A 144,179-nucleotide genomic window follows, 5' to 3' on the forward strand; every position below is an offset into this window, starting at 1 on the left:
ATAGAAACAATAATTCATTTGCATACAACAGCAACTATAACAGCAATAATAATCAAAGATACAGGAATTATAACGGAAATAGATACCAGAATAACAACAATAATAATACGCGTCCAAATACAAATTCCAATTCAAATACAAATAATAGTAACAATAGAAACAACAATTCAAGATCGTCAAACGGTAGAGGTCGAAACGCAAACGTTCGCGCTTTAAACGCCAGCGCCCCTCAGGAGCGAACACTGGGGGAGGACGAACTAAGTCAGTAAGCGAACTTCCTTCACCAATAGGCATCTATTGTTTAAATTTAAATTACTCTGATTTCATTGAATTACAACTTAACGAGTCACAAAGTTTTTGTTCTTTCCTAGTAGACACTCAAGCGGACATTTCTTTAATAAAGATATCATGTTTAGACAGAAATATTTCCTTAAATATGAACGACATTATTAACATTAACGGTGTCACTTCTAATTCAGTTTCTACTTTAGGTAAAATTACAGCAAATTTGAAGTTTTCTAACTTTTCTATTAAACATACTTTACATGTAGTAAATGAAGACTTTAATATTCCATCCGATGGCATACTGGGTAAATATTTTATGAAAATTAACAAATGCATTATTAATTATGAAAGAAATAGTATTTTCTTTTGGGTAGGTAATGAATACCAATCCTACTCGGAACAGAAAGCGACAGTTGTATCATTCCACCAAGATGTGAAATATTCAGACTTTTTGATTTAGGAGATTCACCCGAGCCACTTTTCGTGGACTCGCAAGTAATTGAAAAAGGTGTTTTCATAGCTAGGTGCATTGTTAATTCCAGTAACCCAATACATAAAGTCATAAATACCACGGATGATATAAAGTATGTCAAAAGAAAAAGTATTCGGACAGAAAAACTTTCAAATTATAATGTTTATACAATTAAAAAGACAGAAACAGAAGACAAACGTACGAAAAAACTAATTTCGATTTTAAAAAATTAAATACCTCAACAAGTAAATTACTTGACCTTTGCATAGATTATGCCGACATTTTCGCTCTTGACACGGACAAAATGACTTTAAACAACTTCTACGAGCAAAAATTAAGATTAACAGACAAAGAACCGGTATATATTAAAAACTATAGATTGCGAAGAAATAAATCGCCAAGTAAATAAACTGTTAGACAACGATTTGATTGAACCCAGTTATTTCAATTACAATAGTCCCTTGATTGTAGTCCCAAAGAAAGATACTAATGGTCAAAAAGCTTATCATATTGCGTAGATTTTCGCGCAGGCAACAGAAAACTCATTGCTGATAAATTTCCACTAGCTAGAGTTGACGATATTTTAGACAATCTCGGTAGAGCAAAGTATTTTTCCACATTAGATCTTTTTTCAGGATTTCATCAAATCCCCTTGCATCCTGACTCACGTGACATTACTTCTTTCAGCACCTCGGTCGGCGCATTTAGATGGAAAGTGCTTCCATTCGGTTTAAACATAGCACCAAATTCATTCTCACGAATGATGACTATAGCTTTTTCGGGTATACCACCCAATGTCGCATTTTTGTACGTCGCCGATATTATCGTCATAGGTTGTAGTCAAGCACACCACATTAAAAATCTTTCAAAAGTTTTCCATACTTGTAGGTCTTTTAATCTCAAACTTAACCCAGATAAATGCAATTTTTTTTGACCAGAAGTTAAATTTTTAGGTCACAAATGTTCATCCAAAGGTTTGTTGCCAGACGACTCTAAAATAAACGCAATTAAAAAGTATTCAAAACCGACTGATAAAGACGCGGTACGACGATTCATCGCACTTCCAAACTATTACAGACGGTTTATACCTAACTTTGCGTCTCTGGCAGCGCCTCTAAACCGATTAAGCAGAAAAAGAGTTGAATTTGTATGGGATGTTGAGTGCGAAAGAGCATTTTTATCTTTGAAAGCTTTTACTTTCACCAAAATTACTTCAATATCCAGATTTTACTAAACAATTCATTATTACCGTTGATGCTTCATCAACTGGATGTGGCGCTATTTTGATTTACCAATTTGTTTCGCATCTAAAGCATTTAATAAAGCCGAAGAGAAAAAACCAATTATAGAGTTGGAACTCCTAGCTATTTATTTCGCAATAAAGCAATTTCGACCATATGTGTATGGTACCCACTTTATTGTAAAGTCAGATCATAGACCTCTAGTGTACTTATTCAATATGAAAGACCCATCTTCAAAACTCTCAAGAATAATACTATAACTAGCTGAATATAATTTCACTATAGTTTACATAAAGGGTAAATCAAACGTTGGTGCCGATGCACTATCGCGTATTACAATCGATGAGATTAAGAAATCGAACAAACAAATTTTAGCAGTTCAGACAAGATCAATGACAAACCGGCAAAACGACAATAATATTCATATTAAAACAGACAAAAACGACGAAAAACAACTTAATTTACATGTCTACGAAAAAGTCCCACGGATAAGATCTGCAATTACATACGATAAAAATAATAAAACAACAAGTTTAAGAATTTTTGCGCATTTTAAACATAAGAAACTTGAGTTACTTAGCTTTGAGCTTGTTAACGAAATAATGACTTTAGAGAAATTACTTTCGAGGATTGAATCAGAAGCCGGCAAACGCAAAATTAAGCAGATTGAATGGCCTAAAAACGATATTATGCTCGAACATTATACTATTACAAATTTCAAAAATATTGGAAATAAGATTTTAAAATCATTAGAAATTATTTTAACAGATCCAGTGGAGATAGTAACAGATGAAGATACAAAATTAAAACTAATGAAAATTTACCATAATGATTCCATTTCTGGTGGACATTGCGGAATGAAAAGACTTTACGCAAAACTACGAACACAATTTTATTGGAAGAACATGACTCGTGATATAGCGAAATATATCAAAAGTTGTAATGATTGTCTTTTAAACAAGGTTAAACCTAAAACAAAAGAAAAACTTGTTTTAACACCAACTCCGTGTAAACCATTTGATATACTATTAATTGACACAATAGGACCCCTACCTGAGTCCAAATATGGTAACAAGTTCGCACTTACCATGATTTGCCACATGACTAAATACCTGGTAACAGTCGCTGTGCCAGAAAAATCGGCAAAAACAATCGCTTCAGCAATTTTTGAAGGATTCATTTTAACTTACGGCACAATGAATGCTAAAAATCAGATTTAGGTACTGAATTTAAAAATGAATTATTTGAAGAATTAACTAAACTTCTAAATATTGAACATAATATCACGAAACTGTTGGCATGATTGAACGTAATCATAGAGTTTTTAATGAATACTTACGTGCATATTTAAAAGATACTTTTTCTGATTGGGATGTTTATTTAAAATACTTTACTTTCCTACTACGAGTAGCACAGTTTTCGACAATCAATTTTCACCTTACGAGTTAGTCTTTGGGGAAAAGGCAACTTTGCCTAATGAATTAACAAAAGAAAAAATTTACCCAATTTATAATGTCGAAAACTATGCCAAAGAAGTTAAGTTTAGGATGCAGAAAACGCACAAAATGGCACAGAATCTAATTAATAAAAATAAATTACAAAGCAAAAATCTGAACGATAAAACGGCACGACCTTTAGTTGTCAAAATCGGAGATAAAGTACTTTTACAAAAAGAACCACATCATAAACACGAAAATATTTATCAAGGTCCGTTTATTATAACCAAAATTAACGAACCTAACGTAACTATTTTCGATGAAGTTAAAAACAAAGAAAAATTAGTACATAAAAACCGCCCAAGTAAAGTAAACTAACATTACTTCAATACTTTTACTTTAAATTTGATTGATCCAAACTTTACCTACTAGCATTTAAGCAGCCACGAAGGCTTAAAAACTGTTAAACCAAAAAAGAAAAGAGAAAATAACACAAATTTTGTATATTCAAAAAAAAACCTATTTCATAAAAATTGTTCACAACACAAAAAATACATATTTAATAAGTAACAGAAATGTAAAACTTTAAATTGAATAGAGAACACAAATATTTACAAAAGAAAAAGAAACATTCACTAATTTTGTCGTAAATTAAATTATAGCTTTCATTTAAGTTACAATAAACTACAAAATGTAACTACAATTTGAGTATTCAATATATAAAATCTTTTTCAATTAGTAATAAAAATGGTTCCGAACCAACGAATTAAAAAGAGAAGGTACACCCTAATATAAATACATATATATTCGTTTGTTCGCAACAATTTTTATAAGTTTATGGCCAAAGAAGAATGTGACTAAACTGATCACTTTGTCAGTTCTCCTTTTCCCCAAAAAGGGTGATGTGAGGGTAAAATCCCTCAAATTAGCTTTTCATAAACTATCTGGTAACATCGCAATAGTGTCGCTCACAATGACGTATTTAATTGTGAATATTATAAACAGAAAGAACCAAATACACGATAATACCGCATGAGCATTGAAATATAGCATGTAAGAGAGAATAAGATATATGTGTGGGGTCAAACATGAAAATGACGATTGGCAATGATGGCTCGGCATTTTCATGTTTCACCGCCATCATTATAATTTTGCCGATTCTAAGCTGCGGACGTGTAAATAAAAGTTGATTATTTTAAATAAAGAGAAATATAATTTGGCACATTAAATCGGGTGCGAGTTTTTTATTAAAATTTTGATGGAAGTTAAAGTGTGGCGGCGACGACCACCCCGTACTTAACATACTGTTGAAAGGACTCACTATGGCGACGATATAGAGGCGGCGCCCTCCAAGAACAAATCTTGGCAGGTAACTTGTAGCGTGAGTTTCCCGAAGTAACAACACTAAGTGATACTCACATCACCAATCTGAAACTAAGTAAATAAAGCCACAACAACAATAAAGCAAGCTCCCACACTTGTATGTACGTAAACAAATTAATCATTATATCTACACATATGTCCATACAAGCAGCGGGGAGAACAGCACAAACACATGCTATATCTGAGATACTCCCAAAAGTAGGCAATCGTCTGTGGAAGTATCACTTTCTTTTATTATTTATTTATTCAACAGTTTAGTGATTCGAACGTTAGTAAAAAGTTGCAAATAAGCGAAATTGCACTAAATTCGTTACAATTGGTGTCAGAAGAGGAATTGTTTAATATATTCCGAAGATTTTGAATCAGGCCCGAAGAGAGGGGGGTGAGGGGTCATTACCCCCGGGCCCGGGCTATGGAGGGGCCCGGGAATCTCAAAATGCTGTCCAAGCTTTTTGCTTACAGAAAATAAAAAAAACCACACCTTTAATCACCTTTCGTTGATTGCAATCGGTTAAAATTTCAACAAATTTTATAAATCTGTGAACGTGGCTATTAATGTGTATATTAATAATTTATGAAGAATATGTATATTTCTATGTAAACATATTTACTCATATGTTGATCTGTATGAATATGTAGATAAATTAAAGTTCGTAACTATATATTCATTGAATATAATATACAAGTATGCATATATATGCTTAATAATACATGTATATGGGGTATTCCATCCCATTTCCACTAATTTTGAACCCGATCCCTTTAGAATTGGCTGAAACTTTTTCTTCTTTTTCTAGCTTACGAAAGACGTTTTTCAGAATTTTTTCAAATTTTTTCATCCAACTCAAAAAAAGTTATGAATTTTTAAAAAAACACCGTTTTTTTTCAAAATGCTATAACTTTTTCAAAAATTTACCGTTTGGGATCTTTTTTTTTTAAATTTTTTTTAATGTACTTTTCGGAAAAAATACAAAAAAATTTTTAAAGTTTTTTTTTTGTAATTTTTCAGTTTTTCGAGATTTTTTGAATTTCGCCGTTTTTTTTTTATTTAATTGAAAAAAAAACTTTAAGAATTTTTTTATTTGTTCCGAAAAGTACATTTAAAAACAAATTTAAAAAAAAGATCCCAAACGGTCAATTTTTGAAAAAGTTATAAAAATTTATTTGTATTTTATTAAAATTTTTTTTGTATTTTTTCCGAAAAGTACATTTAAAAACAAATTTAAAAAAAAGATCCCCAACGGTCAATTTTTGAAAAAGTTATAGCATTTTGAAAACAAAAACGGTGTTTTTTTAAAAATTTATAACTTTTTTTGAGTTGGATGAAAAAATTTTAAAAAGTTCTGAAAAACGTCTTTCGTAAGCTAGAAAAAGAAGAAAAACTTTCAGCAAATTCTAAAGGGGTCGTGTTCAAAATTGGTCGAAATGGGATGGAATACCCCATATACAAATGCATATAAATATGTAAAAGGTGGTAATTTAGATTTTGAGAATTTGTTGATTTTAGTATGAGGGCCTTGTCGCCAAGTGCTGGCGTTCACGCCTGTGGACGAGCGTCTCGCCGCTATCCGAATAAAAGCAAAATTTTTTAATATATCATTCATCTGCGCACATGCGCCGACAGAGGAGAAAGACGATGAGGTGAAAGACACTTTTTATGAACAATTAGAACGCACATACGAGCACTGCCCCCGTCATGATATAAAAGTCGTGCTTGGCGACTTTAACGCCAGGGTGGGCAAAGAAAGTGTTTTTGGCCCTACAGTCGGAAAGTTCAGCCTACACGATGAAACTTCTCCTAACGGACTGAGGCTGATTGACTTTGCCGGTGCTCGAAACATGGTCATATCAAGCACGAGGTTCATGCATAAAAAGATACATCAAGCTACATGGCTGTCTCCTGATCGAAATACTCGCAATCAGATCGATCACGTTGTGATAGACGGACGGCATGCCTCCAGTGTTTTAGATGTGCGCACGATCCGAGGACCTAACATCGATTCGGACCATTATCTCGTTGCAGCCAAAATACGCACCCGCCTCAGCGCGGCTAAAAACAAGGAACAAAAAACACAAGGAAAGCTAGACGTCGAAAAGCTTCAATCACAACAGACTGCCAATGATTTCGCAACTCGACTCTCACACCTGCTCTCTGAGGGCATAACTCATCCTGAAGGAATACAGGAGCAGTGGGAGCATATCTCCAAAGCACTTCGTACCGCCGCCGAGGAAAAAATTGGTTACCGGCGGCCACGAAAAAAACAACTGGTATGATGAAGAATGCCGCGTTGCAACCTAAAGAAAAGACACTGCCTACAGGGCTACGTTAAAAGCGAGCGCGACAAGAGGAGTGTGTGAACGCTATCATGAGTTGAAAAGGGAAGCGAGACGCCTTTTCAGGAAGAAAAAAGCAGAAGCAGAAAGGCGTGAGTGCGAGGAGCTTGAGCTGCTAGCCACCAGGAATAACGCCCGAAAATTCTACCAAAAAATACGACGACAGACGGAAGGTTTTAAGACCGGGGCAAACTCCTGTAGGAATGAAAACGGCGACCTTGTAACTGATGTCCAGAGAGTGCTTAGATTATGGAGGGAACACTTCTCTGCTCTCCTAAATGGAGGCAGCAATTCACCGCGCAGAGATGAAGAACCCGATCCCGCAATCGATGATGATGGAATATATGTCCCCCAGCCCGATTATGACGAAGTTAGAATAGCAATAACCAGATTGAAAAACAACAAGGCCGTGGGCGCTGATGGATTGCCTGCGGAGCTATTCAAGTTCGGTGGCGAGGAGTTGGTAAGGCGCATGCAGCAGCTTCTTAGCAAAATATGGGCGGACGAAAGCATGCCCGACGGTTGGAATCTAAGTGTTCTTTGCCCAGTCCACAAGAAGGGGGATACTGCAAAATGCACCAACTATCGGGGAATCAGCCTTCTTAATATCGCATATAAGGTCCTTTCAAGTGTATTGTGCGAAAGATTGAAGCCCACCATGAACCGGCTGATTGGACCTTATCAGTGCGGCTTCAGACCTGGTAAATCTACCATCGACCAGATTTTCACAATGCGCCAAATCTTGGAAAAAACCCGTGAAAAGAGAATCGACACACATCACCTCTTCGTCGACTTTAAAGCCGCCTTCGACAGCACGAAAAGGAGCTGCCTATATGCCGCTATGTCTGAATTTGGTTTCCCCGCAAAACTTATACGGCTGTGCAAAATGACGTTGAGCAACACCATCAGCTCAGTCAGAATTGGGAAGGACCTCTCCGAGCCGTTCGAAACTAAACGAGGTTTCAGACAGGGTGACCCCCTATCGTGCGATTTCTTTAATTTGATGCTGGAGAAAATTATACTAGCTGCAGAACTTAACCGCACTGAGACAATATACTATAAAAGCGTGCAATTACTGGCATATGCTGATGACATTGATATCATCGGCCTAAACACCCGCGCTGTTAGTTCTGCTTACTCCAAGCTGGAAAAAGAAGCGGTAAAGATGGGTTTGATGGTGAATGAGGACAAAACGAAGTACCTGCTGTCATCGAGCAAAGAGTCAGCGCATATGCGCCTTGGCAACCACGCTACTGTTGGCAGCCATAATTTCGGAATATTAAAAGACTTCGTTTATTTGGGAACCAGCATCAGCACTAGCAACAACATCAGCACTGAAATCCAGCGAAGAATCAATCTTGCCAATAAATGCTACTTTGGACTAGGTAGGCAATTGAAAAGTAAAGTCCTCTCTCGGCGAACGAAAATCATACTCTACAAGTCACTTATCGTACCCGTCCTGCTATATGGGGCAGAAGCATGGACCATGACAACAGCAGATCAAGCGGCTTTGGGAGTGTTCGAGAGAAAAGTTCTTCGAAAGATTTATGGACCTCTACGCGTTGGCGATGGCGAGTATCGAAGAAGATTTAGTGATGGGCTGTACGAGCTATACGCAGACATCAACATAGTCCAGCGAATTAAAACGCAGCGGCTGCGCTGGCTAGGCCATGTTATGCGAATGAAAGATGATGCTCCGGCCAAGAAAGTGTTTCTATCGGAAACCGCCTATGGAAGCAGAGGTAGAGGGCGGCCCCCACTCCGTTGGAAGGACCAGGTGGAAAACGATTTAAACTCCCTTGGTGTGACCAATTGGCGCCGGTTGGCGGAGCGAAGGAGCGACTGGCGCGCCTTGTTGGACGGCCATAACCGTTTAGACGGTTAAGCGCCAATTAAGTAAGTAAGTAAGTATGAGGGCCTGTGTTTTTTTTTGCCCCCGGGCCCGGATTTTCTCTCGGCGGCCCTGTTTTGAATACAACAAGGACATGGCAAAGTGGAGTGAATTGATGATCCAGCAACTGAAGAAGTAGTTGGAGAGCCGTGGATTGAATACAACCGGCAATAAAATCGAACTTCAGGCACGACTACGAGAGGCTATGGAATTGGAAGAAATTAATGTGGACGAGTTTGTCTTTTATCCTGATGTGGAAGAATCAACAACAAAAATTTAAGAGAAAAACGAAAAATCGCAGATAGTTACCAGCACGGACTTGAACATGATATTGGCTGCAATATCTGCACAAACATCGACAGTAACATCAATGTCGTCGCAAATGTCATCTCAACTGGAAGAACAGAAGACATATATGGCATATACAGCCAAGATTGAAGCAAAGGAAACACAAATTTTATCACAGCTGGAAGAACAAAAGACATATATGGCCTCCCAACTGGAATCACAGGAGATACGACAAGAAGCACGTTTTTCAGAAATTTCGGCACAAATAACATCGAAGATTGAAGCACAAGAAACGCGTATTTCAGAAATGTCGACACAGATTACATCCAAGATGGAAGCACAAGCGCTTATCATTGCAGGTGGCACAAATGTCTTCGCAGTTAGAAGCCCAGAATACAAAAATTTTACAGCTCGAGGACAAAATGGATGCCGAGATAGAAGCTTTGAGAGGTCGTATACAGGCGTTGCAAATAAATCGCCCAGCAGTTCCAGCGAGTAATCCAAAGGTAAAGGCACCATCCTTTGACGGTTCTGTTCCTTTCCAGGTCTTTAAGCTACAGTTTGAGAAGACCGCAGCAGTGAACAACTGGAATGCTGAAGATAAAGTTGCAGCTCTATTCGTAACATTGAAGGGGCCAGCAGACGAAATCCTACAGACGATTCCCGAAGAAGAGCGGAACAACTATGAAGCATTGATGGCCGCTGTAGAACGACGTTACGGAAGCGAACAGAGGAAACAAATCTACCAAATATAATTGCTAAACCGCTGCCAAAAATCTAATGAGACTTTGCAGGAGTTTGCTTCGGACATTGAAGGATTGGCTAATCTTGCAAATGCGGATGCACCCGTGGAATACACTGAAAGGGTAAAGATCCAGAGCTTTATAAACGGCATACGGGACGTCGAAACGAAGCGAGCCACATACGCGAACCCAAAGCAAACATTTGCTGAAACATTTGCTGGCATTGGCTCAGGAAACGGCGTCACTACTGTGGAAGCCAGTTTTCAAAGCCCGCCGTGTGGAAGTGGAAAGGCCAGACTGGATAAACACAATATTGGAGGCGCTGAAGGAATCACAACCTAAAAATTACGGAGTTATGAAGTGTTTCAAGTGCGGTAACTCAGGTCACATTGCTCGTCATTGCAGCACCGGTCCTGGTAGTTCCAACTTGGCTGGTCGTAAACGTAAAGCTGGAGGAGATAAACAAGAGCAAGTCAGATGTAGAGATCGAGAGCTAGCTCGAGCTATTGAATGTCCTGTGATATCTGTGTCGCAAAGTGGAAGGAAATCAAGCAGTCTTCCCGTCAGAGGGAATGTGGATGGCAAAGAGCGTTTACTGACTAGATACGAGCGCAACTCATTCCTTAATCCGATCTGATTTGGCCAACAGGAGAGTAAAGCCATTACCTGGAGCAAGGATACTTACGGTTACTGGCGAGTATAACCAAGTCCGGGGAGAAGTGATCTGTGAAGTTTTAATTGGGAAGGTCATGGTTCTACACAAATTCGTTGTGACGGAGATTTTTGATGAAGTCGATATGCAGAGAAGGATTATGGGCTATAAGAACCTGGATGTACCACTCAACTTCAGTTTGGAGAAACGGTTCAGCAGTAAGCGAGTGCTGGTGGAGGCGACTCGACAAATACCACCAAAGTCAAAGGCAGTAGATCGGGCAAAGGTTGATGGAACGAATGGGCCAAACAAAGCAAAATCAAAGATACCTGCGAGAGAAACACTGGCATTGACAAAACCAAATCGACGCACCAAAACGAAGGAAAGAATTTCCCAGAAAGAATGCAAGGGTAGTTTCAAGCCAGGCCGCCCTATTGTTGTGAATCATCAAGATGATACTGATGATGCAAAGTCAATCCGTCAAGATCAGGCTGTGCGAAGTAGCTCAGTGGCTAAACAACAGAGTGTGAGGCAACAAACTAGGATAGTGAGCGTTAACACGAAACACAGGTATAACAAGAAGAACAATTCGGAAGGGTTCGTTGAGGGAGATTTAGTACTGTTATACAACCCTAACCGGCGGGAAAGTGTTCCATCCAAATTTTGGTGCAGTTGGGAAGGCCCGTACAAAGTTTTTAAGAGGACCAGTGATACCATCTACCGCATACAAACCATTGGAAACCCACGAAATAGAAGGGTGGTTCATTTGCAGAGGCTAGCAGTGGTTAGATCGAGAGATTTGTCAGATCGGGACGATCAGACTTAGGTGGAGGGCAGTGTGACGAATATTAGTGATACTAAGTGATACTCACATCACTAATCTGAAACTAAGTAAATAAACCCACAACAAAAATAAAGCAAGCTGCCACACTTGTATACACGTAAACAAATTAATCATTATGTCTACACATATGTCCATACAAGCAGCGGAGAGAACAGCACAAACAAATGCTATATCTGAGATACTCCCAAAAGTAGGCAATCATCTGTGGAAGTATCACTCACATATACACGCGCATGGCCTATGCGAGAAGCTATAATCATCGTGCATCTGTAGTTATAGCTGAGAAATTTATAGCTGGTAAACGAATAGTAAATTCTAGAAATAGAAACGCCTAGAAGTATGCGAGCGAGGAAGTCACAGAGTATAAAAGGAGGTAAAGGTGAGAATCAGAAACAGTTTGATTTAAGCACGCTATCTGTCGAGCAGTAGAAGTGTTATTGTGAAGTACTTTAATAAAGGCCATTTTGCATTATTTAATAGTGGAGTTATTTATTCATCAGTTTAGTGATTCGAACGTTAGTAGAAGGTTGTAGAAATGTGTGAAATCCAAGGCATTTATCACTTAATGACTTGTATTGGAATGTACCAAACTGTTTACATGATGACATAAAAATAATGATCTCCTTCGCAAAGAATTTATTTTTCATGATAATATCCTTAAAAAAGGGCCCCACAAGTATCTCGACCCCGGGCCTCTTCATTCTTAATCCGCCCCTGTGTAAGAGTTTGAGTAACTAAATTTTTTTTTTAATAACAAAGCAAAAATCCAGCAAAGATCTTTACATTTTGTGATGTCACGAAGCCAGTTTCAGTGGTATCTATAAAAATAAATTCTTCCTACAGAGCCTTTTTATGCAAAAAGGGAACATCGACCCTAAACCCCTTTTTGCACATAAATCCTTAATTCAGATACTTTTGCATAATTAGTTTTAAAAAAGCCTGTAACTAACTATTGATGCCTGTAATCTAGCCTGGTAGAAGGCATCTTCTAACCATTTACGAAAATAAGTTATTGGTATTCTGATTGGGGATAAAGACGTTACCAGCAGGTAACGATTTTCGGTAATATAATAATCAGGTTACAGAATTTTCGTCAAATTTATCATTCATTCAAGTTGTGCATGAGAGAAATTTAAAGTTTAAAATTTCATATTCTGTACATATAACAGGAAAAATGATAAAGTCATAAAAAATCAGTGTTTTTAATCGAGGTGTTTATATCACGATTATTTGTGTACATTGAAATGGAAATTTTTTCTCACAGTAACTCTGGTGCTTATTACCGGGGTGCTTATGAGCGGATGCTACTACATCTCATATATTTAATTTATAAATCCGAAACCAGCTAAATATTCCGTTCTGTAATAACGTTATCAAAAAAAACACATTTCGGTAGCATTATGATAAAATACATTTTAAAATTACTAAACAAGTCTAATACAAAACAATTGCAGGGGTTTTCATATGGAAATTATGTTTTATTACAGTTCATACACGGTTGGAAATTTAAACCTAACGGCATTTTTCCGAATATTACTTGTAAATTTGTTATCGGTGTATCCTGTAAACGAAAATCGTAACAATTCTGGCCTACACGGCTGTGCGAATAAGATGAAAATGTGAACCAAACCTTGGTTTAAAAAGGAGGAATATTGTTCAAAAAGCCTTGTAAATTATCAAGGATAAACTTTTTTTGTTATTATTATTATTATTATTATTATTTTTTTTTTTTTGTTCAAACAAAAATTCGTAAAAACGTGTAATTTTGCGTGATATCAAGATTTTACCACCTATTTTACTGGTAACCTGTTTATCAGCAACCAGAAAATCAGAATACGAAAAATTGTTTTTCATTTTCGTAACTGGTTAAAAATATTGTCGCCAGCTTAGAATAAGGGTGTAACGTTTAAGCAATTTTTAAAAACTTTTTGTATTAAATTGGAAACCTGTCAATGTGTTTTTTGACTAAAAACTTATTTCAACGATAAGTTTCAAATCTTAAAATTGTTTTAAAACAAAACCAAGAAAAGTTTATTACATATATCTAAAAATAGAAACTCGTAGTTAATTCTGGGTTTGAAACAAAACTAACAAATTTCATAAATCTAAAAATAGAAACATGTATACACGTCTGGTTTTAAAACTAACCCCAAGGGTTTGAACTTGGTGCTAAAAATTTAAAACCTAAAAATTTTATTTGTGAAAAGTACTGCAATTTATAGATTTACGGAGCATTGTGTTTTACATTTATTCCGAACCCACCAACTAAAACAGAGAAGGAGAGCTGTCCCTGGTAGGACCAAATGGAAATGATTTATACTGCAGCGTTATGTTGGATGACCAAAATCGTTCAGCGCCAATCAAGTAAGTATGTAATGTTTCAAAAATTAGTTGGTAATTTTTTTCATAGCAAGTAAAAAGAAATTTTATTTTGATGATTCCCTTTTTCAAAAAATTTTTTAACGTTATTATTTTTCCTTTGCCAGTTAACGTAAATTTATTGAAAAACGAGCCAATAATGATTTTTTTTTTTTCGTATATTGAAAAAGTTAACGTTAACACAAACAAATACAAATTATGCTAAATTTGGCGTTTAAAAATGCTTTCGCTTTTGTCCCACTCATCATGGAACAAACTTCAAAGTGAAAAACTGCGTGATAAAAAGCCAAATAAGCAAACTGAAATTCAGCCCCATTTCCGCTTGCATGGTGAACAAGAAAACCTTTACGCTTCGGTGACATCAAATCCACAAAATGCGCTACTGGCTTCTATCGAGCGTACAATTTGATCCTCTTTTGCTGCACGAATAAAGGACTACAAAGCATTGGGCCAATAATAAGAATTTTTACTTGTAGACTCAACAAAAAACAGCCTTACACAATATGTAAAAGATGAATTCAAAAATTCATAGAAAAATCTCTAAGACGACACGGCGCTAATCCCAGCTGTTTACATGGCAATTGGCACAATACACCTCAAACAAACGATAAATATGACGAAGAGACAACCAACTACTCAGAGCTGTTTCGAGTACGATGTAAAGGGTGTGGCAGTATATTTCGCTAATAAATTATCAAACCATTTGAAAAATTCACAAAATTAAAGCATTAATTGTGTAGAGTGCAATTCATAGTCATTATATGTATTTATGTAAATGTTTGTATGTTTGAGTAAAAAAGCACGGGCCATAGGACCAAGCTTTAGTGCAAGGACAATGATATCCTGCCAGGTTATTGTCCGCACAACTCAAAAATTTTATTTATTGACACTTTTTTCACCGCTGAACATCTCTAAATCAAAACTTACTATTTCCGCCCGCTTGCGCTGTACTAAGCGATGGTGTTGGCCATTACAAGACGAATATTATTATGACATTGTTAATGTTCATCCACAAATGTGTAATACGTTTGTATTTTTTTCTTGTAAACAAGTAATGAAACCGATAAAAACTAAATTCCTGGCTTTGGTCTCGGTGTTGCCAATAACAAATGCATAGGATATTTTTTGCGCAGCGGTGCACAGTGTAACTTTTTTCACTCTTAGGATGCCAAAATTAATAACAACCAAACCAATGGAGCAATTCATTTGAAATTTTGCAGTGCGGTTGCAGATGACTAAGTTTGATTTGAGAATAAAAATGGGCGTGATCCGCCCACTTTTTCTCCTTGCCCTCATATAAGGTGAAATTTCACATAATCATATTTTCTACTTTAAAAGAATTTTCCAGTGCCAATATAAATAAAAATTGTTTATATTTCTTAACTTTAGCTTAGAGGCTTTTGATTAGTATTTAAAAAATTTTTTTTTCAAAGTCAAAAACAACATAGGTACATATATTTGTAAAAACTGAATCGAAATACATACTTATAAATAAAAAGTGATATTTTAACCGGTATAAAGTTAGTCGGAGTCAATATCGTCAACATGCTCTGGTTCAGATAAAAAGCCAATAAATTCACTCGTTAATGCTCGCCGCTTTGACCTAGGGGTTTTCCGCAAACTGTTTATGAACGGGTCTGACGATATCAGCAATCTGTGCAGCAAATCCAAGTTACTACAAATTCTTGACTTTTTTGTGGTGAAAAGTTCACGATAGTTTCGTGCATCTTTGTTTCTGGACTCTTGAGCTTCTTCCGAAAGTTGACCAATAGGAAGAATAGCAGACACGATTATCAGAATTTTATGTACGCTTACTGGTATATTGTACCAAGCATATTCCGATAAATATAGTGCCCTTGTCTTTGTCACATATTGGTCAAAAGCTTCAGAATTTATTTGAAACCCACATCCTATGCATGAAAGTATTGTATGAAAACTTTTCAAAAGATTGATGTTTATGCCGGTTATGAGTGATGTTATTTCAGGATCTCCAAAGAATCTTCTCGCAGTGTTGTCATCATTTGTGTTGCCGGTTTTTTGCTTTGGCATATCAATCAAAAGACCAACTTCTTTCCTGAATCTATTTTGGATATGTTTTTTATTGTTTTTCATCTTTTCCTTATTTTCTTCGCTCCGCACCCACCATCTCTTCATTTCCATTCGATAAGCGATGTGTAGCATACATTCCATGCATCGTATCCAAGAATGTAAAGTAGAAATTCCGAAAGCAAGCATTTCGCTCTGACAGGGCTCGCATATTGTTCATATCTTTTGGAGAAGCCCCACATATGTAGCACTTTTGCGATGATATATATGCCGATAGAGCGTTAGGTAGACGTTTATGTGATGTATACATACATGTGTATATTCCCGAAGCACTCAATTGCTTAGAAGTACCACCCATAATAGACGACCCTCAGGTAGGCGTGCATACATAACATAAGTTGATGGGATAAGTGCACAACTCGTTAATTATGGAAAAACTCATATGACAAACAATGAAGGCTATTCAGTGCACACGTTTCCTTTTTCTGGGTTTTTACCATTTCAGGTATAACTGTCTTTTTTGGGATCTAGTAATGTAGACTTGAATTGAGGATATTCCATTTTTAGGTCACTGCGAGTCAAAAAAGTTATCGAAAAATCCACCACGTGGCCACAAAGTTGGTCAAAAATTTTGGACTGTGAAATGATTTTTACACTTGTTTCAATTATCCAAGTTTCATAATGATTAATTGCTGTGTATACATTTTCTTAATAGTTGGTTATTAATCTGTTGCATGTCAAAACATTTTCGAGATTGGAGAACATTGTTTTTTGGACTTTTGGCATCCTAAAAGTGAGAAAAGTTAAACTGTGCGGTGGTGTGGTGATAGAATTAGAATTAAAAAGAAGTGGACAACACTCTGAGTGTATTTCTGCCATGAAAAGCTTCTCAGTGAAAATTCATGTGCTTGCAGTTGCGTACAGGACCGGCATAAAAGTTTTAGGTCCCATCCCGTCAATTTGTAGGAAAAATTATAAAAGAGCACGGCAAAAATTGGAAGAGAAGCTCAGCTCAAATCTCCTAGGAAGTTAATCGCGTCAAGTATTTTTAAAATGGTATTTTATTAATTCATGTAGTAGCCAGAGATAATACAAGAAGCGTACACAATACTTTATTGTATACTACGCAATGAGAGCTCCTAAGTTCTTATCTGCCTAAAATAATAAATTTTGCTGAAAACCTTTATGATGAAAACACGAACAATTTTATATGTCTTTCTACTCGGAAAGCAACATTATTCACTGACCAATAAAGAGTGCTACATTCGTATGATCTCTAAGTTATAATATACCTATGTGAGGTGAAGCCAAAACTAGAACCTTTCACATGTCATCCTTGTATAATCCCAGTACAAATATAGATACGGAGTCCGAATTCCTTTTCAGAATATCTAAATACACAAAATTTAATTTGATTCAAGATTTTGAAGGCCTACTGCCAAATCTGACTACAATTTCGGAATCGGCGCCTCGAAATTCAAGGGGGTACATGGGTCAAGTAAAAGGTGCAGGCCATTTTTTTTTTATGAACCAGTGTTATGGTTCCGATTGCAGTTTGGGTGGTATTCCTTGTGTGTATATCAGGGGCATCTTTACATAGCGGGGTGTTCTAAGGCAAACACTATCGTGATGACTTAAAATAAGGTTGCATCGCGAAGTAAAGCAAAATAAAATAAAACAAGTGAAAAAATAAGAAAAATAAGAAAATAAAGTAATAAAGACAAAATAACTTAAAATAAAAGAAAATAAAATAAAATTAGGATTTATAAAATAAAAAAATATTAAAATAAATATTAAAACCATGAAGTAAAGTAAGATAAAATAAAAAAAGTTGCAAAAAAATGTGTCTATAATAAAACATATGGCATACATCGGAACACAGCATTTTCCCAAGAACGGATTGTTTTTGCTGTTTTGATCTAGTTGTCCGATTTACATATGTATTGTCCCAAAAAGCGTTTGTGTTAAGAACCGTATGGGCTTCTAATGACTTAAATTTATTGGCACATTTTTCAGATTTATTAAATTTCTGTAATTCCTTGATGACCCTTAAAGCTTGTTGGCTTGATGCATCCGCCGTAAGGCGACACTGGTGTATACGAAAAAGTTTTAGCAAATGGATTTTACGCACCCGCTCATAGTGCTTTACTATTCAGTACTTAGCAAGGATGATAACAATTCATAAATTTAAGTCTCTTTTATTGTATAGATCCTTTTATTTCCTCTCTAAGCGGAATTCCTTACTTTAGTGTATATAATTTGTTTCCTGTTTATATGCTCCGCAGGATATTGTCATAAAAATATGCATGCTCGCGTGTGTGAAACGCGTATGCTATCGCTTAACGCGCGCGCCACGATCCTTCTCATCCTAGTAACTGGTGTCGCAGTGATTGTCGTTGTTTTCAGATTTGTTCAGTGGCGTATAAATTAATGACCGGCAATAAGCCATCATCGTTGCCAGCCGTTCCAGTACTATGCACAAGCTCATCTGTGGCCGCATCATGTCTAATAGCCGGCCTGAAGTATATACATATACATATGTATATATTTGTCCAATTGCATTCGTGGGCATTAAGGTGTACGTTATTTACCAAATTGATTTTATTTAGATGATTCGCAAACGATGGAAGTACTTAATATAAATTCTAAACTGTGCCACTATATATTTTTCATATAAATTATACGGAATTGAAATAAACAAAGAGGAAATTAAGAAAATTCACAAGGTATCGTATTGCCTTATGGAGTACTTTTTTTTAAACCCGGCCGCCGTGGTATGGCTGTATCGTGCTCTTCCTACCACACCGATGATCCTGGGTTCACGCCCGGGCAAAGCAACATGAAAATTTTATAAACAAATTTTTTCTATTAGAAAAAAAAATTTCTATGAGGGGTCGACACTCGGCAATGATTTGGCAAACACTCCGAGTGTATTTCTGCTATGAAAAGTTCTCAGTGAAAACTCATCATCCTTTCGGAGTCGGCGTTAAACATGTAGGTCCCGTCACGCCAATTCGTAGGAAAAATTAAAAGGAGCTCGACGCAAATCGGAACAGAAGGTCGGCCGACAATCTCTTCGGGGTTCTTACATTCTTATACTCAGCTGAGCAGAGCTCACAGAGTATATTAATTTTGTTCGCCTAACGGTACCCCGTAACGGCATAAGCTAATCGAGATGGATATAGACTTCTGTATATCAAAACTAGCAGACCCGGCAGACGTTGTTCTAACTCTACCCTCCACCCTCTTCACTTTTTCCTAATACTTTTATTCACTTCTCCCTCCGTCTTTTTGGCTTCAACAATCTCCATATTCGTCTCATTCTATCTCTTTCTCAGTCTCCTCTATTTTCTCTTCTCTCAAGTTCTTCTCATTCTTCTTCATCCCTTATTGCCAGTCCCAGAGGGTGGTATGTATTTTGTTCCAATCCCACTCCGAGTCTCAGTCCCAGTCCCAGCCCTAATCCCAGTCCCAGTCCGTCTCTGATCTACTTCCCGGGAAAAAGGATCATAAATACTAATATAGGCAAATTTGTATACCAAATTTCAGGCAAATCGAATATGACGTATGTAAATAGGTATATGGGTATTATTAATTCATGTCTTTATTTTGGCTTCGCATGCATATTTATCAGTTTTGCAAGGTTGATACTAAATCGAATATCAAAATGAAAATTACTTTAAAGCGTTTAGCAGCAGCTTTCATTTGATATCCATAATACACACACATTCTAGGGGTATCCGGGTCCACTTTTTGGCCTATCTCTCGTGACCCTAGTCATGAAAACCACCCCGTACTAAAGCACTCATTAACAGCTTTCATTTGATATCCATATTCAATAAATACATTCTAGGCGTCGATCGCAACCAAACCTATGCAATAACCACCGCGTGAGGTATATGCAACTTCGCATCTCTTCAAACACCGGCGACCAACTAACACACATTTTAGCCTTTCTATATATATATAGATTAGCGGTACCCGACAGATGATGTTCTGGGTCTCCCTGGTCCACATTTTGGCCGCTTTCTGGAAAACGCCTTCACATATACAACTAAGGTCCACTCCCTTTTAAAATACTCATTACCACCTTTCATTTGATACCCATATCGCTCAAACACATTCTAGAGTCATCCCTGGTCCACTTTTATGGCGATATCTCGAAAAGACGTCCACCTATAGGTCTAAGGCGCATCCCCATTAAAATACTCTTTAATACCTTTCATTTGATACTCATGTCATACAAACACATTCCAGGGTTACCATATGTTCGTTTTCCTACATTGTGATTTTCCCTTATTTGACAAAGAATTAAGAAAAATCGTTTCAAAAAACGTCACCCTTGGCCTACACTTTGGTCGATATTTCCCAAACGTATGTGATATGGAATTAAAAACCACTTATGCACCATCTACGAAACCCTACGAAACCAACGCAGCTAAGCTCTCAGCTGAGTATGTAATGTTCGGTTACACCCGAACTTAGCCTTCCTTACTTGTTTTTAGTTACCCTTGTGAACACTACAATGAGTTGAATGTTGTATTTAAATACGTTCGTAAGAAGAGCCATCATAAAAAAGCATTGAAAAGTCTGAATCTATGCAACCGCTAATAACCTGCTTTCGAATTTTTTTTTCATTTTGTTACGAAATTCTTTGAAATTTTAAAAATTAATAAATATTTTCTTTGACAATGTCTTAGCACGCCCGATATACATATGCTACATATGAATTGTATTTTTTTACAAAATTTTATATATAGCAAAGCACACATGATAAAATCATTGCTTGTGAATTGCCTAATTTATAATTGTAACAAGTTAAAAAATCATAAATAGTTTCAAATGAAACATTTTAACTGATAAATAACTGACACCTTAATGCGAATGCTTTTTGGGGGTGTGTTCAATAGCGCATTATATTCAGTAGAATATTTGCATAAATTAGTCATCATTTTATCGGTGATTTGCGTTTTACTAGTGTTTCTCGTCGCATTACCACTATAACTGTAATTTTAAATTGATAAATTAGCCTCCCTTGACCAACAAAAAATTAGACAATACATACGTCTCTTGAAGTAGAAACATCTTTATTATAAAAATTACAGCAAAAAAACAAGTAAGGAAGGTTCAGTTCGGGTGTAACTGAACATTGCATACTCAGCTAAGAGCTTTGGCGACAAAATAAGGGAAAATCACCATGTGGGAAAATGGACCTAGGGTAACCCTGGAATGTGTTTATATGACATGGGTATCAAATGGAAGGTATTAAAGAGTATTTTAAAAGGGAGTGGGCCATAGTTCTATAAGTGGACTCCTTTTCGAGATATCGCCATAAATCTGGACCAGGGGTGACTCTAGAATGTGTTTGTATGATATGGGTATCAAATGAAAGGTGGTAATGAGTATTTTAAAAGAGAGAAGGCCTTAGTTCTATAGGTGGACGCCTTTGCGATATATCGCCATAAAGATGGACCATTGTTGAGTCTATAATGTGTTTGTACGATATGGGTATCAAATTAAAGGTATGTATGTATGTATGTATGTATTTATTTGAATGAGGGTTTTAAAAGGGAGTGCCCTTAGTTGTATATGTGAAGGCGTTTACGATATATCGACCAAAATGTGCACCAGGGTGACCCAGAACATCATCTGTCGGGTACCGCTAATTTATTTATATATGCAATACCACGAACAATATTCCTGCCATGATTCCAAGGGCTTTTGATTTCGCTCTACAGAACTTTTTCACTTTCTTCTACTTAATATGGTAGGCGTCACACCCACTTTACAATATTGTTTCTAAGGTTGTATTTTGCGTCAAAAAACCAATCCAATCACCATGTTTCATTCCTTTTTTGGTATTCGGTATAGAATTATGGCACTTTTATCATTTTTCGAAATTTAAAAAGTGGACGTGGTCATAGTCGGATTTCGCCCATTTTTAATACCAAGATAGAGTGAATTCAGATAAGTAAGTGAACTAAGCTTAGTAAAGATATATCAATGTTTGCTCAAGTTATCGTGTTAACGGCTGAGCGGAAGGACAGACGGTCAACTGTGTATAAAGACTGGGCGTGGCTTCAGCCGATTTCGCCCATTTTCACAGAAAACAGTTATCGTCATAGAAGCTATGACCAGGAACTTACGTACCAAATTTCATTAAGATACCTCAAAATTTACTCCAGTTATCGTGTTTGCGGACAGACGGACGGACGAACGGACATGGCTAAATTAATTTCTTTTTTCGCCCAGATCATTTTGACATATAGAAGCCTATATCTATCTCGATTAGTTTGTGCCGTTACGGGTACCGTTATGCGAACAAAATTAATATATATAAAAACTGGTTTCAGTTAAATAAATTTAAAAAAATGTTGTCTTTAGCTTTAACATTAAAGTTCGTGTATTTAGAATATGATATGAAAAAAGTTACATTAAAAACTCAAGCGCATGCGTCGGCTTTTCTTTGCCATTTCATCTAAAACTTCATCAACGGTAACAATTTGATCACGGCGGATGCTTAGTGATGCACAGCCTTCAATCGATTTCCACTCATCGTGTTTCTCAAATAGTTTTTAATCAGCCTAAGAGTTGAAAAAGATCTCTCGTTCGTTGCCGTTGTTACTGGAAGCGTACACAATATTTTCAACAACATGAGAACATTAGGAAAAGATACAGATACGCATTCCTGTAATATTAATCATAGATAAATTGATAATAAAAAAACCGAAGTACCTCCTTCAGGAATAAGCAGAATTCATGCTTTTTGAGCCTATGCATGAGATCTAACGTATACACATATAAAATTCAAAAGAAAGAATCAGATCGAATAGAAAAAAATTTTATGTAAAAAGTCATATCTGCGCGGAAAAAACACTAATGTGTTTTTTACATTTTAAAATGTGAAAAACACATTATTTTTTCATTTATCAAATAATTTGAATTTTACATTTTTGAAATGTGTTTTTGATATGAAAAAAATGTAGATATTGCATTAAAATAATGTGTTTTCCACATGGAAAATAATGTCAAATTTGCATTATATTTCAAAATAGGAAATGTGTACTTCGAAAAAATACTGTAAATTTAACATTATTTAAATGTGGAGAATAAAATCAAAACACGAAAATTAATATCGTTTAGTTCGGCAAACAAACAGAACCGTAAGCAATGTTTATATGTATGTTTATATGTAGCTTGTCGCCGTGACGTAAGGGCAGAAGAATCATGCAAATATTCAGACGCATGGAGTTTTCATATTTGCCTTTTCATTCCGTTGAATGTAATCGCGGTTGAGGCAAAGAAGGAAACGCCTGAATTGATTATATTCACGCATGCAATAAGTTGATTGATTTTAAATCAATGTCGATTATGTTCGTTTAAGCAAGTTGGATCATTGAACACGATCGTGTTGCCGAATGTAATCGAACGTTGTGTTCGATTTTTGCTGTTCTCTGATATGCATGTAGGCAAATTTACAAGGAAACTTCTTTATGAAATTATAGTAAAAGTTAACATGTACATTTGTATATTTAAAAAATTGCAGAATTCAAGGTTCGAAAAAAACAAAAACAATTGTTAATAAACCATGAGCACTTGGGAATGTCAAACAAAGTAATTGACAATAAACAAAAATCCAGCATTATCAGTGATTTGCACCAGATGGCGCAACACTGAATAAATATAGTTGGTAAAAAGGAATAGAAGTAGCAAATTTGCCAGTCAAACAAACCACCGCTGTATAGCTAAATGGTTAGCGCAGCATGCCTAAAGCGTACTGATGATGAAGGCTTAGCACCCTTCGATATGGATCTATCTGCGCAGCTATGGCAGGTTGTCTGAAAAATTTTCTACTTACTATTCCAAAAACAAAATACAATTTTTCAAATTTAGAAAAATTAAAAACTAACAATAATTATCATTAGAAAAAAATTATTGTTCTGGCCTTGAGCTCGATTCGAACCTTGAATGATTTATCAATAGGCCGATAAAAACAAAAACAACAAGTAAGGAAGGCTAAGTTCGGGTGTAACCGAACATTACATACTCAGCTGAGAGCTATGGAGACAAAATAAGGAAAATTACCATGTAGGAAAATGAACCTAGGGTAACCCTGGAATGTGGTTGTATGACATGTGTATCAAATGGAAGGTATTAAAGAGTATTTTAAGAGAGAGTAGGCCATAGTTCTATGGGATTTAGGGATATCGCCATAAAGGTGGACCAGGGCTGACTCTAGAATTTGTTTGTACGATATGGGTATCAAATGAAAGGTGATAATGAGTATTTTAAAAGGGAATGGGCTTTAGTTCTATAGGTGAACGCCTTTTCGAGAAATCGCCATAAAGGTGGACCAGGGGTGACTCTAGAATATGTTTGTACGATATGGGTATCAAATGAAAGCTGTTAATGAGTATTTTGAAAAGCAGTGATCCTTAGTTCCATAGGTGGACGCCGTTTCGAGATATCGCCATAAAGGTGGACCAGGGGTGTCTCTAGTTGTACGATATGGGAATCAAATGAAAGGTGTTACTGAGCACTTTAAGAGGGAGTGGGCATTAGGTCTATAGGTGCACGGCTTTTCGAAATGTCGCCATTAGGGTGGGCCAGGGGTGACTCTAGAATGTTTGTACGATATGGGTATCAAACGAAAGGCGTTACTGAGCATTTTAAGAGGGAGTGGGCATTAGGTCTATAGGTGGACACCTTTTCGAGATATCGCCATTAGGGTCGGCCAGGGGTGAATCTAGAATGTGTTTGTACTATATGGGTATCAAACGAAAGGTGTTACTGATCATTTTAAGAGGGAGTGGGCATTAGGTCTATAGGTGGACGCCTTTTCGAGATATCGCCATTAGGGTCGGCCAGGGGTGACTCTAGAATGTGTTTGTACGATATGGGTATCAAACGAAAGGTGTTAAAAAAAAAAAAAGAGGGAGTGGGCATTAGGTCTATAGGTGGACGCCTTTTCGAGATATCGCCATTAGGGTGGGCCAGGGGTGACTCTAGAATGTTTGTACGATATGGGTATCAAACGAAAGGTGTTACTGAGCATTTTAAGAGGGAGTGGGCATTAGGTCTATAGGTGGACGCCTTTTCGAGATATCGCCATTAGGGTCGGCCAGGGGTGACTCTAGAATGTTTTTGTACGATATGAGTATCAAATGAAAGGTGGTAATGAGTATTTTAAAAGGGAGTAACCCATAGTTCTATAGGTGGACGCCTTTTCGAGATATCGCCATAAAGGTGGACCAAGGGTGACTCTAGAATGTTTGTACGATATGGATATCAAACGAAAGGTGTTACTGAGCATTTTAAGAGGGAGTGGGCATTAGGTCTATAGGTGGACGCCTTTTCGAGATATCGCCATTAGGGTGGGCCAGGGGTGACTCTAGAATGTTTGTACGATATGGGTATCAAACGAAAGGTGTTACTGAGCATTTTAAGAGGGAGTGGGCATTAGGTCTATAGGTGGACGCCTTTTCGAGATATCGCCATTAGGGTGGGCCAGGGGTGACTCTAGAATGTTTGTACGATATGGGTATCAAACGAAAGGTGTTACTGAGCATTTTAAGAGGAAGTGGGCATTAGGTCTATAGGTGGACGCCTTTTCGAGATATCGCCATTAGGGTGGGCCAGGGGTGACTCTAGAATGTTTGTACGATATGGGTATCAAACGAAAGGTGTTACTGAGCATTTTAAGAGGGAGTGGACATTAGGTATATAGGTGGTCGCCTTTTCCAGATATCGCCATTAGAGTGGGCCAGGGGTGACTCTAGAATGTTTGTACGATATGGGTATCAAACGAAAGGTGTTACTGAGCATTTTAAGAGGGAGTGGGCATTAGGTCTATAGGTGGACGCCTTTTCGAGATATCGCCATTAGGGTGGGCCAGGGTGATTCTAGAATGTGTTTGTACGATATGGATATCAAATTAAAAGTATTAATGAGGGTTTTAAAAGCGAGTGGCCCTTAGATGTATATGTGAAGGCGTTCTCGCGATATCGACCAAAATGTGGACCTGGTGATCCAGAAAATCATCTGTCGGGTACTGCTAATTTATTTATATATGCAATACCACTAACAGTATTCCTGCCAAGATTCCAAGGGCTGTTGATTTCGCCTTGTAGAACTTTTTCATTTTCTTCTACTTAATATGGTAGGTGTCACACCCATTTTACAAAGTTTTTTCCAAAGTTATATTTTGCGTCAATAAACCAATCCAGTTACCTTTTTTCGTAGTTGGTATAGAATTATGGCATTTTTTTCATTTTTCGTAATTTTCGATATCGATAAAGTGGGCGTGGTTATGGTCGGATTTCGGCCATTTTTTATACCAAGATAAAGTGAGTTCAGATAAGTACGTGGGCTAAGTTTAGTAAAGATATATCGGTTTTTGCTCAAGTTATTGTGTTAACGGCCGAGCGGAAGGACAGACGGTGGACTGTGTATAAAAACTGGGCGTGGCTTCCACCGATTTCGCCCATTTTCACGGAGAACAGTTACCGTCACAGAATCTATGCTCCTACCAAATTTGAGAAGGATTGGTAAATTTTTGTTCGACTTATGGCATTAAAAGTATTCTAGACAAACTAAATGAAAATGGGCGGAGGCACGCCCATTTTGAAATTTTCTTTTATTTTTGGATTTTGTTGCATCATATCATTACTGGAGTTGAATTTTGACTTAATTTACTTATATACAGTAAAGATATTAACTTTTTTGTTAAAATTTGAATTTAAAAAAATTTTTTTTTAAAAAGTGGGCGTGTTCTTCATCCAATTTAGCTAATTTTTATTTAGCACATATATAGTAATAGTGGTAACGTTCCTGCCAAATTTCATCATGATATCTTCAACGACTGCCAAATTACAGCTTGCAAAAGTTTTAAATTACCTTCTTGTAAAAGTGGGCGGTGCCACGCCCATTGTCCAAAATCTTACTAGTTTTCTATTCTGCGTCATAACGTCAATCCATTTACCAAGTTTCATCGCTTTAACCGCCTTTGGCAATGAATTATCGCATTTTTTCGGTTTTTCGAAATTTTCGATATCGAAAAAGTGGGCGTGGTTATAGTCCGATATCGTTCATTTTAAATAGCGATCTGAGATGAGTGCTCAGGAACCTACATACCAAATTTCATCAAGATACCTCAAAATTTACTCAAGTTATCGTGTTAACGGACGGACGGACGGACGGACGGACGGACATGGCTCAATCAAATTTTTTTTCGATCCTGATTATTTTGATATATGGAAGTCTATATCTATCTCGATTCCTTTATATATGTACAACCAACCGTTATCCAATCAAACTTAATATACTCTGTGAGCTCTGCTCAACTGAGTATAAAAACACATTGCAGAATTATTATGAAACAGAATATGATTAAAATATAAGTGTTCACTCGTACATACATATGCTTGCATATTAAAAATATAATATCACCAACAAAGTAAATACGTAGCAGAATTATAAAGAAACTTATTAACATAGACATAAAAACATCAAATATTTGAATTGTAACGACCTAAAAAATCAAATGATACCACCCCCCCCCCCTTCGCTACACCCCTGGCCGCCGTGGTGTGGTGATAGCGCTCAACCGTTTCTTCCTACACTCACTGTTACTGACAACACCTAACTTATAGGCATGTGACGCCCGAAGGCAGTGTCCAGTTAGTATGGCCATCATGAGCCTTAAGTCTTCTCTCTTCAAAGATCTGAGTCATTTTGTGATTCTAATATCGTAGGCTTTGCACATGATCTTAGAAATTTTGCAGGCCCGCGGTTTTATTCACGCCTTTCCTGCTTCATGGATTATATGATATGCAACTCCTGTCTTCTTTTGATTTCTCCCAAAGGGTCGATCGTCAGCGAGTGTTGTACCCTGCTTTGCCAACACATCGGCCTATTCGTTTCGTTCTATCCCTTATGAATGGGAACCCAGTATATATGTATGGTCCGGCCTATGCGAAGTTTTTTCAAAGCTTCATTGCATTCCAGATCACTTCTTGATGAAGTAATGTGTGAGATTATTGCCTTAATCGCCGCCTGACAACCAATATACGACTGCAGCTTAAGCGCGCTTCCTCCAGAACTTCTACAGCTTTCTTCACGGCTATCTGTAGGATCTACTTATTTCTGAATCGACACCGTTCGACACTGGATCGACACCGTCCGTTATTTTTAGCCAATAGGTATGCAGGCGAGATGTGTAGAATGGCACGCAATGCTGTTTTTAGGGCTCCCGTTTGCATAATCATTAACAACACTGGATCACAAACTTTTTTTTTGCACCAGAGACGCCATTATGAAATTCCTATGTAAAATCACCCCCTGATTCCGAAAATCAAGGTTATTTTCGTTTCGTTCTATGGTAACGTTTTTGAGATATTTACGAATTACCGTTATTTAAAAAAAAATTGGGTCCACTTAATCATATATATCTCAAGAACGAATTGAGTAATTCCAAAACGGTTTGCAGTTTTTAAAAGGTAATACAATTTGCTATAAACTGTGCATATTGTGCACATATGTTCATTGAAAACCTCCCCAAAAACTGTATTAATAGAATTTAAGAGTATAAATACAATCAACAAATTTAGTCAAGCAGCTTAATTAATATGGTTCTTATATTATAAGAACGAAGTTTTGTCATAAATATAATTTTACGAATTTTTTCTTAGATCATACGCAAAGTTCCCAAATTATATGCAATATTTCTTAAATTTTAAGAAAAAATCGGAGTGAATTTCTATGAAACTTTTTCTTAAGAAAACATGTACGTTTTTGGTTCAGTGTGACTGTCCACCAGACAAGGACCCCATAGTAAAGTATGGGTTTGACAATTGCCGTAAATATTCAAAGAGAGAGTTTGGGTAATAGGCCCCACGTGCATCCTAGCATCCTCTTGCACGCATACAGTGCCGGGAGGCTTTGTGCGCCAAAAAAATATTTTTGCCCGGGCGCAAGAAAACCTCACTACGCCACTGTGCTGGGATCACATACTCCAGCTCAAGTTTGGAACACCTACGGAAGGGCCCTTTACAAGCGATACCTGGAGTTGATAATGCATATTGGATTACTAATTAAAATGACAAAAATTAAGCAAATGTATGTAAAAAAATAATAAAAAACCTGGAGCGATTAACCTCCGAGTGGATTTCGGCCGAGCTTCCCTTCCAATTTTCGAAATGCTTCTTTTTAAACGGTTTTATTAAACGGTTTTATTTAGCTTGAGTTGACAGGCCGCATGCACGGCTGCACGGCCGTTGTGAACAAATCTTGTAATTGAAATTTAAGTAACTTCCCGATAAGCTACAAGCATGAAACTTGGAATATAGTTCAGAACCCGATGACAATGCAATAAGCCACCGCTAGGTGGCGCATGGATCGAGATATTCGCAAAAATCGTATTTGTGGCCCGATTTGGCTCATATTTGGAACACATAATACATACAAGAATAGAAAGCGACCTATGAAAAAATCGCCGCTAGGTGGCGCTTGGATCCAGATATTCGCAAAAATCATATTTGTGAACCGATTTGGCTCATATTTGGAACACTTAATACACACAAGAATCGACCTGTGAAAGAAAATCGCCGCTACGTGGCGCATGGATCGAGATATTCGCAAAAATCGTATTTGTGGCCCGATTTGGCTCATATTTGGAACACTTAATACATACAAGAATTTAAAGCGACCTATCAAAAAAAATCGCCGCTAGGTGGCGGAAGGATCGAGATACTCACAAAAATCATATTTGTGGTCCGATTTTGCCCATATTTGGAACACATAATACATAGATACATGAATAGAAAGCGACCTATGATGCCCGATTTGGCTCATTTTTTGGAACAAATATTGCATGCAGTCCAGTAGAAGTGACATCAAAATATTTTGGAGTTGGAGGAGGGACAAGCATACGTGGCGCAGAGTCGAGTAAAGTCTTTGGAAGGATTATGTATTGAGGACTTAGGTTGTAAAAAAATGTCAGGAAAAGGTCTTTGTAATAATGAGTCACTAAATGAACTAAATAGAAATAGAATAGAGAAATAATAGGCAATTAAATAAAGACTAAAAACTTACATGAGCCCAACGCTTTTATTTAATTGTCTGATCAACGCCCTAGATTGATAAGGAGTGTGATGACTAGTACCTAGGACCTACCTAATTATTTTCTAGCTTTTCGTATTATTATTATTTCATGTAAGTATTATTTTCAATAAAACCGTTTAACTTAAACATTTTTTTTTAATTATTTTATTAATTTTTCGTTCGTATGGTCGTGGTGTGGTGGTTGAGTGCACGCCTACAACGCCGTGGGCCCTGGGTTAAAGGCCCGGGAAAAGCAACATGAAAAATTTTAAATGAGTTTATCTCAATTAAGGTTTATGCCGCGCCTTGGATACATGTAAATATATATATATATTCTGACCGCAATACATTGAGTTATCTAACCAACTAAATATGGCAACAGTTAGCGGAATTCATATTTTAATAAGAAGATTTATTTATATGCTCATCTGCTTGAACACCACCAACTCATTTCGTTTTCTATCCGCGTTATTGCGGTGTTAATGATGTTGTCGACAACCTCCAAAATCTGTCTGTGTCGTTTGGCATTGTTAGGGTGTCGTTGCAAAGTGGCAATCACAGTAACTACACAAACCTACTGCTGTGTCTCTAGCCATGCCGCACTTGCGTTCCATGTAACTTTATTTTACTTCCAAACACGTCGTTTTATTGCCTTGACGCTTATAGCTCAACACTCGTTGGTCGCAGTCGTGTACTTGGATGGCATTTGTTTTTACCTCATACACGCGGCCCATTTGAATTTGACAAATTTCTTTTTTGTGTTATTTGCATACCAAATATATCCCTTCAGAATATATTTGTAAGTGTGTGTGTACAACCGTTAAGCTGCATCATAAATCATGGTAATTTAATTTCTGCCATCATTAGCAAAGTGTAGAAAAGTTCGAGTGCTGCTTAGAGCCAGCTTTGATTACATTTGCTCTCCGTTTACTTTGTAATTGTTGCTGAAGTGGTAGATGTGGTTTTTCCAGCTGCATTTTTTCCCCCTTACCTTTGCTGTACTTTTTAATTAATAACATCCGAAGCGTACGCGCTTCAATGCAAATTAAAGCGTCTTTGCACCCCCTCTCCATTTTTATTGCATTACGGTTCATGTCGACAAAACAAATGTTTGAGAATAAAGGATTATTACGGTTACATTTACATCACAAATATTAATTAATCACTTAAAGTTCAATTTGAGATTTTAGAATTTTGGCACCACTTCTATGAAGGAAAAAATTATTCAATTTCGGATTTAGAAAACACATTGCGGTAGAATCGAAATAAATAACAGATAAGGACGTCTAGGTTCAAGTGTAACCGAATACCTATATGTAATAGCGTTGATCGCCTATATACCAATTGCAATACTGCATATCGGACGGCATTAAAATTTTACTGGAGTGTAGAAAAAAACTTATTTCAAACCATTTTTTTGTAAAAAAAGTCGACCGTGCATTCAGCTGTGAGCTTTAATCGTACAGCTCCTTTAGTTTCGGATACATTGTTCTTTAATTTTACTGATACACTTAGTACATATATGACAGAGTATTAATTAATTCATTGCAATTTTTCTCTTGCTCTTGTGATTTAAAATAGCACAGTGCAGCATAATTTTTGAATTTTTCTTTTTTTTTTTCTTTTTTTAAACGCATAGTACACGGAACTGGCAAATTTTCGAAGGTTATTCTTTTTCTGCTAATTTGAACACATTTTAACAAAAATTAATTCCAAATAATTGTAGAGCCAACCCAGACAAGCCAGTATACCAAATTGGGAAATATATCTTAATTTTTGCTCAAGTTATCGTGTAAAAAGACTGGCGGACGGACATAGCTCAACCAAGATCTTTTTCGATCCTGATAATTGTGATTCCTATATGCCATTAATTAAGCTGCTTCCAGCCTTTGATTCGGCGGGGTGATACAATGGTGGGAAGATGATAGCGTGCGACAACATCGTTCCGGCCTGCGAAGGAGGGTCAGCACTACATCTTCGTAATAAACAAGCAGTCGGAGGATATATTGGCTTGGCAAAATGTTCTGGGTTACAGGCAACATTTGTATGCGACTCCGGATAAGGTTATGTTGAACTGGCTGGTCCTTGAAGATCTCGCATATAAAGGAGTTCATAGTGGTAGCAGAAGTTTGCGCAATGGCCAAATTGAAAAGCCCTATTAGAAACCAGACCCAATTTTATAAAATAACTCCGTCATCTTGGCAAATACTATACGATTTTTAGGACCTATGCTACTTGCTGCTTCCAGATATGATAGCTGTGACACTTCTTACAGCTGAAGTCTAAGCCTGGTGAGCGTAGGGAACTAGCACAAAACGTGCTCGATCGTTTCCTGCTCCCACTTCCTGCACATGATCATCGACACTTTGCAGATCGCGCTTGTTTCCACGCTTTTACTGCTTGGTCGATCATGTGCAGCTCTCGCCCTCTTTTATAATATAAAAACCAATAAATGTAAGGCGCGATAACCTTTGAACAGATTTTAGGCCGACATTCTCTTCCAATTTGCGTCGTGCTCCTTTTTTAATTTTTCCTACAAGACGGGACCTACAAGTTTTATGCTCACTCTGAACGGCATCAGCAAGGCAGATGAGTTTTCACTGAGAAGCTTTTCATGGCAGAAATACACTCGGAGTGCTTGCAAAATCATTGCCGAGGAGCGACCCCGTTTAGAAAAACTTTTTCATAATTGAAAAAACGTGTTTTTTTAATTTTGATGCTGCTTCGCCAGGGGCGAGAACCCAAGATCTTCGGTGTGGTAGGCAGAGCACGCTACCACCACACCACGACGGGCGCTCGCCCTCGTTTAATCTCACCTAATCTGATTGGAACGTCTGCTGTGCAAGTTTCGAGCAATGCTTCCTGTTTAGTTAGCTCATACTCTTTTTTTGTTTCCATCAATTCCCATATGCTCAGGCACCCACTATCGATGTATATCCCTATTCTTTCCAGGGACTGCTTGCACTCAAACATACTATTGAATGTTGTACTCTGCGAGGTTATTGCCTTATTTGCTGCTTGGCTGTCAATGTAAAAATTGGCGAGGCTAGAGTTGAAGCTATTTTCCTGCAGTGTTTGTACTGCTTTAGTCCCGTCTACTACATTCGCCTGAAAAAACTACAGTGATCTGGCACCTGAGAAGACTGGTTTATTTTCTGATCTGCGCCGTATCCCGTTAACCCTTCTCGTTCCATTACTTAGGAATACACATGTATCGCCTCGTCTGCCATTTGACCGCCCTTGCGCCAATCTTCCACCTATAACGTGGCTTCAAGAAGCCTACCGAAGCACAGGTACGAAGCTAAGTAGTCTGGCCGTCCCATATTTGACAACGCCATACTACTATGACCGTATGGTCTGCGCCAAAACTGCCCGCGGCATGGAGTCTCGATGCAGTTTTTAACGCTTTGTTTACAATAAATTTAAATGCTCACTCAATAAATTAATAAAGAACAATGTATTTAATTAAAACAAGTAAGGAAGGCTAAGTTCAGGTGTAACCGAACATTACATACTCGGCTGAGAGCTTTGGAGACAAAATAAGGGAAAATCACCATTTAGAAAAATTAACCTAGGGTAACCCTGGAATGTGTTTGTATGACATGTATTCATATTTGGTATAGAATTATGGCATTTTTTTCCTTTTTATCGAAAAAGTGGGCGTGGTCATAGTCGGATTTCAGCCATTTTTTATACCAATACAAAGTAAGTTCAGATAAGTACGTGAACTGAGTTTAGTAAAGATATATCGATTTTTGCTCAAGTTATCGTGTTAAGAGCCGAGCGGAAGGACAGACGGACGACTGTGTATAAAAACTGAGCGTGGCTTCAACCGATTTCACCTATTTTCACAGAAAACAGTTAGCGTCATAAAATCTATGCACCTACCAAATTTTATAAGGATTGGTAAATTTTTGTTCGATTATGGCATTAAAAGTGTTCTAGACGAATTAAATGAAAAAGGGCGGAGCCACGCCCATTTTGAAATATTCTTTTAGTTTTGTATTTTGTTGCACCATATCATTACTGGAGTTGAATTTTGACATAATTTACTTATATACGGTAAAGATATTCAATTTTTTGTTAAAATTTTTTTTAAAAGTGGGCGTGTTCGTCGTCCGATTTTGCTAATTTTTCCTTGGCACACATAGTATAGGAGTAACGTTCCTGCCAAATTTCATCATGATATCTTCAACGACTGCCACATTACAGCTTGCAAAACTTTGAAATTACCTTCTTTTAAAAGTGGGCGGTGCCACGCCTATTGTCCAAAATTTTACTAATTTTCTATTCCGTGTTATAAAGTCAACCCCACCTACCAAGTTTCATCGCTTTAGCCGTCTTTGGTAATGAATTATCGCACTTTTTCGGTTTTTCCAAATTTTCGATATCGAAAAAGTGGGCTTGGTTATAGTCCGATTTCGTTCATTTTATATAGCGATCTAAGAGGAGTGCCCAGGAACCCACATACCAAATTTTATCAAAATACCTCAAAATGTACTCAAGTTATCGTGTGGCTTTTTCCTTCGAAAGAACACCCAAGTGGTGAAGCAAGAGCTTTCCCAAGACAGTCAAACAAATGACCGGGTGTCCTACTACCCTAACGTAGAGGATAGTCGAACTAGTCTAAAAACTGAAAGCGGTCATCCATAATGAGCTCTTATATCATAAGGCCGGAAACGAAGAGTATTTAAGTCAAATTTTGGTCTACAATTCAAAACTCTTATTCACGGTCCTTATAAAGTTTAAATTGTGTAGTTGTGCCAAGGCTTATAAAATTTTCACCCATGAGTTACGCAATGATATCCACTTAGACTGCTTATGATTTCGAGGGCTGCATCCTAGGCCGAGTAGTTACTCCCAAATTTTTCAAGCTGTTTTTTTTGGTGTAGCTCAGCAGCATAGCGCGACAAAAACCTCCATCAGAAAGTCTTCGGAGCTACACCTAGAGCTTCTAGGAAAATTACGTCGACGAAGGTATGAGTTCGAAGTCGCAGTCCTATAGCTTCTGTGCTAGCATATGGTATAAGGGTCAGGGTGCGTAGTAGCGACTGGTGGTCGGGATTGCTACTGTTTGCACGTCGGGAATTGTAGCTCTTAGAAACATCCGAAAAAACTGAACGCGCCCTTTGGCGTTTGGCATTGATGCTAATCGTTGAAACTGTGCCACGAGAGTAGATAATTGATAACAACCGCAAGTCGCCTTTACGCGTAACCAGCATGGAGCCACAAATGATTTAAAGAAATCGTTCCAACGACGAGTATTAGAGCTAGCCCTTCGGTGAAACTACGCTACAAAAGTGTGACCATTTTAAGTATTTCCTGCCTCCGCAAGAAGCTTAAATTTGTTAACGATCCGCGAGATTTTGAGGCAAACCTCCGAAACTTTCCGAAATGACCGAAATGTCTATTTCCTAAATATATATAAACAAAGCCTTTCCAAATATTATTTTTTTAAATTTTCGTATTACAAGCCTCCCAGATACTCATCCGCAACTTTATAATATGGTATAGGTATAGGATGGACTTTACATTTGGTGTAACATTTGCGACTGGATCTTAAGTCGTTATCCGAATATTACATTCCCAGCTGTGCACTTGGAACGTTGTTGTTTGTTAATAGCGTTATAAGGCTGTGCAATAATACATCATATGTATATGGTCCTATCCTGAACTCCTTTTCGTTCAAAAGAAGCAAAAAGGATAATGAACATCTTCACTCAGTCTATATCATTTGGCAAGAATAGTGTCTCTGCCAAATTTCAATGTAATATCTTGAACGGCTTTTAATTTACGGCTTGTTACACTTCCAAATTTTCTTCTTCTAAATGTGTATGGTGCCACGGACATATTCCAAATTTTTTTCGAATTTATGTTTTGTGTCATAAAACTAATCCACCTACCAAATATCATTAGCTTATCAGATAAGCCTTATCGGTATTAGTTTTTGAATTTTCCAATTTTTTTCATTTTTCTAAATTTTCGATATCGAATAAGTGGGCATGGTTATCGTCTGATTTCGCAAATTCTCAATACCAATCTATTCTGGGCCCAGATAAGCCCGTATACCGAATTTGGCGAAAATATCTCAATGGCAACGGACGGACGGACATGGCTTAATTAAAATTTTTTTCGATACTGAAGATTTTGATATATGGAAGTCTGTATCTATCTCGATTGCTTTCTACCTGTATAACCAGCCGTTATCCAATCAAAGTTATATTACGCTGTGTACAAGTACAGCTGGGTATATAACGGAGAACTTGTTTCAATATTCAATACTTAAAGTGAAAGCTTTATTATTCTATTCTAATAACAAATTTTCTTAAAACTCGCAGATTTCGCTAAATATGTGTAAAAAGGTGTGTATGTGTATCTATAACCCTGAGTTGTTAAAAACTTGTCCAACGTTTGTTTCCAAATTTAGTAGGAGTTGAGAAGCATTTAAAAGGAAATATCGAGTCCATTCTGCTAAGGTCATCATTATAAAAGCATTTAAGAGCTAACATTTTGAGATTTGAAGATAAGGTTAGTTCTTCTTAAGTTTAAATTGAAGAAAAGTGGTTATTGGGTATATTCCGTTAGAACTGTAAATTTGCAGCGGCAAGTATTCATCAGTCTGCAGATCCTTTAAAATTGTTTGTAACAATTGTTTAGTTCGCGAGATGGGCGTTTTGTTTGATACTTTTCAACAGAAAATACTTTATGAAATGGCTAACAGAAAACCCACACTGTCTCAAACGTCACAAGGTCACTAAGACAAAACAGTTATGTTGGCATCAAAATTTTTGCATATTGCTTTTCTTAGTTTCTTTACACATTTTTCAGAATTCTTTTATCAGGATTAGTTGGATTATGTTTTAAGCAATCGTTGATAACAATGAACCATCTTTTTTTGAAAATATATTTCTCTGTCTAGGACAAGGGAACACAATAAACTATTTTATATCCATATTATGCACAAATTTAACCTATATTCTAACCACTTTTGATTTTCGGTTCGCCGTGGACTTCTCATCTAAATGGATTTTTCGAAAACAGTCAACTTTGAAGGTACATTTTCCAACAATTTGAGTTACACATAGTCATGTCATTAGGTAGTGGGTGACTATATCATATTTGAAAAGTACATAGTTATATTTTAATTCTAAATTTGTATAGCAATCGTTTTCAAATTCAGAATTTAAATAAATTCGACAATATTCGGGATACCGAAATTCTCTAAAGAAGTGTTTCGTATATATTTGAATATATTAAACGGACAAACTTAGATGTACCTACAAAGTAATAACAATTTGTACTAAAAATATCCCTACAAACGTATAACCTTGAGAAATTTAAATGCCTTTCTCGGGGATATATGTAGATATTATATTATAAGTTCATATTTATCTGTATGCCGAAAAGGGAGTATTACTTACATACATACATACATATCACTAATACCTGTCTCAACAAAAGTTAATGCCGTCTAGCTAATTATGAACTCAATGCTTAATGTAACAAAGTAAAAAGGATATTAGTTTGTTTTTTAAGGCGGAACCGTGGAATTGTAGCGGTTAATTTTCTTCACTGTGACGACTAATCCCTTTGCCGTTAGTATACATGTGTTATATGCATGTACAATATACATTATGTATGTACATATTAATACGTATATAAAAAATACTGGAGGATTTTCACGAAACTTTTTCAACCATTGCTTACATTTATAATGCCGAACAATTGTTCCGCCCGCGAAATGGGCGTTGTGTTTGATTTGCTTCAAAAAGGATCAAAGGTAACAATCTACAAAAACCTCATTTACCTTTAAGCAATGCAAGGTCAAATTGATCGTTGTTAGTTAAGAATTTTTTCCGAAATATTTTGAATATTGAATATGTAAATTACGGTTTTACTTATTTTAGTTTTTAGGCATACCTACGCTTTTCTCGCTTTGTTGTCCACGGCGTCATTGATGCACATAGGTACAGTACCCAAAATGACGAACTCTTAATAAACAAATTAAAATCAGATGCATAATAGTTGAATAAAATGTGAGAAGATCTGCAGCCATAGCACGTAATTGTAGAATTTTGTGAAATAGGAATATTTTTGTAGAAACTTACATTATACATATGTATGTATGTCTTTAGTTGATGAAAATATGTAGTCTGCCATCAGTAAGACTAAGATAAAGACTCCAAACCAGGGATACCATGACCGAAAATCCCAGTCCCAGCATTACGAGCCAAACAATCGCCGCATTTTTGATTTCCTAGTAATCATATGAAATTTATTCAGAAGAATCACATGTAAACAAACTGAATTAAATAACGTTTGAGAATAATTACATACACAACCTACACATGCAGAAAACCAGTAGAAACAAATGCATGGCTTTGTAACTTGTAGTTTTCGTGGCTTGCCTGATCGCAAAATGTACTAATCATCATTAATTGGCGCTAAACCGTTTAACCGATTTTGGCCATTTCATAAAAAGTCACGCCGGCTATCCCTGCTTCACGATAAGTGCCACGCAGGTCTTTATCCACCTGCCTATGCCAACTCAGTGGAGGTGTAGATTGACCTACTTTTTTGGATGGAGCGTCTTCGTTCATTGGCATACAGGACCTAGCCAGAGAAGCCGTTTCGCTTTTATTGGTTGCACAATCTTCATATCTGCGCAAACGGCTCAACGTTCGTCAGTTTTTTTCTCTCAAGGTGATATGAATTACATGGAGGGCATGTTTTTTACTTTACAATTGTCTACTCATTCCAAAGTAGCTGGGGAGTGTTATCGATTTTGATGGTCCTTTGCCGGATTTGTTCCGGTAAGTTCCGGTATCAAAGTACCATTAAGGTAGTAGCTCGACCATCTGTGGACCGATTAATATGACCGCATTAAACCTTCTACGCCATCCCGCCCTCCCCATCCCCTAGTTCCATGAGGAACTTGTGGTCGCCAGAGCCTCGGCTGTTAATGAAACAGGATTCGCCACGGGTAAGTGAGGTTGACAATTGGGTTTGAGAAGCTATATATTGCGCTATCAACCCCTTGACAGGGTTGCACTACACAACCCATTGAATCAATGTGGTATTTTATTCGCCTCTTACGACAGGCATACCTACCGCGGGTGTATTCTAAGCCCCTAACCCGCTTTGGGGGGGGGGGGGGGGGGGGGGGGGGGGCATACGCCATCCATAGAAGGGTTCTGCTGCTAAAATTATCTTCTCCAGCACTAGGTTAAAGCAATCGTCTGAATAGTCGGTCGGGAAAAAACATATATTGAGGAATTTTTTTTTTTTGTTTTTTTTTTTTTTTTGTTTTTTGAGTGAACGAACCCAAATTTGATCATGATGAACAAAGAGTGTAAACATAATTATTTTGTAAAAAAACTATTGTATATTTACATGCATGAAAATTTGTTTTTTATTGTTTTGTATAGTCCCTTGAAGACGGTTACCGACGTGTAACCGAAATATATCGGAATTCAAAATAAAAACTGTGTGCTTTTATTAATAAATATATATTGACCGGTTCCCCCTTAAATTCAGAAAACAAAAATTCGGCAACACATTTTTTCAGAAGACATTAGTCAGAACCAGGGTTTGAATTGCTTACTGAAAATAGTAAAATTTACAAATTTTTAGCTTTACCAGCAATGAGTTTTTTATCGGTTTGGAATTTTTGTATACAGCTTACATTTGTATTTGAAAAATATTTCAGCAACAGGAAAAAGCAAAGCAAACAAATTTATTTTTTTCATTTTACTTCAGATATTACTTGAATGGATGCGAGCTGTCGTCGTCAGCAGAAAAAAAACTTGAATATTTTTCTGTGCTTTGAAGCTATAAGTATTTCATGATCAATTATTTTTAAGTAAAAATTTTTCAGTTTTTTAACAGCCGAAATTCTGGTTTCGAATTATTGATCGTAATAGCCTTCATCTACGAGTAGGTATAATATACGCATGCTTCTTCTGAAAAAAAAAAAGACAAACACGTACGTACAAAATCTGCACCTCCACCGGTAGCTTGGTATATGTACTGGAGTCATTCGGTGTTTTTTCCGGGGCCAAAGCATGGCTTTTCCATGTAGCATGGCTCAATTTCTCGCGGATCGTTAAAAATTTGTCATCCAATGAGTAGCTCCTTGTGGAGAGACAATCTTCATTCGGTCCTAGAGACTAGCACTGCAGCGTCTACAGAAGAAATACATATTTATAAAACGGGCACATATATGTCACATGCAAAACGCGATGTTTTAGGCTAACCCCTAATACTTCTTGTCCACGCGATTTCTTTAAAACACGTATGGCTCCTTTCTGTTCACAATCAAGAGCGATTCACGCTGCGTTTAAGCGCACCTCCGTTCCTTCAGCATCTATTAGCAACAAAGCTGGTTTGATAGCCAGACAAAATTCTCGTTTGTTGCTAATTGTTGTAATGAAATTTGTCATGCCGCTACTTTCGAACACGAGTAAGGTTCTTACAAGAAGTGTCCGTAATCAGTATATAGCCCACAGAGTTTTTATATGTATATCAAATATATCCTGTAAATTGACTTTTCGATATTTAAATACCTAATTGAGCTATTGCCTTCAAGTCAGGAGCAATATCTTCAGATATTCCTATTCAAGGAGGACGTGCTCAAAAAGAAAAACAAAATACAATCGACAGACAACTACGTCCACTTTCTCTATAACAAGTAAGCAAGGCTAAGTTCCGGTGTAACCGAACATTACATACTCAGCTGAGAGGTTTTGAGACAAAATAAGGGAAAGTTTCCATGCAGGAAAATGAACCCTAGGGTAACTCTGGAATTTGTTTGTATGACATGGGTATCAAATGTAAGGTATTAAAGAGTACTTTAAAAGGGAGTGGGCCATAGTTCTATAGGTGGACGCCATTTCGGGATATCGCCATAAAGGTGGACCAGGGGTGACTCTAGAATGTGTTTGTACGATATGGGTATCAAAATAAAGGTATTAATGAGGGTTTTAAAAGGGAGTGTCCCTTAGTTTTATATGTGAAGGCTTTTTCCAGATATCGACCAAAATGTGGACCAGGGTGACCCAGAACATCATCTTTCGGGTACCGCTAATTTATTTTTATATGTAATACCACGAACAGTATTCCTGCCAAGATTCCAAGGGCTTTTGATTTCGCCCTGTAGAACTTTTTCATTTTCTTCTACTTAATATGGTAGGTGTCACACCCATTTTACAAAGTTTTTTCTAAAGTTATATTTTGCGTCAATAAACCAATCCAATTACCATGTTTCATCCCTTTTTTCATATTTGGTATAGAATTATGGCATTTTTTAATTTTTCGTAATTTTCGATATTTAAAAAGTGGGCGTGGTCATAGTCGGATTTTGGCTATTTTTTATACCAAGATAAAGTGAGTTCAGGTAAGTACATGAACTAAGTTTAGTAAAGATATATCGACTTTTGCTCAAGTAATCGTGTTAACGGCCCAGCGGAAGGACAGACGGTCGACTGTGTATAAAAACTGGGCGTGGCTTCAACCGATTTCGCCCATTTTCACAGAATACAGTTATCGTCATAGAATCTATGCCCCTACCAAATTTTATAAGTATTGGTAAATTTTTATTCGACTTATGGCATTAAAAGTATTCTAGACAAATTAAATGAAAAAGGGCGGAGCCACGCCCATTTTTTAATTTTCTTTTATGTTTGTATTTTGTTGCACTGCATCATTACTAGAGTTGAATCTTGACATAATTACTTATATACTGTAAAGATATTCAATCTAATCTTTACAGTATTATTCAATTTTTTGTTAAAATTTTACTTTAAACTTTTTTTTTTTTAAATCGGGCGTTTTCTTCATCCGATTTTGCTAATTTTTATATAGCACACATACAGTAATAGCAGTAACGTTTCTGCCGAATTTCATCATGATATCTTCAACGACTGCCAAATTATAGCTTGCAAAACTTTTAAATTACCTTCTTTTAAAAGTGGGCGGTGCCACGCCCATTGTCAAAAATTTTATAAATTTTCTGTTCTGCGTCATAAGGTCAACCCACCTACCAAGCTTCATCGCTTTATCCGTTATCGCTTTTTTCGGGTTTTTGAAATTTTCGATATCGAAAAAGTGGGCATGGTTATAGTCCGATATCGTTCATTTTAAATAGCGATCTGAGATGAGTGCCCAGGAACCTACATACCAAATTTCATTAAGATAAACGGATCCGTAATCTACAAATATAACATTGAGGCGAAGAGAATCGACGTTTACCAGTTATTTTTAATATTTAATTTCAAACAAGACAAATTTATGAATTCGTTTTTCAAGATATTATACACGGCGACACTTCAAATATTTAAAGTAATGTGACGCTGGTAAGGTTTTATTTATATTTGTTCACATTGGGGAACAGAGCTGAATACAAGTCATTAATATGTTGTTTAATTATTCTATTTAATCACAAGTACTTTCATATGGTAGGTTAATGATTTACAGGCGCGCAGCCAGGGTGGTTTTGAGGGTTAACCCAACCCCCCCCCCCCCCCCCCCCCCCAGTTGCTAGGCAAAAATACAGCAATAATGACATTAAAAACAGTTTTGCGTTTTGTTATCACAATAACACAATATATATGTATGTATGCACCAGGGATGCACCTTAACGTTAAGCTAATCGTTTATCAAAAAATTTCCACCGTTTCCGTTGAAAACACTTCGAAATATTATCTATAAAGAAATTATCAAGATAAATTGTATCTCGTTTTTAACCGAACGGAAGCTTTCGTTAATGTTAAAAACGTTAACAAAAACGTGATACTTTATGTTTGAATTGTGCTGGCAATGCTATAGTCACGGTGAAGCCGTAAGGTGGTAACAGCGAGCGGACATACATACAAACTCCATGTAATTTGTTTGTCTAATTCGTTGGTGGTAATGTCAAAAATACTCTGAGAAATGTTCGTACTGTCAAAATTTATGAGAAAAGTTGCAATAAGCTTGGCTAATGCTTTCATCTTTAATGACTCCGCCATCAATCAGCTTTGCCACATAGTTCTAAATTAATAATCAGCATAAACGATTTGATTTGGTTTGATATGGCAGAAAACGGAACAAAATCATTTCGTTAATTTAACGTTCTTAACGTTAATAAACGAAACGAAATGACTTTGTTTCGTTTATTAACGTTAATTATCGTAACGCAATGATATCGGTTCGTTGGTTAAGCATGCCTGGTATGCACAATAACACATCAATTTTGTAGTTTTTCTTAAAGCCGGTACACATTCGGCTTTTGCGTCGTTTTAACCGTTTGCGTTGCGCAAACAGCTGACTTTGAATACACGTCTGGATTACAACCCAACAAGCAAAGTAACTGTAATGTAAGTTTTTAATAAGTTTTCTCAAAAAAATATTAAGCTTACAAAATCTTGATTTTTTGATTATAAATCGTTTAGATATAAGCGTCAATCATCGAGATATTTACGAACGCGAACCCGAAGAATACTTCCGACGGTCGGTTTATATACCGATTAGGGATTATTTTCTGGAACAACTTCAATTACGATTTTTGAAGCATCGCAGTTTGCTCTCAAAAATTGAAAATATTTTGCCAAATAAATGTATAAATATGAATTACGAACAAATACAGGAGTTCAAAATATGGAGGCAAATAATAAAAGAAGGTTGGACATTATTCTGTAACTAAAAAACTGTTTATATGAATTATGCGGGGTTGCCCTTATTGCTTTAAATGTATGAAAACATTTATTCGAAGCAATTTTTTTAATTTATGCCTTGTCGACTTGCCCGTCCTGATGTGACGTTTTAAAATTTTCCCAAATTATTAAATAAAAACTGTTTAGGCTAAACCGCCCTAGCCCTCCCCGCCCTCCCCCAATTTATTTCTGGGTGCGCCCCTGATGATTTAGGAAAATGCGAAATGAGTAGTTAACCAGTATTGGTTGTACCCAGATGTGCTTGGCCAAAATAGTGTTACAAAATACAAATAGGCAGCTCACATCAAGTCTAATTTCTTTTGTTGATTTCACTACCTGATAAAGCTTTATTGACAGATACCAAATATTAAATTTCTTTTGTGCCTGTAGATAATAAATACCACTTTAGAACGAAATGCAAACCTTTGCTTCCGTTTAAAGACTGCTTGGCCCACGAAATAATTCACACAAGTCCGCAATAATAAATCTACGTTTTCATATATGTATTTCCCATCCCTAGAAGCCAAATGATTAGCGATAAAATCTATCGGTCTGACGCATTGTTTATGTCTTTTTAACACGCTTATATAGCTTCACTTGGATGTGTGCTTGTTTGAAACTCTCTAGGCTAGGCACGCAAAGGAGAGTTAGACCCATCTAGGGGTCTAGAAGAACCCTGCCGCTTAAATAACTCGCTATAAAACGAATAGTGCCTAATAGCGGGTACACGAACCTCTGTGCTACGGTGCAATCAACAACAAATATCTTAGTGGATTGTAGATACTAAAACGGCACTGTATTTCTGTGTTTTTTAGTTTTTTTTACCTTTCCTTTATCACGTAAGCGATATCCTTATTTCTAGGAGTTGTTATTTAAGGAGTTGTCCATTGCACCGTGTTGCACCAAAAAACTCCTTGGAACTCATATCATTTTTATACTCAGCGTGCTTAGCACACAGAGTATATTAACTTTGATTGGATATCGGTTGGTTGTACAGGTATAAAGGAATCGAGATAGATATAGACTTCCATATATCAAAATCATCAGTATCGAAAAAAAAATGTCATTGAGCCATGTCCGTCCGTCCGTCTGTCAGTCTGTCCTTTAACACGATAACTTGAGTAAATATTGAGATATCTTCACCAAATTTGGTACACGAGCTTATCTGGACCCAGAATGGATTGGTATTGAAAATGAGCGAAATCGGATGATAACCACGCCCACTTTTTATATATATAACATTTTGGAAAACACAAAAAACCTGATTTTTTAGTAAATAATACACTTATAATGTTGAAATTTGACGTGTGGACTGATATTGACACTCTTGATAAAAATTTGAAAAAAATTTTCAAAATGGGCGTGGCACCGCCCACTTGTGATAAAATCAATTTTACAAATATTATTAATCATAAATCAAAAATCGTTAAACCTATCGTAACAAAATTCGCCAGAGAGGTTGCCTTTACTATAAGGAATGCTTTGAAGAATAATTAACGAAATCGGTTAAGGACCACGCCCACTTTTATATAAAAGATTTTTAAAAGGATCGTGGACGAATAAAATAAGCTATATCTATGCAAAAAAGAGCTCTATATCAATAGTATTTCATTTCCCAAGTGGATTTATAACAATAAATAGGAAAAACTTCAAGTTTCAAAAAATGGGCGTGGCACCGCCCCTTTTATGACTAAGCAATTTTCTATGTTTCGGGAGCTATAACTCGAAGAAAAATTATCATATCGTAATGAAATTGTGTACACATATTTTCATTATAGAAGAAAATGGACGGGATCGGTTAAGAATACGACAACTTAAATATAAAACAAGTTTAGAAGGGTGGTAGACTAGAATAATAATTTATAACTTAGTAAAATATATGTTTTGAATCAATGATATTTCACTTATCAAGTTTTACTCTAAGAGGAAATGGGGAGACATTTTTCTTTTACACAGGCGGTGCCATGTGTTATGTAGAACAGTAATTTATCTGAAATGAAATGTACAATTGAAGCTCACGCTGAGTATATAACGTTCGGTTACAACCGAACTTAGACACCTTTACTTTCTCAATTAGATATCGAAGATCTAAAAATTACTGCATACAAGATTTTCTCCGGACACCCCCAAAATCGTGAGCTACAACATTTCCAATACATTTATAAAGCTTATTCACTTATTTATATTTACATCTATTTTATAGCTTATTCACTTTTTTCCACCACGAGACGAAAAAAGCGACGATTTCACAGGAAATGGAAGTTTACAGTTCCTGAAGCAAAATACAATAATAAGTGACCGGAATTTACGCATTTTTGTGTGAAATTACAAAGCATGTATACTTTTGCACACTTCTTGCGTAAAACTAGTAGTACTTTTCGGGTATAAATCAAAATATTACAACTTTTTTTTATAGTAATATCATCCAAACATGAATAAATACGTACAAAGAATGGGCATTTTTACACCAAAAATAATTTTAACAGGAATTTATCCCCATTTTAATCTTAATTTCTTACAAAAGTTTTAGAGTGTACGTAAGGATTTGGTAAAATTTAAAGCTTATAGCTAATGAAATGAGGCGGAAATGACGAAAAGCTTCTTATCTGAACAATCGGCTGTATAGAATAAATGTTATATATACGACCGATCTTTACGATTTTTCAGACAACAATATATGCCAGATACGAAAACATTTGGGGAAATTTGAAGTTTCTATACGATAAATTGAGGAAGAAATGACAAAAAACTTGTTTTCTGAAAAATCGGTTGTATGGTGGGGGGATATATTCTATAGTGGTGCGATCCGGTCGGTTTCGACAAATGTCTTATTGGACACCAAAATATATCCGCTGACCGAATTTCGTCAAGATATTTCTAAAATTGAGGAGCTAGTTTGGGTTCAAACAGACAGACGGACATGGCTAACTCAAACCATATTGAATTTGGTATACTTATTGGTAGGTGTATCTCTTTTCTTTTAAGGACTTACAATTTTGAGATTGGTCACAAGCTTAATGTACCATTTCACTTTCATGAAAGGTAGAAAAAAGTTTAGTTTGTTGGGTGAATACAAACAAACCACCACAGGTGCGTATGCCATTTTAAAGAATTAAGTTTTGTCTATCCAAAATTTTAAATCGGTTGATAATAGTTACATTAATCTGAAAAGGGTAATTCTAAACTTAAACAACAATAAACCAAGTCAACATTTCTTAGCCGTTTTGATAAAATTTTACCTTTTTTGTCAAATTTTGTTTTTATTAAAACTATAATAACTCAACATCATTGAACCAAAATGTTCTTATTTTTTATTTCTTATTTTGTGCTTATCTTGGCATTTCTTTTAAATTTCCGATAAAAAATAGAGAAATTATCTATTTTAGCTCGATTCGCTATTTTCAGTTTGAACTAACATCGAATGAAAGGGTTCGCTCTCCAATTTAAGTGGATATGTACATATTTATATGAGATATTAGATAATTTCAAGAATATTTGGAATAAATTGGCTTTTTTCGAGTTATAGTTTTAAGTGTTCATTGTATATGTAGTCGCCACTTACCCAAACATATATAATCAAGATGCTACCGAGTCCCGGCCTGACCAATTTATGGTTTTTCTAGTTTTCTGAAAGATTTTGGGATTCTGGAAGCCGAAATTATGAGATGCATCCTACTCAGTGCTGACAGAAATTTTTCAGAAAGAAGACTAGATGCAAAAAAGCTAAATAAAATTTTGTAAGGCTAAACATTAAAGCTAAAAGTTTAAGGCAACTTTTCAGACGTTTTGTTCATAAAAACTTAACAATAAATACATTTCATGAATGTAGTGAAAAATTCAGATTAATCCGTTCTCTAATTTCATAACAAAATAAAAAATACTGTGGTGAGTCGGTTTTAAATAGTTTTGGTGTTCCTGGAAAGGAGAAAAAGGATGTCTGCCAAATGCCGTCCAATATTAACACTTTTCCAAAAGTCGAAATTGAAAAAAAAATATCAAAATTAAAAATAGTTGTTGTTTTAAATGACTTTTCAAAAGTTCTGCAGTTCCTGAAAAGGAGATAAACAGTTCTGCCAAACTACGGCCAATTATCACATTTTCAATATCAAGCACAAATTCGCTCAATGTTTTTAAAATTTGGTCTATGCCAAACTGGGTTTTCCAAAATTTTGGAAAAGAGCTAAAAAATGTCTGAAAGAAGCTAGAAAAAGGCTTAAGGGAAAAACAGCTAAATCTATCATCACCAGCTTACTGGAGTTCGCAACTCATGGTTCTAAATGTTTCAGACGAAATCGTCTCACTGATGTAATTTAGACGGATTTCTGTAAAGCATTTGACAAAGTACTTCAGTATTTCACTACTTGTTTACAAGCTTGTTCATCTTGGTCACCCAGTTTTACCCGTTGGATATCTTCCTATCTCGGTGATCGTACTCAAAAAAGTAATTTATAAAAACTCACATTCCGTCACCATAGACGTGTACCGCAGGGCATCCATCTTGGTTCAATTCTGTTCTTGCTCTTCACAAACGATATTGCTAATACAGTAGAATTTTCAAAAGTCTTCATGTATGCTGACGATATACATCTTTTTAAGTCCTACTCTGCGATTCAAATAATTTAGTTAATGGCTGCAAAGTAAATTTTATGCCGCTCAATCATAAAAAATGTAAATGTATATGTTTTTCTCGAAGAACAATACAATTAAAAACTATAGCCGAAAGATTGTTATGTTGATGAACTCCAAGCTTAGTTTCAACCTTCATAATACTTCTATAATCAATAAAGCAAAGGTTGCTTTTGCTTTTGTTAAACGGAGGTCAAAAAGTTGTTCGAGCCTATGTTATTAAATCTCTTTTTGCAACATTAGTTAGGCCAATATTGCAATACGGCTCCAATATCTGGAACCCTCGCTATCAATTCATGCAGACAGGCTCGAGTCAATACGAAAACAATTTTTCAAATGTCCCTTAGGAAAATTTCATGGGACTCTTTATTTAATTTTGCACCTTATACTAACCGGTTAAAGCTCGTCAATCTTCAAACTCGTGCTAGTCGAAGGGAAATCATTGGTGTATTATTTATGGCAAAACTATTAAATTGATCGATTTCAAGCCCTTCTACACGAATTGAATTTTAGTGATCCCTCTCGAACTACGAGACACTACAAACCTCTTCTTCTACACTGTTACAACAACAACAACAACAAACCTCTTATTCGAATGAACCTTTTCGTTATTTATGCCAGGACTATAACTCTTACTCGATATTAAACAGGATTAGCATAGTCTCATTGGGCCATTTGAGGGCAAAGCACTGTCACAAAAGCTAAAATGGCAACACTGATCCTATTGTATGCAATACTGTTAACAAGGTAAATTTAATTCGTAAGCTCATAAGTTACTGTTTAAAAATGAGCTGCGGCTGTGATTGAACTTCCACTCAGCGTTGACAGATTGACGACGCCGTCGTCATTTTGACGATTTTCAACTTGAATGACGCTTAGACGATTTTGTAATGAAAAATTACGATTTAAGCCTGCCTTCTATATAAGATTTATTTGAAATATTCAAACAGAAATAGATCCAATAATGTTGATTTTAGATGGACACTACAGTAATAAATATTGAAGTGATCAACTTAGCTCGTGAAAACGATGTGGTGATATCATTGCCTCCGCTCATAAAATGCAACCGCTAGACAGAGCATTCATGAGCCCACTCAAGACTTATTACAGCAACGAATTATAGCGTTTTATGGGAGAAAATAGTCGAAACGTTACTCAATTCGATTTAGTTGGTCTCTTTTCCAAAGCGTATTATAAGGTTCAGACTGGACAGGTTGCAGTTAACGGTTTCAGATGTACTGGTATATACCCGTTAGATCGAAATATTTTTACTGATGCAGACTATATTGCTGCCAATGATATGTATGAGCACGTAACTGCCGAAAACTCTAAAGTTTCCGAGAAAAATAATGCGACTTCGGACACTGGACGTACTCTTACTTCACCGACATCTAATACAAATCGAGTGACTTCTCCAGAATATGTGACATCAACCAGTAAAGGAGTCCTTTCACCATGGCAGATTTTACCATTGCCTAAGATTAGAAAGCCAGTTGCTACCGGAAGAAGAAGAAAGTCAAAAGCGACAGTATTAACAAAACCACCATATAAGAATCAGTTGAAAGAAAGCATTCGGAAGATCCGGGAAAAAGTGAAGCCAAAAATTAAAAAAGAAACGGAACCTTAAGAAAAGCAGCAGCGAAAGCTAGAAAAGCCAAATGTGAAGAATTAACCAGTGACTCCAAAGTAAGCGTCTTCTAGGCAGAATCGAACCAAGGGAATTTTTTTTGAAATGCCTCCAGACGGAGCAATTTGCTCCTTTTGCGAAAAGGTATGGAAGGACGAAAGGAAAATATCCGAATAGAGTGCTTGTTTACAGTGCGATACGGTTTGGGCTCATAACGTATGCATTCCCAAAAAAATCTAATTTTTATTTGCGAGTTTTTCACAAATTTCAGTTTTTAAGCAATTTTAATATTTCCCATAACTTATTCATTTTTAATATCAACGAGCCACGAAGGCATTTCATTTTATCTTTTGAGAAGCTGTTTTCTTCTTTTAATAAAATTGATAAGTTTAAAAGAAGTTATTTAATATTTTCTTTAATAAAACTGATCTGGTTATTATTTGAGTTAAATGGTATATTATACTAAATTAGCCTACGTTTGCATACCCTATTACCCGCCAATTTTTAGGGAAGCGGCATTTCGGGCTCACCCGACCGTTGGTGGTATTCAACTTTTGATAAAGTGCACTATAGATGATATTTCACCAAACAAAATGTGACGAAAAAGAGGTGAATTGGACTTTTGGTTAGGCCAAAATTACCCAAAAACTAAACGCTATACCACAAATGCAGCAGTCCCCTTATTTTGAAGACATTTCTAAGGTGCCTGCGGAAGTTTTTTGGAAGACTACTTCTACTATCAAAAGAGATGACTCTACATACGCTTTTTCTAATTTATTTGAATTCGTTGCAGATCTAATGTGCTTGCCACACTCTTCAGCGAATGTATAACGAATTTTTTCTAAAATAAATTTAAACAAAACAAAAATCCGAAACCGCCTGGAAACTAATACATTAAAAGGAATATTGCTAGCCCAATATTATTTAAAATTGAATAACTTTTCCTGTAGTAACTTTTCCGTAAGTAAGTAAATAAGACGTTTTTGTTATTTATAAAATAAAACGAAATTAGTTGAAATCGATTTTATATGTTGTATGTGGTAACAAAAAAAAAAAAAAAAAACAATCAAGATAATTTTCAAAAAAACGCTTTTTTCCGGCGAATACAATCGTTAATAACCCAACTTCGTCCTAACTCAACTTTGGTTGTTATTGGTTGTTGCTATAGATATGACGATTTTTGACGATCTTTTGGGCGGCGTCTGACGACCTGGAAAAACATGTATGGCAACGCTGCTTTCACTGTCCCATTTTTTCACCTTTTTTCTTCCAATACACCGTTTAAAGTTTGATGCTAAATATGATACGTTTTTGTAGTATATACATATATGACCCAACCATATTTGGTTTCAGATATATGTAGGTTATACCGGTCCTCATCTTCACAGAACTGGGTTTAAATTTGAAACTTGCAGTTCTAAAAAAAAGTAAAGTCTAGTGAGCGGTTACCTGGTTTCGAACCGACGTGCCACGGATTCTAGTGGCTTGCTCTACCTACCTACTGAGCTATCACATCTTGTAAGAAGAGATATAATAACACAATATAACATAATGTTTCGGAAAAGAATCTATTTATGTAGGACCTGCAGAACTTTTCACAAGTGAGATTTTTTAACATTGAATTTTCAGCACTTAGTTTAAACTTAGGGGTTGGCTTCGAAACCGGACGTGTATATAAATTTCTATTTTTAAATTTTATTAGACTTTTTCGATTTTGTTTTAAAACAAGCTAAAGATTTTAGACTAATTGCTCAAACAAATTTAAAATTGAAACTGAATAAAATAAAAAAAAAAAAACAGTAGTAAATTGAGAGTTTTCCAATTAAGTACACAAAAATTGCAAAAACTGCTTAAACCGATGAATGGTTAAAAATTTAGGATTAAGTTTCTGGCTGCATAGTTATGTTTGTTTAGCTTAATATGTATACAATGTAGGGTTTATCTTATTCTTAAATTTTACTTGTTAATTTTGTACTTTATAATATTGAATATTTTTTTGTTTTATCGTATAAACTTTTGTTCAAGAAAAATTTTAAATACTTCAAAAATAATTTGTTAGTTGATTCCATATATGTAATACTCCTATATTGCTAATAGAAAATGCTCGCAATGTGTTTTGAATTCGAAATCAAAACAAGACTGCCTATACAATTTTTGTGATTGCAGCAGCATAAGTGTGACAAGAAAAAATTTAAAGTTAGGTACATTCGATTATTGAATACAAAAACAAAAACGTTTAAACAGCAGTATATCGGCACTCTGATGTTTGGGAATGTACCTAGCCTTTTGTAGCAATATAGGAGTATTACATATATGGTTGATTCTAATTTTTCAATAAATGTGGATAAAAATTTTCTTTAATTAAATAAAATATAGTTTATTTCACTATATACAGCTCCCATTCTTTTCGCTAATTACTTAAAACTATGCCAGAATAGTTAAAGTTTAACGCTCTCATTCTATTCTCAAAACAAATTCATTCGAAGATTTATTGTTTCTATTCTATGGCAAACCAATAATAATTATACTTTTGGCATCGAATATTTCGAAATTCATAAGGTCTCTTATTATCTTGTGTTGTATTTTTTTTAATACCGCCCTTGGGAGCACTGCAATGAGTTGTATGTCCGTGAAAATAGCCATCAGTAAAAAGCCCTAAAAAGTATAAATTTATGAAACCGCCAATATTTTTATTGGTTATTACCAAGGCGAATTGGCAAAACGAATTCAACCAATTCGCCGTGCAGAAGAATGTCAAGTCAAAAGAAAATGTTCATTGATTCCGTTTAACTGACATGTTGTAGTACATGGCGTTGTATAATCAAGAAGAAGCAATCAGCTGTTGGGATAACAACACCTGAAACTGAATTCGCCTTGGTTATTACCATTTTTTCATTATTTTTTTCTGCAATTTGTTATGTAAGTTATATGAAATTCCCAAAAATAAATTATTTGTTTGACAATATCTAAGGCTATTCTATTCAAGGTGACGGCAAATGTGAGTTCAACCCATTTCGCCGTGCAAAATGTCAAATCAAAAGAAAATTTAGATTGATTTCGATTAACTGACATATTCTCGTACCAAGCCTTGAGAATAACTTAGCACACTTGATAAATATACATATCTACATAAGCGATTCACAAGGAATTTTAAAATTTTACATGAATACGAGACTCTTGTGAAAGGCTGCTGATCAGGCGCGGTTCGAGAAATTTTATTTTTCAAGTACTTTACAGAACAAAAATGAAATATCCAAAGAAAAATATTAAAATGTTCAATACTTAATTTTGGCATTTCACGATGCACGGCAATTTATACATGAAAAAAAAAAAAATGTATGAAACTTTTTGATACCATTTCCCCTCCCACAGCCAAGCTCACGATCCGCTAGTGCTGCTGATATGTATTTTATTAATATAATTTTATATAAGAAAGGACAACAAAACACATATGACGGGTTTAAAATCGTAGCACATACATTGTGAAGTGTCTAAACGTACTCAAGATATAAATGCCTCAAAATGATGACCATACGGTTCGACAATTTTAAATTTACATACACACAAATAGTTCCATGTATATTCATTACTTTTTGGGCTTTACGGATTTTTATAAAGAGGGAACCAAAGTGTAGAGGTGTGTAATGGCCTTTTTACTTAGCACAAACAATTTTTCATACTGGTTTTCAAAACCAATGTCTTTTACATTGAAAAATACCAAGAAATGCTCACAAAGCTTATTTGCGGAAGAATCCAAAACTCAAGACAAAAATTGGCAATTTTTGATTTCACTTGAATCGGTGCTTACAAGATAGGCTAACAGAGATCGAACCCAAGGCGAATCCATACAAGGTGATGATAAAGAAAATTCAATCAAATTCGCCAAGAAGAGAAATGTCCTATCAAAACAAAATAAGCATTGTTTTCGATTAAATGACATATTGTGGTACCAAGGCGTTGTATGGAAAATATCAAGATTAAGCAATAAGCTGATCAGATAACAACATCTGGTACTGAATTCGCTTTGGTTCCAACCTCGTTTAGACCCATGAAAAGATTTTAGGTTTTTTTAATAATGACGTATGCATCCGCAGCAAATGGGTAGGTATCTCGCAAGTATTTTTATGCCAAATTTCAATGAATTTATTTATATTCATGAGTCTCTTAGTTAATACTCTTTTGTACATAGTGAAAAGCAAAATAGCAAAGAAAACGGTTACTCAAAACACAAAAAATCAAGTTTTTGTTTATTTTGTATTATTTCTTAGATATTTCTGTCAATAAAACTAACATTTATACATCATTATAAGCACAAAAATGTACTATATTTAATAACCTAAAAATCGATCGAAGAATAAACAAATGGAAAGTTCAATTCCAGTATACATATGTACATATATATGTAGTATGTATCCACTTATGAAAAGCGGGTTTTTGGCCTCTCGCGAGGTTTGAGGGCGTATTCGAAATTCCAAATATGCAGATTTTGTTTCTCGAATAGGCCTAAAACTTGAAGTATGTTAAAGGATATTTCACAATACTTTTGCATATTTTCACAAGCATTAAAAAATTACTTGTATTTATTGTCGCGTCCGAACCGCATTGTATGTATGTATGTACTTAAATGTTTAAGACTCCCAAAATTTGTATGGAAAAAAGCATTCTAGTGGTGCTATCCAAAAACATTATAATATCCGTTCAGTTCGGTGTTCATGTTCCCTTCTATGCAGGTTAAAATGCGTGCGAATGTCGCCTTTATAACCCAGGACTTGCCCATATGTATTTGAACAAATACGCCCATGCTACTTGAGGTGTAGTTTACAAAAAATAATTTTATAGGAAATTGTCCATATTAAACAAGTCATGATGTTGGGAAGTGTGATATGTCCCAAAAGAGCTTCAAAGTCCGGAAGCTTTCTTTTGAAATGCTCTATTGATTTTTAATTATGGTGTTTGATCTCTGGTAAATAATTTAAAAAAAAAAAAACACACACTTTGCTTAGTCGCTTTTTACACACGAATATTTTTGGTGCTGAAACTCATAACTTGTGAAGAGGGGGTGACGAGGAAAGCGGACATGCACCGAGTTTCTTATGCTCGCCGACTTGCTTTGTGCCATCTTTCTTCTGTTGTCAAATTCTTATTATTTGGATGTTATTTTTTAAGATGAACTTTTTATCGAATTTGTTAAAAGATATTTATAATTTTATTTAAAATTTCCAATATTTCACCATTAATTTTTAGATTTTCAAAACAGAAAAAAGTGTTGAGAAAAAATTTAAACAAAATGCCAAATTGTTGCATGGAAAGAGTCGCCGTGTGTAAATACGATACCTACGCAACTCGTTGCGTGTAAACAGCGACATATGTATGTAGGAAGCCAACGAAATAAGAAACAATTATCTTAGATTCAATTTTTTTTTTTTGATGACATACATATATGTAGTCGTATCCGTGGTTTAGGTTTTTTCGTTCTACTATAATATTATGAGTAGTCGATAGGTTTTCCCCTTGCAACGATATGTAAGTTTAACTTTTGTATATATTTGGACAAAACAGTCGTGTTTGACAGGGAAGGGATAAACACGGCAGCAAACGATTATTGCACCTTTTGAAGTTATTTTGAAAAATATTCTATAGGATATTGGTCAAGATATACTCACATATTCCATTGAAATTAATAATATTTTATTTTTAATCAATAAATTTTTTCTATTTTACTTAATATAATACTTTGTTTTCCTTATACATAAAATTCAAATAAATGAATTGTCAAACCTACCAACACATATTACAATGTCTTCTGTGTGCTTATTTAAACTCTTGGCCCAGTTGTTTAGTTCGAGCCGAAACGACAGTTATTCAACTACAGCCTCAGTTTAAAATCGCACTTATTAGCCGGGTTTTAATATTTACAATTGGTTTTCCATTAATGTAAAAATGTATGATAACATGAGCCTAATTATGTGCAAGGCCAGAGGTATGGATGAATTCAAATCTAAGTTAAATATTTTATATAATACATAGCATTTTCAAATTTGTCTAAAAATACAAATCTTACTTAATCGAAATGTAAAACAAAACAAACAACAAATAGAAAAATTTGCATATTATAGGTATTTATGCAATAATGTATACATATGTATGAATTTTCCACCTATACTCATCGACAACTATGAAAATCTTTTTAAATTTATAATAAATTAATTTTTATCTCTAATTATATATGAATATATATGTATGCCTATTTTAAGTGGTTTACAATTTTGATGCATCTATAAGGAACCAGCCAATAATGGGCCAAAACGCTAGATCCAATGCATTTTTGAAATTTGAATATACATATGTATGTATGTATGAAATGTAATTTTTTTCCATTATTTTGTAATTAATTATAGTAACAAAATCCCATTGTTTATATTTAAAATCACGTGATCACTTAATGGAAAGGAATCTTGTGCAGGCGTATGTATCCATGTTACATACTTATAATACTGGTACAATATATATACATATATGTATATTTTTTTGGTTAACACATCGTCAATTTGACATAACATACACACTTTTAAATACGTGAACTAACCATGGAACAACTCGAGGTATTGTTTCTTAATTTATATTTTAACAAAGCGAATAAAACGCTAATTGTACTTTCTGCACAAAACACTAATAATTTGGTGTTTTTTATTTTACGTAAGAATAGATTAATATAGCACTGGTACCGGTCGTCTCAGTGCATTGTCCATCGCAGATGATACTGAAGTTTCCATGCCGTTGGGAGTTAAAGTACCGGGAGATGAGCCAGGCGATGACGTGGACGATGAATTGTAAAGTCCCGCTGCCGCGGCATTTGCTGAATGAGCGGCATATAGTGACGGCGCTGATATACCAGAATATATGCCTGAGTAGAAACTACTCAGAGTTGTAGGTGGCAGTTGTGGAGCTTTTTGTGCCTCAAGCACGTTGTGCGTTTGATTTGTGGCAGCTGCAGCGGCGGCAGCTTGTGACTGATGCAATTTTGATAAAGCTATTGGATCGAAACCACCAAAATATGGCACGGGATATGGTTGGTCAAGGTGATGTGAAGGCGCGAAATATGGTGGTAGTTGATGGAAAGGATTATATCCACCAGTTCCAGCACCACCTGGACCCAATTTCTGTTGACCTTGAACTGCTTGCATTTGTAAAGATTGGGGCCCGCCAGCCAATGGATTCTTCGGTTTACGACGTGGACGATATTTGTAGTCTGGATGTTCTTTCATGTGAAGAGCTCGTAAACGTTTGGCCTCATCAATGAAAGGACGTTTTTCAGATTCAGCAAGTAGTTTCCATTCGGCTCCGAGACGTTTAGAAATCTCAGAATTATGCATTTTTGGATTATCCTTTGCGATTTGACGTCGCTGCAGGCGGGACCAAACCATAAACGCGTTCATTGGCCTTTTAATATGACCTTCCTGACCTGGAGATGTGGAATGATGATGAAGGCTATTACCGCCCCCGCCATTACCTCCACCATGATGGCCTTGACCATGTCCAAGGGAGCCTAGTGAGCCTTGACTTCCTATACTACCAGCAGAGCCAATTGAAGAATTTGGCGATAAAGTATGATGCCCGACGGCTGTTTGCATGTGGTGCATATTAGAACCACCGTTGCCGCTACCGCCGCCTATGTGACCCATACTGGCTGTGCCCATTATGGAATTGCCGTTACTGGCTGCATGACCACCTACGGGCGAGCCGCCAATTGCTGCCGATATAGCTGCTAATCCGCCAGATTGGGAGAAATGCATCACGCGCTTAATATCCATTTCAGATGGGCTTAGTGCGCTATGCGGCGCATAGTCGCCGGGTGTGGGTATATCTAAGCCCTGACTAAGATGAAAGCCATAGTTATGATGAGGTGATATAGTCGCCATTAATTTAAAATTTATATTACTTAAAATTTTTCAACTGTATATTCAAATCCAATTTTTTTTATTTTTCTTTTGCTTATCAGATTGCTAAGTTCTTTTTCACTATATTTTGGAAATACTTGCACTCAACATATACAAAAATGTTAAGCAAATATCCACAATTCACATTAATTGTCGGTATGTATCTTAACTCTCGTGAGCTTTTCTTTACTGTATTTTGGACGTAATTGTCATTTTATTTTTCTTTTATTTAATTATCAGCTATTCTTTATTTATCGCTTCTTTGATACCAATTCACTTCTATTCACTTCAACAGTTTCGTAGAGACTGAATTCTATGCACAACAATCATCGACCAAACGCAACTCACTTAATATCCAGTTTTCACTTCTTCAGCATATTTCCGCCCCAAATGACACAATACCAACTGAAACAAGGCAAGTACAATCAAACAATTGTACACCTCTCACTCGCACGCTCTTCCCTCTTTATTTAGGTTCTTTGAATTTATTGTCTGCTCTCAGACCGTTTACAGAGCGGCATTGTTGTTCGGTTATTATGTTGTGCCCATGTCGAATACTCAATTTCGTTTACTTACACAAACAATGTTGTCAAACCATTATACACCAGCATGAACAGGAGAAACACCGGTGGATAAATGACATAAAATCGTTCAGTCGCTCAACGTTAAATTTTACCAGTAAAGTACTAAATTCTCTCTTAGGTCAAAGCAGAGTTGACTCAAAACAATCAAACACAGTGTTCGGAAGTTACAGCCGATGTGGTATGTATGGCATACTCTGTAAGATATCTCTTGAGGATCTCTCCTCGATAAGGCTTAGAACAGCTTTATGAAACGTATTAGTACTATTATATGCTAAGAAATATTCGCATATAGGCACCTAGATTGTTAGGGGCCCATTACTGATAATTAGCATAGACTTGACTTGACTTGAGAACTGTCATTTACAGTTCTGTTAAATGAACATTGCATGTTACTGATTACTCAAAACTTATCAACACTTAACTTGACTTACAAGCCAACCTAATAAAACCGCACTGCGTTTTTTTAGCGCACACAAACAACCGGCGTTTTTTGCTCTAACCCAAATAAGCATGCGTTGCGGCAATGTAAAGCATGTATGCACACGTCAAATCTAAATGCCACGCAGAACAAAAATTGGAAATCGAGTTAGGTTTTCACGCAGCAAATTCAATTTTGGGTTGCTCTCATACAAGTTGTATGTGCATGAGACATTTTTGACAGCAAATGACTTGCGCGCGTTTATATTAGGTTGGCATGTTAGAAGTCTGTTGAATTTTGATTTTCTATGTAAGTTCTAAGTGACGTTTACATTTTGAAATGCCATGTGTTTGTTTTCATTTCATTTTGACATTTTGTCATACAAATTGACATTTATTGATTATGGTGCCAGATTGTATGTGCTAAGTGGAGTATAATCGTGGCTAAGTTGCCAAGTTTAGGCAAGTCAAGTCAAGTTTATGCTAAGTATCAGCAATGGGCCTTTTAGGCATGGAGCCCGTAAATTCCACAACGATTTTTTCTTATTGTGATTTCGGTTTAACAAAAAAGACACAACTTTGTTGCCGTTTAACTTTTTCGTGTTCGATTGCAAACTTCAGGGTAAACGTAAAACCAAATGTGTGATCGTTTCACAAAAAGGTGCATTTCACAAAAGGGACATAATAAGCTTTGGCTGGGTGGATGATTGCCCTGCAAATTAGTTTCCTATAATTTTATTTGACGAATTATTTTTATAAAATTAATTTTTTTATCTTGCAGGCATATAAAATTTTTACCAGTTTTCGAACTATTTATTCACCACGGATCTATCTTAACCAGCCGAACACTGGCAAAATGTCGCTCTCTCACATACTCGTACACTTGCTCAATCCTTATTTCGTACACATTAGCTATCTCGTTTTTCCTCGTCTAAAACAAAGCATTGAATGGCATAATGTACAAAAAATATATATTCACATCACTATATAAAAGTGGAAAGAGGGCATGCATATGTTTTAGAGAAAGAGCCAATGGCAATTGCTTTTTAGTTGACGAACATTAATCATCAGACAAAGCAAGACAACAATATTGCTTGACAAATGCAATAAAACTATTAACAAAACCTAGTGTTTTATTTGGCAGAATATTTGTTGTTGTATGAATAGGATACATTGTAGTTGTTGGTGTTCGGTATGGTGGTAGCTATTCACGAAACAACTTTGCCATTGTCATTTGCCAATGAACAATAGCTGCACATAGTACTGCTTTATTCCATTTAATACGCTGTGTTCTCTAAGTGAGGCTGCTGGTAATATACTGAGATCATGTATGTAATATTTATATATATGACTGAGATACATAGATGTCAGTTTGCCTTTGTTGCAACACTTTGGCTGGTTGTTGCTTTGTTTGTCGTACGCATGTTTTGTCCTTACAATTATACCAAGCGTACTCTTCTTCCCCTGACAACTTGGTTTAGAATGTGAGGGTGCAGTAAAGAAACTTTTAGGGTTTGTTGTCAATATAAATGGTATAATGTGGCAAAGGCGTAAAGTACAGAATTGTTTGATAGAATAGGCATTTGTTAGTTTAACAATATGCACGTGAAACCCCTTTTACAACTTATTTATTATAAAATCTATTATATCCTTTTAATGTTATTTCTTTTTGTATGTATTTTATCAATTAACAACATTTGCGGAGGGAATGAATGGATATTGTTAAAAAATCAAATATTTATGTAGATATATCTTTAATCGGAAATTTTAGTTTACGAGGACAAATAAGTACCTAATTCAATTAATTTTAATTAATACAAACACCTGCATACCCACAGCAACAACTAGATAGGTAGATATATATACGGTGTACTCTCTCCTAACGGACACCTCTCTTAAGCGGACACCTCTCATAAACGGATAATTTTTTCAGTACCAAAAAAATCCTTAAGCATTTTTTAAGTTTTTCCCTTTTGAGCGGACAACCCTCCCATAACAGGACGCGGACACTTGCTTTTTACCCCAAAGGGATTTTTAATTTCCCATAACCGGACAGCTTACAACACTTTTTTTTCATTTACTCTTTACCATATTCGCAACAGTTGCTTATTCACTAATACGTGCATGAATGTAGGGGAATCCCCTAAATACGAAGAACATGTTTTCAATACAGTAAAAAACATAAAAATGTATGTACCTGTTGCATACACGTAGTTAATATCTTCTTGTGTGTGTACGTACGTGAATCGCAATGCCTAAAGTAGTGTTGAGTATTAAAGACAAAGTTAATGTCATTGAAATTCATAAGAAAGAAAAACTAAGTGTACGAGAGTTGGCAAAGAAATATAAAATCAGCTAAACGCAAGCTGCTAGTATTATCAAAAACAAAGATCAAATTTTAAGTATGTGGGACACTGACGTCAACCCGGAGAGAAAAAGGAGTCTGCTGAAGACCAAAGGCCTTAATATTGATAATTTGTGCTACGAATGGTTTGTGAAGGCTCGAAATAAGAGCATTCCTCTATGAGGCACACTTATAAGGAGCAAAGCTAAAGAAATTGCAGTGAGACTCAATTAAGACGATTTTAGTGCATCATCCAGCTGGCTGGAAAGGTTCAAAAAACATCACAACATAACTTTCCGTACAATTTCTGGAGAAGCCGGTAGTGTAAACCAAGATGACGTCAAAAGTTTTTGCGCAAAAGTACCATATTTGATTGAAAGATATGATTCACGAAATAGATATTTATAATGCAGATGAGACTGGCTTATTCTTCCGAGGATTACCCGATAAAACATTTGCATTAAAAGGTGAAAAATGCACGGGTGGAAAACTGGCTAAAAATAGACTCACGGTTTTACACTGCGTCAATATGGCTGGAGAAAAAGATCTCCTTTTTGTTATTGGAAAATCTGCAAGGCCTAGAGCGTTTCGCAACATTAATTTCTGACTTTTTTAAATTATTTTGAATATTTTGTACACAAAACTTTATTCTTTAATGTATGAGCAAAGCTTTATGAACCTCCTAACTCAGTCTTATTTGTATGTATTAATATTCTTGCTTTGGAAATAAAACTGTTTAAACATTCATCAATAATACTTTTCTCATAAGGGGACACCTCTCATAAGCGGACAAATTTGGCAGTCTCTTAGGTGTCCGTTTAAGAGAGAGTACACTGTATAGATAATTCAATAACTTTTCTTTATGCAAAACGTGTAGGTAGGTAGGTACAAATAAAAGGTTTTCGACCGATCACTTTATCGGCGGCGGCGGCGCATTATGGGGTACATGGGAAATAGTTGCCTCAAAATCAAATTTCTCTGTAACGGGTTAGTCTAGAGTTATCAAACAAAAATGTTTGATAGGCCAATTCTTTGCCGATATTGGAAAAATCGGATATTGATAAAAAATTCAGAACTAAATATTAAAAAACATTTTCCAAAAATATCATTATCCGCTTTTTATCGTTTTGCAATTATTAAAAATAAACTAAACGCTTATTTTTCACTAAAATCAATGCTGCGATTGATTTTGAGTTGCCGAACTAGAATTTAAAAAAAGTATACACATGTTAGAACAGAAATTTTCACTTTAAAAGTAGCTAGAATGTATGCGATTGATAAGATTTCAGTGCATTTTATGTGAGCGAACATTTAACTTGTTACAAATTAAGCAGAAAATCAAAGGTATTTTCGCACACATATAAATTGCACCCAAAACGAAAGCACACAGTTTGTTGATACTTTTCGCCAAAATTATTGTTTGAAAATATATATGTAAATACATACATACATATTTTTTTTACATCTTCGAGCACAGCATCTACATATATGTATCTATGAAAAATGTTATTTGGAATTAAAATAATTTCGTTTGTTTTTATTTCACAATTGAAAACAACTAAAAATAGGCAAAACTACGCTTTGAAACACATTTTTCAATACAAATTTGGAAACTTTATTGCATTTGCCTTTTTTCATCTTCAGATATAATAGGTAACGATATAAAAATTTGCTCATATAAATGGTGTCACAAACAAATATCTTTATTCGTACATTGAATACAAATTTTTGTGAGAAACGTTACTCATTTTTACATACTCGAATTCAGCATCTCAAAATCTATACAAGTTTACCTTTTATTAGGAAAAAACGTAAAAAAAAAATTAAAATAATTTTTTCAAGAACGTTTCTCAGTATTTTTATATGATATTTTTCCCAATATCTGGTTTTCCTCACATCCCTGAAAAACTTGTCTTTCAAAAATTTTTTGTTTGATAAGTCTAGCCTTAATCGTTGCAGAGAAATTTCATTTTGAGACTTTTTCCAGTTTACCCCATAGTGCGGCGTAGGATCCTTAGTATACCAGCGGCGGCGGCGACGCCGGCGTACTTCCTTTATATAGCTTGATTTTCTTACTAAAAAAACAATTATATTTAATAAAAAGTTTTATTTAAGCACATGTATTTAATGCGGCTTTGGCTGTATCGGACCTCCCACGGCAACCAGTTCTATGTCCTGGAGTTATCCAGGGTTTTTGCCAGGACCAATGGCTGACATAACAATATAAAGCAGCCAAATTTCTCGTGAATCGTTCAAAAAATTATCTTTGCGTAGCTTTGAACCTAACCCCCGTCCTAGGGACTGGTACTGCTGCGTCAGTCGAAAGAAAAAAACAAATATGTACTTAAAATGGTCACACTTTTGTCTATATATCTCGGGCAAAGCGTAGTTTCACCGAAGGAGATGTTCTGGGCTAACTCTTATGGCAGTTCCTCTCCAAAAACTCTGTGTACAGAGAGTCTTTCGGTGAGAAAACGAGCATAAAAAGTTTCAAAAATCTAAAAATGGAAACTTCTAAACACGTCTGGTTTTAAAGCAAACCCCAAGAGCTTAAACTTGATGTGGAAATTGAAAAATAAAAAAATTCATTTGTGAAAAGTGATGCAAATCTTAGATTATTTTTCCAAAAATTGTATCACTCATATAACTCATATAGCACAGTATGTAGAGTAAATTACTGGAATCCGTGGCACAGTTTGAAAACAGGCCATCACATGTAGTACAAAAAAGTTTCAGATTTAGGCTCAAACGTTTAACCTCGCAAAGTAAGGGAAGTATATTGTGCTGATCTTAAAATAAAAATGTCCAACAAGCTGCCAGATTACGGTAGTACCTTCAGGTGAAAGTGGTATCCGTTCCCATAACAGTAAGAGCACTGGGAGAAAATAGCTTAAAGGCAGGGAAAGTTGTGCAACCAACCGCGGGCTGTAAAGTGTCAACTTACAAAGTAAATCTTATCACTAAAAAGAGATGAGTGTGAACTCATGATATGTATTCTGACTGGACACTGCCTTATGGAGTCATATACATACTGTGATCGTATCCTGCGCTCGCCAGGCGTGGACTCCAGCTACTAGGAGTGGCACAGCTATCAGATATAGAAACGGTAACTAGAAAAGATCCTAGAAAGCTGCTAGTATTTTCCAAGAGGACGAGGCTATTTTATACTATAGGCCCTGTTATTTGAAAAGGTTTTTCAGTTTGATCGTTGAGCAAACTACTGGTAACACTATGGACTCATTCAGTCTATGTGAGGTCAACCTAAGCTTACCCTATTCAAAAATTGTTGGAAGAATGCCCCACTTCAGTAACTTATTTAAAAACGCCACATCTCAATTTGATTCAAAACGCCTTTTGTGTTAATGAAAATAATTTTGACATAGGACGTTCTTTAACCGAATATTGAAATGGCGAATTTTTAAAACAAATCCGGATATAGGGCGGTTTTGAAAAATGTTCAGAGATAGGTCATTATTAAACTGTCCGTAGCTTTATGACATTATACTGGCACTAAATATCAAATATATTTAACAGAAATGAATTATAAAAAAAGTAAAAATTGCACAGAAACATTTTTTTCCCGGACTGTTTGGCGCCTCTCTGTGGGTAGCGCTGGGGATATGATAGCTCCCTTGCCCACCACTTTTCCTTTTCAATCACCTCTCTGTTCTAAAGTTACTATCATTGTTTCTCTCCATTTTCAGTTGCTTTCGTGAAACGGGGTTATACCTACGCTATTTTGCGTTTCTTCTTCTCTTTGCATTGTAGAGCTACTAGTTTGCCTCCCGGACCTGGGAACGGGTGTTTCTCCTCCACCCCATTGCTCTTTCTAAAGGATTACCTTCACTAAAATTCTTAGTTCTGTATATATGTAACTCTTCAGAAACAATAAAAAAAACATGCGATTACTTCGCAAAAACAAAAAGCATTCTGTGTTTCAACTTATTACCATATTTTTTACATATCTTTTAAATTTGGCTAATACCGTTTTCACACAGAAACCTAATCGAATCACAATTCCATTTAATGAAATAATTAAGTTTCCCTTTTCATACAGGACCTTTTGCTTCATTAAGCGAACACCTGTCAGCAGCCAAAAAAAAATATTTCGTTTTTACAAAAAATATTTAAAATAGAAAGCAGCCGTTTACTTCTTAACTGTAAGTTACAATCAAAATAAAATGCATGCGCACCTACCCATAGATGTTGCACCTAACCAAATATGTACCTATTTTCGAAAAATCATATTATCTTTTGCAGCAAATGCAGCGAAAATAAAATTTTAAATTTTTTCGTTTTTTTTTTCTATTTTTTGTAAATTATTGAAAATAATTTATTTTTGATTGTCATTTGTTACACTGACAATAAAATTCGAAGCACCAAGCAAAGCCCACTGGATTTTTCACTGGATTAGGCATTCAATAAAGCAATAATGAGATAATTATGAATTTGTATTTTGTATGGAAGATTGAGTTCAATTAGGGCTGTAATGTAGAAAACTTGACTAATTACTTCATTAAGCCTCTGTGTGAAATTGGCATAAATTTTGATTGTACCTTTGGCGGATTAATCCAGTGGTGGACTCGCGTTCAACAGAATATGAAGTAAAACTTCCATTATTCTTCTTAATGAAACTTTTCAGTTTGTCTTTTCACAAGCGCTTATTTAGCAGTTCCTCGTTTAAATCGTGGCAGAACCATACAAGGTGGCGGCAGGGCAACATACATACCATCAAACACTCACATTCCATGTATTTTTTTTCTGACTTTCTGGTGTAATCTCAAAATCCTACTGTCCCGATCATGTAGTAAATGTATAAATTATTAAATTATAACACTATTTAAATTTAAAGAGCAAGTTCGCATATTATTTCGGTTCCAATTCCCATGGGAATGAAACTTTTCGAACTTCTTCAGTTCTACATTATTATTCCTTTCTATAAATCGTTAACGTTGCTTTTCTCACATGCACTAAAACATTTTTCCTTTCTCTGATATTTGAATTATGGTATTTATTTTTGTTGTTGTTGTTGTGAAAGCGCTACGCAACCCAATTCCGCCATTGCCCACAGTTAGTGTTCTCAGTTTTTTGTTGTGTTGTTGACATTAATTCCTACTAGAGTTAGCCCAGTGGTTGAAATCTACCTTCCTTTCCTTTCTTTTCCTTTCCTTTAAATTCCTTTTTTTCTTTCCCTCTCCTTTCCTTTCCTTGCCTGTCCTTTCTTTTCATTTCCTTTCCTTAAATTTCGCTTCCTTTCCTTTTCATATCCTTTTATTTTCTTTTCTCTTCTTTTATTTTATTTTATTTTCTTTTCTTTTGTTTTCTTTTCTTTTCCTTTCTTTTCTTTTCTTTTCTTTTCTTTTCTTTTCTTTTCTTTTCTTTTGCTTTTCTTTCCTTTCCTTTCATTTCCTATCCTTTTGTTTCCTTTCGTTTCCATTTGAAATTTTTTCACTTTCAAATTTAGCCCCTAGCCCTTTTTTTGGCCCTCTTTAAAATGTTTGCCCTTTTTTGGCTCCAAATCTATTTGGGCAACTCGGATTGTGAAATTTGTTATGTATGTATCAAATGACATCGAAATTTTATTTTATTTTTTTCGTTATGATGATGTGGCAGCTTGGTAATCAGCTGATAATAAAACATTAATCGATTATCAAGTGTCATCACTTACAAAACGTAGAAATGAAAAGGTAAGGAAATATTTTTTAGGAAATTCGCGCAACTCCTATCACGTTGCAGTAGCCTGACATCAAAGTCCTACGCTTTCCATGTGTCTCCATTGTGAGGGTATAACAAAAACTCTCAAGACAATAGTAAATAGGCATAAGCAATGTGCCCTTTGTATGTTCCTAAGTTCCGCTGAGAATAAGGAATTATCGAACCATATTATGCTAATAAAAAACGTTGTATCTTTACCAAATATGAAGTTAGACGCATATTCCACATTACAAACTTATGCCACCGGTACTTGATATATCTAATACATGTCCTATATGTGGAGAGTCCTAACTACGTATATAAACCACTCCTTCCATGGCTTGTTATCTCATACGTTACATACACAATTTTTCTCGTGTCAAAAGTATGATGATGTTATTGTATCGATAAAGGCACTCCGCGAAGGTTTAGGGGAATGTTATCGATGTTGATGGTCTTTTGCGTGATATAGATTCGGTACGTTGGGGTAACAAGCACCATTAAGATACTAGCCCGACCATGTCGGGAACGATTTAACGTGAGTACAGCTGTGTTTTTTTACTTCTATATAGGTTTACGCTTAAACTATATATGGACTGCTAAACGACAAACTTTAAATACACCTCTGAAATTCCTACTAAATTTCAATACGCATTACACTCAGATGTAACTGAAATATGTGTCTATGTTTCACCCTCTACACTAATTCTATGTATTCTATGTATGTCCACAATTCATCGCAACTTATTCAGCTCTATGTTATACCCTATGGCCATCAGAGGGTTGTGTCTCCACTTTTCGGTACACCCTGTGCTGTAGCTAGTTATTTAACCACTGCCGCTAGGTGGGTCTCCTAAGCATTATCTAAGCGAGGATAAGCGTTTTTTTATGTGCAAACGTAAACGTATACGCGTGTGAAAAAAACACGGCTTACATTAAACCTTCTACACTCAGAGAAAAACGCCGTTCTAAAATCAGTTCTTGAAAAACGAACAACCAGTTCTTAAAACAACAACCTTGTGCTTGAACAGACACCGTTTTCTTGAAGAGATAACGGCTGCTCTTAAAATATGAGCCAAATGTTCTATTAATTAGAACAATGTTCTTAAATTAAGTTAAAGAAAAGAAACGGTACAACTCGTGTTTTTTTTTTTACAAGCGTATACCTACGTTGGCGGCCACCGTGGTGTGATGGTAGCGTGCTCCGCCTACCACACCGTATGCCCTGGGTTCGCACCCCGGGCAAAGCAACATCAAAATTTTAGAAATAAGGTTTTTCAATTAGAAGAAAATGTTTCTAAGTGGGGTCGCCCCACGGCAGTGTTTGGCAAGCGCTCCGGGTGTATTTCTGCCATGAAAAGCTCTCAGTGAAAACTCATCTGCCTTGCAGATGCCGTTCGGAGTCGGCATAAAACATGTAGGTCCCGTCCGGCCAACTTGTAGGGAAAATCAAGAGGAGCACGACGCAAATTGAAAGAGAAGCTGCTCGGCCTTAGATCTCTTCGGAGGTTATCGCGCCTTACATTTATTTTTAATTTTTTTATACCTACGTTTACGTTTGCGCATAAAAAAAACGCTTATCCTCGCTTAGATAATACTTAAGAGACCCATCTAGCGGCAGTGGGTAAATAACTACACCTACAGCACAGGGTGTACCGAAAAGCGGAGACACAACCCTCTGATGGCCATAGGGTATAACATATAGCTGAATCGGTTGCGATGAATAGTGTATACACACAATTTTTAGAGGTGAAACATAGACACATATTTCAGTTACATCTGAGTATAATGCGTACTGAAATTTAGTAGTACAAATTTTATGCGCAGCAATTTCAGAGGTGTATTTAAAGCTTGACGCTTTAAGCGTAAACGTCTATAGATGTAAAAAAACACTGCTAATACTTGGTACAAGCTATCACGCATTCGTAGTGGCCCAGCGTTATGATGTTTCAGTTGCGATCGCGTGGCGCGAGTTGGATCACCGTCAAACTTTAAAATTTTTTACATTTATTTTTCGTTCAATAAGATTTTCCATTCACTTATGCACAGACAATTCTCAAACTTGTTATGAAATGTTTTAAGTATATGCGTGAACGGTAAAGGCGCTAGAATCAGTTTCAATTAAGCACGCTATCTGTCGGGCAATAGTAGAGTTATTAAAGCCATTTTGCATTATTAAATATTGGAGTTATTTATTTAACAGTTTAGTGATTCGAACTTAGCAGAAGGTTGCAAATAAGAGGATTTTCAAGTAAATTCGTTTCAATATTTTATCGACGACGGGCAACAACAGAATATATATCATTATTATTGCATTTTCAGCTCTGCTTCTACTTAGCAATTGTACCTACCATGGGTAAAACTAAAAACCGACGTGGGAGTTGAAATGTGCAGGGCGCCACAGTGCTACATGGGTAACCTTAATTAAACCATGTCCTTCCCTTTTCTTTATTTTCCTTTCCTTTTTTCTTTCTTTTTTTCAAAAGCCTAAATACATAAATTTAATGCTTTATCACGTGCTTTGTTGTTTCTCAGTAATGAAAATTAGGCATTTGATCATGTTTGCTGTATCTATCTCTGTATTTCCAACAAATGAGAACATTACTTTTTTGAACTTTCCTGCACTGCTGCTTGAGAAATCCGATCGATACATACATATATAATTGTTTATACCTTAGAATTATAGTTTGAGCGTAAAAGGGGAGCGAATGTTTCAACTTGCCTATTTAAATAATGGACTTAGGGTATGATCGCAATTTATTAATTTTTTACAATGCTTCTGCCGTCGGCTTCATTTGTTGCTTTACAGTGTTGCCAGGTTAGCTTTTTCGAGGCTAGATTTAGCATTTTGTTTTTACCTTTAGCCTCGAAATTTTGGGTTTAGCTTCGTGACTTTTTTCTAGCCTTTTTTAATCCGAATGTATTTTTAATAATTCCTAAAATAAAATAATTTCAATAGTTCCTGTGAACACCTAAAAAAATCTAAAAAAGATTAATTCTTTTTCTGCTGAAAATTCGTTTGAAAGTTTCAAAGCCAGATGTATTTGCTTACTTTGAAAAAGAGAAGCATAGTTATTCTTAAAGTCAAATAGCATAAATGGAGCTGCAGTGGCGAAAACTTATAACTATACAATGGAAAAATGTACACTCCACCATGGAATTTTGGTCGGAAGTCCGAGAACATAAAAATGCATTAAACGAACCACCTTTTTTAGAACTTGTCGAATTCATATTTAGTATTTCAGTATTACCACTCAGTAACGCGGAGGTTGAAAGAATTTTTAGTGGCATGAAAATTCTGAAAACTAAATTAAGGAACAAACTAAAAATTAAAATGCTTAATGCGCTGCTGAATATTAGATGCTCGTTAAACGCTTATCTAAATGTTGTATTGATTTTGAAATTACCGATAATCTCATATCTATGGTAAATAACCAAACTTTATACGCAGACTTAAGCTCTTCTGATTTTTCAGACGGGGAATATTTTATATAAATAATTAGTTTGTAATATTTTTTTTTGTGTATATACACATATGGAATCATTTAAAGTAATTCCATGTTTTAGTCAAGGAAAATGTGCCTGATATGTTTTGAAACAAGAAGTTATGTTTAAGTTATGTTTATAAGTTTTTATTTACAAATGTGTAAACTAAAATATAAAAAAAAATTTTATGAATTAACCAAAAAAATTGCTGGCCTTTTTTTAGCTTCTTTTTTTTTCTAAATTTAGCTTTTTCTATCCTTTTTTTTTTGGCCAATGTAGTTTCTTTTTTTTCATCACCTGGCAACACTGTTGCTTTATCATTATGTTTTCCTCTCTTTCTGACCGCAACCGCTCAATTGTTGTGATTTTATTGCTACTGTGTGTTTTAAAAGTATACAAATATTCGTATATATGTAGATATATAAGTGGGTATAGCTAAGTAGCCATGAATCGTTATAACCAATCACAATGACGCAACGGAGTGAATATTTGTTGTTGTCGTTGCCTGTTGCCATTGTAAGAGAACACAATCTGAGATGTTATTCAGCCATTTATCCATTCATTTCCTTTCATCCTCTCTCATTTATTTACATTCATTTATAAATTCATTCATTCATGAATAGTATAAGTAAACCCTGCAGATGGCCGGGTGGAAATTGTCGTTTTTGAAGCACTCACCATACTAGTTCTGATAATTAACTTATATTATGATTTAGGTAGAATAAGGGGCACACCTAGATCAAAACAGCTACCAAATCAAAAAAAACTGACTGCCTCTCCCATATGCACCAATGTAATTTTAAATCTTTACAAAGTCTTTTCTGGTTGATTAGTGGAGGTATTAATAAATCTAGTACAGACTTCGGTAGGTATTGAATTGGGAAGTCCGGACATAGATACTCGTAGTTTGGAAATTTCAGATTTTTGTGTTGCACCCTATAGATCTACATAGACGTGCGATATAAGAGAACATTTCAGAAAAAAAACTGTTTTAGATAGTACTTGTACCAAAACAGCACTTGCGCAACAGCAAAAATGTTAATATTTAATCTCAATATATTCTTTATTACGAAACTAACGCTCGTTTCGCCTCAGTGACGAATCGCTTGTGAATTTGCACTATGTTAGACGATGCCAGCATATTATTTGACACTTGCTTCGCCTTCCTATTTGACATAAAGTAAGAAACGTAAAGCCCGAAAGAAAATGATAAAAAATACCATTGCTAGACGAATTTGGACTCCTAAGCTACTCAACAGGTTTCAATCAAATTTGCACACCGTGTGCAGTTTGATCCAACTTGAAAGATAGGATAGCGTCCCTGTGAGGTTTCTTTCCGGCAAGTTAACCAGGGACCGATGTATTTGAACAAATTCTATTCACTGTTCGATTTTCTGAAATTTGGTATATGCATAGGTAGCCCTTTGCCTAGATTAGTATTTACGATACTTTTTTTCCGGAAAGACGACCAGAGACCAAACAAATTCTCTACTTGGTTCGATTTACCCGAAATTGGGCATATAGGAAGCCGTTTGTCCAGATTGATATTTATGAAATTTTTTTTCGGGTTCAAACATCGTTTTAGGACGGTTATACTCTTGTCAGTGTGTCGCTTGTAAGGGATGGCTGCATCGGACAGGTTATCCTGGGCTAGATCCCAAAACCAGACGTCCACGTAACTTCTATACATTTTTTGTGGCTCCTTTCTGTTCACGCCCTAGGGCGTCCCGTAGTCTACACCTTAGCGCCCCTCCACTACCTTCCAGCAGCCCCGCTGCTCGGCAAGCCACAACAAATACCCGCTGCTGCTCGCGCCCCACGGCTCCACCAACTCATACGGCTGCTCCCACTCATACCTACAGTCTCCGTAGTAGAGTCGGTAGCAATGCCGAGCATCAGCATCTGCCCCCGTCTTCTCCCACCTCTTTTCCGGCAGCAATTGTGTAGGTCAGGGAAACAGACTCTTAGTCCCTACCTCCCTTTGCGCCGTTTGCCAGCACAGAAGATATATGTATGTTTGCGACATCCGCCCAATGCAGCTTCTGCATTTGACGCTGCCACTCTCCTAGATGGTCTGGTCTCCGCGACGGCAACCCCCCGACGGTTTTCATTGCGCCATATTTCCAGGCCGCATACCCAAATACACCGAGTACCCCAATGCTTACCCAAGGGCGTCCAGTCCCAGGGCCACAACAGCAGTTGCGTCCTAGCCTTCCACAACCCAGGCGTAGTCACCCGTCATTTACTCCCAGAGTGACGACGTCTTCCCCCTTGCACTTCAGAGTTCTGCAGTTAAACTGTATTTGATTAACTGGGAATATCACGGAGATCGGAGTCGATTTCATGAAGCGGTACAACATCCGCATTGCTGCGATTCAAGAGATTAAACTCACAGCAAGATCTGCTCTGCAGAATTTTTCTGGCTATAATGTCCACAGAAAAGATCGCGAGAGCGGAAATGGAGGCGGCCTCGCGTTTATCATGCATCACTCTGTGCAATATCATACATTTGACCCTGACATCGGCCGCAGGGACAGCGTCTTAGAACACCAAGGCTTATCTGTCCGGTCAGGCGATGCTAGCCTAGAAACCATCAACATCTACATCCCTCCTGCCACCTGTTGCCCCGGTGGATATCGCCCTAATATCAGCGCCTTACTCACTGGCAACAATCGCATTATCGTAGGCGGTTTCAATGTCCATCACGATCTATGGCATTCAAACTTGCGGGCGGACAGTGAGGTGAGATGTTGGCGGATCAAATAGAAGAAACGACGTTCTGCACAATAAACGGAGGCGCCATTCACGTATGGTAGGAAGCTGTCACAGTTCGCCGGATATATCAATCGCGAGCTCAGAACTCGTAAACTGCGTCAAATGGCAGCCGATGGTAACATTGGCATCTGACCACCTGCCTATACTTATTTCGCTCGAGCGTACCGCCGACTTCATCGTCACAGAAAAACGCACTTTCATAAAGCTTAAAAAAGAAAAGTGGGACGAATAAAAATCCTTTACAGACAACCGCTTTGCTGCCCTCCCTATCCCGACTGATGCCAACCAAGTGGAGCGTGCTTTCCGCAAGGTCATTGAATCCGCTTCGGCTCGCTTCATTCCCGCCGGTAGAATTACCGAAATTCGGCCCCACTTTCCGGCGGAGGCCGCTAATTTAGCGAGAGAACGTGACCTTATAAGACAGCTCGATCCCGGCGACCACCAAATAAGGGATATAAACCAAAGCATCAGATTGCTTGTGGATGAACACAAGCGGGCGAAATGGGAGGAGCACCTAATCGGTTGTAACCTCTCTGCCGGTGTAGGTAAACCTTGATCCACCGTAAAGTCCCTATCGAATCCGTCAAGGCACAATGACAAAGTTTCCATCGCCTTTGGTGATAAAATGCTGTCGGATGCGAAAAAATGCACGAGCGCTTTCTGCCGACAATATAAGCATAATGCATTCTACGGTCGACAAAGATAGATGGAGGCCAACCGACACGCACATAAACATAAATTCAGCGCGTCACCAATTACCATTACCGCCAAAGAGGTTGAGGATGCCATCGGTTATGCTAAACCATCCAAAGCAGTGGACCCAGACGGCATAGCCATGTCGATGCTTAAAAGCCTAGGGAAAGAGAGTTTCAAATATTTAGCGGATGTCTTCAACTTGTCTCTTTCCACCTTTGTCATTCCCGAAAAATGGAAAATGGCCAAGGTGGTCCCGCTACTGAAGCCTGGGAAACTAGCTAACATAAGAGAGTCATATCGCCGATATCTCTCCTATCGCCAGTAGCCAAGACGCTTGAAGCCATTTTGCTCTCACACTTTAAAGCAAATTTGCAGCTAGCCTGCCATCAGCATGGCTTCCGAAAACTCCATAGCACCATCACCGCGCTAAATGCCATTAGCACCCAGATAAATTGCGGTTTAAATCAAAACCCCCACCATAGAACAGTACTCGTTGCGCTAGACCTATCAAAAGCTTTTGATACGGTCAACCATGGCACGTTACTGCAAGACCTGGAAGGGCCTACCCTTCCCCCATGTCTTAAAAGGTGGGCCGCAAAAAATCTGGGTGGTCGGCAGACATCTGTGCAATTTTGAAACGAAACATCAAAACCAAGAAGAATTAAATTAAACAAAGCGTGCCACAGGGTGTCCTATCCCCACTTTTGTTTAATTTCTACATATCTAAGCTACCTTCGCCACCAGAAGGAGTTACTATGGTATCGTACGCCGATGACTGCCCCCAATAATGGCCACAGGCCCAGGCCCACAGATCGATGAGCTTTGCAACAGAATAAACGGCTACCTCCCTGATATCTCCAGTTTTTTCACCTCGCGAAACCTGGCATTATCAGCTACAAAATCCTCCGCGATCTTATTTACAACATGGACGTCACAAATGTCGACCATTTTGAACATCCACGTCGATAGCACTGCGCTACCCACTGTCCTACACCCCAAAATCTTGGATGTGACTTTTGATCAGGATCTACATTTTGGTGGGCATGCAGCCGCAATTGTACCGAAAATCCAGAGCCGTAATAAAATCCTCAAATCCCTTACTGGCGGTACTTGGAGAAAAGACAAAGAAACGGTTATTACCACATACAAATCAATTAGCCAGCCGATTGCATGCTACGCGTCCCCTATATGGTCGTCAAGCCTAAAAATTACCCGCTGGAATAATCTACAGGCCTGCCAAAACACTGCTCTCAGAACCGCCACGGGCTGTCTTCTTATGTCCCCATCACGGAGAGAAATGAGATGCTAACCAAACAGTTCCTGTTGAATACCCAGTAACCTGGGCATCCCAACAGACATCTCATTGATGAGCCAACACCGCCTAGGGGCTTAAGGAGTAATCTCCGTAAGGATTTTGAGGAAATACGGCACCTTAGAACTCAGCCGTATGAAGCAAAAAAACACAAGCAGGTCCTCAGTGAACTCCCCATACAGACGTCGGTCCTTTATGCCGGGAATTTCCCGGTGAATCCAGTACTCAAAGAACAGTACCCAAAACTTGCGGAAGAGGAACGCATACTCCCCATGGAAACGCGACTCACTCTAGCTCAACTTCGTTCTGGATACTGTAACAGGCTAAACTCTTACCTATCCATAATCAACCCCGACATACAAAATGTATGCCCCGCTTGCAATGTGTCCCCACATGACACCAACCATCCCTTTAATTGTAATGTGGAACCAATGCCTATAACACCCCTTTCATTTTGGTCCACCCCTGTTGAAACAGCAAGTTTCCTTGGACTCCCGTTAGAGGATATTTATGACAATTTGTGATCGGTCGCACCTATTAGGTGGGGCGAAGCACTGCTACAACAACAACAACAACATGATGTAGATGTGAGGTATTTTTCGTACTTTTTTTACGACATGAAAATTGGTTCGTAGCCAAAATCGGTCAGTAAAATATGGTTGTATATTCAAACTTTTAACACATACAGCATTAAGAAACAAAATATTCTCATAACTATTTCCCAACAATCGCCTAGGTTCTTTGAAAAACTCTTCTAGTACTTCGTTTATAGAAAGTGGTATATCAATATGGATATTCAATGAAACGAGTCCATTCAAACGTTCTTGACTGATTGTACTCCGCAAGTATGATTTAAATCTTTTGAGGGCAGAAAATGTGCGTTCTGGTGTTGCTGTCGAAACTGGTAGAACGGCTAATATGCGCAATATCTTATTTACATGTTCGAAAGCATTTGGATTTACCATCTAAAAATAAATAAGAAATATAGCATACAAATTTTGTAGGTAATCATCAAAATTGTACCAACCTCAAGTGCATCAGACACGTTTTTAAAATTGTGACCATCGACTCGCCTTCTCCACATTTTGACTTCCATTGCAAACTCAGTTTTGGAACAATTCGCAACACTATCATAAAATTCATGCAGTTTATTGCATTTTTCAGCGTTGTTTTCATTTTTGGGGAACAAAATACCGAAATTTTCGAAAATTGATTGGTGTTTCATGTAACGGCTCTTGATGAGTTATGAATGCATCAAGGAATAGAATGCGATTCTATAATAATCTTCGACGCTCTCAGTATCAACGTTCCATCTATTTAATTGATGTTTACTGATGCGTGGTTTCTTGTGTAGCGCAACTCTCTCAAGGGGTTGCCAGCGCATTATATAGCTTCTCCAACCCAATTGTCAACCTCTCCTACCCGTGGCGAATCCTGTTTCATTAACAGCCGAGGCTCTGGCGACCCGAACTCCTGATGGATCTAGGGGGTGGAGGGGGCGGTACGGCCTAGAAGGTTTCATGTGGTCATAACAAATCTTTTCCCGAGATGGTCGGGCTGGTACCTTTATTGTGCTTGTTGCCGGAACGTACCGGATCTGCATCCGTCAAAGGGCCATCAACATCGATAACACTCTCCAAGGCCTTCGGGGAGTATCCTTATCGCTACAAAAACAACAGCAACGTTTGGAATTGCACGCTAGAAATAGCAGCTTGAATTTGAGAAGCTTGTGCTGAAGTTTTGCCGTTTTTCCCTTCTGCTATCTCTTCAAAGGCTTCGAATATTGCTGTCTGAAGTTCAATGTAAGTGCATACCGCTTCATGACATTGGTCCATCTTGTTGGGTAGACGCTTTGGAATTTTTTCTTCGGGATTCATTTTATACCCAGCTGTTCTTGTACATAGGGCATTATAACTTTGATTGGATAACGGTTGGTTGTACAAGTATAAAGAAATCGATGGCCTGCTGGTATAGACTTCCATATATCAAAATCATTAGTATCGAAAAAAAATTTGATTGAGCCATGGCCGTGCGTGCGTCCGTCCGTCCGTCTGTCCGTTAACACGATAACTTGAGTAAGTATTGAGATATCTTCACCAAATTTGGTACACGAGCTTTTCTGGACCCAGAATAGATTGGTATTGAAAATGAGCGAAATCGGATGATAACCACGCCCACTTTTTATATATATAATGTAATAACTCACCTGTTATACTATGCGTACACAATAATGAGTCACACAAATACGTTAATAAAGTATCTTTAATTGTAGTTGAATGTTGCACAAATATTATGGGCTCGTAGCCAATGGGTTCACAACCATACACCTGTAATTCATATATTCAACTAACTAGGTAACTAACAACTACTCGCTGGTCTTCATCAAACGTCATCCACTGTCATGAGTGCAGGCACACACACATACATCTCTCCCTTATTTTTGAGTCTCCTTTCTAGCTGCGAATTTGAGGTAGTGCGAATTGTTGATGATTATACTGTTACAGCCTTATGCGGTTGGTGTTGCTTACGACGCCTCGCTTTGTGGAACCATGTCACTTGCGACCTTCGTTGGTACTGTTGTCGTGGTAGCAGACGGTGTAGCTAATTCTGCGGCGTTTTGGTGTTCTCCTGAAACAGAAGGATTAGCGTTTTTGGTAACCGGCAGTCTTTTGACATGGCTTATGTTTCTTCCCAACGACTTCCCATTCGCCGCTATCGTCACTTCGTTCCCATTTACTTCATTTACTACATACTCCGTTGGATCGAACGTTGGTGTGGGAATATAACATTTCTTAAAACCACTTTATCTCCCACTTCAATATCAGGTTCTTTCGCTCCGCGCTTCGTATCTGCCTTCTCTTTCCCCTTCCACTTGTTGATCATGTCTAAATCTCTGGCCGCTGAATCCAGCATATCGCCTGTCAAGTCTTGTATCCCCGGGATCTTATCTCTGATAACGCGACTGAACATAAGTTCAGATGGTGATGTCCCAGTTGTACCGTGAGGGGTAACATTGTACATAAGCGTAAAGTCCTGAATTTCCTTCTTGTAGTCTCTTTTGTTGTTGTGTGCTATTATTAAACGTTTTACTAACGAGCGGTTCATATTCTCGACCTCTCCATTAGCCTGCGGCCAGTATGGAGGGGTTGTGATTAGTTCCATGTTGTGGGTTTGACAGAAACTCTTAAACTCCCCACTCACAAACTGCCGGCCGTTGTCCGCTCTTAATGAATTTGGTATCCCCAACCGATTAAAAATTTCTCGCAAAATGGAAATTATGACTTCAGATGTAATTTTTTTAGTGAACTTGACTTCTTGATATCGGGAATAATAGTCGATCAATACCAATACGTATTCGTCATTTGGGAGTGGACCGAGAAGATCAGTGGCCACGCATTGCCATGGTCTTTTCGGAAACGAGTGCCTTTGCATTGGTGCTGGTTTATTTGGCTGACAAACTAGTAAGCAATTTACGCATCTTTTCACAAATGATTCCGCATCTCTGTCTATTAATGGCCACCACACTTTGGACCTTAATCTCCGCTTCATGGCTGATTCCCCCGGATGTCCTTCGTGGGCCAGCTGTAGCGTTTTGTCTCTTAAAGTTTTTGGTATAACGATTCGAGTGCCTCGAAGTAAGATGTCGCCTACCGCCGACAATTCGTACCGGAATGGATAAAATGTGCTAGTTTTGTTCGTCTCCCACAAGTCATTTTTCACGTATGATACAGCGTCTACCAATTCCTGATCCTTGGTACTTTCCTTCGCAACCTCGCATCTTCCCATAGCTGATGGTATGGAGCTCTCGACAATGTGAAAAATGTTATTGTTGTGGTCGTTGTCAAAGGTGTTTGCATTCACGACTTTGCAGAGCCTTGACACGGAGTCCGCAATATTCTCTTTGCCTGGCCGATATGTGACCTTAAATTTGAAAGGTTGTAACCTAAGGAGCCACCTTTCTATCCTAGCCGGTGGTTTCGACGTCGGCTTGAAGATTGTCTCTAGTGGCTTATGGTCAGTGACTAGCTCGAATTCTAACCCCATCAGGTAATAGTAATACCTCTCGACTGCCCAAACCAGTGCCAGACTCTCTTTTTCCGTTTGAGAGTATCGCTTCTCTGTGTCTGAAAGACTTTTACTTGCAAATGATATGACTTGGGCCTCGCCAGCGAGATCGGTTTGTAACAATACCGCGCCTAGCGCAACAGGACTAGCGTCCGCTATGACCCGCGTTTTTTTGTTAGGGTCAAAATATGCCAACTTAGGTATCTCAGAGAGAGCGAGTTTTAGTTTGTTGAACGCATCTTTTTGGGGTTCATCCCAAGTGAACCTGCAATTTAGCTTCAGTAAACACCTTAACGATTCAGTCGTGCTAGCGAGATCGGGGATGAATTTGCCTACGTACGTTACCAACCCTAAGAAGCTTCTCAGCTCTTCCTTTGATTGTGGAGCCCGAAAATCCCTGATCGTCTGGACTTTACTAGGATCTGGTGCGATGCCCTCATCGGATAGCAAATGGCCAAGAAACTTGAGTTGTCTTACCTTCCACACACATTTCGCTTCATTCAGTAGGAGATTGTTGTTTTTGAATATGTCTACCACTTTTTTGACAGCTTCATCGTGTTCTTGCTCTGTTCTTCCGAATATGATGATACCATCTATGTAATTTAGTGCGTTTTTGCACGAGCATAAACGCTTTTCTATCACGCGTTGAAATATTTCAGGAGCTGAGTTTATTCCAAACATCAGTCTCTTGTACTGAAAGACGCCCTTGTGTGAGATAAACGTAGTGATGTGGCGGCTGGACTCGTCCAACTCTAACTGGTGGTATGCCCATTTCAGGTCAATTCTTGAAAAGAACTTGGCTCCTCTTAGTTTAGTCATAAATACCTCAAATGTGGGGGAGTGGATAATTCTCGCGTAATACGGCTTGATTTGCCCTACGCATATCGATGCACAGTCTCATTTCGCCCCCTTCTTTGACGACAATCACTATTGGTGAAATCCACGACGTGGGTCCCGACACCGGCTCAATTATATCCAGTGCAATCATTTGGTCTATTTTATCTTCGACCCTCTTCTCCAAAGCCACAGGGACTCGTCGCATTGCCTGTTGTACTGGCTTTACATCTGGATTTATTGATAATTTAATTTTCTCTATCTACCCGATTTACGTTTGTTCCCAGCCTCAGTACTCCTAGCTTCGTTGCCGTGTCGCGCCCTAATACTGACTGACATCCATTTTCGATCACGTAGAAGGTAGCAATTCTTTCAACATTACGTATTCCTATCGGTGCTTCAAATACTCGCAGGACATTAAGTGTTTGATTCGACGCATAAGCTTTGAAATGAGTGGACGAGTCTTTTCGTTCATTCCATAGAACTGCTGCATTGTTCTTTAACAATTTAAAATCATTTTCACTAACCAAGTTGAATCGCGTACCCGAGTCAATAATCATTGGTATGTCACAACCCCCAATGTCACATCTCAGGTTTTCATCATCAGACGCGTCATTTGTAATCTTGAAGCAATTCAGCTCTCGAATTTCTTCTTCCGGTTCGCTTCCATCCTCCACATTACGCACCTTAAACGCCCTTGATGACCGCTTTTTGGGTGAACTATGTCCACTGCTGTTGAGTTTGCGCTTTTTGGTCTTGCATTTTCTTGCGAAATGTCCCACCAGACCACATTTGTTGCATTTTAGGAATCTCGCTGGATATTTCAAGTCCTTACTCCCGTGACCTTTTTGACCGCATCTCATCCACTCGTCCACATCATGTCTCCCTCCGGATGTTTTGGCTGAAATCCTGTTGACTTTTTCTTCGCTTGATTTTGTGAACATGGACCCCGATTGTTTACTGATTTGCTCGTAAATTTGACAGGACTCGATTATTTCATTCAGACTCTGTTCCTTTTCGAGCAGTTTCCTTTTAAGGTCAACAGGGGCCCAAGAGTCAATAATTTTGTCTTTCACGCAAATTTCGACAATTTCCGACGCCGTTTTCCCAAACTCGCACTTAGACACTTGATTTCTAAGACGCAACAAGTATTTATTAAAATTCTCGCCCTCGCTAGGGGACAGATTGCGGAACAGGTGCCTCTCAAAAGTAGAGTTACGCTTTGGTGAAAAATATTCATCCAGCTTATCTACCAGTACTTTGAAAACATTTGTCTTCCCATCGGATTCAACCAAAGCACCCGGAATATTAAATGCCACTTCCTGTAGCTGTGGACCGCCCAAATGTAACAATTTGTTTTTTTCTTTATTTCATCATTTATATCTTCTGCCTGAAGATATAAAGAGAAGGACCTATGCCACTTTTCCCATTCTGATCGTATCAGCGCTCTATCAATATTATCGCACAGAAACGGGCGAATTTCTGTCATTTTGTACAATGAAATGTACTGCTTTAAATATATCTGAAATCAAATAATTAAGTTAGACTTTTAAAAGCCCAATTAAATGCGCAAATTTTCTACCTATGGGTTGCCTCCCACTCAGTTGGTTTGTAACCACTGCAGTGTCTTTAACGCCTGCACCTCTGACAAAATTCAATTCGTCACCTCCGATTCGTGTCTGCTCTAGACAAAATTTAATTCGTCACTTGCAGTCTGAAATCAGGTAATTAGATCTGCTTTGATTATTTCTGATATGCACAATTGAATGTGCTAATTCAGGTTTATTTACTCTACCTTGGATTTGTTTCTTTCGGTTATCGTATCTATTTATCAATAGAACAATTTAATGTGTCTCAGCTCTAGCGAAAAATCTCTGTAACGAAACATTTTCTCGTTATCAATACTGCAAATTCAGCGAGTACATATTCGTCTGAGCAGAATCCACAAAAGAAAATGGCCGCCACTGCCGCCACTTCCAATTGTGAAAATCTAATTTATATTTTCGATCTTTCGATCCCATCCTCGGCGCCACTGTAATAACTCACACAATAATGAGTCACACAAATACGTTAATAAAGTATCTTTAATTGTAGTTGAATGTTGCACAAATATTATGGGCTTGTAGCCAATGGGTTCACAACCATACACCTGTAATTCATATATTCAAATAACTAGGTAACTAACAACTACTCGCTGGTCTTCATCAAACGTCATCCACTATCATGAGTGCAGGCACACACACATACAGGTCTATACATATAACATTTTGGAAAACACAAAAAACCTGATTAGTTATTTATTTATAATTTTATTCTTGATAAAAATTTGAGAAAAATTTGTTAAAATAGGCGTGGCCCACTTGTGATAAAACCAAGTTTACAAATATTATTAATCATAAATCAAAAATAGTTAAACCTATCCATGGGTCAATTATATGGTTGGCTCAACTGTACAATAGCAAAATATGTCTGTTCAAATTTTCAAAATCTGTGTATTGGTGCGAATGGTATGGAATGGAAACATTAAACTTAGCAGTTTTTGTATTTGTAAGAAAATGTTGCCAATGTGTTGGTTTCATTTGAGTTTGCCATCTCCTTTTGACAATCTCATCGACCATGCAATGAAATAAATAAAATCAGCTGATGAGATGAGCCAACCATATAATTGAACCATGAACCTATCGTAACAAAATTCGGCAGAGAGGTTGCTTTTACTATAAGGAATGCTTTGAAGAAAAATTAACGAAGGCGGTTAAAGACCACTCCCACTTTTATACAAAAGATTTTTAAAAGGGTCGTGGACGAATAAAATAAGATATATCTTTGCAACAAAAAGCTTTATATCAATGGTATTTCATTTCCGAAGTCGATTTATAACAATAAATAGGAAAAACCTCAAATTAAAACAAAAATGGGCGGGGCACCGCCCCTTTTACGACTAAGCAATTTTCTAAGTTTCGGGAGCCATAACTCGAAGAAAAATTAGTTCAGAATAGAACCATATGTATATGTATTATTGCGCAGCCTTTTAACCCTTTACGGCGCCAGGTTTTAAATTTTAATAAATTTATATTTACTAGCTAGTAAACACGTTGTTATTAATAAAATCAACAATGAAAATATATTTTTTTTAAGTTTTGATTTTTTTTTTCACAAAAAACTGTTTGTTGCAGAAATGCAACATGGCATCAATAGTGTTACATGAATAAAATTCATCACAAGATGTGCGTAAATTTTTAAAACAGTTATTTTGTTTATTATAACACAAACTTACTCCGCTTTTTTCACATATTGTTTGTGTAAAACCTTTACAGCCAGGAAATGTGCACCTCATTCACTTATCCATCAAAACCTACAGTGGTATAACCTCACATCTTTCGGGGGAACGTGTTGAGCCGGGCCTTCGTTTTATTTTCATGAGGCATTCAACATCACTTTTACGTTTCAAACGGTTACCTGTCTGATATTTGCATAGTGTCTCTGCTATAACTACTCTGAATTCCGCAGAGTTTAGGGCTTTACTGGTACTAGCTTTTTCAGCGATAATTCTGCGGTATAAAAACCAAGAATTACACATTGCAACGTCCATGATGTTGTAAAATACTCGTTTATACCAATGCTTACTACGGAGTTTAATCTTATAGTGACTCATAACATAGCCTAAAAGGTCAACACCCCTCTATGCCGATTATATTCCGCTACGACAAGAGGACGTTCAATAGACACATATTGTTTTGCTGACTTATCCCACCTTCGTACTACAGATGTTGGGTGCTCTTCAGCAAAATTTTATGCCAGAGTAACGATTTTATTATCTCTCTAAGCTACTACAGCTACGTCAAGTCTATTGGAATTTCCCACGTATTTTATTGACCCGCGGGGTTCTTTTTTTAAACTCTCTTTGCACGGAGTACAAATTAGTCTGATCCTTGATGAGATTGATAACATCCTCACTAAAGAGACAGAAAAAAACCCAAATTGAGGATCCAAGCAAAGGATCTCCGGCGGTAGCTTATTGGATCCACGAAAACATAGTTGGTCGGCATTCAAGTTCAGATGTTTGGATTTCCATGTAATATTGGTCCTGGGTATTCAATTAGAGGTCCCCTGCGGAGCTTCGCGAATATCGCATAGCACAGTGGAGGCCGGGTTTAAATGTGTTGCAGAAGCAATGGTTTCATCGGACTTTGCTAGAGTGGTAGTATCCGGAACATCATTTTCCAAATCAAGTGGTAGGTTTAGTTCCTCCTCAGAAGTGTCATGATAGTTAGGTTCGATATTATACGTCGGATCAGTAATATCGTAATCATCAGAAAAACCAAGGAAAAATCCTCACTGTCTGCCCAATCATCTAGTATCTTTTCCAGCTCCTTCGTAGTCAAATAATGTTCGCCACGTTTCATTCTGATCCTCAACAAAAACCTTGGAATTTGAATATAGCACTAAAAATGTCAACCACAAAGCGCGGTGTTGCATATATACAACAAAGAAAAATAAACAGATAAATATATAAAAACACGGCTTTGCTAAGAAATTGTTACTGATTGTCAAAATATATTCTCTTACCTTTTTCTGAAACTAATTTTAACTGCAAAATATTTTTTTTTTTTCACAAATAAATCACTTATCGTAAATGTATTATAGGAGTTCGAAACTGATTTGTACACGCGCGTTACTTAAATGCAAAAAAAATAAAACAATTCCATGTGGTCAACCACTCTGTCATTTGCTGTTAGAATGCTTAGTTGCTAAACTACAACATAGAGCAAATGTGCTTTACCGTCGTGTCATATATTTTGATTTGGATTTAAATGGTATGCTGCAGAAATGCAACAAGGCGCCGTAAAGGGTTAACACTATTAAGCACACAAAACAAACAACAACAGCATTTCAAGTGTACAGCTGGGTATGTAATGTTCGGTTTTACCCGAACTTAGACCTGTTGTTGTTGTTGTTGTTGTAGCGATAAGGTTGCTCCCCGAAGGCTTTGGGGAGTGTTATCGATGTGATGGTCCTTTGCCGGATACAGATCCGGTACGGTTCGGTACCACAGCACCATTAAGGTGCTAGCCCGACCATCTCGGGAACGATTTATGTGGCCACATTAAACCTTCAGGCCATCCCCTCCCTCCTCATGGAACTTGGGGTCGCCAGAGCCTCGTCTGTTAGTGAAACAGGATTCGCCGTGGATAGGTGAGGTTGACAATTAGGTTTGGAGAAGCTATATATTGCGCTGGCAGCCTGAAGGGTTGCGCTACACACCCTTGAATCTGGTATTCTAGTCGTCTCTTACGACAGGCATACCTACCGCGGGTATATTCTTACCCCCTTACCCGCTGGGGACGAACTTAGACCTCCTTACTTGTTGTATAATCGAAATTTTTTTCTGTAGAAAGTTTTGCCTTTTTGGCCTGCACCCTGCCTGCAGTATGTTACAATCAAATATACAACATAAAATAATGAAGTGAAAAAGTAGTTATTCTTTCTGCATCTGGCTTATGATCTACTTCTACGTTCACATCTACATCTATTTCTACGCCTGCATCTTTATCCCCTTCTGCCATGAAAGATAGCACTGAAGTTTTTAAGCGTCGTATGCCAAATTTCGTTGGCTCTAATGCTAATAATGAGTTGGGAGTCGTTGGAATGATTTGGCTTCATCTATCGTCATTTCAGCCATCAGTTTCTTCTAATGATATTATTAGCTACCTGATAAGGCATCTGAAGGCTGATCGGTCTAATTTTTCATGCAAAGGGCTCGTTAAGAAAGATACACCTGTTGACTCAATAACCAAAGTCAACTTTAAGCTTGGGGTTACTAATGCTGTATATGAGAAAATTGTATCGCCCGACTTGTGGCCTGCTGGTGTCAACGTTCGCCCTTTCCGTTTTTTTCCTCAAGTGGAAAAGCAACTCCTGTTCACCTAGCTTCCAGCAGTAATGAGAACATAATTAACAAACAGCTTAAAGTGTACTTCCAAAATGCTTCTGGTATCAGGACTAAATCGCACATGTTGAGAGCATTTAGTTGCCAATTGGAGTACGATATTTCTGTCATTGTTGAAACCTGGCTTACTTTGGATTTCTTCGACGCTGAGGTCTTCGATCCCAATCTATTCGTCGTTTTTCGTAAGGAAGGGATTGTATTAAAACTGGGCGTTCAAGGGGGGGGGGGGGTGGCGTACTAATCGCTGTCAACGCAAGTATATTGCCTCCCTTATTTTGTTGAATAATTCTGATACCATCCTTGACCAGATCTGCGTCAATGTCCGTGGCTCTCCACAGTCGGGATCTCTATATCTGGTTGCATCATACATACCGCCGAACAGCTTGGAAGAAGTTTATAAAGCTCATGTTAACAATATATCGTCCCTATTTCTTAATAAATTGGGAGATAATCACTTATGTGTTTAGGGGATTTTAACCTTTGTGATATTTCTTGGTCTCATAGTTACTCTGCGTCAGGCCTATTACCTAATAATATTACTAAGTCTTCTGAGTCATACCTTATAGATAATATTTTAAGTCTAAATTTGCATCAGATCAATAGTTTCACAAACAGGCTCGATAGATTATTAGATCTAATTTTTATTAGTAATGACATAAATTTTAATCTTTCTGAGTGCCATGCGCCATTCGCTCCGACGGATATGCACCATTCTGCTCTAATTCTTAATCTCGAATTTTATGATTTTGGAGCTCGCTCTTTAATTGATGATTTTTCATTTAACTTTGCGAAGTGTGATTTTTCTAGACTCGATCAGGATCTAGCGGAAATAGACTGGGCCAATTTGCTTTCCATCTCTGATGTTGGTCATTGCTTTGAAATATTTAAGTCGACTTTCTTTGATCTGTGTTCGAGGCATGTACCAGTTGTGAAAAGGAAACCATATAGGTTACCATGGTACACAACAAGGTTAAAAAGGTTGAAGAATTTAAGAAACCAGTTCTTCAAAAAGTTTAAAAGAACCAAAAACCTGTTATTTTTTATCAAATATAAAAATTATATGAAGGAGTTCAACTGTCTAGAGAAGTTTCTTTACAGAAACTACATTACAAGCTTTGAGACGAATACAAAGTCTAACCCGAAAGCATTCTGGAATTTCGTTAAGTCGAAGAAATCTTGCTCCTCTGTGCCTGCCACCGTCTTCTACAACGACAAACCTGCTAAAACTGTGGCTAACGCGTTTGCTGAATTTTTTAGTTCTACTTTTGCTAATCATGATGCTATTTCCTCGTCTGACTTTTCGTCTGCAATTTTTGCGTCCCTAAATTATGGTTCAATGTCAATTTCATTTGAAGATATCTTCGGTGGTATCTCGAAACTGAGCAACTCTACTGAAGCTGACACTGATAGTCTCTCGCCTGTCTTGTTAAAAGAATGCACTTCCCTAGTTGTCCCGTTAGAGATCATGTTCAATTTGTCACTTAGCTTTGGTGAGTTTATTGATGCTTAGAAAATCGCCTCGATAACTCCTGTTTATAAATCTGGCAGTAAGACTGATGTCTGCAATTACAGGCCAATTTCAAAGCTTTCCACCGTTTCTAAGCTATTTGAGTGCATTGTCAAGGAAAAGATTTATTTTTCAGTGAAGCACTTGACCTGCCCGAAAAAGTATGGGCTTGTTTCTGGGCGCTCTACCGTTTCCAATCTTGTAGAGTTCAGTGAATATTGTATCTCTACCTTTTCATCTGGTCTTCAGGTCGACTGTATTTACACCGACTTTTGCAAAGCTTTTGATAAGGTATCCCATGATATTCTAATTCACAAACTGTACTGCCTTGGCTTTTACTCAACCTTTTTGTAATGGCTAAAATCATATCTAAGTAACAGATGGTGTACCGTCTCTATTAATGGGGTATCACCAGATCCCTTTGTGGCGACATCGGGCGTTCCGCAAGGTAGTATTTTAGGACCATTACTTTTTGTCTTATTCACCTATGGCATTAGCTCATGCTTCTCTTACGCTAGATTTCTGTTGTATGCCGATGATCTTAAAGTTTACTCTGTTGTAAATTCCGCAAACGATATGATTAATCTTCAAGTTGATATTGATAAACTTTACTCCTGGTGCTTTAGATCTCATCTTTCATTAAATATAAATAAATGCTTCCACGTAACCTACTCAAAATCTGGTTCGAATCTCAACAGTTCGTATAGTATTGCTAACAGTACGTTGCAGATGTTGATAACATCAAAGATCTTGGAGTTGTCTTTGATACAAAATTTATGTTCGTGAACCATATTGATTTCACCATTGCCAAGGCCTATGCTAGCTAGGCTTCATTCGGCGTAATAGTTCGGAGTTTTCTGACCCGTATACTTTAAAAGTACTCTACTCCTCATTCGTGCGTTCTCATCTAGATTATGCTACCATCATTTGGAGACCTTTCCAACAATTCTCAATCAATAGGCTTGAGCGAGATCAAAAAATTTGTCTTAAGTATGCTTTACGGTCATTAAGGCTTATATACCCTTTTCCTCCATATACTGCTTGTTTACTTCTTTTGAACCCTAAATCCCTGGAAGCCAGGAGATCTATTCTCTCATTGACTTTCTTGTTTGGCATTATCTGCGGAGATGTAGACTGCGCTGCCCTTCTAGTGGAAATTAATTTTAATATTCCAACGAGGGATCTTCGTAATGTTTGCCCGTTTTATGGTATCAATATTAGAATCAATTATGGAAGGAATGCGCCAATTGCACGCGCCATGAACGAATTCAATAAGATTTCATCTTCTATTGAGCTTGATTTTTCGATGTGTAGCGACGCTTTTATAAATATTTTAAAGTCAGCTATTTAATTGTTTTTAATTTGTTAGTTATAAGAACTTATTATTTATTGTAAACTATATATTTACATGTATATTTTGTTATCTTTTGTATCTACCATTATTGGCAGTCTGTAAGAACTTTATGTTCATAGACTGAATAAATAAATAAATAAATAACTTCCCCCCCCCCCCCCCCCCCCCCCCCCCCCGGAAGTACAATCCTAGATCCGCCACTGAACATACATGTAATAATAATTAGTAATAATTATTGTTTAAAGTTGTTTATTGATTAAATATTCAATGTTCGATGAATTCAATAAATTACAATTAATAGTTAGGTAGTGAAAATTAGATACGCCATATAGGGATATCGCCATAAAGGTGGACCAGTGGTGACTCTAGAATTTGTTTGTACGATATGGGTATCAAATGAAAGGTGTTAATGGATATTTTAAAAGGGAATGATCCTTAGTTCCATAGCTGGACGCCGTTGTGAGATATCGCCATAAAGGTGGACCAGGGGTGACCCTAGAATTTGTTTATACGATATGGGTATCAAATGAAAGCGGTTAATGAGTATTTTAAAAGGGAGTGGGCCTTAGTTCTATAGGTGGACGCCTTTTCGAGATATCGCTATAAAGGTGGACCAGGGGTGACTCTAGAATGCGTTTGTACAATATGGGTATCAAACGAAAGGTGTTAATGAGTATTTTAATAGGGAGTGGGCCTTAGTTCTATGGGTGGACGCCTTTTCAAGATATCGCCATAAAGGTGGCCTAGGGGTAACTCAAGAATTTGTTTGTACGATATGGGTATCAAATGAAAGGTGTTAATGAGTATTTTAAAAGGGAGTGGGCCATAGTTCTATAGGTGAACACGCCTTTTCAAGATATCGCCATAAAGGTGAATCAGAGTGACTCAAGAATTTGGTTTTACGATATGGGTATCAAATGAAAGGTGTTAATAAGTATTTTAAAAGGGCGTTGGCCTTAGTTCTACAGGTGGACGCCTTTTCGAGATATCGCCATAAAGGTTGACCAGGGATGACTCTAGAATTTGTTTGTACGATATGGGTATCAAATGAAAGGTGTTAATGAGTATTTTAAAAAGGAGTGGGCCTTAGTTCTATAGGTGGACGCCTTTTCAAGATATCGCCATAAAGATGGACCAGGGGTGACTCTAGAATGCGTTTGTACAATATGGCTATCAAACGAAAGGTATTAATGAGTATTTTAAAAGGGAGTGGGCCTTAGTTCTATAGGTGGACGCCTTTTCAAGATATCGCCATTTAGGTGAACCAGGGTGACTCAAGAATTTGTTTGTACGATATGGGTATCAAATGAAAGGTGTTAATGAGTATTTTAAAAAGGAGTGGGCCTTAGTTCTATAGGTGGACGCCTTTTCGAGATATCGCCATAAAGGTGGACAAGGGGTGACTCTAGAATGCGTTTGTCCAATATGGGTATCAAACGAAAGATGTTAATGAGTATTTTAAAAGGGAGTGGGCCTTAGTTCTATGGGTGGACGCCTTTTCGAGATATCGCTATAGCGGTGGACCAGGGGTGACTCTAGGATTTGTTTGTACGATATGGGTATCAAATGAAAGGTGTTAATGAATATTTTAAAAGGGAGTGGGCCTTAGTTCTATAGGCAGAAGTCTTTTCGAGATATCGTTATAAAGGTGGACCAGGTATCAAAAGAAAAGTGATAATGAGTATTTTAAAAGGGAGTGGGCCTTAGTTCTATAGGTGGACCAGGGGTGACTCTAGGAATGTGTTTTTACGATATAGGCGTAAAATTAAAGTAATAAAGGGTTTTAAACGGGATTGGTGGTAGTTGTATATGTTAAGACGTTTTCGAGATATCGACCAAAATGTGGACCAGGGTGACCCAGAACATCATCTGTGGGGTACCGCTAATTTATTAATATATGTAAAACCACGAATAGTATTCCTTCCAATATTCCAAGGGCTTTTGATTTCGCCCTGCAGAAATTTTTATTTTGTTCTACTTAATATGGTAGGTGTCACACCCATTTTACAAAGTTTTTTTCTAAAGTTATATTTTACGTCAATAAACCAATCCAATTACCATGTTTCATCCCTTTTTTCGTATTTGGTATAGAATTATGACATTTTTTTCATTTTTCGTAATTTTCGATATCGAAAAAGTGGGCGTGGTCACAGTCGGAGTTAGCCCATTTTTAACACCAATATAGATTGAGTTCAGATAAGTACGTGAACTAAGTTTGGTAAAGATATATCGATTTTTGCTCAAGTTATCGTGTTATCGGCCGAGCGGAAAGACAGACGGCCTTCTGTGTATAAAAACTGGGCGTGGTTTCAACCGATTTCGCCCATTTTGACAGAGAATAGTTATGGTAATAGAAGCTATCCCCACACCAAATTTCGCAAGGATTGGTCAATTTTTGTTCGACTTATGGCATTAAAAGCATCCTAGACAAATGAAATGAAAAAGGGCGGAGCCACGCCCATTTTGAAATTTTCTTTTATTTTTATATTTTGTTGCACCATATCATTACTGGAGTTGAATTTTGACATAAATTACTTATATACTGTAAAGATATTAAAATTTTTGTTAAAATTTTACTTAAACAAATTTTTTTTTTAAAGTGGACGTGGTCGTTCTCCGATTTTGCTAATTTTTATTAAGCATACATATAGTAAAAGGAGTAATGTTTCTGCCAAATTTCATGATGATATCTTCAACGACTGCCAAATTACAGCTTGCAAAACTTCTAAATTACCTTCTTTTAAAAGTATGCGGTGCCACGCCCATTGTCCAAAATTTTACTAATTTTCTATTCTGCGTTATAATTTCAACTCACCTACCAAGTTTCATCGCTTTATCCATCTTTGGTAATGAATTATCGCACTTTTTCGATTTTTCGAAATTTTCGATATCGAAAAAGTGGGCGTGGTTATATTCCGATATCGTTCATTTTAAATAGCGATCTGAGATGACTGCTCGTGAACCTACATACCAAATGTCATCAAGATACCTCAAAATTTACTCAAGTTATCGTGTTAACGGACAGACGGACGGACAGACATGGCTCAATCAAATTTTTTTCCGATACTGATGATTTTGATATATGGAAGTCTATATCTATCTCGATTCCTTTATACCTGTACAACCAACCGTTATCCAATCAAATTTAATATACTCTGTGAGCTCTGCTCAATTGAGTATAAAAACCTACAAGAATGTCAATAAGAAGGACTCAGCGAAAGTGATCGACATTATTTCGTTTTTTTTCTTAAACTTTCGTTAAATTAAACAACAAATACAAAAAAAAAAACAAGTAAGGAAGGTTAAGTTCGGGTGTAACCGAACATTACATACTCAGTTGAGAGCTATGGTGACAACATAAGGGAAAATAACGATGTAGGAAAATGAAACGAGAGAAACCCTGGAATGTGTATCGAATGAAAGGCATTAAAGAGTATTTTATGAGGGAGTAGGCCATAGTTCTATAGGTGGACGCCATTTAGGGATATAGCCATAAAGGTGGATCAGGGTTGACTCTAGAATGTGTTTCTACGATATGGGTATCAAATGAAAGGTGTTAATGAGTATTTTAAAAGGGAGTAATCCTTAGTTCCATAGGTGGACGCCGTTTCGAGATATCGCCACAAAGGTGGACCAGGGGTGACCCTAGAATTTGTTTGTACAATATGGGCATCAAACGAATGGTGTTAATGAGTATTTTAAAAGGGAGTGGGCCTTAGTTCTATAGGTGGATGCCGTTTCGAAATATCGCCATAAAGGTGGACCAGGTGTGACTCTAGAATGTGTTTGTACGATATGGGTATCAAATTAAAGGTATTAATGAGGGTTTTAAAAGGGAGTGGTGGTTGTTGTATAGGTGGTCACCTTTTCGAGATATCGCCATAAAGGTGGACCAGGGGTGACTCTAGAATGCGTTTGTACGATATGGGTATCAAATGAAAGGTGTTAATGAGTATTTAAAAGGGAGTAATTCTTAGTTCCATAGGTGGACGCCGTTTCGAGATATCGCCATAAAGGTGGACCAGGGGTGACCCTAGAATTTGTTTTTTACAATATGGGTATCAAACGAAAGGTGTTAATGAGTATTTTAAAAGGGAGTGGGCCTTAGTTCTATAGGTGGACGCCGTTTCGAGATATCGCCATAAAGGTGGGCCAGGGGCAGAGGCGGTGTAAGGCGTGGGCGGTGTGGGCCACCGCCCACGGCCTCGCGGTGATAAGGGCTCGCGGCCCACAATGAACTTATAATTGAAAAAGTATGAAAAATACCTAAGAACACGACACAAGGCTGTTCTTATAATAAGCTAGCTGACTCCTTAGGCGTTTTTCTGCGTAATTGTACCTTTAAAACTTTTAACTAAAAAAAGGACCTCTGGTAATTTTTTAAAGAAACCGATCTTAATTTTGCTTAGTCCGAAGAAGATGATTTTATGGCAATTTTTGAAAAGAAACTTGAGATGTGTGGACTTTTTCTGCTTTTAGCTTTATAGAATGTCAAATCTCCCACCATCTTTGTATAAAACTTTAGAATTTAAATTAATGTCATTATTTGAGAATTGTTAATATTGTGTCCGTTGTTGCACTGAACGCCTCACTTAAAATAAATTTTTAACTTAAAGATATTCCAATCTTCGGCGCCACAAATTTATGTTTATGAAATAATCAATATTTCTGTTAAAATCAATTATTTCGAAATCTCATCCCTTACGTTTCTGACAATTCGTTTATATTTAGTCCGGCAACATTAGTTGGCGTTAAGCTGCTGTAGCGGGGAGTCCCCTTTAGGAGAAAGAGTATTGCTCGGGACTTCCCCTTATTAAAAAAGCATTGTGTATCAAAACAACTGCATATGATATGTTACCTGTCAAATTTGACGCATAGCCATTTCCAATGAAAGTACAAATCGCGTTTAGACGGAGTCTTGCTCGTTTCTTTAAATAAATAATAGCGTCACATATTTATAAAACTATAACAAGTGCTTAAAAAGTTGAGATAGGTAAGAAACTGTTGTGTGATTGAAAATTGAGGTTATTATTTTTTTATATCTTTTATTTGTTGCGCTAGAATCCGCCTAATTTTACGGGTGCAATATTGGCACTTTCTTCATAATTTATCAATCATGTCAGGCTTAATTACCAAAAGAGATAGAGATAAAGGGAGAAAATGGGAATCTGGTTCAGCAAAAAGAAAAAGAAGAGCGGAAAGAGCTGTATCAAACCATGTTTTAAGTTCAGGTATGATGAAGTTTCTCAGTCGAGCTGAATCTAGTAGTACTGAGTCAATTGATTCGCTTGCTTCCACTTCTCAACAACATGTGTCTGTATCTGACAATTCGGAAATTACTCCAGATGCACCGAATATTGATACCGAACGACGGGAATCGGAAAAAGAAATAGATTGCCAATCAAAATCTTATGCTGAAATTTCTATGTTGCCCTTAAGTAGTGCAAGTACCAATCAAGAGAGCACGATTGAAATAAGTTCGCTATCTGCTAGTAGAGCCAGTGATGTAGTGGAGCAATCATTTGCCAGTTTTGATGCGGGATTGTGGATGTTTCCCATGACGGATGCTAAGCGTCATGATATAGTTCAAAGCGGTCCCACACAGCAGCTAAATCATCCTGATGAACATTATCCTCAAGATGATGATCATAGACACTTTTCCAATTTTCATTTCTCAAGAAAACTAAATAATGGTGAAACTCAGCATCGGCGGTGGTTGGTATATTCAAGCTCTAAAAATAAAGTTTTCTGTTTTCCATGCAGACTTTTTAGCAATTCACAAACTCAAATGGTACAGGAAGGGTGTTGTGATTGGAAACACTTGGGTGATGTTTTGCGCAGGCATGAAAATACTAAAGAACATATGTTATATATGTTCCAATGGATAACATTAGGGGAATAAAGCACGAAAAAACATTAGACCAAGAAAACGAAAGACGAATTCTTGAATCTCAAAAACATTGGTACAACTTGTTTGAGAGATTAATTGATATCATAAACTTCTTAGCCTCTCATAATTTGGCATTTAGAGGTCACATAGAATCTCTCAAACCTGACGAAAACACTAAGAATTCTGGTAACTTTATAGACTTATTTAAATTGATAGCTAAATATGATCCTACGTTACAAGAACACTTAAACCGCATTAATAATAAACAACTTACACACCACTATCTAAGCCATGATATTCAAAATGAATTGATTACATTAATGTCAAACACAGTTACCTGTGAAGTGTTTGGTAGGATAAAAGAGGCAAAATATTATTCTATTTTACTCGACTCCACTAGAGATTCTAGTAGAGTTGAAGAGATGTCGGTTATTTTAAGATATTGTAATACATTAACTGGAACCATAGAAGAAAACTTTATCGGATTTCTTGCTGTCACCGAAACGACTGGAGAATATTTGGCTAATGCAATACTGGGAGAGATAGAAAAAAATGGCTTAGATATTCAAAACTGTCGTGGCCAAGGATACGACAATGCTGCTAATATGGTAGGCATAAATAGTGGAGTTAAAACTCGAATTCTAAATATAAATCCCAGGGCATTTTTCACACCTTGCGGTTGTCATAGCTGGAATCTGTTGTTGGTAGACGCAGCCAATTCTTCGTTGGCAGCAAAAACATTTTTTGGTTTTCTTCAGAAGATTTTTTTGCTTCTTTCAAGTTCCAGCAAACGCTGGAAAATAATCAAAGATAAATTAAAGCTTACGATGAAGCCTTTATCAGACACAAGGTGGGAAAGCAGAATCCAGGCGGTGAAGGCTGTATTATTGCAATTTGATGATGTTGTTGAATGTATAGAATACTTAAAATGCCAAAAGGAACAATCGGACACACTCAGTGATTGCGATTCCATTTTGAACCAAATGTTCAGTTTGGAATTTATCGTATCATTACATATCTGGTATGAGTTATTAACTCGTGTCAATACCATTAGCAAATTATGGCAATCTGTACAAGTCCATTTAAGCATTACTTTTGAACATTTGCGTACATTTTGTGACTGGATAAAAGAATATCGACAAACTGGATTCGAAAAATGCTTGTCTGACGCTCGTCATTTTATTGAGAAAAGCAGTTACGATTTGCCCAAAGATTTTAAAAATAAAAGAGTAGCCAAAATGAAAAGGATGTTTGATTATGAAGGCAGCGACCAACCTATAAAGTCTGCAGAAAGCCGGTATGAAACCCATTTTTTTAATACCATGGTTGATTCTGTGATCAGTAGCATGGAATCGAGATTTATGTCTTTAAGTCAACATTTTGAAGGTTTTGGTTTTCTATATGACTTAAACCAGTTAAAACGAATTCCAAAGGAGCAACTACTGAAAAACTGTCAGGATTTATACATTGTTCTGCAAGTAGGTGAGAGCAGTGACTTCCAGCCTTATGAGTTGTATGAGGAGTTACAAAATATGATTCCAAATTTACCCAACTCTATTAAAGACGTGAAACATCTGCTACAATATATTATAGAGAACAATTTGAAAGAAATTTACCCAAATGTTTACATTGTCATTAGGATATTGTTAACAATACCTGTAAGTACTGCTTCCGCTGAAAGGAGCTTTTCAAAATTGAAACTAATTAAAAATTATTTAAGAAATACTATGGGTCAAGAAAGACTCTCGGCTTTGGCAGTTTTATCTATTGAAGCAGATATAGCATCTAAGATAAGTTACAAACCTATCATTGAGGAGTTCAGTAAGACCAAAAGTAGAAAATTTTTGTTTCTTTAATTTTTTCATCATACTAATTTTTTTAAATTTTTTTTTAATTTTTTTATTGTTTCAAAAAGTTATATGTATGTAAAAATGTATGTTTGTTTCTGAACGAATAAAAACCGTCTCATTTCAAGTGATTTTTTATTTTGAATTCCCTTTTTGTTGCACCATGAAAGGGCCTCGCAAAATGTACCTCGCCCACATAAATTTTTTGTCTTGCGCCGCCACTGGCCAGGGGTGACTCTAGACTTTGTTTGTACGATATGGGTATCAAATTAAAAGTATTAATGAGGGTTTTAAAAGGTAGTGGTGGTTGTTGTATAGGTGGTCGCATTTTCGAGATATCGCCATAAAGGTGGACCAGGGGTGACCCTAGAATTTGTCTGTACAATATGGGTATCAAACGAAAGGTGTTAATGAGTATTTTAGGAGGGAGTAATCCTTAGTTCCATAGGTGGACGCCGTTTCGAGATATCGCTATAAAGGTGGGTATGCAATATGGGTATCAAACAAAAGGAGTTAATGAGTATTTTACAAGGGAGTGGACCTTAGTGCTATAGGTGGACGCCTTTTCGAGGTATCGCTATAAAGGTGGACCAGGGGTGACTCTAGACTTTGTTTGTACGATATGGGTATCAAATGAAAGGTGTTAATGAGTATTTTTAAAAGGGAGTGGGCCTTCGTTCTATAGGTGTTCGCCTTTTCGAGATATCGCCATAAAGGTGGACCAGGGGTGACTCTAGAATGAGTTTGTACGATATGGGTATCAAATTAAAGGTATTAATGAGAGTTTTAAAAGGGAGTGGTGTGAAAGCGTTTTCCAGATATCGACCAAAATGTGGGCCAGGGTGACCCAGAACATCACCTGTTGGATACCGCTAATTTATTTACATATGTAATACCTGCCAAGATTTTGAGGGTTTTTTATTTCGCCCTGCAGAACTTTTCATTTTCTTCTACTTAATATGGTAGGTGTCACAACCATTTTATAAAGTTTTTTCTAAAGTTATATTTCGCGTCAATAAAACAATGCAATTACCTTACCACGTTTCATCCCTTTTTTCGTATTTTGGTATAGAATTATGGCATTTTTTCATTTTTCGTAATTTTCGATATCGAAAAAGTGGGCGTGGTCATAGTCGGATTTCGTTAATTTTTCATACCAAGATAAAGTGAGTTCAAGTAAGCACGTGAACTAAGTTCAGTAAAGATATGTCGATTTTTGCTCAAGTTATCGTGTTAAAGGCCATGCGGAAGGACAGACGGACGACTGTGTATAAAAACTGGGCGTGGCATCAACCGATTTCGCCCATTTTCACAGAAAACAGTTAACGTCATAAAATCTATGCCCGTACCGAATTTCAAAAGGATTTCTTAATTTTTGTTCGACTTATGGCGTTAAAAGTATCCTAGACAAATTAAATGAAGAAGGGCGGGGCCACGCCCATTTTGAAATTTTCTGTTATTTTTGTATTTTGTTGCACCATATCATTATTGGAGTTGAATGTTGACATAATTTACTTATATACTGTAAAGTTATTAAATTTTTTGTTAATATTTTACTTAAAAAAAAATTTTTTTTTTTAAAGTTGGCGTGGTCGTCTCCGATTTTGCTAATTTTTATTAAGCGTACATATAGTAATAGGAGTAACGGTTCTGAAAAATTTCATCATGATATCTTCAACGATTGCTCAACTGAGTATAATAAATTAAAATGAAAATGAAATTGAAGCGTGCGTCTTTCGCTTTTGCACTTTTCAATTACTGTTCGTTCGTATTGGCTTTGACTATGAGTATTTATTGTGTTATCTTATAACATCTCCACATTTTTTCGTGACTTTTATTTTAAAATTAATACAATTAATTCTGATTCTAATAATGGCCACAAAAAGACGGCGTTGTTTGAACGATGCAGATAGTTTCTGTGTTGTTTGTGATGAATATACCTTCAAAAAGTTTCGTAAAGTCATCACGGAAGATGGGGCACACATATGATGGCCGATTACTGCTGGAGTCTTTGTCGGGTTCTTGAAAAACACCCACAGGCAAGAAAGTCTTATAAAAGGCAATTTTGTGCTGATACGCTGTAAATCATTAAAATTAAGTATGTAAGAATTTAACACATACTTAATTGGCGCTTAACCGTTTAAAGGGTTATGGCCGTCCTACAAGGCGCACCAGTCGCTCCTTCTCTCTGCCAACCGGCGCCAATTGGTCACACCAAGGGAGTTTAAATCGTTCTCCACCTGGTCCTTCCAACGGAGTGGGGGTCGCCCTCTACCTCTGCTTCGATAGGCGGATTTCGATAGAACTACTTTCTTGGCCGGCGCGTCATCTTTCATTCGCATAGCATGGCATAGCCAGCGCAGCCGCTGCGTTTTAATTCGCTGGACTATGTTGAGATATGCGTATAGCTCGTACAGCTCATCGTTAAATCTTCTTCTGTACTCACCATCGCCAACGCGTTGACGTCCATATATCCTTCGAATAACTTTTCTCTCGAACATTCCCAGAACCACACATCTGCAAGACGGCTACGATAAGTGACTTATAGATATGATTTTCGTTTGCCGAGAGAGGACTTTACTTTTCAATTGCCTAACTAGTCCAAAGTAGCATTTATTGGCAAGAGTGATTCTTCGCTGGATTTCAGAGCTGATGTTGTTGCTAGTGTTGTTGCTGGTTCCCAAATAAACGAAGTCTTTTACTATTTCGAAATTATGGCTGCCAACAGTAGCGTGGTTTCCAAGGCGCATATGCGCTGGCTCTTTGCTCAATGACAGCAGGTACTTCGTTTTGTCCTCATTTACCATCAAACCCATCTTTACCGCTTCTTTTTCCAGTTTGGAATAAGCAGAACTGACGGCGCGGGTGTTTAGGCCGATGATATTGTGACGAATATTACCATCTCTAAGCTGTTACTAAGTAAATGCACAACAACAAAATAATTAAAGCAAGCTACATAAACACATTAATCATCATTTACCCACATACATACAAGGCAACGAAGAGATAACTAACACACCGGTATAGTCATCAGTCGAAATAGTACTCACATATACTCACGTATATGGTTGGTTATGCGAGAGACTATAAACTACAAATATACATGTACATATATGGATGGTAACCAAGCATGAATTTCGAGAAGTTACTAGATCTTAGGAGAAATGGGTGGACGAGATAACAGAGCGTATAAAAGCAGCGAAAGCTGAGTAGTGAGTAATCAGTTTGATTTAAGCGCGCTGTCAGTTGTGAAGTGAAGTTTAGTTGCGAAGTACTTTCAAAGTAATCAGAGTTTATTAGAGTTAAAAAATACCCCGGAGAGTTCCAGTAGAGTATAATATGAGCTGTTTAAAAGCCTTTTAAAGCACATGTCGGACTCTTATTTAGGCTCAAATGATATACGTTAATAGGCTCATATTGGGCGACCATTGCAAGAAGGGAAATGCATTGGTTTCGGCCCAAATGAGCTCATACCGAGTGTAAACGCTCCAATTTAGATATTTTTTCCGACTATTTTTTTTTTTTTTTTGGACTTAAAATATTTACTGGGTAAACTTAAATTTCGGCAAGGGCATGCATTATTGGCTAAATATTTTTGAAAAACGCTGGATTACAGATTAAAAGTAATTCAACCGATAGCGTAATGGATAACTAACCACAAATATACGACAAATTGGGTACATTTTGAATTGAATTTGTGTGTTTGTTTCACATAGTTTCCAAAAGATTATTTTTACCCTTATTTTGGGTAAATATCCCAATTTACCGGGTATTTACCATTTGGGTATTTACCCATTTTCAACCTCTAAGTATTACATATATGGTACGAGACATGTACGAATTTCAGTTTTTAAATTTAAATTTTAAATTTTCTCGTCACTGGCATTTTATTTTACCTTTGTCCTTTTGTTGAGAAAATAAATCAAAATCTTATATTTTCAAGCAAAAGTTCAAACACTTTCAGCTCCTCACAAATTTTAGGTATAGGTAAAGCGACTAATTTGCATAGTATGTAATACCTACTGCTAGAACAATATGCTTGCAATGAGTTTTGAATTCGAAATCCAAAAGACAGCCTACAAAGTTTTTGTGATTATAGGTAGCAGCAAATGATGAAATGAATATTCATCCCGTTGACGTTTTCCCGTAAGCAAGGCGAATTCAGTAGAGGTGGTGTTATCCCAACAGCTGATTGCTTCTTCTTGATAATTTTCCATACAAAGCCTTGTACAACAAAATGTCAGTTAATCGAAATCTATGAAAATTTTCTTTTGACTTGACATTCTTCTGCACGGCGAATTGGTTGAATTCGCTTTGCCATCACCTGGTATGGATTCGCCTTGCCCGTAAGCGTGGTATCCAGAACACAAGAAAACTCACAAGAATTTTTTTTATTTTCTCTTTGTAAACCAAACTTTAAAATTTGTTGTTTGGATATAAGGGTAAATCCCAAAAACTTTTACTTTTTTGGATACTCGGGTTTTACACACGGGCAAAAAACTTAAGGCAAGAAAATAAGTACAAGGACATTAAGTTTGACCTTTTCGCTATCCGATCTGATGATTTTAAAAGTCAAGAAAGTTGAAAGTAAGTTTTTGCAGAACTTCGAAACGTAAAAAACGTCGATTTTTACACTTTTTCAAGCGATACCCTTGATTTTTTTTTTGAATTTTTTCGATAAAATTTTGAGGCAACGGTGAAACGCTATGGAATTTGAATTGAATGTTGTTTTTGAGACGGAGATTTTAAAAGTATGAGCAAAATTAATGTGCTCCTTCAATACTCAAAACTACCATCAATCAAAGTAGCGATACTTTTTTTTTGTTATTTTCAATATTGACAGTGTTTTGCTTATAGCTTTTTGAGGCAACTGAGTATTGAAATTTGGATTAAGCGCGATAATAACCTATCAGGGACTAAAAATACCTGGGGCTTCAGAAAAGTGGAAGCACTTGGTTGCGTAAATTTTTTTCAGGAGCATGTTTTTTTGTGGGCCCAGCTACAATTTTACTTTTATCACTTCATACATGTTTGTTAATGTTTTCTCTACACCACAGTAGTATACCATCAATTGCCTCATCTTGGAATATTCACGCAAGGAAAGTTATTGATGTTTGTATATGGGGCAAATATACGAAATTTCCGACAAAAATTGGCAATCGTCAAAAAGTGTAGAAATTTTGTTTTGTTTTTTTACCAATTTTTATTTAAAAGTAAATGAAAAGAAACACAAATTTGGTACAATTACAATTTGGTACAAAAATTAAAAAAAAAAATTTGTGTCTACACTTTTTGATGATTGCCAATTTTGGGCGAAAATTTCGTATATTTGCCCCATGTACAAACATCAATAACTTTCCTTGCGTGAATATTCCAAGATGAGCCAATTGATGGTATACTACTGTGGTGTAGAGAAAAAATTAACAAACGGGTATGAAAAATTTGACGGTTACCCGGTTTCATATTTTTGCCGATATCTCTAAAACCGGGTTTCGGGTATCAACAAAATTTTACTTAAATATACCCCACACAGATATGTACATCCTGATAAAATTTCAACACAATTGGTTAAGAAGTGTTTAAATAAGTAAAAAAAATTAAAGGTTTTCCGGGTTTATATTTTTATCAATATCTCCAAAACCGGATCTCGGGTATTAAAACTTTTTTACCTAAACATACATCGTTCACATATCTATATGTTTTTAAACTTTCAAAAGAAGCGGTAGAAAGGTGTTAAAATAAATGTGTTGCAAACTTTGCAGTAAAAAATATTTGGCGGTTATTCGGTTTTATATTTTTACCGATATCTACAAAACCGGGTCTCGTGTATCAAAAAAATTTTACAGAGCTAACACCTGGATATATCTCCATATTTTGTTAAAATTTCGATATAATCGGTACAGAAGTGTTGAAATAAATGTATATTTAACATTGCGACCTCAATTTATATATATTTTGCTCGATCTTTTGGCTATATCTTTTTGAAGCATTATGTAAGAGGAGTAACGGCGAAGCACTATAGCTCCAATTTACCCCTCAATGTTCCTAACAAAAAGATATTTGCGTGATACCATGTTTCATAAAAAAATGTTTTTCTCCAAAAAACCAAAGTTTGGCGGATTTCTCCATAAGTATTTTCCGCTGCCAATATTTTTTTAGATAAACAGGTTAACGTAACTTTTTACTCTCCAACAAAATATAAAACAAATTTTGCAGAAAACTCCTTTTATTTGAGGAAATTTTAACGACAAATGGAGTATTTTAAATATATTACTTTTGTAATACACGTATATACTGACGAATAGAGTTGCTGGAAAAGTGAGGTTTATTTCACCTTTATTATTCATGATTCAATCCAAAGTGTATTGAGCAAAGTGCGATTGGTAGTTGAATATGATATTCTTGTAAAGGACTATTATGTCAAATCCAAACTAATGAATTAACCCTATATGGTGTATGTAGCATTTTATCACCTATGTTTTTTTCACTTTACCTCAATAAAACCAAACCCACAAGTTACAGGTGTATATGTGACATTATAGAAATAAAACATATCTAAACCACATCTAAATCATAAACCTTTTAGCCAACCATTTTATAAAGTTTTTTCTAAAGTTATATTTCGCGTCAATAAAACAATGCAATTACCTTACCATGTTTCATCCCTTTTTTCGTATTTTGGTATAGAATTATGGCATTTTTTCATTTTTCGTAATTTTCGATATCGAAAAAGTGGGCGTGGTCATAGTCGGATTTCGTTAATTTTTCATACCAAGATAAGGTGAGTTCAAGTAAGCACGTGAACTAAGTTCAGTAAAGATATGTCGATTTTTGCTCAAGTTATCGTGTTAAAGGCCATGCGGAAGGACAGACGGACGACTGTGTATAAAAACTGGGCGTGGCATCAACCGATTTCGCCCATTTTCACAGAAAGCAGTTAACGTCATAAAATCTATGCCCCTACCAAATTTCAAAAGGATTTCTTAATTTTTGTTCGACTTATGGCGTTAAAAGTATCCTAGACAAATTAAATGAAAAAGGGCGGGGCCACGCCCATTTTGAAATTTTCTGTTATTTTTATATTTTGTTGCTCCATATCATTATTGGAGTTGAATGTTGACATAATTTACTTATATACTGTAAAGATATTAAATTTTTTGTTAAAATTTTACTTTAAAAAATTTCTTTTTTTAAAGTTGGCGTGGTCTTTCTCCGATTTTGCTAATTTTTATTAAGCGTACATATAGTAATAGGAGTAACGGTTCTGCCAAATTTCATCATGATATCTTCAACGATTGCAAAATTACAGCTTGCAAAAGTTTTAAATTACCTTCTTTTAAAAGTGGGCGGTGCCACGCCCATTGTCCAAAATTTTACTAATTTTCTATTCTGCGTCATAAGTTCAACTCACCTACCAAGTTTCGTCGCTTTAGCTGTCTTTTGTAATGAATTATCGCACTTTTTCGGTTTTTCGAAATTTTCGATATCGAAAAAATGGGCGTGGTTATAGTCCGATATCGTTCATTTTAAATAGCGATCTGAGATGAGTGCTCAGGAACCTACGTACCAAATTTCATCAAGATACCTTAAAATTTACTCAATTTATCGTGTTAACGGACGGACGGACGGACATGGCTCAATCAAATTTTTTTTCGATTCTGATTATTTTGATATATGGAAGTCTATATCAATCTCGATTCCTTTATATATGTACAACCAACCGTTATCCATTCAAACTTAATATACTCTGTGAGCTCTGCTCAACTGAGTATAATAAATTAAAATGAAAATGAAATTGAAGCGTGCGTCTTTCGCTTTTGCACTTTTCAATTACTGTTCGTTCGTATTGGCTTTGACTATGAGTATTTATTGTGTTATCTTATAACATCTCCACATTTTTTCGTGACTTTTATTTTAAAATTAATACAATTAATTCTGATTCTAATAATGGCCACAAAAAGACGGCGTTGTTTGAACGATGCAGATAGTTTCTGTGTTGTTTGTGATGAATATACCTTCAAAAAGTTTCGTAAAGTCATCACGGAAGATGGGGCACGCATATGATGGCCGATTACTGCTGGAGTCTTTGTCGGGATCTTGAAAAACACCCACAGGCAAGAAAGTCTTATAAAAGGCAATTTTGTGCTGATACGCTGTAAATCATTAAAATTAAGTATGTAAGAATTTAACAAATACTTAATTGGCGCTTAACCGTTTAAAGGGTTATGGCCGTCCTACAAGGCGCACCAGTCGCTCCTTCTCTCTGCCAACCGGCGCCAATTGGTCACACCAAGGGAGTTTAAATCGTTCTCCACCTGGTCTTTCCAACGGAGTGGGGGTCGCCCTCTACCTCTGCTTCCATAGGCGGATTTCGATAGAACTACTTTCTTCGCCGGCGCGTCATCTTTCATTCGCATAGCATGGCATAGCCAGCGCAGCCGATGCGTTTTAATTCGCTGGACTATGTTGAGGTATGCGTATAGCTCGTACAGCTCATCGTTAAATCTTCTTCTGTACTCACCATCGCCAGCGCGTTGACGTCCATATATCCTTCGAAGAACTTTTCTCTCGAACATTCCCAGAACCACACATCTGCAAGACGGCTACGATAAGTGACTTATAGATATGATTTTCGTTTGCCGAGAGAGGACTTTACTTTTCAATTGCCTAACTAGTCCAAAGTAGCATTTATTGGCAAGAGTGATTCTTCGCTGGATTTCAGAGCTGATGTTGTTGCTGGTTCCCAAATAAACGAAGTCTTTTACTATTTCGAAATTATGGCTGCCAACAGTAGCGTGGTTCCAAGACGCATATGCGCTGGCTCTTTGCTCGATGACAGCAGGTACTTCGTTTTGTCCTCATTTACCATCAAACCCATCTTTACCGCTTCTTTTTCCAGTTTGGAATAAGCAGAACTGACGGCGCGGGTGTTTAGGCCGATGATATTGTGACGAATATTACCATCTCTAAGCTGTTACTAAGTAAATGCACAAAAACAAAATAATTAAAGCAAGCTACATAAACACATTAATCATCATTTACCCACATACATACAAGGCAACGAAGAGATAACTAACACACCGGTATAGTCATCAGTCGAAATAGTACTCACATATACTCACGTATATGGTTGGTTATGCGAGAGACTATAAACTACAAATATACATGTACATATATGGATGGTAACCAAGCATGAATTTCGAGAAGTTACTAGATCTTAGGAGAAATGGGTGGACGAGATAACAGAGCGTATGCCACCACCTGGTATGCATTCGCCTTGCCCGTAAGCGTGGTATCCAGAACACAAGAAAACTCACAAGAATTTTTTTTATTTTCCCTTTGTAAACCAAACTTTAAAATTTGTTGTTTGGATATAAGGGTAAATCCCAAAAACTTTTACTTTTTTGGATACTCGGGTTTTACACACGGGCAAAAAACTTAAGGCCAGAAAAAAGTACAAGGACATTAAGTTTGACCTTTTCACTATCCGATCTGATGATTTTAAAAATCAAGAAAGTTGAAAGTAAGTTTTTGCAGAACTTCGAAACGTAAAAAACGTCGATTTTTACACTTTTTCAAGCGATACCCTTGATTTTTTTTTGAATTTTTTCGATAAAATTTTGAGGCAACGCTGAAACGCTATGGAATTTGAACTGAATGTTGTTTTTGAGACGGAGATTTTAAAAGTATGAGCAAAATTAATGTGCTCCTTCAATACTCAAAACTACCATCAGTCAAAGTAGCGATACTTTTTTTTTGTCATTTTCAATATTGACAGTGTTTTGCTTATAGCTTTTTGAGGCAACTGAGTATTGAAATTTGGATTAAGCGCGATAATAACCTATCAGGGACTAAAAATACCTGGGGCTTCAGAAAAGTGGAAGCACTTGGTTGCGTAAATTTTTTTCAGGAGCATGTTTTTTTGTGGGCCCAGCTACAATTTTACTTTTATCACTTCATACATGTTTGTTAATGTTTTCTCTACACCACAGTAGTATACCATCAATTGCCTCATCTTGGAATATTCACGCAAGGAAAGTTATTGATGTTTGTATATGGGGCAAATATACGAAATTTCCGACAAAAATTGGCAATCGTCAAAAAGTGTAGAAATTTTGTTTTGTCTTTTTACCAATTTTTATTTAAAAGTAAATGAAAAGAAACACAAATTTGGTGCAATTACAATTTGGTACAAAAATTAAAAAAAAAAATTTGTGTCTACACTTTTTGATGATTGCCAATTTTGGGCGAAAATTTCGTATATTTGCCCCATGTACAAACATCAATAACTTTCCTTGCGTGAATATTCCAAGATGAGCCAATTGATGGTATACTACTGTGGTGTAGAGAAAAAATTAACAAACGGGTATGAAAAATTTGACGGTTACCCGGTTTCATATTTTTGCCGATATCTCTAAAACCGGGTTTCGGGTAGCAACAAAATTTTACTTAAATATACCCCACACAGATATGTACATCCTGACAAAATTTCAACACAATTGGTTAAGAAGTGTTTAAATAAGTAAAAAAATTAAAGGTTTTCCGGGTTTATATTTTTATCAATATCTCCAAAACCGGATCTCGGGTATTAAAACTTTTTTACCTAAACATACTTCGTTCACATATCTATATGTTTTTAAATTTTCAAAAGAATCGGTAGAAAGGTGTTAAAATAAATGTGTTGCAAACTTTGCAGTAAAAAATATTTGGCGGTTATTCGGTTTTATATTTTTACCGATATCTACAAAACCGGGTCTCGTGTATTAAAAAAATTATACAGAGGGATATATCTCCATATTTTGTTAAAATTTCGATATAATCGGTACAGAAGTGTTGAAATAAATGTATATTTAACATTGCGACCTCAATTTATATATATTTTGCTCGATCTTTTGACTATATCTTTTTGAAGCATTATGTAAGAGGAGTAACGGCGATGCACTATAGCTCCAATTTACCCCTCAATGTTCCTAACAAAAAGATATTTGCGTGATACCATGTTTCAAAAAAAAATGTTTTTCTCCAAAAAACCAAAGTTTGGCGGATTTCTCCATAAGTATTTTCCGCTGCCAATATTTTTTTAGATAAACAGGTTAACGTAACTTTTTACTCTCCAATAAAATATAAAACAAATTTTGCAGAAAACTCCTTTTATTTGAGGAAATTTTAACGACAAATGGAGTATTTTAAATATATTACTTTTGTAATACACGTATATACTGACGAATAGAGTTGCTGGAAAAGTGAGGTTTATTTCACCTTTATTATTGTACTTTGGGTCCATTCATGATTCAATCCAAAGTGTATTGAGCAAAGTGCGATTGGTAGTTGAATATGATATTCTTGTAAAGGACTATTATGTCAAATCCAAACTAATGAATTAACCCTATATGGTGTATGTAGCATTTTATCACCTATTTTTTTTTCACTTTACCTCAATAAAACCAAACCCACAAGTTACAGGTGTATATGTGACATTATAGAAATAAAACATATCTAAACCACATCTAAATCATAAACCTTTTAGCTTTTTCATTGTTTTTAATTGCCCAAAAATTAAGCTTTTCATTATTAATTATAATCCCACTACCGGAACTTCTTTTAATAATTTTTAAGTTTTTGCAACTATCATCCCCGATCCTTGCATCTATGTTTTCTCCTGTAACATGAATATTTTGGTTATTTGCAGCTGAGGCTTTGTCGACCTCGAGTTCCTCATAGAATAAGGGGTGGATTGATGGCGTAGAAAGTTCAATGTGGTCACATTAAATACTTCCCTAGGTGGTCGAGCTTGTACCTCAATAGTACTTGTTACCGGAACGTACCAAAACTGTTTCTGGCAAAGAAGCATCAACATCGATAACACTTCCTAAAACCTTAGGGGGTGTCTTTATCGCTACAGCAACAACAAAAACAACATTGAAAACACTAACATCTGACGGAAAGCTGATAAAATCAGTTTCCTTGAAATTGTTATTCTTAAACTAGCGATGCGTTCGTTAATACAACCCCACAACGTTCATCCCATTGCTTCCATCTTCATTCTTAAGCTGACATTTTCATAAAACGGAATATTTAACTGTCTTCACTGCTGTTGAACACAGCCCGACGTTCATACTTCCTGCTCCTTTTCATACTTCTACCTTCTATGATCTAAATTGACTTCTAAGATGCGAAATATTATAAATGTACATGTACTTGCTCTTCTTGATGAGTTGCTATCACAAATGATGGTATTCTATTAAAAATTTCAAACTTCGGCAATCCATAACATTCATAAGGTCTCATATTCGCCGTATTTATATATATATATATATATATATAGCAATTACAGCTATTGGTCGGAAAAAATCCCGAGTCGGCTTTCTGTCGAATATGCGTAATGCATTCCCCGGTTGACAAAGCTAGACGGCGGGCCAATAGACGCGCACATAAGTATAAACACAGCGCGTCCTCCATTACCATCATCTCCAAAGTGATTGAAGATCATGCTAAACCATCGAGAGCAGTAGGCTCAGACGGCATAGCCATGTCGATGCTTAAAAAACTTGACAAAAATGGTTTCAAATATATAGCACATGATTTCAACCTGTCTCTGTCAACCTTCGCCATCGCCCAAAATGGAAAATAGCGAGGGTGGTACCGCTACTAAAGCCTGAGAAACAAATAGACGTAGGAGAATCTTACCATCAGGGTGGCTTCCCATCCACGCTTTTGTTTAACTTCTACATATCGATGCTCCGTTCGCCACCAGAGAGAGTTACCATTGTATCCTACGCCGATGAAAGCACTATAATGGCCTGGTCCTGCCAATTTTCTATTTAAATTTTTCTATTTAAAAAAATAATATTTAGGAAAGGTTTCGTTTGTATGTATTTAAGAAAATCAACGTGTTGGCCATTTCGAAAAGATCCGAGGTTTTTGCATCACGATCTCGCAGACCGTTCAACAATTTTCAGGAGTAGCTCTTTGCTGGGGATTGTCTCTCGTTCGCTTACTCCAGAGAGGCTTCGAACCTAACCCCGGCTTTTGGAATTGGTACTGCTGCGTCTGCTGAAAAGAAATGGAGAAACATATAATAGTCACACTTTTGTCTGTAAATCTCGTGCAAAGCGTAGTTTCAACTAGGGTTAACTCCTAATAATCGTCGCGAACACAATTCCTTTAAATCATTTTTGGCTCCTTGGCGGCCACGCACAAAGGCGACTTACGGTTGCTATTAATGGTCTTTTAATACTCATGACTCTCGTGGTACAGGGCGCCTCCAGTTATTTCGGCTGTTTTTAAGAGCTATTCCCGATGTGCGAACAGTAGCAATCCCGACCACCAGTCTCTACCACGCCTCCTGACCCTCACACCATATACCAGCACAGAAGCTATAGGACTGAGACTTCGAGCTCATTCCTTCGTTGACGTCACTTTTCTAGAAGCTCTAGGTGTAGCTCCAAAGACTTTCCAACGGATGCTTTTGTCGCGCTATGCTGCCGAGCTACACCAGAGAAACACCTTGAAACGTTAGGGAGTGACTATTCGGCCAAAGATGCCGCCCTCGAAATCATAAGCAGTCTAAGTGGATGTCATTGCGTAATGGGTGAAAATCGTATAATCTTCGGCGCATCTACATAATTAAAATTTTACAAGGACCCTGGGTAAAATTTTTAAAATGTAGACAAAAGTTTGCAGATGTTTGTGTTCACAACATTGATTTCAATAGTCTTCGTTAAAGCAAAATGATATTTTAGAATGAAAGTCGACCGATTTTAAGTTGAAAGATGTTAACTTCTGTCTTCCGGCCTTATGATATAAGAGATCATTATGGATGACCGCGTAGCTTCAGTTTTCAGACTAGTTCGACTGTCCACTTCGTTAGGGTAGTAGAACACACGGTCCTTAGTTCGACTGTCTTGGGAAAGCTTTTCCTTCACCACTTTGAGTGTTCTTGCGAAGGACAAAGCCTCACCTGGTTAATATATGTGCCTACATATTCACATTTGTAAAAGGAGCCGTAACGTGTAGGTGATATTTAAACTTGGTTGATAGGCTATAATCAATGTGATTCACTCCAAGGGACTAGTTTTGGATAGGGCCGCCAACTTTAGGAAATATCAAACCGGGAGACTTGGGTGTTGAAGGATTAAGGGTGAAAATCAAAATCAACATTTCAGACCCTATTGTATAGTTTCGCAAATAGACAACAGATGTTTGAATGTAAGCCCAAGTGATTTTTCAAACCCTTATACGTATATATATCCTCAACTTAAGTATGAGGTAAGAATCATTTCAAAGGAGTGTGTATGCCCCTAGAACCTACTAAAGGATTTTGCGTCACTGATTTCGCTTATTCTTTCAGCCAATAATATTTTTATAATATTTTTTTTAAATCGGCATCTTTTTTGGTTAATTTGCTTTTTTTAACAACTTGAGGACAATTTGAAAACATGTTCGCCTTGGGTAATTTTATTTGAATTCATTGTTCATTATTAATTTTTTGAAAAAATTATGCAAAGTGAGCATATAAATTTATTAGATATATAACTTTTCTTTAGTGTTTTGTTTTAAAAACTTGGTGAATTGGGTGATGCTAAGTCCGTGTTAAGCTGACATCGAAAGCGCCTGTTTTTTTAAATAACTTTTGAACAGTTAGAAAGAGTTAAATTTCGCAATTAGTTTCTTATAACTTGTAGTGGTGCGCATCCGTTGACACCACTTTCGACCATAACCGACCAATTTTCGACATGAACAATAAATGGCCTAAACAGTCTTAAACGAGTAGAAAATATAGTAACGCGCCGGACGCCGCCGCCGCCGCCGCGCTGATATTTTTGACATTCGGCGGCGGCGTGCGAAAAACGACCCTAATCGGTGGCGGCGGCGGCGTTTATCGGCGCGTATATCTCTACTAGATGCGTCGGTGCGCCCGCACAGGGCGGCAAAATTTGGAACATGAAATGCATTTTTTTATTGTTCCGTGAAAGTGTTCAAAGGGTGTAAGAAAACCGTTATTCTCGCAACTATGAATGTGGAAAGTTCCGACAAATGCAGCTTTATTCATTAATCGTCACCTACCAACAGCATTTAAATTTTACTCACACATTTTCGGTAAGTTTGAATGCAATTTTGTTATTATATTGCTAAAAACACTTCAACAAATTCACTTTTTCAGTTTGACATACCCAGTCAAAGTGTGATCAGCTGTCATTCTGTTCCCGATCGAGTAAACATCTTTGCACGTTTGACGGCTTGCAACAATTAATTTCAATAATTATCGGTTCTTTTGAGGATTATTATGTGTATTTCGAAGAAAGGAGTGACGGGCGCAAAAGGTTAAGTGGCTCTGCATATGAAAAGCGGACTTTAGAGAAAACTAATAAGAAAAGGAAATTTTGAGCAAAACTCCAAAACTACATAATTTTATCACCAAAAACGATGGTACAGAAGAAAGGCCTACTGATATTGAAGATTGCTCTATCTCGGAGCAAGGAGGCACATATATACATATGTCACAATAATTCACACTGGTTGAAACTCTTTTTGCACGGCATTTGCAAACTATCTGTACATTAACCCTACTGAAAGATATTGAGATTCTATATAAAGAGATATAAAAGAGATGCAACGCCTGTTGAAAGATTTCTGATGTTTATTGAAAATACAGGACACAAAGCTGAAGATTTGTTTATTGCTGTAATATCAGTTCTCGAGTTTCTGGACCTATTATAATATTGCAGATTTTCGAAGTAAGTCATACGAAAACGCAAGAAATGTATCAGGAATTTATTCAGGTTTACAGGCAGGAATCAAAGAAATCATTGATCTAGCAGAACACGCTCCTTTTGCAGGTCATTTAACGAATTTGGTTGGGGTCCATGCGGTAGAAAGTACGCCGGACGCAGCTTCTTTCTTTAATACAGTCCAACCACTGTACAATTCCTTTACTGCATCGACACACCGTTGGGAAATTCTACAGACTCATGCTATCAAAAAAATTCCATTAAAAAGTCAGACCTGTTTGCGTTTCATAAGATGTATCCCATAATAAGTTAGCAATTATCTTGTATCTTCATAGGAACTTTTAATTTGCTACTACATGTTTGAATATTGTAAGTCAAATGATGGATGCATTATTTTATTTTTGGATTTGGTTTATAATTAGAACTATATGAAATAAAAAAGGATTCATCACTGCTTAAGGCCCCATTAGTGATACTTAGCATAGACTTGATTTGACTTGGCGTAAACTTGACAACTTAGCCTTGATTATACTCCACTTAGCGCATACAATCTGGCATCATAATCAATAAATGTCAATTTGTATGACAAAATGTCAAAATGAAATGGAAACAAACAAATGGCATCTCAAAATGTAAACGCCACTTAGAACTTACAAAGAAAATCAAAATTCAACAGACTTCTAACAAAGAGAATAAATACAATAAGAGCCGTGACTCGTTATTTTGTGGCGGGTATCTCGCTGGAAATTGAAAAAATTGATGCCGAATGTTTTCTGAGAGGGACATTTTTAATTGTCTCGCATTTATCCATGCCGTGTGGGCCCCTTGTGCAACTGTGATTTTTGGAAAGAGAATTAAATAAATTAATTAAATACAGTCGAAAAATAAACACAAATACCCCACGAAAATGTATAGAAGACATTTATAAACATCTCGCCCAAAAAAAAGTAGCGACTACCTCTCAGTATACATCGAGTAAATGCCAAAAAAATTTCGAGTGACGGCTCTTATTGTATTTATCCTCTTTGCTTCTAAGTCAAGTTAAGTGTTGCTAAGTTTTGAGTAATCAGTAGCATGCAATGTTCATTTAACAGAACTGTAAGTGACAGTTCTCAAGCCAAGTCAAACCTATGCTAAGTATCAGTAATGGAGCCTTTACCCTTCTTGAGCATTAGTCGTGAATCAACTTGTCAACTTTTTATAGTATTTATATTTACATATAAAATTGGACGTTATGTAATTATTCTCTCGTTATTAGATGGTGAACAAATGAAAACCTTTTTATTTCGACTCTACATAGTATCGTTATGGATTTTTTTTAATTATACGTGTAGAATTCAGAAAAAGAGGCGGTATTTTCCCCAGTGCACAGGGCGGCGTTTTAAGTAAATTCAGCCCTGGCGACCTTATTTACAACATACACAACACAAATGTCGACCATAGTGGGCATCTACGTCGATGGCATTAAGCTACTGGCTGACTTACGCCCAAAATAACTGGGTCTGACGTTGGATCAGGATCTACATTTTGGCGAGCTTGCATTCGCAATTGTACCTAAAATCCAGAGCCGTAATAAAATCCTCAAATCTCTTGCCAGCAGCACTTGGTGTAAAGACAAAGTTACAAAGCAATTGGCAGGCCGCTTGATGCTACGCGTCCCCGAGCCTAAAGTTCACTCACTGGAAGCAAATACAGACCTGTCAAAACACCGCTCTAAGATTAGCACGGAACTGCCCTCTTATGTGCCAAGAACACCATTTATACAGTGAAGGGGAGTACTGCCTATTGAAATGCTGAACAAACAGTTTTTGTTGTATACCCAGAAACCTTGGCATGCCAACAGACATCTGATTGAAGAGGCCCTGCCTCCCAGGGACTTAAGAACTCATACCCGCAATCATTATGAGGAAATACGACACCTGAGAACTCAGCGGAATGAAGAAGTAAAACACAAAAAGGTCCTCAGTGATATCCACAAAAAGGCGTCGAACCTTTGTGCCACGAATTTCAAGGCAAACCTCGTTCTTAAAGTTAAATACCCCAAAAAAGCAGAAGAAGAAAGCAATCTCCCTAGAGCGACGCGGGTCACTCTAGCTCAACTTCGATATGGATACTGTAACAGGTTAAACTCTTATCTATCCAGAATCAACCCCGATATACATAAAGTATGTCTTGCTTGCAACGTTGTTGTTGTTGTTGTAGCAGTGCTTCGCCCATCCAATAGGTGCGACCGATCACAAATTGTCATCAATGTACTCTAACGGGAGTCCAAGGAAACTTGCTGTTTCAACTGGGGTGGACCATAGTGAGAGGGCTGTTAGAGGCATTGGTTCCACATTACAATTGAAGAGATGGTTGGTGTCATGTGGGGATACATTGCAAGCAGGGGTTGATTCTGGATAGGTAAGAATTTAACCTGTTACAGTGCCCATATCGAAGTTGAGCTAGAGTGACGCGCGTTTTTCTAGGGAGAGTGGGGTCCTCTTCTGCGAGTTGAACTTTATCAGTGTGGCTTCTAGAGAAGACTCACGATAAGAGAATTGATATATGTACATCCTTTTTTGTCGACTTCAAAGCAGCTTTTGACTACGCGAAAAGGTTTGTATGCTGCTTTGTCTGAATTTGGGATCCCTGCAAAGCTATTAATTCTTTGCTCCATATGGATTGGGAAAAGCTTCTCCGAGCCATTTGAAGCCAAACGAGGCTTCAGACAAGATTACTTCTTTTGTGGTTTATTTAACCCAATGTTGTAGAAGATAATCCTAGTAGCAGATCTAAGCCGTGATGGTACAATATATTGTAACGAATTATGGAAATTCCTCATATTCCAAACCTTCTGCTAATGTTTGAATCGCTAAACTGTTGAATAAATAACTCCAATATTCAATAATACAAAATGGGCTTTATTAGACTACTTTGAGAGTACTTCACAAAAACACTTATACTTCACAACTAATAGCGTGCTTAAATCAAACTGAGTACTTACTACTCAGCTTGCTCTGCTTTTATACTCTCTGTTGCCTTGCCCGCATATTTCTCCAAATGTGTAGACGTTTCTCCTTCTAGAATCCTCTACTTGGTTACCAGCCATATGCGTGTGTATTTGTGAGTACTACTTTGGCTGATGATTACATGTGTTTATGAGTATCTCTCCGTTGTCTTATATGTATGTGTGTAGATAATGATTGATTTAATTACGTACATACTGCTTAGTATCGGCTTAGGGACGGTAGTATCGCTTAGTGATACTAATATTCGTCACAATGCCCTACACCTAAGTAAATTTCCTGATCTAAACGCGGCCAGCCTTTCCAAATGAACCACTTTAATTTTGGTTCGTGGTTTGCCAATGGTTTGCATGCGGTAAACTACATTGATGCGTTTTACAACTTTGTATGGGCCTTCCTTATTACACTGCAATTTCGGGGACAACCCTTTTTCCCGTTGTCGGTTGTATAACAGCACCAAATCTCTTTCCCGAAAACCTTCCGAATTAATTGCTTTATCGCATCTGGCTTTCATTTTGTCACTCATAATCTTCGTGTGTGTGTATCCCACTCTTTATGGAACTTGTCGACTACTATCCTTAAGTGCTACTCCAAGGTTCTATTGAATCGTTCCACCATACCATCGGACTAAGTATGCAATGCAGTTGTCCGTGTTTTTCGAATGCCCAATTTCTTACACATTTCTTGAAACACCGCTGATTCAATATTCCTGCCTTGGTCAGAATGTAACTCCATTGTTACACCATACCTTGCAACCCAGTTATTTGTTACCACTTCGGCTACTGTTTCCGCTTCTTGATTTGGGATTGGGTATACCTCTGGCCGTTTTTTGAGATAATCCATAACCTTCAGTACGTATTTGTTACCGCGGTTGCTAATAGGAAATTGACCTGCGACATCCATGGCGATGCTTTCAAAAGGTGCACCTGAAATATATTGCTTCATCTGGCCATGACTTTATCTTTTGGGCCCTTTCGCTCTGCTGCAAGCCTCGCAATTGGCAATCCACTCGGTGACCGGCTGACGGCAACCAACCCAATATAATCTTTGCTTAATTTTCTCGAGCGTCTTCGTAATTCCAAGATGACTTCAGGAAAGGATGAGGTAGGAGTTCTTTTCCTGGGAACAACTATCAGTTTTAAATAAATAAACTATCAGTTTCTTCTTGCATTGACCATCCTCACTCTCCCATATTCGATGCAGGCAACCGGATATCAATTCTAAACTGTTCCCCTGTGCCCAATATGACTTCGCAATGGGACTCTCTGCTGACATCTCCTCCCTTTTTGGTCTTTCGTTTCGTTCGAGCCCTTGCATAACATTTGACAGATCTGTATCTTCTAGCTCACTCTTCCTTAGTTGATACATGTCCCATTCATCCGAACAAGTTATAGTAATTAGCCGGACAGATATAATGTCTTCTTTAGCCTCGGCTTTTAAACAGTGTTTGCATTCCAAACTACATGGTCTTCGTGACATTGCATCAGCATTTCCATTACGGAATTGCAGGAGCCATTTCAACGCTTCGTGATCTGTCCTGACGCGGAATCGTTGCCCGTCTGTGTAACGCAATAGTTCCCCTCTGATTTTCCAACTGATCGGCTGTAATATACAACTACCTTCTCCTGTCCATCGACCAGTTGTGACATAAACGTTGCTCCTGTAATCGGGTATGCCAACATTGGGGCAGTGCACACAAGCTCTTTCAATGTTTGGAAAGCCACTTCTTGCTCCTTCTTCCATTCAAAAGCTTTATTTTTCCTTGTAAGCTAGTGGAGGCTATGGGCTAAGCTGGCAAAGTTTGGTCCAAACAGGCGGTAATATGTGCACAGCCCAAGGAAACTTCTTAATTCATGCAAGTTCTGTGGTCTTGGCCAATCCGTTACAGCTTCTATCTGTTCATTCGCAGTACAGATGCCCGCTGTCGTTATCTTATGACCCAAATAATTTACTTCCTTTTTAAACAGCGAACACTTTTTGGGACTTAGTTTCAGACCAGTGCCAGTTATTCTCTGGAAAACTTTCTCCAAGTTTTTAAGACGCTCATTAAAATTCTTGCCCAATACGATGATGTCGTCCAGGTACACCAAGCATGTTTTCCAATATAGTCCTGTCAATACCTGATCCATGAGTCGCTCAAAAGTAGCTGGTGCATTGCAAAATCTAAAAGGCATTACTATAAATTGCCAAAGACCATCACCGACACTGAAGGCTGATTTATCTTTGTCTTCCTCATTCACCTCCGCTTGCCAGTAGCCGCTTTTCAAGTCCAGTGTGGAAAATCATTTCGTACCAAATAGCGATTCCGGAGTATCGTCAATTCTTTTTTCGTAACGTCGTTCAACTTTCGGTAGTCCACGCAAAACCTCATTTTTCCATCCTTCTTCTTCACAAGTACCACCGGTGAGCTCCATGGACTAGCTGACGGTTCAATGACGCCGCTGTCGCTAATTTCTTGTACGATTTCACTCACAACTTCTCTCTTCGTCAGTGGATCACTACGAGGAGCTTCACGGATCGGCCTCGCATCTCCAGTGTCAATTTGATGTTTCACAACGTTGGTGGGGCCTGGTTTGGAACCATCCTGGTCAAATATGTTTGCGTACTTTAGGAGCAGTTGGTTTGCCTTACCCTGATAGTCTTCCTCTAGTCCCTCCGTCCATGCTGATGTCATCTGTAAGATCGATCTTGCTAGTTAAAACGTTTTCCTGGAGCTGTTCTCAACTGATTACTACTTCAGCCTCTTGACATCTTCCCAATATAGTTCCTCTGGCCAATTTGAGTGGTGACTTGAACTCATTGAGTACTCTTACCGGAATACGTCCATCTTGTTTAGTCATAGCCAGGGTTTTTCCTACAAGTACATTCGGTGTTGATTTGTTTGCTGCCTTGACAACCCACCATTTGTTGGTCCCACAATCTCCATCAACCTTTGCCCAAATTACTGTCTCCGATTTTGGTGGTATTTGCTGATTCTGCTCCACCAGCACTCGTTTACTGCTGTAGCCTTTCTCGTAGCCGAAATTAAGTGGCACATCCACGTTCTTATATCGCATCGTCTTGCTTTGCATGTCAATCTTGATGCCATGGTCGATTAAGAAGTCCACTCCAGTTATGATTTCATTAACAACCTGTGCCACTATGAAATTCTGCACTACCTTGACGTTCCCAATTGCGACTTCACATGCTACTTCTCCTAGAACCGTGGTGTTTTCTCCAGTAGATGTACGCAATCTTGCTCCATGCAATGCTCTTATATTCTTGTTGACTAAATCCGATCGAATGATGGAATGAGATGCACGCGTATCTACAGTCAGTAAACGTTCCTTTCCATCCACATGTCCTCCGACAGTAAGATCGCTTGCCCTTGTTCCAATTTGCGAGATAGAGATTATGGGGCATTCAATTGAGGGAGCAAGCTGTCGCTCCTTGCCGCTGACTCGATTTAGTTTAACGACTGAGTGGACTTGGAGATTTGCTCATCTCCTTCAGCTCTGCGTTTACGGCTACCCACATTGTTGGAACTATTAGGACCGGTGCTGCAATGACGTGCAATATGACCTGGGTTGCCGCACTTGAAACATTTTATAACTCCAGCATTCTTCTGCTGCATTCCCTTCAATGCTTCCAAAATTGTATCTACCCACTCTGGTCTTTCTACTTCCACCCGATGGGCTTTGTATGCTGGTTTACTCAATAGTGAGGCAGTTTCCTGAGTCAGAGCATGGGATACCGTTTCAGCGAATGTTAGCTTTGGGTTTGCGTATGTAGCTCGCTTCGTTTCCACGTCCCGTATGCCATTTATAAAACTTTGGATTTTTACCCTCTCGGTGTATCCCACGGGTGCGTCGGCATTTGCTAGATGGGCCAGCCTTTCGACATCCGATGCGAACTCCTGCAAAGTCTCATTCGATTTTTGGTAACGGTTTTGCAACTCAATTTGGCATATCTGTTTCCTCTGTTCGCTTCCGTATCGCCTCTCTAGAGCGCTCATCAATGTTTCATAGTTGTTCCGTTCGTACTTTGGAATTGTCTGCAAGATTTCAGCTGCAGACCCTGTTAATGCCGCGAACAGTGCAGCAACTTTATCTTCAGCATTCCAGTTGTTCACTGCTGCGGTTTTCTCGAACTGTAGCTTAAAGACCTGGAAAGGAACAGAACCATCAAACGTTGGGGATTCTACTTTCGGATTGCTCGCTTGAACAGCCGGGCGATTTAGTTGTAACTGCTGCATACGGCCTTTTAACGCCTCTATCTCGGCATCAATTTTGTCTTCGAGTTGTAAAATATTTGCATTCTGCTCTTCCAGTTTCGCAAAGAGCTGCGATGATACCTGTTCCGAAATTTGTGCCGACATTTCAGATATACATACGTGCCTCCTGCGCTTCCAGGTGAGATGCCATATATGGGTTCTCTTCTTCCAATTGTGATGGTATTTGCGACGACATGCTTGCCTCCTGTGCTTCCAGTTGAGATGACATTTGCGACGACATTTCTGAAATGCGTGTCTCCTGTGCTTCCACCTTAGATGTTACTGTCGATGTTTGTGCAGATATTACAGCCAATATCATGTTCAAGTCTGTGCTCGTAACTGTCTGTGATGTTTCGTTTTTCTCTTCCAATTTTGTTGTTGTTTCGTCTCCATCAAGATGAAAGACAAACTCGTCCACATTAATTCCTTGCGACTCCATCACCTCTCGTAGCCGTGTTTGAAGTTCGATCTCATTGCCGGTTGTATTTAATCCACGGCTCTCCAACTCCTTTTTCAATTGCTGGATCTTTAATTCACTCTACTTTGACATGTCCAAGTTGTATTCAAAATCTTCGGAATTTGTTCAATAATTCCTCTTCTGACACCAATTGTAACGAATTTAGGGAAATTCCTCTTATTCCAAACCTTCTGCTAACGTTCGAATCGCTCAACTCTTGAATAAATAACTCCAATATTCAATAATGCAAAAATGGGCTTTTATTTAATTTTATTTGTTTATTTTATTTATTTTTATTAGACTACTTTGAGAGTACTTCACAATAACACTTATACTTCACAAACAATAGCGTGCTTAAATCAAACTGAGTACTGACTACTCAGCTTGCTCTGCTTTTATACTCTCTGTTGCTTTGTCCGCATATTTCTCCAAATTTCTAGACGTTTCTCCTTCTAGAATCCTCTACTTGGTTACCAGCTATATGCGTGTGTATTTGTAGTTTATAGCCTATCGCATAGGCATATGCGTGTGTATATGTGAATACTACTTCGGCTGATGATTACATGTGTTTATGAGTATCTCTCCGTTGCCTTGTATGCAGAGCCGTAGAGAGAAAATCCGGGCCCGGGACTAAACAATGTAAAAAAAATCCACAAATACATTTGATTAATTTGAATTAATGACGTCTCATTCATGAATTATTATTGATGGATTACATTAAAAAAATTTTTGCCACGTCAACTAAATGATTTTTGGACTAACAGCTGAAAATAAAAATAACACAGAATATTTACTATTTATATTATTTTATTGTAACGTAGAAATAAAATTGTCTTTTAACAACTACATATTGTTTCAAATAATCTTTTCTAGTTATTTGGTAATACTTTAATACATTTCTGACAAATTTAATGATGACTATAAATGTTAATTATTCAATATAGAAAGTTCGGATATCAAAGAGTGGGGTTTCTTGCTTTTTTTGCTACAAAATTTTTTATAATAATATCAAAATTTAATTGTCTTGCCAAAACGGATTCACCACAAAGCGTGGCAAGACCTGAAACTCGCTCTTGAGATGAACACGATCTATGATTCTTGAAAGGACGCTGAAGGAACATTCTGCACTAGCTACAGTGACAGGTACAATGCAAAAGATACGTAAAGCAACACAAATGTTGGGGAAAATTGTATACAGATTTTGAACATATGTAGATGTCATTTAGCAATTCCAATGGTGACAGACCTTTGCTTCGTTCATGTGTTTCAAGTGAATTATTTCGCATTCTAAGCTTTGAGAAATGTCCGACTTGTATTTTTTGACAAAATTTGCTACGCTCGCCCGTACCGTAGTTTCATCCATGTCTTCAAATTGCCACAAAAAGGAACGCGTCTCGCTCAAATTTCTCATAGCTGCAAATCGTTCAGTAATGCCAGTGATTACCGAATCAACGATCACCAGGAATGTATTGCTTTTAAAATCAGACTCTGAATCATCCGTAATCATCTCATTAAAATTATCTTCAGAACGTCTTTTGGGTTTTCTCTTTGGAATGTCCGGAAACTTTTAAGAGATGTTCAATTGAATAGCAGCTGTTTTGCATTTGTTTAAAATTGTTTCCCATTAGTTCCTGATCAACTTCAAATCAGCTAGTAAGGCATCTAGATGTCGGACCTTCACATCTATGGTGGCGTCTCTAGCTTGGAGGAACACGTTTCTTTCATTAATGGGAGTAAGTATTTTGGACCAAATTGAGGACATTCGAACTAGTTGATGTTCTTGCGAATGCCGGTACATATCCGTATGCTTGCGCAGTAAAATTTGGCTTTTGGCTGAACGACTATGAAGAGAGCTCGGTACATTTTTTTTGAGGATGTTCCATCAAAATAATTTTGTAAACATTTTGTTAAGCGGAGTCGCCTCTCGGCGGTCGTTTGGCAAACACTCCGACAAAAAAACAAAATTAAAAATAAATTGGCAGTGACATCGTTTTTCCTGCAAGCCTCGTCGAGTAGAACAACAACCGGAGTAATTCTTGATAGTCTAAGAGCCCGTGACTGCCAGACCTTCGACATTTTATAAAAGTTGAAATTTCGCCAGTGCATACTTCCAATTGGAGCAGGATCATTGGTCTATTATAAAACTTGAGTCTTAGTGGCTTTAACAGATATCGTGCAATAGTTTCCCTCACGTGCTTTGCATAAATTTCTATAAAGTCGTTCTGAATGTCTGGCGAAAGATAATGAACTTGTAGACGTTTGTGCTGCTGTTGTGAAATCCTAACTTTCTCCAAATGATCTCTAAGTATCGGATCATAATGGCTTATGAGATCTTAGATGCCCAAAAAATGTCCATCGTTTCGTTCACCAAGATATATACCTTCGCCTTGAAAGCTAGACCTCTTTCATCCAAAAATAAAACAGTGCCCAAAATTCTATATAAAATTTCTTTCCACTTTTGAGTTTCAGTGATTAGCTGTTCATTGATAAGTGGATCAATTGTAGCCTCCTTTTGAATTAGATTTTGTAAAGATCGCCATTGAATATAACAATTAATGTGATCTTGAGTATTTTCGTGTGATGGCAGTTTATCGTATAGCTTCTTGCTACCTGCAATTTCGAATATCCGCACAACAAATTTTAGGTCGATTTAAAGTATTGGTGCTTAACAGACGACATGGTAGGCAATAAAAAGCATTGCTACTGGCACTCCACACTCACCAGTCACGATCCACTTTCTCTCCATTTGACAAGATTCTCTTTAACAACGAGGTCGGAAATGCCTCGTCATGACAATCACGTGCAAAAATAACAGGACACCGTTGATGACCTCGACGAATTATTTCGTTCACTTCTTCAGATCGCAAAAACTCATTATTCACGGTATCGATATCGAAGTCGTTTAAATAATCTGGACTTTGATACAGAGTTGGTGGTATTGTTGGAAGACTTTTTGAAGATGAACCATCATCAGTGTCACCACGAAAACTTTACGATTTCGGTTTCATGTAAATATACATTTTTGTTTGATGTGTTTATTGTCTCCTCACTGTTCGAAGGCCCAGGCAAAAATCATTATCAATTTTCGTTGCTTTTGAAATTCGGCTTAAAATTTGCACATGGAACAACTAAAGACTCTCCTGAATAAAAAAAAATGTCTTAGTACCTCTAAATCGCGGGCCCCCTGAGAAACCTCGGGCCCGGGAGAATCCCTCATTCCCCTGCCTCTCGTCGGGCCTGCTTGTATGTATGTGTGTAGATGATGATTGATTTCTTTACGTACATACTGCTTAGTATCGGCTTAGTGATGGCAGTATCGCTTAATGATACTAATATTCGTCACAATGTTATATTTGATGATATTTATATCATTGACTTTAACAAAAGTGCCGTAAGTTCTGCCTTATCTGAGAGAAAAGAGACATAAAAGTGTGGTAATAAGGACAAGCAGTATATGCGGTCATCCAAGATATAATCGCTGCATTCACGCCTTGGCAAACCATGCCACTGTTGACGGATTGAAATTCGAGACTGTGCGAGCTGGGAAAACTTATACATCAAACGGAGAATAAGTGTGAACAAAATAAAAATGTAAGGCGCGATAACCTCCGAAGTGATCTAAGGCCGAGCTTCTCTTCCAATTTGCGTCGTGCTCCTCTTGATTTTCCCTACAAATTGGCCGGACGGGACCTACATGTTTTATGCCGACTCCGAACGGCATCTGCAAAGCAGATGAGTTTTCACTGAGAGCTTTTCATGGCAGAAATACACCCGGAGTGCTTGCCAAACACTGCCGAGGGGCGACCCCGCTTAGAAAAATTTTCTTCTAATTGAAAAATCTTATTTCTAAAATTTTGATGTTGCTCTGCCCGGGAGTTGAACCCAGGGCATACGGTGTGATAGGCGGAGCACGCTACCATCACACCACGGTGGCCGCCCAAGTGTGAACAAAGCTCTTATCCAATAGTCCTGTCTGGCTAGAGACAGAGTTTGCGGATTGGGGCTCGGCGGTTTTTGTCTACATACACCCCAAGTGGGTAAAATCAGGACATGCATTGTAGCGAAAAAGAGTATAAATTTATTTATATTTACACAACACTGCAACTGAGAACGGACACCGGCCCGCCAACATGTCACGTTTGCGTCACATGGGATGGACCTAGTTATTGGTAAAGAAGCCAACGGACATTACCAACTTTGCGGCAGTAGGTTAGGTTGAACTGGCCGATCCATGAGGACCTCACATAGACTGAATGAGTCCGCAGTGTTACCAGAAGTTTGTTTTAACGACCAAACTGAAAAAAAAACCCTATCAAAAACCAGGACCTATGTTATAAAATAACTCCGCCCTCTTGGCAAATACTAGAAGCTTTCTAGGACTTAAGCCACTTACCGCTTCTAGATCTGACAGCTGTGTCACTCCTAATAGCTGGGGTCTTAGCCTGGCAAGCGCAGGGCACGAGCACAAAACGCGCTCGATCGTTTCTTCCTCCAACCCGCACTTCCTGCATCTGCTATCACTGACCAAGCCTAATTAATATAAAAGTTAACAGCAGCCGTCGGGGTTTTTTTCAGGGCGCCCGTAATGCTAACCATTGATAATCTGCATACCCCCTCTAATTTTTTGAGGAAGGTTGTTTTTTGTATGGCTTTCCACCAAAGAAGAACTCCATAGTATAGAATAGGGAGTACAATCGCTGTAAAAATCCAATAAGAAAGAGAGGGTGATAAGCCCCACGTACACCCCAGCATTCTTTTACATGCATAAAGTCCCGTTGAGGCCTTCTTCACCCTCTCCTCCACGTTGAGCTTCCATGACAGCTTACTGTCTAGGAGGATTCCTAGATATTTTGTGCAAGGTTTCTCCTGTAGGGTCACCCTCCTACCTTAGACCTGCAGTGGGATTCACTAACTTTTTTAGAAAAATTAAAAAATAAAAATAATTATCATTAGAAAAAATTATTGTTCTGGCCTTGAGCTCGATTCGAACCTTGAATGATTTATCAATAGGCCGATAAAAACAAAAACAATTTTGTATCAATATTTGTTTATCGACGTTCAGCTGTGTTGTTAAATAACCGGCAAGTAAATTGGCTGCCTAAAAAATCACGAAATTAATATTTCTGGCAATTTTAGTTAAAAAAGAAAATCCGAAATTTAATTAAATACTTTCAATCACGAAAAGCTGCTTTATTTGTAAATTAAATGACATTTGAGTACTTGGCGTACGTTTTATCTCAAGATGAAGAATTACTAAGGCCATCGCCAGTGGACTAAGTAGATAACCCATTCCACTTGAATGCAACGGAGTTTCGAAAGCTGTACCTACTAACCCCAGACTTGGCTCATGATATCATTTCTCAACTTGATGGTCAATTAAGGGATACAAGAATAACTGCGATATCAACAGAGAAAAAAATATATTAGTACCGCATTTAGGTACCTTTTGTTAAAATGTGTAAAAACTTGCACAATAATGACTTTTAAATGCAGTTAGTATACGGAATTTATTTATTTTTGGCATTCCATTTGTGCTTTTCGCATTTTTTAGGTTCTACTATTAAAACTAAATTTAAATGTCATTTATTTCGAGTCATTAAAACTAAGTTAGTGAATAATACAATCGATAAGGCAAGCGACAAAATCGTTAATTAAAATCTCGACAAATGGCATCGTTATAAGTTAGTGAATTCCACTACTGTTCCAATTTGGGAACTTGTACCTCTTTGTAAACAAGACCATATCCGTCTTCTCCGCATTGGCTGTCAACCCGACACTAAATGTCCAGGTATGAATATCCCAAAGCGCCCGAACCATGAAAGAGCTAATCGTTGGAAGGCACTTTCCACTTATGACAATTGCAACGTCATCTGCGTAAGCCGTAAGCCGTAAGTTTTACGGGTCCCTCGTCGAATCGCCGACATTTTTATAGATCAAATATTATTTCAAAATAAATAATAATTCTGTAATAGTTAGCTCAAAACTTAACGCTATATTTCCGTAATTAATTAAGTGACAATGCTATAATTCTATATGAAGAACTTTGTAAGGTTATTTAAAACCCGTATTTAACTACTTTGGAAAAACGCGTGGAGGAACGCCCTAGACAAGAATCACTTTCTATATAAAAAAAAGAGAAAAATACACATAAAAGACACAACAATTTGCTATATGTAGCCCTACCGTTTATTCCCATGTATTTGGCGATGAAAAAATGTATGGGTTCATAGTAAACCATAGCTTGAAAAAAATAAAAAAAAATACGCTTTTACTGCTAACCGATCTAAAAATTAGAAAATATTTTTTAATCGCAAAGATCTTATGCTATATTAGTAGAAGTTGGAATACCACAAGTTCTACTTGCAGAATGGCAAGTTTTCTTTTTAACTTAGAGTTAATTTGAAAAATTTGTCAGAAATGTATGTTAAACTAATGTCAGGTTAACTCCGAGTTAAAAACATAACTTTCCGTTCTGCAAGTGATTCTAAATAATTTACTCAAGATAAACTACATATATCGTTAGCTTAATGTGAAAATGTGCTAAGTCACTTTTTACGAATTTTACAGGGGACGAAAAAACTGAATAATTTTTGAAATACCCTTCTTTTTTCAAAACTGTGAATGAGGATGCCTTAGTTTCAATACTTTTGAGTGTAGAAGCTTTGAAAGAGATAAATAAAAATCATGTATGCTAACCCAGTAGCTATTTTACGACTTAGCACAATTTCCGCACTCAAAACAAATTTTTTCTCCTGACTTAGCACTTTTTACTCACTATGTTTCCCCATCACTCCTCACCTTTAATGATTGATATATAACACTATATATTTCACAAAAAATACTATTTATGTGTCAAACTATTTTTATCGGTTCTGATCTGGACTGTTTTGCCGGATGGTGCGCAGACAATAATTTATATTTAAATTCAAACAAATGCTGTGTTGTGTCTTATTCCAAAAAACAACTTCCACATACTTTATCTACAAACTAAATACTAAATCTCTTAATCGTTGTCAACAGAGCAAAGACTTGAGTGTAACTTTTAACTCCAAACTCTCTTTTTCTAGTACCATTGACTTCGTTCTTTCAAGATTTGTTGCAATGATTGGGTTCAGTAGACGTAACACCAGTGACTTTAAGGACCCTATGACGTTAAAGGCACTTTATATAGCCTTGGTCAGAAGTCGTCTTGAATATTGCTCAATAATATGGAATTCTATGAATATAACTCCTATAAAATTGAGAGAGTTCAACATTTTTTTACAAAAATATGCTTTACGTATGCTTCATTGGCTAGACGGCCTTCCATCATATACCAGCAGGTGCAAATTGCTTGGTATTCAGGCTTTGCATGACAGAACAACTTGAATCTCACTCATGCTTATCTATAATGTAATAAACGTTAGCACGAATTGCTCTGATTTATCTAATTTGTTCATTCCATATATTCCAATACGTGGTCTTCGGCCTAATAGATTATTTATCTAAATAACTAATAAAACGAATTATGCTATGAATGAACTTATAACTAGGACTATACATCAAGCAAATCGATTCAGTGGTGTTCTTAATTTTAATAACAGCTTATATAAGTTTAAGCTTGAATTGTTTTCTATTTTTAACTAGTCTGTAACAAAGCATGGAGTTATCGACATGTAAGAATTGAAGTAGATTATGGTCACCGCAAAGCATTTATCAACCACCAAAGGTATGTCTCAATTGGGTGAATCAAATTTCAAGGGATTGTGTAGGCAGCCCTCTCAAGGGGTTCCCAGCGCAATATATGGCTTCTTCAACCCAATTTCCAACCTTACCTACATGTGGCGAATTCTGTTTCATTGACAGCCGAAGCTCTGGCGACCCCAATTGCCTCATGGAACTAGGGGGTGGGGAGGACGGGATGGCCTGAAGGTCGAGATGGTCGGACTAGTACCTTAATAGTGCTTTGTTACCGGAACGTACCGGATCTATATGCGGCAAAGGACCATCAACATTGACCCAAAGCCTTCAGGGAGTGTCTTTATCGTTAATACAACAACAAGAACAAAGCATGTACTTTTAGACTGAATGAATTAAATAAGTAAATAAAATGCGTGCACAAAGAAATGACTAGTAATTCAGCTTGATATTATTGACTGGTTGACTTAGCACATTTTTTTGAACAGTCGACGACTTAGCACATTTACACATTATTGCAAAAAGCACATAAAAATTAAAAATTAAAATATTTGTTTCTTGTTATCGATGTATTTTGAATTCAGTTTTAAAACTGCATTAAAATAAAATTTTTCAAAAAAAGTGACTTAGCACATTTTCACATTAAGCTAACGATATGTATATGATAAAATAAGTATAATAAAATGTTCATATTTCTGTTTGAATGCAAACTAGTTCCTCAACTGTCGCGATATCTTGATGAAATTTGGTGAGCTGGTATATTTGGGTACCCGACTAGTCATTTGTCGGAGCTGACCTGATCGGACCACTATAGCATACAACCGATTTTCGAACAAAAGGGTTTTTCTAAGTTATTCCTCATTTTAACTGCTAGAAGTTGAAATGTCACAGGATGTTTACATATAAGGCATACATTGTTGTCTAAAAAAATTTTAAAATCGGTCATGTGTATGATATATATACACACCATTCAACCGATTATTCAGATAAAAGGTTGAACGTAATTTCTTCCCCATTTTAACCACAAATACGGCATATATTATTGCCTGGAAAAATTATTTAGATCGGCCTTATATATATTATATATCCGATACAACCGATTGTTCAGATAAGAGGTTTAGTGGAATTTCTTCCTCATTAACACGCTTTTATTAGCTTGGCCTGTATGTAACGGAATCTTTGAGCTTAATTTTCACCGATTTCTAGAAGTCTGATTAATTTGAAACTTTGCATACGTATTAAGGACCGATGACAATGCATTAAAGTGGTGGTGTGGTGACATAAGGTCAACGGCCATAAGGTCAATTGGCCTTATTACCACTTTGAATGGCCATAAGTTTGATTGAAACTTTGCCCACGTATCAAGGCTCGATGAAAATGCATTAATGTGATGGTGCGGTGACATAAGGTCAACGGCCATAAGGTCAATTGGCCTTATTACCACTTTGAATGGCCATAAGTTTGACTGAAACTTTGCACACGTATCAAGGCTCGATGACAATGCATTAATGTGATGGTGCGGTGACATAAGGTCAAGGGCCATAAGGTCAATTGGCGTTATTACCACTTTGAATGGTCATAAGTTTGATTGAAACTTTGCACACGTATCAAGGCTCGATGACAATGCATTAATGTGATGGTGTGGTGACATAAGGTCAACGGCCATAAGGTCAATTGGCGTTATTACCACTTTGAATCGCCATAAGTTTGATTGAAAGCTTGCACACGTATCAAGGCTCGATGACAATGCAATAATGTGGTGGTGGGGTGACATAAGGTTAACGGGCATAAGGTCAGTTGAACTTGTGACCACCCTAAATGACCATAGATTTGAAACCTTGCACATAATGCGAAAAACGCATTCCTTTATTAATGATAGAAGTGGATGCAAGGCACATCTACGAAAGACCATACTGGAGCCCTTTTTAACACGCTTTTATTAGCTTGGACTGTATCTATCTATGTATCCATGTATGTATGTAACGGAATCTTGAGTGGAGCCGAGAGCCCCGGTAATGCAGAGCTCCGAACTCCGTTGCACCTTTTGAAGCATTTTAAGATAGGTAATTTTAGCTAGTGCAGGCCACCAGACCAAAGCACCATAAAGAAGAATCGGGCGCACAATGGCTGTGTCAATCCAGTAGGTCACCTTAGGGGAGAATACCCAGGAAGTGCCAATTGCCCTCTTACAGGTGAACAGCTCTGCTGCTGCCTTCTTGGATCGCTCCACTATATGGTCACTCCATAATTGCTTCCACTACCTTGAGGCGCGCGCCCGTATATACCACCCCCATCAGCGTGACGGCGGCCCTATAGAGGTTTACCGACCCGGCGTCGTCACAGGCAATTAGCTTCACATTGCCCTGGAACCACCCTGCATGCGTGTAAGATGGCGGTGGACCAGGGTTGTCTTTCGTAACCTTAACGGCCACCGTAGCGAGCGCGGCCTCGATCCACTTCCACTGTTGTTTCGGGATCCTGCCATCTTCGCTGCTCTCGTCTATAATGCCAATGATCTGCCGACCCTTGGCGATTTCGGCGAAAGACCGCGTCCAGCCTCCCTGCGTCTTGGCCCTTTTCGGTGCCATGGGGTTGGATTCATCCATGGACCGCTGGCGTTTCGAGGTTTCATCACTCTCGACTAAAACTTTTAAAATTACTTGAACTAAAAAATTAAAATAAATAATAGTTTAAAAAACACGCTTTTATAGCTTACCGAACTAAAAAATAAAAAATAATTTTCAATTAAAAAGAGTTTATATAACAGTAGTAGAAGGTCAAACAATCATTTATAGTTAATCACCTCAAAATAAAATTATAATAAAATTTAAGTTATTAACAGAATAATTTAATTCACAGTAAAAAGCGTGGGGTGCTTGATATATAATGTTAAAATCATTCTAATGACAACTATCTGAGAGGAAAGATATGAAATGTAGTCAAATGCACCCCACGCTTTTTAATCTGAATTAAATTATTCTGTTAATAACTTAAATTTTATTATAATTTTATTTTGAGTTGATTAACTAATACAACCGATTATTCAGATAAAAGGTTTAACGTTATTTCTTCCTAATTTTAACCACTACAAGCTTGAAGTTCACAGGGTGTTTGCATACATATAAGGCATACATTGTTGTCTCAAAAGTTCGTTATGATCGGTCGTATATATAATATTTATCCCACACAACTGATATTTTTTTAACAGAATAATTGTTTTAAACATTTCAGGTGATATTGTATTTTTGTTGTTGTAGTATTTGAAACACTTTATTAATATAAATTATATTTCGTACATAATCTTTCCATGTGTATGTTGACATTTCCCCCGGGCCCGGTGTTTCCCAGGGGGCCCGCGATTTAGAGGTACTAAGACATTTTTTTTAATTCAGGAGAGTCTTTAGGGTTTCCATGTGCAAATTTCAAACCGAATTTCAAAAGCAACGAATATTGATAATGATTTTTTGCCTGGGCCTTCGAACAGTGAGGAGATAATAAAAACATCAAACAAAAATGTGTTTCTCACGGGGCCCGCAATTTAGAGGTACTAAGACATTTTTTTTTTAATTTGGGAGAGTCCTTAGGGTTTCCATGTGCAAATTTTAAGCCGAATTTCAAAAGCAACGAATATTGATAATGATTTTTTGCCTGGGCCTTCGAACAGTGAGGAGATAATAAAAACATCAAACAAAAATGTGTTTCTCAGGGGCCCGCGATTTAGAGGTACTAAGACATTTTTTTTTAATTTAGGAGAGTCTTTAGGGTTTCCATGTGCAAATTTTAAGCCGAATTTCAAAAGCAGCGAATATTGATAATGTTTTTTTGCCTGAGCTTGAGGAGACGCTACAAACGTCAAACAAAAATGTGTTTCTCAGGGGGCCCGCGATTTAGAGATACTATGACATTTTTATTAATTCAGGAGAACCTTAAGTAGTTCCGTGTGTAAATTTTAAGCAGAGTTTCAAAAGCAACGAATATTGATAATGTTTGTTTTGCCTGGGCTTTAGGAGGCAATACAAACAACAAACAAAAATGTGTTTCTCAGGGGGCCCGCGTTTTAGGGGTACTAAGAATTTTATTTTTTTTTTTAATTTAGGAGAGTCTTTAATTGTTCCATGTGCAAATTTTAAGCCGAATTTCAAAAGCAACGAGTATTGATAATAATTTTGTTTTCCTTGTCCTGAGGAGACAATAAAAACATCAAACAAAAATGTATGTTTACATGAATCCGAAATCGTAAAGTTTTCGTGGTGACACTGATGAAGGTCCATCTTCAAAAAGTCTTCCAACAATACCACCAACTCCATATTAAGACCAGATTATTTAAACGACTTCGATATCGGCACCGTGAATAATGAGTTTTTGCGATCTGAAGAAGTCAACGAAATAATTCGTCGAGGTCATCAAAAATGCCCTATTATTTTTCGACGTCATTATCATGACGAGCATTTCCTACCTCGTTGTTAAAGAGAATCTTGTCAAATGGAGAGAAAGTGGATCGTGACTGGTGAGTGTGGAGTGCCAGTAGCAATGCTTTTTATTGCCTACCATGCCGTCTGTTAAGCACCAATACTTTAAATCGACCTAAAATTTGTTGTGCGGATATTCGAAATTGCAGGTAGCAAGAAGCTATACGATAAACTGCCATCACACGAAAATACTCAAGATCACATTAAATGTTATACTCAATGGCGATCTTTACAAAATCTAATTCAAAAGGAGGCTACAATTGATCCACTTATCAATGAACAGCTAATCACTGAAACTCAAAAGTGTAAAGAAATTTTATATAGAATTTTGGACACTGTTTTATTTTTGGATGAAAGAGGTCTAACTTTCAAGGCGAAGGTATATATCTTGGTGAACGAAACGATGTACATTTTTTGGGCATCTAAGATCTCATAAGCCATTATGAGCCGATACTTAGAGATAATTTGGAGAAAGTTAGGATTTCACAACAGCAGCTCAAACGTTTTCAAGTTCACTATCTCTCCCCAGACATTCAGAACGAGTTTATATAAATTTGTGCAAAGCACGTGAGGGAAACTATATTAGATCAAGGCAAGAAAGCCAGGTATTTTACTATTATCGTTGATGCTATGCTGATGCTAGTCATGTTGACTACGTTCATTTTTCGCTAACTCCATTTTCGAAAGCAACAAATTTTACAATTCAAGAACAGTTTTTGGCTTTCGTGAATTGTAACCAAAAAACTGGTCAGAAAATCGCTGATCTAATTTGCCATACTTGATTGAAAATTGTCTTGCACAAGGGTACGATAACGGCGCCAATATGAAAGGAGCTTACAACGGAGTATTACGTCACATTCTCGACAAAGACTTGAATGGTGATTACTCGCCTTGTGCACACAGTCTCAATTTATGTAGTGTTGATTCTGCAGAATGTTGTATGGCTGCAATTACTTTCTTCGGAGTTGTACAAAAATGTTTTACTATTTCAGCAGCATTCCACAACGATGGGACATCCTCAAAAAAATGTACCGAGCTCTCTTCATAGTCTTTCAGCCAAAAGCCAAATTTGCACAAGCATACGGCGATGTTACCGGCATTCTCAAGTACATCCGCAAGTTAGAATGTATCTTTCTGTCCTCAATTTGGTTCATAATACTGACTACCATTAATGAAAGAAACGTGGTCCTCCAAGCTAGAGACGCCACCATAGGTGTTGAGATCCGACATCTAGATTCCTTATTAGCTGATTTGAAGTTGATCAGGAACCAATGGGAAACAATTTTAAACGAATGCAAAACAGTTGCTATTCAATTAAACATCTCGCCAAAGTTTTCGGACATTCGAAAAAAGAAAACCCAAAAGACGTTTTGAAGATAATGGAAATGATATGATTATGGATGATCCAGAGTCTCATTTTAAAAACAATACATTCCTGGTGATCGTTGATTCGGTAATCACTGGCATTACTGAACGATTTGCAGCTATGAGAAATTTGCGCGAGACGTTTTCCTTTTTGTGGCAATTTGAAGACATGGATGAAACTACGGTTCGGGCGAGCGCAGCAAAAATTGTAGAAAAATACAAGTCGGACATTTCTCAAAGCTTAGAATGCGAAATAATTCACTTGAAACACAATAACAAAGCAAAGGTCTGTCACCATTGGAATTGCTAAATGACATCTATGTTCAAAACCTGTATACAATTTTCCCCAACATTTGTGTTGCTTTACGCATCTTTCCCACTATACCTGACACTGTAGAAAGTGCAGAACGTTCCTTCAGCGTCAAAAAGTTTCATATATTGTGTTCATCTCAAGAGCGAGTTTCAGGACTTGCCACGCTTTGTGTTGAATCTGTTTTTGCAAGGACAGTTAAATTTTGATATTATTATAAATAATTTTGCAGCGAAAAAAGCAAGAAAAGCCACTCTTTGATATCCGAACCTTCAATGTTGAATAATTAAAATTAATAATCATCATTATATTAATCAGAAATGTACTAAAATGTTACCAAATAACTAGAAAAGATTATTTGAAGCAATATGTGGGTGTTAAAAGAGAATTTTATTACTACGTTACAATAAAACAGTATAAATAGTAAATATTCTGTGCTAATTTTATTTTCAGCTCTTAGACCAAAAATCATTTAGTTGATGAGGCAAAAATTTTGTTTGATGTAATCTAAATTAATCAAATGCATTGGTGGCTTTTTTATATCGGGCCCCTAAATTGTTTAGTCCCCGGCCCGGATTTTCTCTCTACGGCCCTGCTTGCAGATGCCGTTCGGAGTTGGCAGAAAACAACTAGGCCCCCGCCCCACCAATTTATAAGAAAAATTAAAAAGGAGCACGACGCAAATTGAAAGGGTAGCTCGGCCTAAAATCTCTTCGGAGGCTATCGCGTCTTACATTTATTATTTATTAACAGTGGTATGTTAATGAAATTTTTGTATGTCCCACAGCTCATGTTTAAAAAGGGCAAATGTAAAATATCAGCGAAATCGTGCTTTTCCTCTTGCTTTTCCCCCTCTTCCTCTTATCCAAGTCTAACTCTCACTATTACTTAATCTTATCCTTATTCTCTTCCTGTTAATCTCATTTTAACACGCTTATATTACCGTTATTTTATATTTTTGAGCTCAAGGCCGGATTAAATAAAACACTTTTAATTTTTAATTTAATTTGTTTCATTTTAATTAATGATGATGAATTCAGAGTGAAGTCGAAATATTGACGTTTAATTAAAATAAAACAAATTAAATTAAAAATTAAAAGGGTTTTATTTAATTCGGCCTTGAGCTCAAAAATATAAAATAACAGCATATACTGACGGCCAAAAAAGAAAATAAATCACGCTTATATTACTTCATTTGTATGCATGCTTGTTTGTAACTCTCAAGGCTAGGCGCGCAAAGGAGAGTTAGACCCATCTAGCGGCAATTATTGAAGATTCGCTGCAGTGGTTAAACAACTCGCTACAAAACGAGTTGCGCTTAATAGCGGAGACACGAACCTCTGTGATACTTTCCTATCAATATCAAATATCTAAGTGGATTGTACAAGAGCGCTTCTGATTTTAAACAAATCAGTTCTATCGTCCCTGATAAGGGTTATAACAGGACATTGTTTAATAAGCACGCATGGTGCTAGAATGGGGGTAATGACCTTCGACTATTGTCGCAGCTGTAGATGTACAGAAGAGGAGGAGAGTGTCCAGCACCTTCTCTGTCAGTATCCAGCGCTTAGTAGGCGTAGGTTCCCCATCCTTGGTAAACCTTTTCTACATGACCTTGCTGAGGTCTCTAGTTATGAAGTCAAGGCTCTAGCAAAATATGTATATAAATTCCACGAAGTGGTTAGACCCGCTTTAGGCAGGGTAGGGGTCCTCTTTGAGACCGTATAGCCTAAGTAGTGAGCTGTTACCATAGCGTTCAGCTCAGCCCTCGCAACTTAACCTAACCTAAGTGGATTGTAGATACTAAAACGGAATAATATTTGCGTGGTTTTTAGTTTTTTTAAACTATGTTTATTTTATTGTGGAATACAATTTATTTCCTGATAATTCACTTAACATTCAAAAGTCAAATCATTTTCAATGAGCAAAATTTTTAGCATAGAGATTTGCCTTAAGACATCTTCGGCCAACTTTGTCTCATTGAGTATTACATGAGACCCAACGCAATGACATCAGCCTAAGATTAAATGAAACCAAAAAAGCTCGTAAAACTTAAACATGGTGTTACATTTATTTACACACATGCATTTCGTTAAAAATTCTCGAAAATGCTAGAAGCATTTAAAGAAAAAAGGTAGAAATTGTTTTTCCTTTAATAACTTTTGCCATCCGCCAAATAAAATGTTTGGTTGAGTCGGAACGTACAGAAAACCGAATTACAGAACAATTGTTTAGTCTGCGAGATAAACTGAACAAACACCACTCAGAATTTAGGTGATTCAATTTTGAATTTCTTTACATATCAATACAATTTGATTACTCTTTCTGACTAAATAATGAGTTATCCTACAATTGAACAAAAGAAATAATCAAATATGAATACTTTTGATGATGAAAAGCTAAAAAGCATTTTTCGCTCACTTTTTGGAATCATTTTTGAAGTCTCTTAATGACTAAATTTTAATATTTCATAAAAACCAACAAAAAGAATAATCAAATATGCTTACCTTTGATGATCAAAAACTGAATATAGTTTTTCAATCACATTTTGGAATCATATTTGAATCAAATGTGTTTACTTTAGGTGATCAAAAATTTATAATCATTTTTCATCCAGCTTTCTGAATCTTTTATGAATATACATATTTGTTGACTGAATAATGAATTTTATACTTGTTGAAATTTTACTTTTCATTAAAAATTTAATTTTTTTCACATACACATATTTTTTCAATCATGAAGCTAAGAAAAAATATATAAAAATTTTATAATCTATGCAAAAGATATTATTCAAGACAAAAATAATGTAATGCTGCTCGTGAACGAAGATTTCCCCAACAATTTCTCCCCTTCAGCTTCCCAGAAAATACATAATGATTGGACAATACATAGGTTGTGCGCTATTTGAACCCCAGGTAAGTGAAACTATCTTGACATACCTGGATACGGCTTCAACATCCCGTATCGTATCCGTATTTTAAGATGCAGACGATTATGCTGATGTTGGATGTTGTAGTCGCAGGTGTATATCGGTCAAGTTTGTTTGCGAGTTAGCTGTGGTTCGAATAGCTCACTTTCTCATGCTTTCTTCCCCTGATGAAATAAGATTATTATGTAGTATCCTTTTTTGAATGAGATATGAAGAATAAATGCATTATAATGGCATTCAAAAATGATTGAAAAATCTCAACCAAAACGATTGAAATATATTCACGAATATGATTAGAAAATGACTGTGTAAAGCAGTCAAATATTATTCTAAAACTATTAAAGCTCAATTTTACAATGATATCAAATATGAATAAAAAGCGTTTCGAAAAAGGAATCATAAATGATTATTCAAGAATAATCACATTTATGGTACATTTTTCTCCCGACGATACGTTAATTTTCGAACAGAAAATGCTTTTAAATTTGAACGTTTTAATCATCTTGGGGTATGATATTTAAATATTTTTTGATCAAAATTTTCAAAAAATGCTGGCTGGGCAGTTGTTGTAACTATTCATTAAATTTTATTTTCAATATTTTACCGTACTTGGCTCATTGGATGACAGTGAACATAAAGACTGGAAGTAAATGCTAAATAAATGAAAGGCCACAAAATTATAAGTTTTTTAATTTAAAGTGATTTTTTGTTTTGTTTTGCTGATGTGTATTTCACTTTAAATTTCGCAATTTTGCGCTCAATTACCCTAACTTTAAGGACATTTTTTCCAAAAGCAAAGTGCTTCCCATAACGCCACTATATACATACATACTGCAGCTACCAACCCTATCCCACTGAGCTTGTGGTTATAAACAAAACCGTGGGACTCTACGCCGTTCGAGCACAATCGAAATCGAATGCAGCAAACCCAACATTAAAGGTATGCATACATGCATTGCATATATATATATATATATATATATATATACACATATGTGCGTAGGCACATTTATCAACTTATATAAACACATTTATTAGAAATCGAAAAACAATTGTTGAGCTGCACTTGAGGCCTTCGCAAGTGCCCATTTTTCTTAATCGTTTCAACTCATGAATTACAAATAAAACAAGTAAAGGTGTCTAAGTTCGGGTGTAACCGAACATTATATACTCAGCGTGAGCTTCAATTGTACATTTCATTTCAGATAAATTACTTTTCTACATAACACGTGGCACCGCCCGTTCAAAAAAAATGTTTAGCCATTTCCTCTTACAATAAAACTTGATAAGTGAAATATCATTGATTCAAAACTATTTTTTGCTAAGTTATAGCTTATTATTCTAGTCTACTAAACTTGTTTAAACTTGTTTTACACCTAAGTTGCCGTGGTCTTTAACCGATCCCGGCCATTTTTACTAGAAATATTTTCTGCTATAGAGGAAATTTGTGTACCTAATTTTATTACGATCCGTTAATTTTTCTTCGAGAAAATTGCTTAGTCATAAAAGGGGCGGTGCTACACCCATTTTCAAAAATGTTAGTGTTTTCCAATTTAGTGTTATAATTCAATTTAGAAAGTAAAATTATATTGATACAAAGCTCGTTTTCGCTAAGATATAGCTTATTATTTTCGTCTACGACCCTTTTAAAAATCTTTTATATAAGAGTGGGCGTGGTCTTTAACCAATCTCGTCCATTTTTTCTAGAAATATTTTCTGCTTTAGAGGAAATTTGTGTACCCAATTTTATTACGATCCGTTAATTTTTCTTCGAGTTATGGCTCCCGAAACATAAAAAATTGCTTAGTCATAAAAGGGGCGGTGCTACGCCCATTTTTTAAAATTTGAAGTTTTTCCTATTTATTGTTATAAGTCCACTTGGAAAATGAAATACCATTGATATAAAGCTCTTTTTTGCAAAAATACAGCTTATTTTATTCGTCCACGACACTTTTAAAAATCTTTTATATAAAAGTGGGCGTGGTCCTTAACCGATTTCGTTAATTTTTCTTCAAAGCATTCTTTATAGTAAAGGTAACCTCTCTGCCGAATTTTAGGTTTAACAATTCTTGGTTTATGAGTAATAATATTTCGTCGCTGCGCCAACAAAAAAAGCTATACGTTTTTCAGCAACTTTTCAGGAGAGCAAAAAAAACCGTTTCCTGGTGATCCTAGAGAATATTTTTTCTAGTTTGCATTGTTAACTAATGATACTACACATATGTATGTAATAGACTTGTGCAATTTTTTTTTACTTTTTTTGACCAACCACTTCGCATGAAGCATTTGCGCCGTTTTACAGCACATAGCTCTATTTACAAATTATTTCAATTTGCTAGTGGGGGTAAGAAATCGTGAAAGATGTGTATACAATTCTTCGCTAAATCTTGTAAATGTAATTAAAAATATTAAGGTTATAATTTTAACAAGCAAACAATTCAGTTTTTATTAGATACATATGTATGCAGGTATATGCATACGAGTCTTAACATAGGTTTATAGTTTAATAACAGATGCGAAATATAGTCAATTGCATAAAATATTAATACAAAGTTTTTATCGAGGTAAACTATCATAAAATGAATGAAGTTTTTGCGCATGTATTGTTTTAACGATTGTAGGCTACTGTATTTAGATTGGTAAATTTTTATTGGACCATCATACAACGACTTAGGTTTATCTTGAGTCTGCAAAGCAGGTGGTTTTTGGGAAAACGATGTCCAGCAGTCGGTATGACGCAACTTAAACTTAACTTCGCCATTTATATAAAGTAATACTCTGTTATCGCTGACAGTGGCTTCCCCAGATTTTTTACCTGGTCTTATAGTTGAAAGCTTACTTGGAACTTTTTCATAATTTAAAAAAAAGTTTACTCTAAATAATTAACAATATAAGGTTGTGAAGGGCCTTGCCGGCCTCATACGCCTTTCATAGTCCATTGGTGAATAAATGGGTGGCTTAAACATGCTGTCTAATGTAGAGTGGACGCTGTCAACCTCCATCATAGTACGCCCTTTTTCTAAAATTATTTGCTCTATTTCCAAGCCACCTCCTGATGATAGGTTTGCTAAGTATTCTATTTTTGTTCTGGTGCATGCATCCATCGGATATCATGATCACTTTTGTATATGAAGTGCAATATTCCTTTAAAAAGTGTACAATACAACTCGTTATATTGTTAGCTGTTACACCGCCGTCGCATTCATGCCATACGTACAAATATACATCTTTGGCATTTTTTAAATAAATCAAAAAGTTATGTACTGCTAGCTTCATTTTATAGTATTGTTCTGAAACAAGGAGTTTCGGACAGAGCAACACACTCTGCATGTCCATTGTCAATACTAAAGTTTCAGCTGACATCTTTTCTAAAGCCAAATTTTTTGCTTCCTAGCTTCATTTTTTTTGGCAATATGTAATTCATGATGGGAAACGGTAACATTGCCCTCTTTATATCCAACACAAGTGTCGCACTGGTCCGTCCTGGGCTTGAATATAGATATTTTTTTGGAGTTTAGAACTTCACAAAACTTTTTTCGCATAACATGAACCTCTTTATTGCTGCTACACCATTCAGTGTATATTTTATGAATATGCGTTTTAGATTTAAACTAGCAGACCCGGCAGACGTTGTTCTGCCTAAATTTGGCCTATCGGCATACATTTTAATAAGCTTTTTCCGTCTAACTCTGCCCTACTCTCTACACTTTTTCCTTATCTTTTTATTCACTGCTCCCTCCGTCTTTTTCGCTTCATCCCCATCCTCGTCTCATTCTATCTCTTTCTCAGTCTCCTTCTCTCTTTTCTCCTCCTTCTTCATCGCTTATTGCCAGTCCCAGAGGGTGGTATGTATTTTGTTCCTGTCCTATTCCGAGTCTCAGTCCCAGTCCCACTCCGAGTCTCAGTCTCAGTCCCAGTCCTAGTCCTAATCCCAGTTCCAGTCCGTCTGTGGTATACTTCCCGGAAAAAAGCATTGGAAATACTAATATAGGCAAATATATATATGAAATTTTAGGCAAATCGAATTGGACGTATGTAAATAGGTATGTGGGTATTATTAAATCTTGTCTTTATTTCGGCGTCGCATGCATATTTATCAGTTTTGCCAGGTTGATGCGGACTAAATCGAATATCACAATGAACTTTAGAGCTCTCAGCAACAGCTTTCATTTGATATCCATAATACACACACATTCTAGGGATATCCGGGTCCATGTTTTGGCCTATATCTCGAGACCCTAGTCACTCAGCGGTGTAAAACTTACCCTGTATTATAGAACATATCAATAGCTTCAATTTGATACCCATAATATAAAAAACACGGCAGCCACCGTGAAGGTAGCGTGCTCCGCCTACCACACCGTATGCCCTGGGTTCGCACCCCGGCAAAGCAACATTAAATTTTAAAAATAAGCTTTTTAAATTAGAAGAAAATTTTTCTAAGCGGGGTCGCCACCGGCAGTGTTTGGCAAGCGCTCCGGGTGTATTTCTGCCATGAAAAGCTCTCAGTGAAAACTCATCTGCCTTGCAGATACCGTTCGGAGTCGGCATAAAACATGTAGGTCCCGTCCGGCCAATTTGTAGGGAAAATCAAGAGGAGCACGACGCAAATTGGAGAGAAGCTCAGCCTTAGATCTCTTCGGAGGTTATCGCGCCTTACATTTATTTATTTTACACCCAGCGGTGTAAACTTACTCTGTACTAAAGCATACATCAACAGCTTCAATTTGATACCCATAATGTAAAAACACATTCTAGGTGTATCCGGGTCCACGTTTTGGGCTACATCTTGAGACCCTAACCTCCCAGCTGTATGAAGATTATCCTGTACTATAGCACTCATCAACAGCTTTCATTTGATATCCATATTGTATAAACACATTCTAAGGGTACACGGGTCCACATTTTGATCTCAAGACCCGAGGCACGTAGCGAAAAAAGGTAGAAGTTGGCCGATTCTCAGACCTACCCAATATGGTCACAAAATTTCATGAGAATCGGTTCAGCCGTTTCGGAGGAGTCAGCTTCATCAACAGCTTCAATTTGATACCCATAATGTAAAAACACATTCTAGGTGTATCCGGGTCCACGTTTTGGGCTACATCTTGAGACCCTAACCTCCCAGCTGTATGAAAATTATCCTGTACTATAGCACTTATCAACAGCTTTCATTTGATATCCATATTGTATAAACACATTCTAGGGGTACACGGGTCCACATTTTGATCTCAAGACCCGAGGCACGTAGCGAAAAAAGGTAGAAGTTGGCCGATTCTCAGACCTACCCAATATGGTCACAAAATTTCATGAGAATCGGTTCAGCCGTTTCGGAGGAGTTAAGCCTCTAAAACCGTGACAGGAGAATTTTATATATTAGATATAGAATGAATGATATGAAGGTCTTGACTTCTTTGGCAAGGATACTGTATTATTTGTTCCCACCCAATGAGTAGTAAATACATTTTTGTCTAAATCAAATGTAGCTAGAAAAAACTCTTTACCTACACGAAGCTTGTTTCCATTAGATTCTGTCAAAAAGCAATCAAATCCAAATATTTGTCTTTTTTTTTATGGGAAGGGTTTTGCTTGATTATATTGCGAGTTCGTACTAATCCATTAAGATATGCCCTCTTTGCAGCCCATGAAGGTAAACTCCAAAAATAATTAAAATACGTAACACGTGCATCTTCGTCCATTGCCGAACAAACAAAAACTTCGTTAGGTTTTTTTTGCCAGGTGCTTACATGTTTGTTTCCTGATTTCCCTTCCCTTTTTTTTGAATAAATACAACATCGTTTAAATTCTTTTCATTTTTTACACATTTCCATCCTTCATATTTTTTTCCTAAAAGTCTCAATCTCCGTTTTTTTTGTATTCGGGTTCCCTTCCCTATTTTACCTTCTGACTCAATTTCTTCGCTATCTTTCGGGTTATCCTCTGGTATATAAAATAATCCAGTCTCTTCATTAAGGAAGCATCCCGTTGCTTCCATATTTTGACCGCTATAACTGTTGAGGTCCTCGAATAAGCCGGTTTCTTCATTGAGATTGCATCCCATTTTTTCCATATTTCAAATGTCCAAAAATGTACAATTATGGTAATTTAAAACGTTATTTTAAGTCTATGACTTTTTTACCTGTTTTAAAGCTTGGATTTCAATAATAGCATGGTTAATATCTATGTATTGTCTTCGGAACACCTGAACTATATGTACATAGCTTTTTTAAATAATTTTTTACACAAAAAAATAAAAGCAGGTTCGCCTGCAATCAAAAAAAATTATACGCAAGTAGATGTATAACTGATTTTACAGAGCATTTCTACTACTGAGAGCATAAATCTGTTTTTGATAACTTCTAACCAAAGAAAGATATCAGAAAACGGCAAATGCAGAAATGTGGCTAGCAGATAGTGCTAAATAAATATGTAATAAAACAAATCGAAAAAAAACATATAACTCAATTTGTTGGCGCAGCGACGAATTGCAAAATTGATTTTATCACAAGTAGGCAGTGCCACGCCCATTTAAAAAAAAATTTTTTTTTCAAATTTTTATCAAGGGGCTAAATATCAGTCCACATGTCAAATTTCAACATTCTAGGTGTATTATTTACTAAATAATCAGGTTTTTTGTGTGTTTCCAAAATACTATATATATATAAAAAGTGGGCGTGGTTATCATCAGATTTCGCTCATTTTCAATACCAATCTATTCTGGGTCCAGATAAGCTCGTATACCAAATTTGGTGAAGATGTCTCAATATTTACTCAAGTTATCGTGTTAACGGACGGGCGGACGGGACATGGCTCACTCAAATTTTTTTTCGATACTGATGATTTTGATATATGGAAGTCTATATCTATCTCGATTCCTTTATCCCTGTACAACCAACCGTTATCCAATCAAAGTTAACATACTCTGTGTGCAAAGCACGCTGAGTATAAAAATTGTCAAAATACCTTAAAATTGCAAACAGGGAAGAAAATGTATGTCGCTGCCAGAACAATGAATGTGTAAAAAGCAAAATGTTCTGAATTCAAACTTTAAAACTTACTTTTCTCGAAAAAATCCATATATTTTTTCACTTTTACCTTAATTTGGTCGTAAAAATGCCTGAACAATAATTGCATAATAAAAGAATATTCTATTCTATTCTATTCCATTTTATTCTATTATATTATATTCTATTCCATTATTTTCTATTCTATTCTATTCCATTCTATTCTATTCTATTCTATTCTATTCTATTCTAT

General features: G+C 36.9%; 1 protein-coding gene and 1 long non-coding RNA gene across 2 annotated transcripts; one reads left to right on the plus strand and one right to left on the minus strand.

Annotated features, from left to right (window-relative positions):
• The first annotated feature begins 4,613 nt into the window (after nt 1-4,613).
• LOC137254103 (uncharacterized) lies at nt 4,614-58,354 on the plus strand. Its single transcript, XR_010953979.1, has 3 exons — nt 4,614-4,803; nt 58,038-58,131; nt 58,216-58,354. It is a non-coding gene; the product is annotated as an uncharacterized lncRNA (long non-coding RNA).
• Nucleotides 55,725-58,337, minus strand: D (Dichaete). Its single transcript, XM_067791819.1, has one exon. It carries the CDS (start codon nt 57,955-57,957, stop codon nt 56,746-56,748), a length of 1,212 nt encoding a protein of 403 aa, XP_067647920.1. The 5' UTR covers nt 57,958-58,337; the 3' UTR covers nt 55,725-56,745.
• Nucleotides 58,355-144,179: the final 85,825 nt, after the last annotated feature.

This window comes from Eurosta solidaginis, chromosome 5 (assembly GCF_040869045.1).
Source record: "Eurosta solidaginis isolate ZX-2024a chromosome 5, ASM4086904v1, whole genome shotgun sequence".
Taxonomy (NCBI): domain Eukaryota; kingdom Metazoa; phylum Arthropoda; class Insecta; order Diptera; family Tephritidae; genus Eurosta; species Eurosta solidaginis.

Coding starts and splice junctions, on each gene's coding strand:
- D (XM_067791819.1), bottom strand. CDS start 57,957: ATGGCGACTATATCACCTCATCATAACTATGGCTTTCATCTTAGTCAG.